Source organism: Calonectris borealis, chromosome 17, assembly GCF_964195595.1.
Source record: "Calonectris borealis chromosome 17, bCalBor7.hap1.2, whole genome shotgun sequence".
In the NCBI taxonomy this organism is placed as follows: Eukaryota; Metazoa; Chordata; class Aves; order Procellariiformes; family Procellariidae; genus Calonectris; species Calonectris borealis.
Genome location: NC_134328.1, coordinates 405,410 through 509,648, shown reverse-complemented (window position 1 = coordinate 509,648; position 104,239 = coordinate 405,410). Strand labels below are relative to the sequence as shown.

At 41.9% G+C, this 104,239-nt stretch overlaps 5 protein-coding genes across 20 annotated transcripts; 4 read left to right on the top strand and 1 right to left on the bottom strand.

Moving 5' to 3' along the window:
* The first annotated feature begins 2,755 nt into the window (after positions 1 to 2,755).
* Positions 2,756 to 35,414, top strand: RBM39 (RNA binding motif protein 39). 10 transcript variants are annotated; one of them, XM_075166164.1, is made up of 18 exons: positions 2,757 to 3,064; positions 6,589 to 6,651; positions 8,482 to 8,531; positions 12,195 to 12,389; positions 17,844 to 17,909; positions 18,020 to 18,070; positions 19,527 to 19,644; positions 20,277 to 20,429; positions 20,983 to 21,120; positions 22,724 to 22,789; positions 23,706 to 23,910; positions 24,115 to 24,192; positions 26,265 to 26,309; positions 29,893 to 29,925; positions 31,095 to 31,170; positions 31,333 to 31,438; positions 34,225 to 34,303; positions 34,412 to 35,414. In XM_075166164.1, exons 2-18 carry the CDS (start codon positions 6,601 to 6,603, stop codon positions 34,510 to 34,512), a joined length of 1,611 nt encoding a protein of 536 aa, XP_075022265.1. In that variant the 5' UTR covers positions 2,757 to 3,064; positions 6,589 to 6,600; the 3' UTR covers positions 34,513 to 35,414. The 10 variants fall into 10 exon arrangements, with proteins under 10 accessions (XP_075022268.1, XP_075022265.1, XP_075022271.1 ...); XM_075166163.1 differs by having other exon boundaries at positions 2,758 to 3,064; positions 18,017 to 18,070; XM_075166167.1 differs by lacking the exon at positions 17,844 to 17,909 and having other exon boundaries at positions 2,756 to 3,064; positions 18,017 to 18,070.
* Positions 35,415 to 37,575: 2,161 nt separating this feature from the next.
* On the bottom strand, positions 37,576 to 40,156 carry ROMO1 (reactive oxygen species modulator 1). Of its 2 annotated transcripts, none has more exons than XM_075166175.1 (3): positions 40,089 to 40,156; positions 39,323 to 39,453; positions 37,576 to 37,767 (listed from the first exon to the last, which is right to left on the bottom strand). In XM_075166175.1, exons 2-3 carry the CDS (start codon positions 39,451 to 39,453, stop codon positions 37,659 to 37,661), a joined length of 240 nt encoding a protein of 79 aa, XP_075022276.1. In that variant the 5' UTR covers positions 40,089 to 40,156; the 3' UTR covers positions 37,576 to 37,658. The 2 variants fall into 2 exon arrangements, with proteins under 2 accessions (XP_075022276.1, XP_075022277.1); XM_075166176.1 differs by lacking the exon at positions 40,089 to 40,156 and adding an exon at positions 39,600 to 39,884.
* Positions 40,157 to 40,195: 39 nt separating this feature from the next.
* NFS1 (NFS1 cysteine desulfurase) lies at positions 40,196 to 53,761 on the top strand. Its single transcript, XM_075166174.1, has 13 exons — positions 40,196 to 40,312; positions 40,456 to 40,523; positions 41,361 to 41,477; positions 42,084 to 42,167; positions 42,844 to 42,996; positions 44,030 to 44,123; positions 46,138 to 46,272; positions 47,687 to 47,844; positions 49,278 to 49,383; positions 49,560 to 49,641; positions 51,023 to 51,106; positions 51,233 to 51,322; positions 51,953 to 53,761. Exons 1-13 carry the CDS (start codon positions 40,216 to 40,218, stop codon positions 52,014 to 52,016), a joined length of 1,332 nt encoding a protein of 443 aa, XP_075022275.1. The 5' UTR covers positions 40,196 to 40,215; the 3' UTR covers positions 52,017 to 53,761.
* A 4,013-nt stretch (positions 53,762 to 57,774) lies between these two features.
* CPNE1 (copine 1) lies at positions 57,775 to 102,509 on the top strand. 6 transcript variants are annotated; one of them, XM_075166159.1, is made up of 17 exons: positions 57,851 to 57,886; positions 60,771 to 60,821; positions 86,384 to 86,512; positions 87,071 to 87,250; positions 88,241 to 88,315; positions 88,619 to 88,690; positions 89,349 to 89,432; positions 89,859 to 89,948; positions 93,771 to 93,869; positions 95,067 to 95,153; positions 95,251 to 95,310; positions 95,756 to 95,889; positions 96,534 to 96,588; positions 96,667 to 96,718; positions 98,116 to 98,249; positions 100,016 to 100,252; positions 101,325 to 102,509. In XM_075166159.1, exons 3-17 carry the CDS (start codon positions 86,384 to 86,386, stop codon positions 101,427 to 101,429), a joined length of 1,593 nt encoding a protein of 530 aa, XP_075022260.1. In that variant the 5' UTR covers positions 57,851 to 57,886; positions 60,771 to 60,821; the 3' UTR covers positions 101,430 to 102,509. The 6 variants fall into 6 exon arrangements, with proteins under 6 accessions (XP_075022259.1, XP_075022260.1, XP_075022262.1 ...); XM_075166158.1 differs by lacking the exon at positions 60,771 to 60,821 and having other exon boundaries at positions 57,775 to 57,886; XM_075166161.1 differs by lacking the exons at positions 57,851 to 57,886; positions 60,771 to 60,821 and adding an exon at positions 58,171 to 58,247.
* Positions 65,388 to 70,010, top strand: RBM12 (RNA binding motif protein 12). The gene has a single exon (XM_075166156.1). It carries the CDS (start codon positions 65,388 to 65,390, stop codon positions 68,028 to 68,030), a length of 2,643 nt encoding a protein of 880 aa, XP_075022257.1. The 3' UTR covers positions 68,031 to 70,010.
* Positions 102,510 to 104,239: the final 1,730 nt, after the last annotated feature.

Genomic DNA, 104,239 nt, shown 5'->3' with positions numbered 1-104,239 from the left:
GAGGTGAATCCAGCCAAGCACGTAGCGACGGCGCCAACAGCCCCGCAGAGCTGGACGTCCACAGCTGATCGGCCAGGGCAGCACTACAACAGACCAGGGCCAGATCCAGACCGGGGCTGGACACGGAGCTTGTGCAGCTGCTTGCCAGTTGAGGACCCTCATTAGCCACCCCCACCCAGTCTGTAAGTACCCAGCCCCACGTGTGTTGGGTTCATCCTTCCTCCCACACTGTCTGGGCATCAGCCAAGGGCGAGGGATGTGTTAGTGTAGTAGACAAAAAAAGACATGTTCGTGGCCTCCTTCCAGAGCCTGGCTCCATAGGCAAACAATGGGAGAGAAAACCTTTAGGGAAATCCACCAACATGAGCCTAAGCACATACTTAAGTCCCAATCTCATGATGGGGGAACAAGGAACACGGAGCTGGTTATCCCTGACCTTCGGATGGCTGGCTGGGAGCAGTGCTAATGAGCAGCGACGGCAGTGGGGTGAAGGACACGCAGCCAGTACAGTGCTACAGCAACAACCACAATACACCTCATTTTGTCTGTGAGAAAATTATTAATTTTGTTTACAACCAACCTGTACAAAAATGGTTAGGTTGGAACAGACCTATTTTAGTTATGCTTTTTTTTTATTTTTAAGCCGTTCATTTTTCCTAAATGTCTCAAACTCAATTAAGTTTACCAGTTCAGCTTTGAAAGACTTGGAAACTCTGTGCAAGAGCTTCAGGATCTTTTTAGGCTATTAACATTTCAGAAACTTTGTTAGAAATGACATTAAATGACACAGTAGCCTGGGACTTTTGCAAAAACAGGCTTTCATTTGGAAATCCCTGGGCCTGAATTCTTATACCTTAATTGGTTTAAGTATTTCTATATGCAATAGCAAAAATATCATTTCAGGAGGCAAAGTTTGTTTAGAACTTCTCTTTACATTGTTTCAGATTCGTAGGAAAAACAAGAAAGAACCTAAAACCCCCAGCCATTATTGCTGATCTTGTGCTGACTTTAGCGGGAAACCCACTCAATGTTATCTGCACTATGTTGAACAATTGGCCAAAACTTACTGCGTATTATTAAATTTACATACAAATGAGCCATTTTGTGGGCTCCAGGGGAAACAAAGCACTGTTAATGAGACAAGCAGGTTTTGTTTCACAAAACACTACTTACTTTCGTAGTTAAACCATTCAGCTTCAAGGCTCCAGCAATCTGCAGGGGCTTGGGCCAAAAGCCGCACCAGAATGCCAGGTCACTGACAATTTAAGTTATACTTGGGACTGCAGTGGCTAAAAAGCTGTCAGACAGTGGTGGCCCATTAAGGGGGATGTAGTTTCTGGCAGAAGGGTCCAGCTCTAACACCTTTAGATGACGTTACTCTTAAACGTATTTGAATCCTGTCGAGCCCTCAGCCAAAGGGAGGAAGGTCAGACCACAGACACTGTTAAATCGTCACGTCAGAAGAACCAATCGTGTAGGAACGCAAACAATTTCAACCCCCTGCCCAATCTATGACCTAATCTGCTCTATCCCTCTCTCCTACAATAAATAACAAGCTTGAAACAGCAAGTCTTTAACGCTCCCCCAGACCACAATCCATTTGGCCCAGACAAGCTAAAAGTATTTCAACAAGGTAAGCACATACGATGCTTCCTCCTGTGCTCTCAGGCTCCAGCATCAGCAGCTCAGGGACTTCCTGACCTGCACACGAGTTACACACATCGTGTGTTTGTCACAACAGTTCAGTTCTTTTCACCTGTCGAAAAGGCAACGGGCTTTCCTCCTCTGGCATGAGATCCCCAACACACTTCTCACTTGGCACTGCCACCTGAGATGTCACGCTTACGCTGGAAATGTCAGCATAGGGGTCGACTGGGATCTCAAGAAAGGCGTTAGTTTTCTTTTACTGCAAGCGTACAGTTATTTGATGTAACAGATGTGGGTAGGAATCTGGACACAGACGTTAAACGGCCTGTCTGCACAGGATACACTCCCATTTTTCCAGTAACTGTAGAGTGCAATAAGCATTTAAAGAGCTAACACAGCTTTTGGAGCTCAGAGACTATAAAACCACTTATGGTTACATGGTGCTCAAGGAGAAAAAAATAACACTTCCCATAGCAAATACACCTGACCCGGGCAGGACACCCGTGTACGGCCAGGACAGAGGGTGGGGCGTACGGCAGACTAAACCCTGGGGAGAGGAGGAATTCCAAGAAGTTGGCCAGAAGGCAGGAGAGGGAGACAGGGCTCCCCTCGCCTGGGGCTCGGTGCTGGGGCGCTGGCCCCAGGAACGCCCCGAAGGATCCAGGACACGGCTGCCCCCGGCCGAAGACGGAAGGGAGGCTCCGCGCCCACGGCCACGCCCTAGGCGGCCGCAGCCAGGCTGCTGAACAACTACGCAGGACCGCCTTGGGCCCTCGGACACCAGACGCCCCCGCCGCGCCGCTCCGGCTGCGGGATGGCGCCCGGGGCCGCGGAGCGGGCAGCCCCGCCCTCAACGACGGCGGCGAGTGGGGGGGTCGCCCCCACGCGTCACCTTTGACCTTCCCGCCGCGCCCACGCCGGGCGCGCGCGCTCTCGCGAGAGCGCAGAGACGCGTGACGGCCCCGCCCGGCTGTCCAAGTCTCGCGAGCGCTTGAGCCGCCGCTTCCGGGCGCGATGTCTCGCGAGAGGCGGTGGGCGCGGGCTCGCGGGGCCTTGTCTGGCCCTGCGTCTCGCGAGAGCCCCTGCGCCGGGCGCTGGGCGCCCCCGTGTCGTGCGCGGAGCTTGCCAGCAGCGAGACGCGGCGGGCGCCATTTCGGGGAGCAGCCGCCGGTGCCAGAGCCGGGGCCCAGCCCGGGTCCGGGAACTGCCCGCCACGGTCGCGCTGCCTCTCGCCGCCTGCCGCCCCGGGGCTGGCCGAGCGGCGCCGTCCATCTGAGGTGTAGACGCCTGGAGAGGGCTCCTGAGCCCTTGGGCCCATCCCCCACCGTCAGCGCAGCCCGCGCCGGAGCCGGGAGCCGCTGCTGCCGCCGCTGGACCCCGGGCGCCCCAACGAGGACAGCACCCGCCCGCGGCGCAGGTAACTGCCGGGTGGGGGGCCGGACCACGCTGCTGGGTGAGCCGCGGCCTGGCCCGCGGAGCGCTGTGGCCGTGGCCTGCGGGCGGCCTGGCGGGCCTGCGCCCCCTACGCCGCCATGGTCGCCTCTCTCCGGCTGGACGGCCCCGTCTCTCGCCCTCGGGGGCCGCCGCTGGCCTCCCCGCCGGTGTCCGCCCTGCTCTTTTCTGGGGCCGGAGCGCCGGGCGGGCTGCCCCCCCCGAGGCCGCGGCCTGGCCGTGCGGGGCTTGGCTGTTCCTACGGCCACGAAGCGGGCGGATCCTGCTGTCCCCACCGCGGCCTTGTTCCTCCCCGACTCCCCCCACGATGGCGCTGTGCCGAGTGGCCAGTCGTGGCCGGCGCGGGGCTCGGGCCCTGCTGTCGCGATCGCGGCCGGAGCGGACAGGGCCCGGGTGGGGCGGCGGGGAGCGGATCCGGGGCTGTTTACGTTGGGAGGCGGGGCGGGGAATGGTGGAAGGCGGGGGAGCGGCGGGCCGCCGCGGGCGGGCGGCTCTCGGGGCTCGCCGTGGGCGGGGCGGCTGGCGCTTTGGCCGGGGCGCGCAGGGACTGAAGGCCGCTGGAGGGTGTGGGTAAGGTGCGGTAGTCGGAGCAGGTCTGGAGCCCCGGCAGAATGGGGCGGGCTAGGTCCAGCGCAGCGGTGTGTTCGAGAACCCGAACTCGTCAAGTTCCGATCGCATAGGGAGTGTGCAGAGGGTTGCGGGTGGGAACCTGCTGAGCAGAGGTGCGTGTACTGCTGGGAGCTGAGCTGCCCTACCGAAGCGCCGACGTTCTCCCTAAACTTTCCTGATGCTTTTCCAGGAGGCTCCTTGCAAAGCAAGAGTGGAATTGTCGTTTCTTGGAATTTCCAAAGCAAATAATTTCGAGGAGACGACCTTTTTAAACTCCTTTTATATCATATAACACAGCAAAAAGAGATAGAATCTGCCTCCAAAATACCGGCTAGATCAGTAGCAGTACGTTTCATGTCCCTTTAGGTTTTCTGTAGACCCACAAAGTTTCAAGTGTAGTTTGTTCCTTGTTTGTTTTGATATTTTGGGGGTTTTATTTGTTAGTGGTGGTTTGTTTGTCTTGTTTTTTGTTTTTTCTCTACAGAGATGTTAGGTGTATGCAGCTTTTTTTTGAGCAAGCTGAAAGGCTTTTATGAAAATTATTTTGAGTTCTTCAGTGTTTAATGAAAGATACGTGAAAATCTGTCATGATTTGCTACTAATTCGAAATTAATAAGGACTCCTATTTATGATTTTTTTTTAAAGAAGAATAACTTTATATGTAGCATCATTATATGCATTACTTGAATTACAAAGTCGATAGTAGGTCTATGTTGTGTGAACAAAAGGTATTCTGATAAAAACATGGTATTGTACCAATGAAAGTGTTTCGTACAGAGTACAAAGGGCACAGATTGCACGGGGTGAGACCAAAGGTCCACGTAATTCAGTATCTTGTCTGTGATGGTGGCCGACAGTGAATGCCTAACAAAGAATAGAAATACAGGGCAATCGTACAGTGATATTCTCTCTGTGTGTTCTCAGTTGCCAGCTAGTTGTGGTTCAGGGTCACAAAGCATGTCTTTGTTTAATGAAAAGCTTTTTCTGTAAACTTTTGTGCTTTTTTTGTTTGGGGTTTTTTGAACACTGCATGTGTGTTTTTCTTTGTTAACATCCACAGTGCTCTGTAACAGTGAATTCCATGGCTTAATGCTGTGTGAATAAGGACCTTTGTATTGAACCCACTGGATGATAGTTCATTCACTTTTATTATTTGGGTGAATGCAGTAATAGTCATTCCCTACTCACTTTTCCATGCTACTTATGATTTGGTGGTCCGTATTATGGCCCCCATCCCCCCCTTTGGCCACCCCTCTTCAGGATGAAGAATCCCACCCCAGGTGTAGCTGGATATGTCAGGTACATTACACAAATGAAAATGTAATTGTGGGTGGGAGTTTTCACCAGTGGGAATTTTCTTGTAGAATCCTGGGTTTAGCCTGGTGCTTTTTCAGGGTCCTTAATCATACTGATGTACTTGTTCATACCAAATACTGGTAGAACAGTGGTGAATTAAATCATATGCACGTATGTAGATGACTTGAAAAGCTGAATGTAAATACTCTAGTAAAAAGTAAAATTGAGCCATTACACATGAACTAAGGATGATCATATTTGTAAGTGATAGCACTACAGCCCAAGAGGTAATAACTTGAAAATGGGGTTAGCGTGCCTTGGTGAAGTAATTGAGTACGAACTTCCAGTGCTCTGATGTTGCTAAAGGATTATGTTTTATTCTTGATTGTATTAATAGGCGATGGTCAGATGTGTGTGTGGGTGTGACTTGATTCTTACATGTGGCACAGCACTGGTATAATATTCTCAGTTATGAGTGAACAGCTTAAAGGATCTTGAAATGTTGGAGTGATTTTATTATGCTGGCCAAGTCTCTGGACAGCACAGTTCCTGCAGCAATGCCTGTAACCAAGGTTAAGAATTAACCTGTGTGATTAAAAATCCATTTTATGGCACACATTCAGGAAAATTTTCACTTTTGGGCTGTCTGACTTGGATCTAGAGGCCTGGCCATTTTTGAGCCTAAGAAAGAGAAAGGAGAGAAACTTTTTTATTAAGAGATTTGAGGAAGTTGAGTCTCTATACTTCAATGCAGAGAGTCTTGAGAGGTTCTTAATAGAATACCTGCATAGGGAAGGGAAATCAAATATTTAAAGCAGTTCAGAGTATAATAAACACAAAATTACATTAGGGCGTTGAAATTGAAAAAGAAGAGGAACAATTTAAAAAAACAACACCAACACCCCCACCCCCCAAAAAACCCCAAACAAACAAAAAATCAAAAACCCAAACCAGTTTGTGGTGACTGGTGTTACATGGCATGGTGGATCTTTTTTGTCTGAAACCTGAAGTTCCAGACTGGGTGGATCTTGTGTATGCTTTAGTAGCTCTTAATGCTTGAATCATAACTCTTTTTTCTGTGGCCCCCATTATGCAGGGGGCCACATTTCTTAAAGGACCATAGTGGTCTCTTTAAGTCTTCAGATTAGTAAACGTGATGATAGAAGATGCTAGGAAGCTGTGAGGAGGTTTGCCTGAATGTTTGTTCTGTGTTCTTTACATGTCTCTCTTGGGTCCTTTGGTCAAGCTCTGGTACTTCCCAAGGTGGCCACCAGATCTGTGTTTCTTGTATCATAAATGATCTGTGCTGTTTGTTTCGAAAGAAATAGGTGGAACACCTCTGGGGTTTCCACTGGCTAATTGTGTTCAATAGCATTTTGTTGTTCGCAGCTATAATTGCTTTGTGTCACATTCTTTATCATCTCACTAGGCAAAAGCTTCATTCCAGTTCTTGTTGGAAATGTCTTCTGAGACACTGCTCTGTGAATTTGAGCCAGTGCAGTGATGGCCTCTTAAGCAAAAGCCTTTGGAGTATAAAGCACGAGAGTGTTTTCTGTCTCAGGTAGATTTTGCTTCTTCTTTCAGGTGTTCTGAAAAATGGCTGATGATATTGATATTGAAGCAATGCTTGAAGCTCCTTACAAGAAGGTGAGAAAAATGTGCCAGTGAGGTCCTGTTTACCTTAATTTAGCATTATTCATGAAACTACTGCTGAACTGTAAACTAACATCCCTGGAGCCCTCATGATTTATCTTATTGGAGATGCATTACATGTAACTTACAAGTAAATATATACTGTTAATGTAATTATATTGTGCAGTAGTTTCACTTCAGCGTGATGAATAAATGCCCATCTATCTCTCTTTGTAGACTTGCCTAACGATATCTCACCTCTACTCCCATGAATTCACCTTTGATTCCAGTGTGAACTGTCAATCATAAGGTAGTAATTGAGTGACGTATCGCTGTACCGTGGTCCCCTAGGTTTAAAAACAAAAAGCCAAACAAAACCCACCCAAAACCAACCAACCAAAACAAAACAAAAACCCCAAAAACAAGAAACCAAAAACCTCTCCTAAAATTGCCAGGTCCAGTTTGGTATAGCAACAAGGTGAATGCAGTGGTTTGGGAAAACAGCAGGGTTCCAAGAATAACCTTTTCACCAGTCCCATGGCAAGTAAATATTTGAACAGTCTGCTCAGTGCAAGAAGAGTGAGACTTGCTTTTAATGCAGAAGACTGGTGGCGGTTAATCTTCTAACAGGGCAGATGGAAATCAATTGCTGAGTGAACGAATTTATGGAAATTCTTGGATCCCTGAATAGAATGTTCTTAGCAAGTAAAAGACAGTATCACAGTCTGCGGTGTCATTCTAAAATAAGCTCTTGCATTCTTCTGTCCTAGTTGTTTAATTAGGAAATGTCAATTTTTATGCAAAGTTTTTACCAATTAGCGTAGTGATGTCTTTTACCTAAACCGGCAGCAAATGAATACTGTCTTTTTTTGTTTTTCACCAAATGGTGGTGAAGTGTTAACATTATGCATGCTTTAGCACTGGTTTCACAAAAAATGTATTTTAAGTTTAAGTCGCTTAGGAATTGTACTTTTGATGCAACTGATGTGATTAAACTGTGAAGCAAGTATATAAATTATATAGCAGCTATTGTTAGTCTATTCTGCAGTGTTTATTACAACCATGTCATGAATTTTGGATGAGCATTTGTAAGTTTTAAGTGGTATATTTAGTTTATGTTATATTTAGCAGTTACGTTAAAATCTTGAAGAGAAATTTGTAAATTGTTATGTTAAAATTCTTGTGTCCTGGTTTAACATGGATATTTTCCATGTAAACAGGTATGGAAATAGGGAATGTTTAGGCTGGACTGGTGGATTATTGATGACTTTCTTGGGAGTCGACGTTACTAAAGCAGTGTGAATCCCTGTTTGCTTCAGGGCGAGATGTGTGACAGAGGTGACATCAAGCTCTTACAACCCTTCAACGAAAATGAGCGAAGATCTCAGGAATGGCATCGGTCACAGGAAATCCATAGTGGCTGGCTGCTAGCGTAGCCACTGGGGCTTAGGCAGAGATATAGCCTTGGTACTGATCAGAGGGGCACACAAACACAAACCTGAAACTTCCTCTTACATTTTATAGAAATAACATTTAACCACTTGAGTGCTGAATTCTACAGGATAACTTGCTCTCTAAACCATGTAAGGAAGTATCTACAATTTAATATACACTTTTAAATGATGTAAGTCTTGTATTTTGTAATTGTATGACTTAAATTTAAGCAGCAAAGTGGTTAAACATGCCTACCTAAATTTTCTAAAGCTTTCCACATTAAACTGTAGACAAGTAATTTAGTATTAAAATTTTTGTTTTGTATTTTCTTATTCCTATTCCCATTACCCTTTGACCACTTGAAATGTTTCCGCTTCGTCCTCACGATGTTCTTCTATCAACCCTGCTTAGGATGAGAACAAAGTGAGCAGTGCCAATGGCCATGAAGAACGCAGCAAGAAGTAAGTATCTTCTCAGTTCTCTACATTTTGGGGGAGGCTGCTGATTTTTGTAAACTTGTGAATGCACATCAGTGGTGTTTAGGGAAATAAAATGGAAAAGCTTGATATTTGCAATTGCTGCAACTGCAGCAATTATGAAATTTTCTTTTGTTTACAAATGTAGTTACGCCCTTGTCACTGATGTCGTCAAAGTTGTGGAAACATTTAATGTTAGCATCAGATAAAAATACACACTTGGTAGGTTCAGCATATTTAATTTCTTTCTTGTTTTAGCAATGGAATGGATTTTGCATTTTAAAAATGTATTTGGTGTCGAATTTTATGTGATTTGGAACAGTTCAAAACATTTAAAGATACCAGTGCTTTCTTGAAAAGGTTTAGGGTGTTGGATCCCCTCCCCCTTCAAAAACATCTAAATTTTTATTTCTAATCTAAACTTCATAAAATTATATTATAACCTTTTTTAAGATCCAGAGTACAAGCCCACTTTCTTCAGGAAGCATAATTCCAGGGTCTGAACACCTGCTGATGACGCAAACAGTCTGGAACCAGATCAAAAATTGGAAGAAAAATACCTTGCATAAAAGAGTCTCTTAAATATCCCAAATAAATGGAAGGTTTTTAAGGCTGTAAAATAAATTCCTTACCTTACAAGCATAATTTGATGGTGAGATAGTGGATATAGGAAGAATAATTATTAATTTGATAGTTGTGTAAACAGTAACCGGTGCATTTTTGTAATATACAGCTAACTTAAGAAGTCAGCATGTATGCTGTTGTCATCTTCTGAGAATGCTGAAGGCATCCAAAGAATATTTCTTCCCAGGTGTATAAATATTTGGGAAATGAGAAGTCCAATTCCAACATCAGACTTATGTCAAAATCTAATAATCTAAAATTGATTATACCTTGTATTTGCATTCTAAACACTACTGTGAACATCATTCTCATGCTAAATACTGAGACCCTTAAAACCCCATCAAAAGCAGGTGCTCCCAATATTTTTAAGTTCTGATTTTTTTTATTGCTTTAAAATATATATACATCACATGTATAACCCTGCTTTTGTTTGGATGGCTAGTCTCAAAATATAATCTGGGGTCTAAAAAAAAAAGCAGTGGGTTTTAAATTTTAGAATTGGTTCTGACCTTGATTCATGGTAGAATGTTGAGAATACTAGAATGTATTTCAGTTCATTTCCTTAGTTGCTGTAACCTCTCTAAGATTAAAACAATGACGTTTGTTATCTTTGTGCCCGTGGTCCCATTTTCAGGTTGGACCTGTATGCTCTAAGCTTGTATTTCGAATTCAAAAAAACAGTAAACTAAGTTTAGAAAAAAAATTATATTATTGTAAAATAGAAGAAGGTCAAGGTATTTTGCTACTGTTAGTCTTGCAATGTTATTTGTTGTGTGGAGTTTCACCTTTTTGTGCTTTCCTAATTGTACTTTTGTGTCTGTTCAGAAATGTTCCTGTGGTATCTTACCCATTTCATTTTGAGTTAGCAATTGCTAGGATGTTAGTTATTCTTGTACTGCAGTTCTCTGATAGTATGATGCTTTTTGTCCCAGAATTTTGATTTGATACAGCTGTTGTTCCCCTAAATCTTTAAAGAACAAACTATACCATTTTGTATGTGACTTGTGACAATGTACTCTGTTGCTGAAGACTAAGGTATATATAGGCTTTACAAGGCTTCGTGCTTTGCTCATCAATTAAATTGTTTGGAGTGTCAGTATCTAGAGGATATTCTTTATCTACTTCAGTTGCACGATACTGAAAGAAGATTCAAACTGTCAGGAAAACCATAATCCACAGCAAACGTCAACAACTAAAAAATAACATTAGATTCAGTGTGCAGCTTTAATTGTCAAATCATACTAAATTTCTGTTTTAGAAATTGGAAGGATTAAGAATCTGCAATTTTACTAGATGTCTGTACTGTATGTCCAGTTTAATCATGATCGGAAGGCAGAATATGGATCTTGCCTGTTAGGAGTCTTTGCATGCAAAGAGGGTTCAGCTCACAGTTGGATAGTGAATAGTTGCTGTCTTTACTGAATACTAGCTGCAGTTATTAGTTGCTGGTACTGGCCAGTATATTGAGCTACAGGTAGTATTTTTCAGAGCTATTATGATAGTGAGTGTCTGAGGGTTTTAACTTAGGCAGATACTGGTAAGTGATGGATCCTTGGAGAGAGAGACTATCCGTACCTAACTGTCGCAAACTGCATTACAATAGGACATGTGGTTTAGTGATGTTGATGCAGATAATTCTGAATTTCTGGGTGGTGTCATCTTATCAGAGATTGTAAAGCTTCTGAATATTGGGTTTTGATGCAGCAGCTTCTCTGTCCATACAAAAATATTAGAGAAACTGATGGGGTATTGTAGATAAATAATCAATTAAAAATGAAATATTCCAGTTTTCAAAACCAAATCACAAAATGTTTCTCTTGAGACATAAATACTAAGATCGTTTTAATGGGTCTTCCTAGGTGGAGATTGGAGAGCAAAAGCTGCTAGTGATGATTAGACTCAGTTAGGTGTGGTAGCTGAGGGATTTTTACTTCAGTAATTGAAACTAACTAGAAGTCTTTGTTTATACATGGGCATAGAAAGTAACCGGGATGAACTTTTTTTAAAAAGGGGGGGTGGCATACAAAGTTTTTAAGTGTATGAGTGACCACTTTGAAAAAAGATGGTGTATGTAATCAGAAGTCCTGAAAGGACAGGAAAAATTCAATAGCAAAGGATGTTTTGAATTTCAAAAGTTTAGCAGCAAAGTTGGTTATTACCAAAATTTAGTTTGAGGTAGATTACTGTTTTAAGTAATTGCTTGAGCATCTGTTTAACGTGTGTTTTATGTATACATACATCTATATATTAAAAACTAGGAGACTGTAAGTTTTTATGGTCCGAGACTGAGATAGAGGAAAAAAGATTTGCAAATAACCCCAAACTAGTCTGCCAAGAATGGAACAGTGGCTCACTGGTTTTCAAATATGAGGTATAATTGACTTACAGATTTTAGAATTTTAAATTTTCGAAGTAAATGGTTAAAATGGTGAAGATTTCCAGTTTGCCCCAAACCTGTAAGAGCCGCAGACTTAGAAAAGCAAGTGGCTTATGAGTGGGAGTAGCAAGTAGGAAGCAAAACTCTTAAGCAGTGTGCTAAGACTGATGGCAGGGAGTATCAAGAGAAAACAACCTTCCTTTCCCCCAGACTTGTCTCTTCCTTTCTATTTTTGTAGTGTGTTGTTTTACTTTGCTTTAAAAATATAATTTATTCTTAGCATCTTGATGGGGTGTTTAAAGTATGTTTGAAAGACGCATGAAGTACTGCCTTTAATATGTACTAGATCTAATGCAGGAAATATATTTTTTTTCAGTCCTTTTACTCTTCCTGGAAGCTTTCTTTAGTGATTACAAAATTTAAAATAAAAAAGTGCTTTGGAGCACTTTATGTTGCTCATGATAAATTTTAAAAGATTGGTGACATGCTTAACTACCCATTTGACAAAATAAACTTGTATAAATACCAACAGGTAGAAACTTGTTCTGATCGATGTCTGTGACATCAAGTTAGAGGAACTGTGGAATGTGAGGTAAATAATAACACTGAGCTACACGTGTAACCAAAGCTGTATGTTTCTTTCTCAGGAGAAAAAAGAGCAAGAGCCGAAGTCGAAGCCATGACAGGAAGAGGAGCAGAAGTAAGGAACGCAAACGGAGCCGAGATCGGGAAAGAAAAAAGAGCAGAAGCCGGGAAAGGAAACGGAGCAGAAGCAAAGAACGCAGACGCAGCCGTTCTAGAAGTAGAGATCGCAGATTCAGAGGCCGCTATAGAAGTCCCTAGTAGGTTATTTATGTAGAGTTGCATGTGTGCTGCTTCAGTGTATGATGTGGAAGGTTAAAGTTTCACTCTCTGCTTTCTAAATTGGTCACTAATCATCTCAAAAAAGAAGGTGAGAGGTTAAGGTTGAAGAGTGTCAATACATATCAAGTGAAAAAGAGGAGGACAGTAATGTATCCAGTTCCTCCTGCTAGTTTTCATTCGTACCCGAACGCAGAAAGATGCAAAAGCAAGTGAAAGAATGTGTACAACTGACTGGAAAACAAAGTTTATCACAAAATTAAAATAACGAGCAAGTTTTCTACATGTCCTAACTATCTTCAGTATATGAACCTGACAGTTTAACTGTCAAAAAATGAATAGTAGTCTATGACTTTGGTTACAGGCTCATGAAACCTTTTGCACACTTCTTGTGCTTATGCATCCAAACTGGAAGCGTCTTGTCTTAGTAATGCCCATGCGTTGCATATTTGCCCTGCTTTTTCTCAAGCATGTTTAGAGGCTGTGGAAGAATTCTTCAGTTCCTCTCAGATCTTTGGCTTGATAGAACTTCTGCTATAGGGAGTTCCTGACAGTTGTAAATAATTTCTCAAAAAACATTTTTTCATTGGTATTTATTCTGTGTTTCTGCTGTTTTGTATTCTTGCCCTTCCCTTTGCTCCCCATCACCTCTTTTTGCCTTCAAAGAAACAGAAAAACAGGGAGAACTGGGCTGTATGCTTGTCTTTCATGGTTTACCTGAGGCTGCTGTTTGTGTCTGCTTTTGTCCGGGTCTCATCTCAACTGTTTCAAATCTCAGAATGCAAGATCATGTCAGAAGCAGGCATTTGAAAAGGATGTCTTTTTTTAATTATGGCATGTAACGTCATCCGCGATGGCGAAATCTCTCTCAAGATGTTTAAGAAGACATTGTCTACCTTCTGATAAATTGCAGGCTTGTACAGTTTTCTGCACATGAATGTTTTTCTAGGTGGCCAGGTCCCAATCCAGGGAACAGATTCCTTTTGGTACTCTTGGAATGCAAACAAAAAATGCCTGAGGTCTCAGGGTCTCATTTTACACTAAGTCACCTGCATGTTGGCATTTTCATAATGAAAATGTACTGCAACTCCTGGCTCTGCTAAGATACAGTGGCATCCTGTGCTTCCATCAGTCCTGTGTACTTGGGGATCATAGAGCGTATCAGCCCTGCTTTTACTTTGTCTCAAGTTATCAGGCCTGTCAGAACCTCTGTAAAGCTGCTCTGGGCTTCAGTTCTGAAGATTTCAGCTGTGCACAGTTGGCATGTTTTGTATAGCTCTTTGGCACCTGTAAGATTACAGTAGCTAGCTGGGTTGTGCCAGTGCCACCGTTGTGGCTCCAGACTGCCTTGTAAACAGAGGACCTTGATCAAGATCTTGAGCCTTTCGTATGTGGAGCCTGCCAGCCTTCTCACCTCCATTGTGGTGGTGCGTGGAGAGGATGTGCTTCATCTCATCACTTGGCAGTTGCTGCATTCTCTTAGCTGTGTTGGAGGGTTTTGTTCTTTGTTTTTCCTGTCGTCACTGAGTGAGAAGGTTCTTCACCTGGAGACATTTGGGAGTTTCAGTGTTCTGGTCTTCCAAAATAATTTCCTTGAGTAGAGGTTGAAAGTACGGACATTACTACAATAACTCATGCCTGTTTTAATGCATCAAGGTACGTTGTGCCAGGAAGGTAAATGATAGCAAGGGGTCTTTTTCATTGTTCTGATGCTCTTCCATAGCTGCTCTAGGCAATTTCTCTGGTATTGAGAGACAGTGAACAAAAAGGCAAGATAATCTAGTATCCACCAAGGATACGAGGTTGTGCATATTGGTTTGGCAGTGTTGTGTTCTCTGCCTCAGTTGCTGAATTGTTGCTTTCATTTAACCAAGTAGAATTTTTGTGTTTAAAATAGTTTAGTGGAAGACTGGTATAGGGGAACTACGTGCATCCTAGAGGCATTGGTACTGACTGTTGCATAGCCAGCAGTTGGCTGTCGTTCAGTTGTCGGTCATGGATGATGATGTTGAAGAGATACACATGCTAACGCGATTCCAACATTCTAGTTTGGGCTCAGAAGGTGTGAAAGAGAAGGACCTCAGAAGATATGAGGGAGAAGAACTCTTCATTTCTTCAGGACTCTTCAATGCAGAGACTCACCTTTAAAAACTTTATAACAGGCACTGACTTTCAGGGAGACACAAGTACTGGAGACGAAGCCTCCTGCATCACCAGCCTCCTTTGGATCAGATACCTTTGGATCTACCAAAAATCGTGCTTCTGTGTAAAGACACCATCTATGTAGCAGTGCCATCAGCTTGGCTTTTCAAAAGTAACTAGCAGAATGCTCTCGTTGGCTGGAGAATTTGAATCTGGAATCTCACCTTGTGAGGCTGTACAGACAGTTCTGAGTTGGTGTTACTGCAGGCAGCGTTGTGGCTGACTGCAACATCTAGTTCAAAATGCTTTGTGTCTGTATTTTTTTTTAATTTTATTTTTTACTCTTCTTCCTTCTTGTGATCTTTCTCATTTGCTTTATAAAGGCCCCTTTTCAAGCTAATATCTCTAAACTGAGAGGTTTTTGCTGCCAGGGGTGATGTGGAAGCCTCTCTGCAATAGTGAGAAGAGAAAGTCTAGTATAAGTAATTCTGAAGGAAAAGGAGAAGAGTGCCACAGAGAACCCGAGGACTTTGAATTTGTCATATTTAAGCATGAGATAGTGATTAAATGTTTTATTTTTTTAAAATTGGGTGACTGGCTTGCATTGCTTAGTGTTCACAGGATTTTTTAATGTTATTCTTCTCACATATCTTGCCCCTTAAGTGTTTTACAGTTATATTATTAGGTCTCTTAGGAGAAAGAACTTGACCAAGTGTTCTTGCTTAGACATCTGTCTGACAAATCCCAGCTACTGCTAACATACAGTAAAAGTCATTTAGACTGTCCTGTTGCTATTCTGGAACCAAGAATTTGGGCAAAGCTGCTGGGAAAACAGGGTTATTACATGAGGACTGAAAGTTTGTTGTGATTCTCCTGGACTTTGTTAGCTGAAGCTTGCCTTGTTTGAGACTCTTTTGTTGGAGTCTTGGATATGACTGAGCAGGTGAAAGCTGATATTTTACTGGCTATCTTCTGACCTGACTATTTTTCTTGGGCCATGTGGCATCACGTAGGTTTCGGAAAACATGTACCTAGGTGTGCTTTGGCGGTACACAGGACTTAGTGCATTTGGCTTATGAAGAAGGTAACCCGTAGACATAAAGATAAATTGCTTGTGACTCGGTGCTTCCATACGTGATAGCAGGAACCGGGCAACAATTGCAAAGAATTCTTACTCAGTAGGAGGAAGGAAGAAAATTCCCCAGAGATCTACAGTTTTACAAGCAAGTCTCCTTAGAAAAACCCAAAGAAATGCATCCCATAGAATGCTGTTGAAAAAGGATCTTCAGAAGGTAACTTGGGCCATAATCTTGCCCCAGGCAGCTTTCTGCTCAGTCTGTTCCAGATGGCTTTAGTTTGCTGGTGTTTTTTAATGTTTCTCCCATGTAGTCATGTAAATAAGATACTACTTACTTGTCAAGATTGAAAATAGAAAAGAGATCTCTGGAGTTGTGTTGTTTTTTTTTTTCTTCTTGGAAGTTGTATTGTATGTATTTGAAAACTGTTACTGTGTATCTTCTCAGGTTTTTTTATTGGGTTTAGACAAACTTAAAACATTTCTTTCACTGTTTCCTTAAAAACTCATGGTCTTGATTATTGACTATCATTTAGTTGGTCTGCATGTTAATATTCTGCAGTCACTGTAATTGGTTTGTCTTGCTGCATTTGAATTGAAATGGAGAACACCGTGTTCTACACCAGGAGGTGCGAAGATGCAAGGTAATCCCATCTCTCATAAGAAGCCAGCCTCTGGAATTAGTACCAACATTTCCAGATGCAGCTTTTGGCAGTATGGGTCATAGACATTGGAGAACCTGAATGGATGCTCTCATCAGTCATTTGTCTGAACTTGAGTAGGAAATGGAGTAATTTATCCTGGGCAAAAAAAAAAGTCTGTTTTTGCTCAATAGTGATCTCATCGCAACATGTGCCTGTTTTTATGTCTTATTTTCTCTTAATAAGTAGTTGTTTTCTCTTAATAAGTAGTTTCTAAATGGTCTTTTTTCTTTATTTTTTTTTCCAGTGTTATACAGGGCCATATTTCCCTTGCTTTAACCTGTCCACCACGGTTTTGGATCTTGGCCCACTACTTCCACCTGTGTCATGACATGTTTAAAAATGGGCATCCTCCTCCTTGTTGTGGATGCTGACTTTAACTATAAGCATTACTGCTCCACTGAGTAGCAAGATGATGTTTATCAGACAAATTGGTTGGCTAGATGGATTTAGTGAAAGACTGCTTAATGTCTTCAGACTGCTGTGTCTTGCAGGGTGTTTTCACATCAATTTATAGCCACAGCAGAAAGAATCAATTCTGTGCAGATGGAAAGACAAACCCCCTAGCATTCAGTGTGTGCAGCAGTGCCTCTGCCGTTCGGTGGATATACAGGAAGAACGTTAACAGGTGTTGTTCTTTGCCTTGTATCTACAAGGAGATCGAGTTCAGGGAGAGCATGATAGGATGAATCTTGCTATTCATGTCACAGTCTGTTGCCCTGTGCCACAATAACGAGCAAGAGGACTGTCCTTAACATGGAAGCAATGGGCAGATTGCCATTTGTTCTGGCAGCCTCTGTGAAGTGTGGAAAACTAAAATTAGATTCAGCCAAGAGATTGGATTCCTTCTGTGGTGACATGTCTATATAAGGTTAACAGCTGGCTTAAATGGTTCTGTGTTTTGATGTCCATTAAGAACTTTACTTAAAGGAAGCTGCATTTAGATATTCGTAGCACTTCAGTGGCTAGAGCTGAGACAGCATTAGTGAATGTGTCCCTTGCAGATGTCTGCAGGGAGCTACTTTGGTTTCCGCTTGCATCTTAAATTTCATGAAACTTTCAGTTTTAAAACGTTACACTTGAGCAAATAGTCCTGCCAGCACCACTTTGCTCAAAACTCTGAGGCTGAGTTCCAGGCCGTTAAGGTACTGCTTTGCAGTGATCAGTAAGTAGAATGTGCATGTGGACAAAAAAACATGCAAAGAATATTACAACAGTAACTGTAGCTCAATATTTTGCACATACAAATATGCCATGTCTGGCTGGCTCATGATTCAGTTCTTCCTTGGAGTCCTGTATATTCTGGGATTTTGCAATGCAGATGAAACTGAGCAGGGAGCATATTCTGTTTGGAGTGTTGCATGTAGCTTATGCATGCTGTGGGTGCTGCTAGTGGAAAATGTTTACAAGTTCGGGTGCAAGGGTGGGTGAGCACTTGTAATGTAATGTGAGTACAGACAGGAAATCTTGAATTCAGGTATTCTGGTGAGTAATGTCTGTCTCTGCTTTTGCCGTAGTTCTGGTCCAAAATTCAACAGTGCCATCAGAGGGAAGATTGGTCTGCCTCACAGCATCAAATTAAGGTTTCTGAGTTTTCTCTACTTTTTATTGCATCATTAGTAGGTTTTGTTTAAAATCAGACTGGTATTTTTGAAAGTTTTCTTATAATCTTGTTGATTTCTCTTCATAGCAGACGACGCTCCAGAAGCAAAAGTCCCTTCAGAAAAGACAAGAGCCCTGTTAGGTAGGAATTTTTACACACATTTGAGTGGTGTTTTTTTTTTCTGTCCAGCTGAAGATGGAAAAGTAATGGTGAAATAATGCATGGCTACTTGCTCTCCAGCATATACTTACAAGTAATGCTGGAATTCATTCAGAAAGCCCATGAGAGGAGAGCATTGAAAATATATTGCTTTCTCCCCATGTCATAAACTATCTCTCCTGCCCCCCTCACCAATAACGGCGTACAATTGTAAATAATGTCAGTTTGCAAAAGATGTCTTGCTTTGCTTTTTGTGTTTCTGTATTCTCAATCTTTTTCCCATTAATTGTGATTTAAATTAACTAGCTTTTCTGCTAAATCTTACTTAATAATCTTAAGTATGGAATGGAAAGGTACTTCTTTTTCCTATTCAGTATGTATTGATGTTATTTGTAGAGAAGCCGGGTACCTTTGAAATCCAGGAGGTGCTTATCCATCCTTAGGCTTCTCATTTAAGGGAATTGGATTTAGATAGCTGCAATGACATTATTCTTGAAATTAATGCAGTTAAATTTAACCAATCTTGCTTAGTTTTTTTAATTATTAGCAAACTCTTACTGAGGTAATTTAGTTTAAATTCTTCTTGTGTATTCTCAGTGGTTTTTTTTCCTTAATATTTATAAAAATATAAATACATATTACATGACTGGAAACTCAATCCAGGATCCAGCATGCTAATTCTGTCTTGTACTTAAGTACAAGTCAGATTTTTTTAGATTTGAAGCTTTAACACCTTAAAAATGGTGCATCTAATTTCAGCTAGTGATCAGTATTGAAATAAAATTAATCTAGTGCTTCTGGTGTAAAGGATGAGAGTAATTATTCATTATTCATACTTTTTAATGGGTTAACAAGCTGAAACTATAAAATGAGGTCTGGGAATTCTGTTTGTATAGATGTCAGTATTGTTTATGCAGTGGCTGTAGTGACTCCGAAGTGACTGGGTAGATGTAAGATTTTAGTTTGCAAAGATTTAGTTTGCAAAGATTTTAGTTCGCAAAAAAAAGTTCGTACTAGTTTTCTGAGAATTCAGACAGCTAGTCTGTGCTAATTAATCCTCCTTTCCTTTGTTTTCCTGTCCTTTCATCTCATCTTTTTGACTGCAAGCTCCCGAGTGGTACTGTTAGCTGTTCTGGATAGTAGCAAAATGGCACCTCTGTTAGTGTTACAGCACTTCTGTACTTAAAATACAATTTTCCAGTCTATTTATTGCTTAAAGTTGAAACAGGATGTTTAGTAATGCTAAGGAAGTAAATATGTTATTATTATATTAATATTAGGTATTCCCTTCAGTTCTTGACCCTGTCTTTTTTAATATGGCTGGTGTTTTTTTCCCCCATCAGACTTTGAAGTACTGATTATTTAAAGTTTCATGCATGGTCCGGAGATGAGTTATCTTAATTCAGGTTATATTTTAACTGAACCTTCCTCTTTCCAGAGAACCTATTGATAATCTTACCCCTGAAGAGAGGGATGCTCGAACAGTATTCTGCATGCAGCTGGCTGCAAGAATTAGACCAAGAGACCTGGAAGAATTTTTCTCTACAGTAGGGAAGGTAATTAATAGGGAGATTAAAATTATTCTGAATACTTCCTCAAGCTGTCCTAGTACAGGATTGGTACTCTGCAGAACTGTAAGCAAGTGGCTTTCTGGAGCGTCCTATACAGGTGAAAGGGGGGATGAATGATGACCAGCTAATCCTTAAAGGCTCTGAACATGAAAACATAATTTATCAGGAGTTCATTGTTCAGCATGTGGTGTGATGCAAAATATGACAATGCAATTCTGATTCAAACAACCTCATTTTTCGGAGTTTCAGTCTTTTGCAGGTAGGTCTGTCAGTTACAGTGTAATTTAAAAAGTAGTTTAACTTTTGATTTTGAAAAACTTTATTTGTTCCATCAGCCATAAGGTTCTGGCTTAAAGCATTACAATGCTGCAAGTATTCTCTTGCCCCTGTTCTTGTAGCATACAACATTTGACTTTGAATGGCAGCTTTTAATGCTAGCTTGCCTCTGGGATGTGTCTGTTAAGATCGCTTTATGCTACTCTAGATTTGCAACATAATTACGAAGCCATTGACTTGGCAAATAATTGTCTGATTATTAATACCTTTCTGAGAAATGCACTGCATTAGGGTTTTTTTTTTCCTTTATCTCTAACAGCATTTCTATACTTGCCTTTCAGGTTCGTGATGTGCGAATGATTTCGGATAGAAATTCCAGGCGTTCAAAGGGAATTGCTTATGTAGAATTTGTTGATGTTAGTTCAGTGCCGCTGGCAATAGGACTAACTGGACAGAGAGTCTTGGGTGTACCAATCATAGTACAAGCATCACAGGTAAGGAGTTGTGAACCTCATTTTTATTCATGTTGAGTGGTGCCTCTTACATCGCTGGAAGACTTACTGTTTGAAAATGTGGTTACCGTTGAACGCTTGGAAAACTTAACAAGAATGATTATTTAAGCTAATTATAAATGGACCTTTGTTTCCCATAGTTGACAGGCAAATTAAAGTGATATAAATGCATTTCGAAAATACAGATGTTAAGAGTAGTAATAATGAAACTGTAATAGTATTACCGAATTATAGTATATATTATGTATGCTTTCCAGCATGTGTAAAAAGTAAAGTGTTAATTTACTAGATACAACCTAGAATTCTGCATGAAGTTGTTCAATTTGAAGGCTTTTGGAAGCTGTGTCTTTATACTTGGTCATGGTTTTGGATTTTGTAGATTTTAAGTTAAAATCCAGTGGATACTGTGCAGATTTTAAAGCAGCTTGTTTTTGGTGAATCTGCTAGTTTTAATCTGGTAGATGTATTCTGCTTATGTTAGGGTTTTTTATTAAATTCTTACAGAAGGTGAGTTTTTTCTTTTTCCTTTTCTTAGGCAGAGAAAAACAGAGCAGCAGCAATGGCAAATAATCTGCAGAAGGGTAGTGCTGGTCCTATGAGGCTCTATGTGGGATCATTACACTTCAACATAACTGAAGATATGCTTCGAGGAATTTTTGAGCCGTTTGGCAGGGTAAGTTTTAATTTGGCATGTTGTGTTACGGTATTTTATCTGAAAAACCTGGATTAGTTGTAGACTACCCACATGGAAATAATTCAGCTTCACACCTGAAAAACATTTGTTTCTTTTTCTCGCTCTTCTGTACCTGTACATCCACAAGGCTTTAGATATGTAGTTAGTATTGGAGAGCAAATCAGAACCTTGATTCGTGATGTGGTCCAGTGATTTTGAATGGCAGGTCTTATGAAGGAAAGCTGAGAATTCAATGAATGCCTAAAATTACAAAACAAAACAAAAAAACCAAACGAAAAATCCCCAGGTTATATCCTGCTTCTGCAGCTTGTAAATATCCCCCCTCTCCCATGTGATTGTGCATGGGGGCCACGTTTCACAGGTTAAAGCACAAACCACAGCATCAGGTCTGAGTTCTGTTCACTGTGAATGTATTACTTTCATCTGTTTCTGAGGATTTTTGCTTAAGTTTTAGCTCATGTTACTACCATGAACTAGTGGCCTGTCCTGTACAGCTCTGACGTAGGCCCCTTTTCACTCCTGATCATTAGATCCCAGTTTGTGGCATGGTAATATGATTTTGTAGGGAGAGTTATGGAAGTGAGCAGATGGAATCTGAAGTTTCCAGTGGAGTCATGATAAGTGTTAGCCCTACTGTGCTAACTAAGGTATCATGGGTATATCGTTATTAGATAGGGAAAAGTAATATACTTAATATGCTGCTTAGTGGGGAAAAAAATAAAAATTGTCAAGTCCATTGATGTTTTTTCCTACTATATTTGGATGGTAACCCTGCCTCATTCATATTGTAACATTGCTTTTCAGATGCTTTATTCAGATTCAGTATGTGTATCCCTTTAATTCTGTTGTGCAAAAGACTGGGAAATTGCAGCAATTTATTAAATTTTAATTCACATGGCTGTTCTTGTTTTGTTTTCTTCCAAGGTCTGGCAGTAGGAGTAATGTAGTTTAGGAGGCTTACGTGTAGAGCTGTGAAGGTTTTTCCTTCTGATTGCATATACTCCAGTCTTAAATTCAGTTCTTCCTCTTACTCCTGTGTTGCTGTCTCTTCCCAACACTAATTTACGTCTCATGGGTGACTTACCAATATGTTTGAATTCAGTAACTGTAAACTTCTAGGAATTCTCATATGCCAATAATTATTTAAAATGTGCACCTTTATCTTAAAGCCCCTGTCAAAGCCATGCAAACTGCTTTTCTTACCTTGTGAAATGGAGTTTCTCAGCATGTGAGATGCCATGACTATAATGTTTCAGTTAGGATTTGATGATGTCTGCACATTCATTGTCTGCTAGAATATTGCATCAGGACCAAGCCTCTGCCTGTAGCTGGACTCAACTTAAAGGACAAATTGTACATCACCCTTAGGTTTACCTGCTTCTGTTTTAGTATCAAAGTATGTATCTAGCTGACTGTACACTAACTTTGACTTGAGGAAGGAATGAGGAACTGATTTAAAAAAAAAATAGTGGTTTCACATTCATATATGTATATTTGGCAGGGCTCTATTCTGGTTTTGTTCTGATATCTTGTGGTTTGTTCCAAAATGCCTGATAATAAATAGCTTTATTTTTATTTTTAGATTGAAAGCATTCAGCTGATGATGGATAGTGAAACTGGACGCTCAAAAGGATATGGATTTATTACGGTATGACTAGAACTGCCAGACTTAGACAATTTCTGAGTGTAACCTTCCCATGTAGTAGTATAGCTTACTCAGCAGTCACTGTTAAGTCTCATCTTGGAAATATCATGTTGCAGGATATGCAACAATGGCCTTTTTCTTTGTTTCTGCCAGTTCTCTGTGGGTATTGTGGTTGAACAATGCACATGTTTACAATGGAATAGTATACTTTGTGGTTGGTGTCTTCTGCAGGCAAAGATACTAATAAAGACTGGCATTTTCACAGTGCTGTGAAAATGATTGAATTTGAGCTTTTTAGGGGAAATACAATATTAGAGGCTAAAACTTTTGGTTGAAAACATCTTTCCTCTTTACCCTCAGATACATAATTTTGTGAACTTGGGTTTCTTGACTGACCTAGCAATTTTTCATGGGGAAAAAAGTGTTGGCTGGGACCTCTGGCACTTGGAGAGAAATTAAACTAAACTAATTATATAGCTAATATTTGATGGTTTTAACACTGACAAAATATTTGTGTGTTTAATTTGATGTTACGCAGCATAAAGCAGAATATCTGTTAGGAATAGCCAGTAAATGCATGGCAGTTACAAGGTTACAAAGGAAGCGACTGTTATTCTTGGAAAGCGTTGAAAGAGAACTGCAGTCATGACTTCTGTTGATTGCAATATCTAGATACTCTAGCTTCAACAATAATGTATATTTAAATGTATTCTTATCTAAATATGAGAAAGTAAATATCCAAACTTGTGTGTGTTCAGTTTAAATGGAAGATACGGAGCACATTTAAGTTAGCTTGTAGCTATTGTTATTTTAAATATAGTGTTTCTCATGTTTACGTAACTGTGGGTATTACATACAGTAGAAGTGTTGCGGAATCCTGTATGCAGTATTACTGAATTCATATTTTTCCCATCTACAGTTCTCAGACTCTGAGTGTGCCAAAAAGGCCTTGGAACAACTCAATGGATTTGAGCTGGCTGGTAGGCCAATGAAGGTTGGACATGTAACTGAACGCACTGATGCTTCCAGTGCTAGTTCGTTTTTGGACAGTGATGAGTTGGAACGGACTGGAATTGACTTGGGAACAACTGGTCGCCTTCAGCTGATGGCAAGACTTGCAGAAGGTATGTGTGATGATTAATAGGAAATGTGTGAAAATACTGAAGTTTGCAGAATTTGAAATAATACACCCCAGAGAATATTATGCTAAATGTGTGGAATGGTATTTTTAAGCTTTTGACAACAGTAAGATTTCTGATACTTCTGTTACTGGATCCTTAACTGAGTGAAAAGTGCTTGCTACAAGGTATGTTCATATTCTGTTCTAGGTACGGGTTTGCAGATTCCCCCAGCTGCACAGCAGGCTCTGCAGATGAGTGGATCTTTGGCATTTGGAGCTGTGGCAGGTAAGAAATGATGACCTATTTATTTTTCAAAAATTCTTCATGCCTTATAATTTTGAGACAAGAGGTACTTAACTACATTTTGTGATCTTTCAAAATGCGAACATAGGTATTACAGCATGTTTTACAAACTGTAAAATGTTGCAAATTCATAAGCAAATAAACAAGTGACAGTATATGACAGCTTTGATGGGCGTCATTCATTTTGCATTATTTTTTGGCAAATCTGTTGTAGTTCACTTAATTCATCCCAAACGTCATCTCTCTATCTTTACTATTCCCTGTACTAGTGGGGACTTTTATGTTCCACTGCAGTGTAAATGTTGACGGTTAAAAATAACAGGCTCATAATTGGAAGGGGATTGACCCTTCTGAAAAAACAGAGCTGTACCAGGGGCAAGAAGGTTATTAGGACTTCATGGGGGACACGGCAACTAAGACTACAGTAGTGTTAGGTTTATACAGTGTATGTCCTGGCAAGGAAGGACACTGTACCAGGGAATTTGTGTGTTGCTTGGAATTGGCTATAGTTTTTGTGTTCTACAAGTGGGTATGTTGGAAGCGTTACTGAGACATTATTTTGTGAGAGGGAACGAGGCTGAGGATATGATTGCTGCTGCTAGTTCATAGCTGGCCTAAACAACAAACTGTTCGAGAGGGCTTCAGAACTAGAGCAATGAGTAACCTCCCGCAGAAGATTAGGAATTCAGAGAGTGGAATTTCTTCTTGTTATTTTTTATTAATACAAGAACAAAAGGCATGTAACTGTCATAGCAGTAGTAAAGACTTGAATGTCACAAATAACTAGATGCTGGAACGTGTGAGAAATGTCAGGAAATAAACAAAGAATAGGTGGCATTGTTTTGTTTGTCTTCCAGCAGAGTTTGTGACAGAATTGATTCAGACATAAGATACACCTGAATCATGTTACTGAAGTTCAGGTGCAGTTTTGAGAAGAGCATACACATGAAACTGTAGACAGTTGCTAAAAGAATATAATAGGATCTTTCTATAGATATACCCTTGGAAGAAAAAGGAATTGGCTAGTGCAAGAAAAATGTGGGTTGGGGAATAAGGTTTTTTTTCTATTTGAGAAGAAAAAGATGAAAAAGACATAGTGGCAAGGAAAAAGCCTATCTAATCCAGAAAGAGAAGGAAAGGTAAACAACACTAAAATTAGATCACCTTTAATGTAGGTGATGAAGTGGTGTGACAGTCTTGCATGGAAACAGGTGTAGTCAATGAGAAATGAGAGAAATATTTTTAAAAAACACCAATCTTTTCCCCACCCCCGTATTTGAATCAAACAAGCCAAAGAAATCCAAACTCCCCAAATCAGGAACATGGCCAAAAATGTCTGACACAGCTGAACTGTTAGGATAGTGGAATCAGTATGAGACAACATGGCTGTGGAACAATAAATGATAAGGCTGAATACAGGTTTTTGAAGAATGTGCATATTCAGTAACTGTAGAAATAAAAGTGATAGAAGTAGCATTGTTTATTCCACTTGTATTGTACAAAAGGAATAATGCAGACATGTGCAACTTAAATAACTTTGGGAAAAGGTACTACCATAGAGTCATGAGCTATCCCCAAAGTGAGATTTGGTTGTGGATTAAAGATCTCTTTACTCTTGCTAGAGAAAATTACTACCAGGAATTATGTCATTATGGGAGACTTTAACTTCCCTGATACAGATTGGAGAAGAATTGCTAGTAATAATGGTGGGGCCCAGATATTCCTGGATGTGATATCCGACAAATTTCTTCATCAAACACTCACTGACTCATGAAGAGGGGATGCTATTTTAAACTCAATTTGGTAAGTAATGAAGATGTTACGGATGAGAATAGAAATGACCGTTGACTTGAGGGATCGTGAGTTGCTCAAGTTTAAATGGAAGGATAAACAAAACAGGTCTGTAACTAAGGCTTCTGATTCAAAAGCGGTGGTTGAAGAAACAAGACAATAAAGTCATCTGGTCTAAGCCACTTGAGTGTTTGAACAGGCAGGCTGTAAAAAGTTTCTTCAGTTCCAAATTGCTAATGCTATATTGGATCTGTATTCCACAGAAAGAAGAAACAGTCCTGTTAGAAATGGGCTCCACACAGAACTGGGTGATTAACTGCTGCAAAAGAAATAAGGAATAAGCACAAAGCCTATGAAGAATAGGAAAAAGGACTAATAATAAAACAATACTTTTAGTTTGGGAAATAAGTAAAATGAGAATTACCTGCCAACAGCCAGATTGAGTTAGACTTTGTAAAAGACATGAAAGCATAAATGAAGATTTACCAACTCTTGAAGAAAACAAAAAGGAAGCAGGGCTGAGGTTGAATGAAAAAACACTCCCAAGATGTTTCAAAAGAATCTCATTGCCTCAGTTTGTAGTGGGGACATAAAGTTTGGAATTTGAGGAAAGTAAGCTAGGAACATGGATTAAAAAAAAGAAAATTATTCACAAAGTAGAAGCAAAGCTAAAAGACAGAGCTGAATGTACTAATAGAAAACTCCCGTCAAATTAGTGAGGGAATAGGTAGTGAAATATGAGGTCTAGTATTTGGTATTGTCGATAAATATTTGAAGTCTGTGATACAATATAGAGCTGGAACATCTAATTCTAGATTACCTACACTTAAAAGGAAGGAAGAACACCATAATCTGGTCGGTTTCCAGTCCTGTTGCTCTGTCTTCACTTCTCTACTTCAAAAGTCACACTAAGGATGGGTAAACTGGACATTATTAAAGTATAGCATACTTTCAGAGAAACTGCATTTAAAGACTAACAATCTTTGATAAAACTGACTTTCCTAGGCAGAGGAGCAGTAGTAGAACTCTTTTCCTTGACTTGTGTCATTTGGAAGTTACTAAACGAGAGAAGTGGGTAGTACAGGAAGTACAAGATGTGTAAAGAAGCTGGCTCAAAGAAAGAGGGCTTTTTTTCAGGTGAAAGCTGGGAAGGTTAGAGGCTGTTGTTGAAGCCAAAGTTCAGGTGTTGGGCTGATCTTGTTTAATATTTACATGAATAACAATGGTCAACAAGAGTAGGAGTGAGGTGAGTAAATACAGAGGTGCTGTCAATAAGGGATTCTTGTACGTTGTTCACCTGTTCAGGATTGAAACAAATTCTAGTTATATAGCCTGGGAGCTTAGCAGTGAAAGATGGCCAAGGAGGAGGAAAAATATCTAAATACTCCATTTATCAGTGAGTGAACATGAACTGTCAGCGTGATGAAAGGGCAGCTGTGTTCCTAGAGGTAGGATACTTGAGTATCTGAGATGTAACGTACACATTTGTGAACAGTTCTGGTTCACCCATGTTCAAGATGGGTTGAATCAAACTAAAATAGGGAAGCTAAAGAATTAGTTTTACGGGAGACCTGAGAACTTGGATGTTATTCCCATTGAGAAAATTCCAGCAGGAAAAAGAATTGAAGCTAAACAGTTGTAGCTGTGTACTTTCTGTTCTTTAGTAAATTCTGTCTAAAAATCTGAAACTTAAAATAACCATGAGGCTATAGAACATTCTTCTAATGCTTTGTGGGACAAAACATTCCTTACTTTTGGGAAGGCACTGTCTGTTTATGAAGAAGGTTGAGGTAGTGTGCTGCAATAGAGGGACAAAGAGGTGTTATCATCCCGGACCTCTATTTGATCTGTTCTGTTGTAAGTAATTACTTAAAAGACTGGGGAATACTTGGCAGGCTTTTGTTTATTTTTGTTTCAAAATAAACACGCAACTTCATTTTGTTTTAAGACACAAAATGCTTTGATAGATACTTCTGTATTTCTGTTTTCTCTGTACTAAGCATGTACTATTTAGTCATGCTAAGCTCACTACTCTTAGAGATGATACATAGAGACCATACTGAAAAAGTTACTTTGATCGTAACTTGGCGGATGTATTAATTTTAGTTTCCACATACTATTTAAAACTACATGTAGGGAAGAATAAGAGTTGACAGTGAAGAGTGACAATGAATTTCTAAATTCTGAGTGAATTTAGAAGTGAAAGGAGAGGACCATTCTTTGATCATGAGCAACAAGAAAATTCAGCTAGTTGATGAAAGATTTGGTGGACAGGGTTATGTTTCAGAGGTGGTAGATAATCAACCTGTGAAACTTGTTGCCACAAGATGCTGTTAGCTGATCTTCCTATGTTTAGAACAGATTTGACTCTTGGCCCTGGACAGAATTTGAACTGGTGATCTGTGTAGACTTGCCACATTTGGTGCAGGTGGCCTGGAGCATTCGGCTGTAGAGCCCCAGGCTGACCGACATTTGGTGAGTTCAGCTGTACGTGATGTATACGTGCAATTGTGTCAGAATTGCAGAGTGAGAAGTCTCTATCCTCAACTAACTAGAGTGATTTAGGAGATTTTGGATTTTTTTTTTTAACATTTGTTTACAAAAAACTTTGGGTAGTAATTAACTAGGTAATTAGTTACAGATTTGGGCAAATCCATGCAGTTTCTGCAGAGAATACAGGCTAAGACAGTCTTCCCCTTTATGGTATTTCTCACTCCATGGAGTTGAAGATTTCTTTGTGTTCAGATCCAGATGGAAAACATGCTAAACGTAGCCAGTTCTTGTTACAGCTTAGCCTTCGGAGCTTGTTCCTTCCATCTCTTATTTTTCAATACAGTTCCCAGTATGTGTTCTTCTATGGAAGTTCACTTGGGAAGGCACTTGAGGAAGACTTGTCTTTGGAGCTCTCATTGCCTAATACTTAAAGCAAAATATTCACTCCTGTTGGTCCCCAGTGGAGGGCTTATTAGAATGGGAAAAAGTATGTTGATATCTGATACCTTCAGGTAATTTCCAAGTAAGCTTGGAAGCTTACTTGGGTCCATCACTTCACTGCTTTCTAAACAAGTGAAGTAAGATGATGGTTAACTTTAGCCTTCTAACTCCTTGTGCTTGTGTGAATTAAATTGGAACGTAAGTGAAGAGGCTTATGCTTAGATTTCTTGCATTCTGAAGTTTTCTGTTAGGTTAAAGATGTCGAGTGTTGGAGTCATATACTTGGAAATGGTTAGAAAGTCTGCATTTGTCTATTCCCATTACTTCAAATGGGGACAGCTATATGTTATTAAACAAGTAATTATTGTTTTCTTGGCAAATTAAATGTTCTGAACGCTTGAAAATGTTTTAAATTTGAAAAATACCAAGGTAACTTGTGTCATTATGACATTTATATGGAAAGATAACAGGTGAAATATCACCTTATTCTACTTGAGATTAAATCTGATAACTGCTTTCAGAAGGTCACATTTGGATAACTGTGTGCTTAAATGCTTTCTGTTAGTAAAGATGCTAAACTAATGCCTGTAAGAATTGCTGTAATTATTTTCTCGTGGAACAAAATACATCTTACAAAGAGTTCGAGCACAGCAAAGGCAAGGTGGAAATGATACATTGAATTAAAGGCCATGATCATGTCTTTCCTTTTAAGGTATTGTTTCTCTTTGAAATATGCTTAGCTTTGTGGTCATGGAATCTCTATTAAGTACAGAATATTCCAGCTGAGAAGCTGAAATTAGTGAAACTACTCACAAGTAGAGAGAAACAGTGAGAGTGGGTTGAGGTACTTGAACAAGCTCTTAACCACAAAAATACAAGCTAAACAACCTGGCTGGCAGGTAATGATACAGTAGTGCTAGCAAGCATACTAATTAACTTCTGTATATTTTTCTTTAGATTTGCAAACGAGACTATCTCAGCAGAATGAAGGTAAACTAGCATTTGATATAACTTGTCACCAGTAGGTTTTGTTGCAGATAAGTGATAAAAGTGAAATGCTTCTGGTGTAGAGTTTGCCAACAGCCTGAGAAATTGTATTGTATTCATGTCTGTAGGAATCATGCTATGTATTGATTATTGACTGAAAATAACAGAATGTATGTTAAACACTTCGCCTTTTCTTTGTAGCATTTCCTCAGTGTTGGTAACATTCCCCAGCCATATGTTAGTCCTAGAAAATGTGTGGGTTTGTGTTTTTGCTTGTGGGTTTAGGTGTGATTGGGTGTGGGGTTTTTTCTTGCCTTAGAGGTAGGGACTAGAGAGGTCATTTGAGAATCAGGAGTTTGGGGTCACTGTCCCTGGATTAGTCATCATCTTACTCTGACTGTGCAACCATTAACATCTACATGTGTAGAGAGAAGGCGGCCATTATTTCAACTAAATTAACAGAAGCTTACAGCCTATGGAAAGGGCAGTCTATAGGACAGTGCTTCTCTTTAATAAGATGTACTGTGATGATGAGCAACAATAAATGACAAGTAATAATTTCATAGTTACTGGGACAGAGTATAGATCTATTCTACAATTAAAATGTTTATAATTTTAGTTGTCAAATATTTCCTATGTTATGTGTTTCCAAGGGACAAAAGTACGGATATACTTTTTTGAAGGATAATTCAATGTGCTTAAAATACATTTTGAGAGTTCTCAAAGATGTTTGTCACTTCCTGTGAAGTCAGATGGGGTGGTGCCACTCCATCCTGAGCTGCTGCTCAGCTTCCATGAGGAGAAAAAAATTAAAGGTGCTGCTGGCATACAACTCAGGCAGAATTTTTAGATGCATGTGAAGATGCATATATCTGCATTTAAATGTTTAAACTGAAAATCTGCCAAAATCAGGGCTATCTTTTCACTTTTCAGCTTCAACTGTAGTTTATCTGTGCTGTTTTCCGTATCAATCAATTTAAAATTTCTCTGTCATAGATAGTGCCTAGTTACGAGTTTTGCTTTCCTGCCTTCAATTTTCTGTTTAGTTAGAACTGTTGCTATTATTGCTGAATGTTGGGATTTTTAAAGAATAGATAGAAGATACTTATTTAAATTGGACCCATGCATAGCAGGTTCTTAGATTTGTTACTGGTTTTTTTCCATTCCAACAGTTCTGGCTGCAGCTGCTTCTGTACAACCACTTGCAACACAGTGCTTCCAGCTTTCCAACATGTTTAATCCTCAAACGTAAGTGATTTATCATTTTCTGTTTGGCATTTGTTGATGACTTTAACATCTGAGAAAGGAATCAGAATGTTGCAGAGGTTTTTTTGATGGGTTTTAGGGTGGATTTTGTCCGAGTGATAACAATTCCATCTCTCTGTCCTGTTCTTCCTCCACCCCCTACAGTGAAGAAGAAGCTGGCTGGGATACTGAAATTAAAGATGATGTGATTGAGGAATGTAACAAACATGGAGGAGTTATCCACATCTATGTAGACAAAAACTCAGCTCAGGTATGCTTGGTTCCAAGGAGACGCTGAGCAGGTTTTAGGAGTTTTGTTGCTTTGTAGTGTATAGAGGGAGCATTACAAATACTATTTTTTTTTCCTAAACTGAATCTAAATTTCATGAAGTTACTTTGCAGTTTTTGCAGAATGTAGGTGGTTCCCTCCTGCTTACAGTCAAACTCGAATGCAGATATAAGAGCAGTTTTCTGGTGCTGCAGTCTGCTCTTACAGATTTACAGAGCTGAAGGTACTGTGGAAATACAGGCTGAAGAGTAGCGATCTCTTTAATTCTGGCATTTGGCTTTTCCCTTAAGCTGTGCATTTCCCAAAAGCCAGGGACTTCCAGTTTCCCCTGTTTCTGGAGAATGCAGGCATTAGCACAAAGGACACCCTGCTTCAGCAGACTTGAGATGTGCCGTTAAATGTGTGCCTAATCCCATGCTTGGAAACTGTTGTGTTCACTAGTAATGTTAAAGTCTTGCAGTGGGCAGTGGGAGCGAGTGCTAGAGTTATAACAGGGAGGAGGAGAAAAAGCTACTGATGCAGACTTAATTACAGATTAATGCCTGTTTGAGGGGCTTTTGGCCTGCATCTTAAAAAGGCTAATACATTTTTCTTCTGTGTCCACTTTGTTTACGCAATCCCCAGACTGGTTTTCTCTTCCCCTGTATTTCAGCTCTTAGAATATAAACTGTGGAAGGTCTGTAAAGGGGTTTGGCCTTCATGAGCCCCTTTTATATTGAATTCACAGCCCAAACTGAGGTACAGTTTTCAAATGCTCTCATAGATTAATTTCTAACCATCAGACCCTGGAACTGTCCTATTGTGTTCCATTCCGTTGTGCGAGGCTGAAATCTACACTACTGTCCCTGTCAGTATTGCTTAGATGGGATTGTTCTGCCCTGGTAATGCACTTGGCACTCACAAGCCTATGTTATCATTGTGCTGCTTCTACAGAAGACTCTTGCCACCTGAAACCCTTCCATGTGGATTACTGAGGTGTTAGATTAGAGATGAGCTGCAATCTAGTACATATAAAACAACATACAATCTTTCCTAGCATTTTGTAATCTTCAAGATCACTGCTAGGTTGGACTACTGGGCTGATGGGAGGTAAAAACCTTTCCTGCAGTGTATTAGTCTATTACTATCTTAGAGAAAACAGAGGGTCCTTCGACAGATTGGGGGGGCGGGGGGGGAAACACCCAACAACAAAAAAAACCAACACACAACCCCCCAAAAAACACAACAGCCCTCAACATACCTCACATAGGCTCTGAGCACATAGAGCTGCAAATCTGGTTTGCATTAGCAAGTGGGTTTAAAAGAAAAAAATACAGCTACTATGTCATGAGTTAGCTGTTTGTTCCATGAAATCCATTTTGTCACAGTAGCACAGCAATGACCCAGATGCAAAATACCCGCTGATATTTAAAAATACTGTATTTGAATGTAAGTTTCCACTGTGCTATTCTGTTTTCCAGGCTTAGATTCTGGTCACATTATCTTTTAAGTGTTTTCATCTCCCATCTTTTTAGGGCTCTTTCCCAGACAGCCACACTTCCCAGGCTAAGGGCTGTCAGTAATTAGCCAGGAGGGTGCAATTTGTTGCAGGTGGAAAGATTGCAGTCCCAACTGAACACATGGTCTCATGTACTGCACCAGTTTGCACTGTGGTGTGTTAAGGAAAACTTAAAGCTTTATGTTGCTGTATCTCACGACAAGGTTTAAGCAGCTTGGATGCCTATGCTGGGGGAGGCTGAGAACAGAACTCAACTGCGCGTTAATTGCTTAGTGCCTTAAACATCAGCCCCTGATCTCAAGTTTTCCCCCTGAGAAGGAATGAGTTAGATCACAGTGGGAAAAGTTAGGGCTGGCAAAGGGAGGGCTGGATTCTGTTTCTTCATATGTTCTTTTCCTGTAAAATCTGTTTCAGCTAGAATCTGATTTGGTTCAAGAATTACTGGTAGTAGTCTATTTTTAAGCAGCCAGCCAGAAAAATACATACACATTACTGTGAGTGTCTGTATGTCTTGCAGTTGTTGAATGTGAATATTGCAGTACTCTGGATTAGGCTGGTTTAGTGCTTAATTTGCAGATAGAAAACTTCAGGTATCTCTGGCAAAGTTAGAAGATCAGTCTGTCATTCCCGTTAGATATCACCTTGGGCTCTTCTTGCCCTGCTGTGATGGGTTTTTCCCCTTTGTTTTAGTCCTTGTTCAAGTAAAGACAGGCAGATGCTGAAGTTGATGTAGGAGAATTTTTGCAGTATCAGTCTTCCTTGAAGTGCTGGGCATCCTTCCTGCCCTGGGGAATGGGGAGTGCTTAATCCCTTTGAAAACCAGACTGTGTACTTGCATATCTAGTTAGACATTTGTGGTTAAAGTTGGTGATTTACTGAATTTGATGGCTAGTGTGCAGTAGAGGTAGCCAGACTCCGTGTGCTTTTCTGTTTTGCATGAGACTTCTCATCAGGAGCCATTAGATACTCTCTCGAAGAGTTATTGTGAGCTTGTGAGCTTGATCTGAAATCAACATTTGGTCTGTTTTGCAAAAGCTATTTAGAAAAGTTTCATGCTAAGAAAACTGTTACAGTATGGTAATGCATGTCCGTAAAAACCTGTCCGCCACTCCGTTTTCTCATGCTCATTCTGCATTATCGGTTGATACAAGCAGGAACACAGTGAGGCAGGTTTGCCTCCGTCACAACCACGCGAAAGAAGTGTCTTGAGAATAGACAATGCGGGACGTTTCTCAAGCTTCTAACGGGCTGTAACACTTCTGTATTACAGGGCAATGTGTATGTCAAATGTCCTTCAATTGCTGCTGCCATTGCAGCTGTAAATGCGTTGCATGGGAGGTGGTTTGCAGGTAAGTGGATTTCGTGTAGAGACCGACATTTATTTATAAATTACAGAAATGACCGAATACTGATTTTTTTCTTTTTTTTTTTTTTTAAATTTTAAATCTTCTGATTAGGTAAAATGATTACAGCGGCGTACGTACCTCTTCCAACGTACCATAGCCTCTTCCCAGATTCTATGACTGCAACCCAACTACTGGTTCCTGTTCGACGATGAAGATGGATTTAGTCAGTTTTGTACATAGTTATTTTTTGGAGGAAGATTGAGTTATCTTTTATTTAGATAAAACTAAAGGAGAGGATTTAATGTCATTTTGTGTACACTTCCTGCTACCTTTAAAAATAAAATGAAGTAAGCAGAAATGCAGTGTGTTCATTCTCCCTAACTAGCATTTCCACTGTATACAAAGCTGTTGACTTCTTGTTCTGCCTTGTAATTCTTGTACATTTACTGAGGTGATCTGTAGGAACTGAGAAGTAGCTCATAGAAAACAAGTTCTCTGTAAAAGGCAGATGGGACATAATGACATTTTTAATGTTTCACAAGCCTTTCTTTTAATGCAGCAATTACATTTTACATTTCACTAAATGTAGGTGATCTGCTAAAGGTTAATATCGGAGATAGACTTTACGAAGGGACATATTTAGTGTTTTGTATAAATGGAAAATTCAAAAGGCTACTGAAAGCTGATTCTAGACAGCCACTCAGCTTGCTTTTGTGCTGAATAATTGATAAGAATAGAAGGATTGAAGGGTTTTATTTCTTGATGGTAACTTTTGATTAATGTATCTGTAAAAGTTTCTTTGTAAATACTGTGTGAGGTGTGTCTAAGTTTCCAAACAAAACGATCTCTGCATTTCCAGATAAGTTTCTATGTATGCAGTGTGGCACAGTTGAAGGATTTCAGCCGAGTCTGAAAATCGGTAGGAAATACAGAAACATGTTTTGTTCTGGTTGCATATAATCTTTGCTCTTTTTAAGCTCTGTGAGCTCTGAAATATATTTTTGGGTTACTTCAGTGTGTTTGACAAGACAGCTTGATATTTCTATCAAACAAAGACTTTCATATTGCAACAATCTTTGTAAGAACCACTCAAATAAAATTCTCTTAAAAAGGCCTTCATGAAGCTTTATTTCTCTGCTCTCCTAATGCGATGTAAGCAGTGCGTGCTGAAGACTGGAGGTGAGCAATAGATGCTTTGAAATGGTAGATGTTCGGAATATCGCTCCTCCAGGAGAAAATATGGGAGCTGAGTCCTGCTGTTTCAAACGCTCGGTGTACTGCAGCTGTGGTTGTTAAGGGCCTGTGGGTTTTCTTGCTGCCTGGGCAGTGGAAAGCTCTTGCCCTTTCTCAGGCCTGCGGCAGGTTCGTCCCAGAGAGGTAACTTCCCGCCTGCCCACCTCCGCCCCCATCTTTCACAAATGGTTGTGACTCGTGGGCATGTAGGAGTAATTTATGTTGGCTTTTAGTCTGGTTTCTGTAGGGAAGCCTGCCCAAGTGGATTGCCCACCTCCCTGTCATTTTTAACCACTGGCTAACAAAAGCTGCCTTTGACAAAGCTGTAGAGAGTATCTTCCACCCAGGTGGGTGAAAATGGGCTGGGCAGGGATGCTGCCAGTGCTCCGAGACAGAGCCGGGTGGTGACCTGGTGTCCAGCCTCTTGGGAGCTGCCATGCAGGGTGGATGTAGCTGAGCTGCAGTGTGGCAAGAGACTGTCTTCAGCCATCCAGGAGGGAGCCATGGGAGGAAATGGGACTGGGCAACTGGAGGTAGTACACAGGCAGATGTGGGGAAGAGCCAGGAATATATTACAGCAGGGTGTCTCAGGAGTTTGTGACGCAGCTGAAGATAAGCCAAGCAAAGCTGCTCTCTGGGTTTGCTTGACTTTACTTTTTTAGTTGCCAGTATTAATCCACCAGTGCCATTTGGAGTAAAACTTGAGCTGTTCCAGAGCAGCTGTGTGGCCCGACTTGGTGGTTCTTGGCAGTTTCTCTCTCAGAGGTTCCTGAGCTGCATGACAGCAGAGAGCAGGCTTTTAGTGGCAGATTTGTGTTTCTCCCTTAAAAACTGGTGAAACAGCACTTGTACTAGGTAAAGGCTGTATAGGTGTTGGTTCAGGTTCTGCTGCTGCTAACCTGTCCTCTTCTATCCTTAAACAGAAATAAAGGAGGAGCAAAGATAAGCCTTGTTTCAAAAGGCAAATAACAGGAGATTGCAACACTACATTCCATAGTTCAGCTGCAGGCAGTGCTACAGAGGCTGGCGAATGGCGGGGAGGTCATCCCCGTGTTCTCCCTGGGAAGCACTGAGCGTCTTGTAGACCCATTAGGGCAGCCTGTAGGAAAAGACTCCACCTGCAGAGCACTGTTTCTGGTAGTGCAGCTTCTACAGGTGAAGCCCCCTTCCCTTGCCAAGAAAAGCCACTGCAAATTTCTATCGCTGGGGGCAGCCACAACCACCGCTTATGTCCTTCCCTTCTCGGGAAGGGCTGTACGGCAGAGTGCGCCTCACTTCACCAAGGGTGCAAGACCGCAGCCGTCAGAGCTGTGAGAGGCAGTGCAGTCCTGTGCTGATAATGCAGTAACTTGCAGCACAGCTAGTCCTGAGGGGAGAGCTTTAGGAAAGGTATTGCTCAAGGCCTGACAAGGAGGTTACATCTCCAATGTCTCCTGTCAGTCATCTTTGTGACTCATCACAAAATACCTGTAGCTGTCATGTGACAGGGAGAGTTTTCCATTTTCCAGCAATTCAACGATTTCCAGCCCTAGTAGCACGGCTGTACCTGTGCCATCCTCTGACTGCTTCCTGCACCCACGTGCTGCCAGGCTGGCTGGAAGAAGGTGCCTGAGCTGCTATGGTTTGCCCTCAGCTGCAGAAGAACTTGCCCGTGTCCTTGTAGGGTCCCTCGCTCTGAGGGCGTTTGCCCCATATTACCTGGAACTCAGAAATGGGGCCAGTTTCAACCCACCTATTTTTGCAAGAGGAGAGAAATTTGATAGTTGATCCGAATTAGCCACAGAGTAACTCTCCTAGACTCGGGAATGCATGAATGCAATGGAGCGGCTCCACATCAGCACATCGGGAATGTGAGCTGCCCAAGTACCAAGGGGAGAAATGTGTGCACTGTACTTACGCCTGTGAAATAGGAACTTTAATGTAGTACAAAGGATTATTAATTCTCATTGTCATGGGAGGAAAGTAGAAATTTGGTAAAAAGCATGTTTACAATGAGCAGAGCAAGGAGGATGGTGCATCACCATTTCATGAAGAGCTCTCACTTCCAGGTATCTGAAGATTTTATTATGGTACAGAGGAGGAATGGCTGGACGGGGGCACTCCAGGTTAAAAGCCAAGCTCCAGGTTAGCAGCGGATTCCCATGCCAATAGCCATGAATGTCCCAAACGTCCCACCGCTTTGCATCATCGTTTTGCCAACTCCGCCCATCAGCTCTCGTCCCCTCATGCCAATCCTGAGATAAAGAAAAACACAGGAATTATATAAGAGCTGAGGCCTGACAGGTAACAGACATGCAGCAGAAAACGTGATACAGCCAGCTAATGGCTGCCTGAGCGCCCAAATCAAACACCTCCTCTTCAGTCTAAATTTAAAATGATACGTCTGCCTCTGCAGGGAGAGTGGCTGCGGTGCCCTGTGCCTGAGCTACTGCAAAAACAGAGCTGCTCTTTGGGGCACTCGAGTGACCCTCCCAATGGCCCACATGTATTTTTTCCTGCAGCGGTACCAGCTGACACTGTACCCTCCTGCCATGCCACTAGCAGGAACAGCTTTACCTGCTAGTGCCCCAAATACCCTTAATTTGGGGGAAAAAAAAATGTGCTGTCCAAGTATTTGACTTGCCAGAGAATAAAAAGGGTCTGAGCTGTTGTATTACCATCCTGTCTGGCTGCAGTGACAGTATTTTTAATACCACCAACTTAAAACCATCTTGTAAACTAACTTCCTATTTACCACTGACACCTAGAAGGCTCCAGAGGCATTTCTGTTCCCCAGTTCCCAGTTACCTGAGGTCAGACTGAAACAAAAAGAACTGTTCCTTCTCAGGAAGCTCTCATAATATTTGGCTTTTAAGCACCGCAGTGTGTGTAGGGTCCAAGGAATTTCATGCACTTGATTTTTAAAACATGGAGATTTTCCCTAAAAAATGGTACAGCAGAAGTAACGTAGCTGTGTCACTCAAGTACAACACAGCTTGTACCTTTTCCTCCTTTTAGGCTCACTACCAAATTATCACCCATGTTTAATCACAAGTTAAAAAACCTCAGGCAGAAAGAGTTCTGCAAAATATGAAAGAGCTTATTTCACTCTAATTTCACTTTCTTATTTCACTTATTTCACACTAATTCCTTTTCATGGATGATGTGTGCCAAAACCAGTCAGTGAGCAGCGCAAGAGCTAACTTGGAGCAGCGAGCATTGTTTCCATGCTGGCACGGCGGGGAGTGCCGGGGGAAGGTGGAATATTGTCCCTCTCTGATTCACAATGGGATTGTGCCAGTGCCAGCCACAGCTCTGCCTGCACTCTTGCAATTAAGACTTGGGGGTCAGTATGGTAATTGCCTCCATGCAGGGGGATGGGACACGCAAAGCAACATAATGCAGATACCCAAGAGCTTGCAGAGTACCTCAGGAAGCTTTAGAGCGAGGAGAGGACTGCACGTGTATCTGCACAGACAATTTGTCCAGCTCCTCCTGCAGCTGATCTTCCACAGGCTCAGCTTCCCAACCTCCCTTAGGAGCGGCAGGAAAAGATCTGCGTAACTGCAACCTCCTGGTACACAGCTGACCCAGAGGTGATGCCCCAGCATCGCCAGACTTCCCCACTTGAGGCCAGGACTGTCAGCAGGCTCTCGAACTGTGGCTAATTCGGAGCCACTAGCAAAGTTTCACCTATGTGACGACACAGGAGCAGATCCACACCTCCCTTCCCAATCCCAGAGTGGGAGCATTTCTCCCTGGCTATCACTCTGTTATGACCTGTCCATGGAAGCCATTTCCACGGCATACCTGAGGCAGGAAAACGTGCCGAACAGCGCTCCTGCTGCCATGCCCACTGCAAAGCCCATCATGAAACCCATCTTTACTCTGTCAAAGCAGCTGGGCTGCGATTGCCCGTACGGGCCCACAGTCACAGGCATCTAGAGAAAAAAGCACAAAAAACCACAGGGATTTACTGCTTTGTCTAACACACTTCTATAACCAAACTGGGCTGGAGAGCAGGCCTGCATGTTTCAGAGCCTCTTGTAAGTGTAGTGCCAGAGGCTTTGCAGGCTTTCAGACTTACTTCCTCGCCTGTCAATAGGAAAAGACAGGGAGGGAATGCCAGTGCTTTGATGACGGCCCCGTTTCGCCCTCAGCAAACCCCTGTGAGCGCCGCTACGACTCCGGGAGCTGTTTCAGGACGTCACTCTGTGCTCTTCAGCTCCCAGTGAGCAGCGCACGGCGTCACCTGGCAAAGCCTCCACTGCCGGGCCCGTCCTCCCGACCTGCCACCGCCCTCGGCGGAAGAGAAGCGAGGACGCGAATCTGCCCCTCAGGAGCCCAAGGCCAATGCAGGGGCTCACGCCGCAGACCGCCCAATGGCTCCCCCGGGAGGGGCGGCCTGGCGGCTTCCGCCTCCCGCCCAGCGAAGGCCTCACACCAGGGCTCTCAGCGCCCGCTTCACCTCACGGGTGCTTCGGCCGCGACCCGCCCCTCCCTCGGGCGACCCGGACCGCCGCCGCGGACCGCCGGGCCCGCCCGGGAGGGGTGAGGGCCGGCGCCCCGCCCGTACCTCGCTCCCCCCCGGCCGCGCCGCACCCTCCGCCGCTGCCCGCTCCGGCCTCCGCTTCCGGCGCGCCCGTGACGTCACCGGAAGGGGTGGGCAGCCGCCTTGCCCCGCCCAGCTCAGTGCCGCGGCCATGCTGCTGTGGCGGCGCCTGGCGGCCCTGCGGGCGGCTCCCGGCCCCCGGCGGCTCTCGGCGGCCGCACCGGGACCGGCACCGGCACAGGCACAGGGTAAGGCGGTGGTGGGGGCAGAGCTGCTGCCCCGGCGGGGGGCGGCGGCGGCGGAGCCCGAGGCGCGGGCGGGCCCGGCCGGCGACGCGCGGTCCCGCCGCTCCCGCGGGCGCCTGACGGTGGCTCGTCCTCCCTCCCCTCAGGGCGAAGCGGCGATGGAGGCGGCGCGCTGCGGCCGCTCTACATGGACGTCCAGGCCACCACCCCGCTGGTAAGGGCCGGGCTGCGCTCTGTCCCCGGCCTCTCGCGGGTCGCGGCGTCAGAGCCCCCCGGCTGCCCGTACTGCTGCAGCCGCTGACTCGCCCCCTGGACCCACCGGTTTCCCCCCAAAGAACAGGCAGTACAGGGGGAAAGCGGGAAATAAACTTCTTCCCTGTTTTTTCTGGAGCGCTCGCGTGTTTCCCGAGTTCAAGGCTCTCCCTGCACTCCGCGGGATGGCCGTGGATAAAGCATTTAAAGTTCCCTGTAACGACAGACGCTTTTATCTGGGGCACAGGGGAAGTCTAGGTCATGCTCCAAAAGGCCTCTGAACTTCGCTATGACAGCCTCATCGCTGCCAACTCTCCGCCGCACCCCGGGGTGTGCAGAGGCTTGCTGCCTGTCTTCGTGTTCTGCGGGTGCGCTGCGGGGTGGGAGCAGTGGCAGAGCAGCATTAGAGCTTGCACCGAAATCTGCAGGGATGGGTATTGCTTTGAGGGGCAGCAAGAAATTCATTTAACCAAAATACTTACCTGTATAATTTTTCCTGACTTTCTAAGGCCTTGTATTTATTCTGCTCAGAAAATCCCGTTCTTCTGTGATCGTCTTGATGCAGATCGAGGTTACGTGGAAGGGCACAGCACATAATTGCCAGATGCTTGTACTTGCTGGAGACTGTGTTGTATCTAACATGCAATAACCTCAAGTTTTCGAGATCTGGCCTGAGCTAAACCTAGACACTGCAGCAGAAGTGCTGCTAATCCTGGGGCAGAGGGAGGGTGTGTGTGTAGAGGGGACAGAGGTGCTTTTCTTTCTCCGTTTCTAAGGTCGGGTGGTTTGTGTCCCACAGGATCCCAGAGTCCTGGACAGCATGCTCCCGTACCTGACGGCCTACTACGGTAACCCCCACTCCAGGACCCATGCCTACGGCTGGGAGAGCGAGGCCGCCATGGAGAAGGCGAGGCGGGTGAGTCTTTGGCTCTCCACAGTTGAAGTGATTTCCTGCTGGCGAGGAAAATCAGTTGTCGAAAGAAAATCAAAAACAATGATAAAACTGTTGTAGTTAGTTAGTTCTCTGTGGGCTGGATTTAGCAGCTTCCGCTTTGCTGAGCTATTCTTTAGCAGATTTATTGCAAGAAAACATAGTGAGATTAGAGCAACTGAAATGGCAGAAACCAATACTTTAGGCAAAGGTGCCTCAGGATTTTTGGTTTCCCAAGGTCACAAGCGTGCTGCTGCAGTAATTGGGCTAACTTCGTATTTTACCATTCTCCTAATCTTAGGTATGGGTCTTTGTCATTTTTTTGTTGAAGTAATATATGCTGGGTTTTTGACTACTTAACTTTTATGTTCTTTTATGACAGGCTAATGCTTACTATCACTACTGCTAATGACTATGAATTCCTTATGTATTTTGTATTAATGCAGATACTTAGACTATTGCACCTGTAGCATAACTTTGTTAGGTACTAGCTGTAATCCTTTTGAGGCTCAAGGGGGTATTCTTGAAAACATTTTGCATGTGTTTTGCATTTTATCTTAACAAGTCAAATTTGTATTTCTTTTTAAACAGCAAGTTGCAGATTTAGTAGGAGCTGATTCAAGGGAAATTATATTTACCAGTGGTGCAACAGAATCAAATAATATGGCAATTAAGGTAAAAGGTTTATACTGATGGTTATTTATTATGTTAAAATTATGCTCTTAAGAACTGTATGCATCTTTCAACAGTTTACATGTTAATATGTTGGCCTAGTTAGCAAATATTTGCATGCCTGGATTTACTCCTTGTGGTATTCTGCTACATACATGGAGGAAATACCGGGGTGTTTTGGTGCCCACGACATGATTTTAAGGACAGAGTATAATACTCAATGCTTATCTTACATGCACCAAATACATCCTTCTGCTTACGTAATTAAAATCTTTATCATGAAATATAGTGGAGATTCTGATTACAAACTTTTTTCTGACTAAGGTTAGGTAGTGTTTTAACCTTTAGTATGTGGTTGTTCAGACTTCTCATTGTATATGACTCCATTGCAAATGTTTTTAAAAAAGTATTTCTGTTAATAGTGTCTAGAACTTATATCAGTTAACATTTTCACAGGCTTTTTGAAAAGTGAGATGCTTTGAAAAATGAGTGCTGATGGAAATATGTAGTGTGAATTACATGTTCAGTACCTTTTAGATTCATGACTTTGGGGCAAACAGGGAAGATCCAAATGAATTATGTCTAAGTAGTAATTTCTTGTTTCCTGTCATTTTGTGTAAAGCTTGCTTTCTTCAGTGTTCTAACGGCAAATTTCTTGTTCATGGATTGTGCCTGACAGGGTGTTGCAAGGTTCTATAAATCCAGAAAAAAGCATATCATTACTACGCAAACAGAGCACAAGTGCGTGTTGGATTCTTGCCGTTCCTTGGAGACAGAAGGTTTTCGGGTCACGTATCTACCTGTTAAAAAAAATGGGCTCATAGATTTGAAGGTAGGTTGTTTACTGACAGAAAGAAAGTGAAAATAGAAGAGGTTTTTGCTTCAAATTGATGCTCGAGAGGACCTTGTGTCCTCTTGATGATAAAGAGGAAAGGATGATAAGTATCACAAGGTAGAATGAAAGTCACAGTGAAATCTCCGTCACAGCTGGAGAAGGAGTTTCTGTTCTGTCTGGTGCTCTAGACTTTTTCTCAACCAAAACATCCATCTCTCATCCCACTGTTCACCTGCTGTCCTTCATACCCATGCAGGTGGAGCTGTTGAATACCCTATAGAGAGCCCAGTACATGATTAGGATGGAGCTGGCTTTGGTACAGGAGTAGTGGTGAAATTTCATGACCGGAGCTACTCAAGGCGTCAGACACAGCAATTACAATACTTGATTGCTGACCATGAACTGACCCTTCTGGGTGTACTGGCCGCAGTCCTGGGATTTAGAAGTTATATATGCTTATTTCATCGTTTGTGTCATGTAATACAGGACAGCATCAGTTTTATTTCTAGCCCCATCATCTGGCTTGGAGAGATGTTGTGTGTATGTGATGGGGTAGAGGGATCAAGCCTGCAGGCACAGAAGTGTTAGTCATGTTCTCTGAGAACTTTGCTGGCAGATTCCTTTGCATGATGCTTTCTTGTATATAGTGCAGCTCCTTTATAGCCAACCTCACTTTGTCTAGATGTGGCTTAAGCTGTTTTGTGGGTGGTTAATTCATTAAAGAAAATAGTTCAGAGGAATATAGGAGAACAAGCCTGTTCTGACTTGATTTAATGAAGTCAGGTGGCACAGTGCATACCAGGTTAGGATATGCAGAAATGCAATTGATCACGCTCCTCTTCCTACAGGAATTTCGTGTTCATGTGGATTAGTGCTCTCACCAGGACTGTTTGTCAGAACCCAAGGGGTTTGTTGGTAATGCGCTAGTTAGGGGGCTGGTGGTTAAGATTTGCTAGCAAATTGAAGGTCTGCACAGAAATCTTGCTTCTGCTGTTAGTCACAACTTCTGTCTGTTTGCATATTTCACCAGGAGTTGGAGGCTGCATTCCAGCCAGATACAAGTTTAGTTTCTGTAATGACTGTGAATAATGAAATAGGAGTAAAGCAGCCAATTCATGACATTGGTAAGTACACCATGGCTTCCAGAGGCCAGCTAATGTCGCTTCTTCTTCATTTTACTTAATATTTTCATAGCCAAGTGCTACTGATGCAAAAGATGACGTGTAGTATAGTTAAGGAATAAATAATAATGCTGTCCCAAATAAAAACTTATTTTAAAAGGGAAATGAGGACGAAATTCAGTACTTTTGCAGTGAGTATTGCAGCAATTATAGCCTTGTAGTACAGATCAGCTGCAGTGTTTCTAGTTTCATTCTGAATTGTATGATGGATGAAAAAATTGCACAGAATAACTGGCCAAATTGAGTTTACATACTATAATGATTTATTGAGCGCTTGTAGTGCTCAAAAGGAGAAATGTGCAGAATTTGGGGCAGGAGGGGATGGTGGGCACCACACTTAGACACCCCTTTGCCCCCAATATTGCCATATACAGTCATGAACAATTGGTTTGGAGGTCAAATGTCTGCTGCAGAGCCAGGTTTCTGGAACAGGAGGCAGGGAGAGGGTGAGCCAGGCTCTGAGCAGACAGATGGAGAGCCAGGGACCTCAAAGCAGGTGAAGGGAGAGCTGGAGAACCAGGGTTGTTGGAGCAGGCGGGGTGAGCAGGTGGCCCACATATGCAGCTCCCTGGATCCAATGGTCTTTCCTTGATAATGTTTCCCATGACAGTGAAAAAACACCTCCCCTGCCCCCCTCATACTCAAGATGTCCTTTCGTAAGATGTTTGAGTTTTTAGACAGTTTTTAGGCTTTGGTCTCTGCCCTGGAGTTTATACTGCATGGTTCTGGAGGGTATTGTTTTCTCAGGCTGTGGCAGGCATTTTATCCTGTTGTGCAGCTGATTTTCCTCTTGCATAGCTGCTGCATTTTTTTTTTCTTTATTAAGCTCAAAGCAGCATTTTCCTCAAGGCTCTTCAGGTTATATTTCTTCATTGACAAGTAATTGACCATCAGCGAGTTGCTTATAGCCCTGAGGACTCTATTTTCCTCCTGTGCTTGTATTGTCAAGGCCGTTAGTGTTGTCCCATGCTTAAATGCCAGAGATAGCTGGTACCAAGCTCTGGTTCCCACAGTAAGTTCTCGTAACACTTTGATAACAGGTCTAATAGGCCAGGACTGGGGCCTTGCAGAGGTAACCTAACGCCTTGTTAGCGGAGGGTTATGGCATGATATTAGCAGTAGCAATGCCATTCTTGCTGGACCGCAGGAGGACAACTTCTCCTATAAAAGATAATGCTGAACTTGTTGGGCAAAGAAGATCTGGGATGCAACTGTGCTAGGTACGGGTTCTGTGGAAGATGGTTTGTGAGTTTTTTGATGACAAAAATAAATAATATTTAAGTTCACTGCCCGTGAACTTTACATTACATTACATTATTTTGTTCCTGAGTGTATTTTAGCTCTGGATGCAAAAACATTGATTACAGGCTTGAATGACTTTAGGTGGGAATAATCAGCATGTGTGAGGACTAGTGACAATTCTGAGAAAAGTTTTGAAGCAGAGTATTGCAAAACTTGGATAATAGAGGAAATGGCATAAAAATACTTGGCAAATATAAACTTGAAAGTAAGGCTAGCTTGTACTGGACTGATGTTGAGAAGAAAAAGAATCAAGAAAAAAAATTTTCATTTTGTCCAGCTGTGGAGTCATCCCCGTGGGGAAAGTTGGATGTCCCGTGCAGCCCTTTGTACTTAAACTTGGTAGGTGTGGGTTTGGAAACAATCTCACTTCTTAACAGCAGAAGACTTTTTAACTTCTCAACTGAAGAAATTCACTGTAGTCTTACCTGCTGACCTGCCTAAACCTGTGCCCAGCTAGGCATCACCTAGAATAGCTCCTACGCAGCTTAAGACACTTTACTGTGAAAGAAACATGACAGCACCCATTTCTTCCTTTGTCACCTCAGAACTGATCCCTGCTATAAACCAATGCTTTAGATTCATTGTTGGAATCATTGGAATCATAACGATTAGATGAGATAATGTGGGTTTTTTTGCTTTTGTGTTTTTATTACAGGTGAGATCTGCCGTGCACGTAAGGTTTTCTTCCACACAGATGCTGCACAAGCAATTGGTAAAATTCCTATGGATGTCAACAACATGAAAATTGATCTAATGAGCATCAGTGGCCATAAAATTTATGGGCCCAAAGGTACTTACTGAAGTGCTTTTCTAGAGATTGTTGTTTCCATGCCTACCTTAAGGTAACTACACAAGGTATGAAGTCAAACCTGTCTGTCATAGTGACTGTTACTTAAACTGTAGAAAACTATTCTAATCCAGGTATTGGACTGACTTTGGAGTAGTTCAGGTACTGCTGCTAGGCTTAGAGCTGCGGTAAGTGAATCTTCAGTGATGGTGGGTTGTGAGGTGGCTTCACCAAAGGAAGAAACAGTATCTTACAATGGTGGCAGCATTAGGAGGAGTGGCTTTGCAGGAGTCATCTGCTTGGTGTGAAGCAGCATTGATGCTGAAGTGGTTGAAATAGGTTATAGGGCAAAGTTTAGACCCAAGTGTAACTTGCAACAAGGAGATCAAAGGGTAACTGGAAAGTTTAAATTCTTAGTGATTTTAGTTGTCTTCTACTTCCAATGGCTTCTTCCCCCAACCCCATTTGTGCATCTTCTTTGCAGAATGGGGTTTAAAATCCGGCTATGGATTTTCTAGTTGACTCCCAAATAGTAGAAGTTCAGCTATTATCACTGTCACAGTCCATTTAGTTTGTAACACTGGATGTAGAAAGACATAAATCAGGTTTGCTGTATTCTATGTGCTACTCAGAAACAAAAGGCAAAATTATTATTTTTTCAATATGTCATCTTTTTCTGTACAAGCTCTCCTGAGAGCTGAAGACATATCTCTGGACGAGGACTAAATTTTCAACCAATAACTTTGGGCAGGTGACAGACATAAATTTTCACAACTTACTATGACCAGAAGTTGCAACCATTCTTCCTGTGGTGACAGTCACTTGTTAGATATGCCAAGGCACATGAAAACATGGAAGTCAAGTTTCTAGGTGAGGAGACTAGAGAGTGAAATTGGCTGGCTGTCAAAACTGGCTCATCTAATCTGCCCGTTGGAAATTGGTGCCACTGATGAGTCTCCGTAATTAGAAGAAAGGGGGAGGACTCCTGGGACTGGTGCTGGCCTGGGAAAGGAGTTCTTCTAGAGCTTTCAGTTGGAAGTCAGTAAGGGAACATGAATGAATGAAATACCTGCACATCAAAACTTCAGTGCAAAGGGATGAACTTCAGCTGTGCACAGAATTGTGAGAAGTAAGGGAAGTACCGAGTCCTTCAGTGGCTGAAGCATGCTGGGAGAAACGGAGCTTCTCCCATGGCTGAAGCTCTGGGAGCCTGAATGAAGAGGAACATGAACGGTGGGAACAAACACCATTTCCTAGAAAATACTGTGCTTCTGTATGTGTTCACTACATTTTTCTCCCATGAAGTGTCCAAATATGTGTTTGCTGTGGAAATAAGGAATGTTTCCAAACCTTGGAGTCCCTTTTCGTTATTTCAGAAGTGTGGGTGTATACTAAAACAGCTTTTCTTCTTTTCAAGGGGTTGGTGCTATCTATGTTCGCCGTCGACCACGTGTCAGGCTAGAACCCCTGCAAAGTGGGGGAGGCCAGGAGAGAGGACTGCGGTCTGGGACTGTGCCCACTCCTTTAGCAGTGGGCCTGGGGGCAGCGTGTGAAGTGGCACAGCAAGAGATGGAGGTATGTGGGAGAAGCTATTTGTCCTGGATTCCAGAAAATAATATAACGGGGCCAGTGAGGGCTTAGATTCCTTAAGTCTTTTTGTGTCCATGTGCCTGAATTAAATTTGATTCTCATGTTGTAACATTAAGTAAATGTTTTGAGATCTTCAAGGATGTTTTTGGGTAATTGGAAGTTGATTTTCAGCTTTTCTTAAGTTCTTTTTTCTTGAAGTGGTTTGAATCGTTGGTTTCTACAGCAGGTTTACAGTTGACAGTTTTAGTGAAATACGGCTTTAATTGCTTGTACTCATCTCTCCGTTCTGCACACATGTATTAGTAGCATCTCTGAAATGCAATAAATCATGTTTATGTAATGTATATTGAAAAAAATAAGACTTCCTAGTCCATTATCATACCTATTAAATGTATATAAGTTCAAGTTTACTGCAGCTTTGCAACTAAGAGCTTTTTTTTTTTTTCCCCTAGCTTGGACGGTAAAGTTTATTTGCTGGGTCTGGTATCTGAGCCTCTGTGTGCTGCTATATCTGTTTGTGGGCACCAATGCATTCCTTACAGCTGGAATGTAAAAATCCTTTAATATAGTGCCAGTGGAATGCATAAGCCAGATATCTGTACACATAGGATCAAGCTTCTTCCTGGGAGACAGGCAGAGCTCTGCCGTCTGAGCTGGGTGGTTATGGAAGCCTTGTTAGAGGCTGGAGAGCCTGCAGAGCCTGAATTCTCCACGAGCCTCAGATCTGGATTCTCTTCCTTGCCTGGCAAAGTTTTGATGTTTCTAAACCAAGGAATATTTGAGATAGCCTTGTTTTCTTCTAAAGCTTTTTCAAGCGTGTAAACAAGCATGAATTGCATGTGTGCGTCTGGCTGTTTCCGTGCACCAGGGCTGATACAATACCTTACTGCTTTTTTAGTGTAAGTGACCTCATTTTTTAGTCTAGAATGAGCCACTGCACATGAGCAGTTCTCATTGTGTAGGTTATGTGTTGTAAAAGCTGAGTTCACAGTAATTTACTAGTTCATGTCTTTATGTAGTACAGTTTGAGAGCTCTTAGGGAAATAAGGGGCACTTACCATAATAGATGCCCTTTCTTGTGTTGCAAAATGTGTCATCTTATGCATTACCTAACTTGTCTATAAACACAAAGACTCGGTGCTTTTACGAAAGCCAATTTGGCAGCTTGTATATATAGATCTTTCTGAAAGGTTTGGAGGCTGAGCTAGCTATGACCAAACTGGTAATTCACTTTTAAAACAGTCTCTAGAATAGGCTAAGTTTGACAGTTTCTTTTTAAGTTTCAGATGTGTTCTTCCTCTAGTCTAACCAAACCCAGCTACTTCAGTCTTCTCATGGCTGGTGACACAAAGCAGTTTGAGTGAGGCCAAACTGTACCCTGTTTATTATTTTGATCTCTTTTCTGGTTTCTTTGCTAGTATGACCATAAGCGAATCTCACAACTGGCAGAACGACTGGTTACAAAAATAATGAGTGAAGTTCCTGATGTGGTTATGAATGGAGATAGAAAGCATCGCTATCCAGGTAACATTAACAAAATCCTGAGCCCGTTAGAACCGTCTGGCTCCTCAGTGTTAATGGCCATGACTTAATAATGCACTTTAGCTACACATTGTGCAAGTACTGCCATGTGGAGTAGGATTTGCCCTAGATTTCAGTTGATGGAAGTTTTTTTTTCTATTTCATTTATTTGTAAATAGGATGCATCAATTTATCTTTTGCATATGTGGAAGGAGAGAGTCTTCTGATGGCTCTGAAAGACGTGGCTCTGTCTTCAGGAAGGTATGTGGAATATGTGGGGAGGATAGCGGTATATTTTGGAGAGAAAATAACATCTGCTAATGGAGGTACAAACTAAAGAGTCGTCTCTTCTGTGCCGGGTATTTGCGTATTCGGTTAATGAGTCAGCCTGGCATTGATTGCGTTCTAAGATAGTGTTTCTCTGAAGTGGCACATTTCAAATGAAGGTCAAATTTACTCATCCTGAAAGCAAAAAAAAAACCAAACAGCACCCCCAAAATGCCAAACAAAACCAGAAAAGCCAACCTAGAAATTCCTACCTGCCAGCCTTGCAGACTGGTTACCTGTGATCTGAGTACCCTTGGCTTGTAATTGCTGGTGACACTTTCGTTCTAAAGGCTACCATCATTTGAGCAGCTTCTGTCCTGAGCAGGATTTCACACAAGTGGCAGATCGTAACTAGAATCTAGCGAGGCTGAACAAATACCTGAATTAAATTAGCTCATAGTGCCTGTGTTTAATGCAGAAGCAGAAAGAAAATTGAATACACTTTTATGGAGCTCTGTTGACTCTACAGGAGTGATAAGTAACATTTCTGTTACTAAGACAAACTTGATGTTCATGATGAAGTTACTGGAGTGTAAAGATGCTCTCCTTTCCTCACCTTTGAGAACAAAGCGGTCAGCATATCTTAATTAGAAATATGTTGGCACTATGAACAGGAAGAACAAGTCTCCACATGACTGTCTCTGAAGCTGAACACTTCTGTAATTTGCAAATCTCTTCCGAGGCTCTGCTTTGTGCTGCATGCTGCTACCTGTAAAAATTGAGTAACAACATGTAACCAGTTTTGCCTACTGCTTCAAGATGGAAGTTCTCTCTCCTGATGACTATAACTAGATCATCTTGCTCTGGATTCCTCTGTACACTGTTTTTCATTTATTTGTTCTGCTGCCGAACAGCAGCTTGTGAAGTCTTTTTCTTTTTTAATGTTCCTCTTGGTATGTTACCTTCTCTGGCTAGTTCTGTCTTCTCCTTTGTCTTTTTCTCATGGCCTTCACTTCAGCTACCTCTTAGTCTGCATTCCTGCTGCTTCTGTTTGGCATTGTGTTTATTCTTACTGCGTTATCTGTGTCCTCTCCTCTTACCTCGTGGTCCTAACGTATTATCCTCATTCCTCTCTAATGCCTGCCCCTTCCATTCTTTTTCTTCAGCAGCAGAAATACCACTCTTCTTGCTTGTATTCACCGGTGGTTTCTAAGAGGCTGGGGCAGCTGATAGAGGTTGTTGTAAAGAGTCATAGTAATATGAAATGTCTTTAAGTGACCTGTTCTTTGTTGGAGGGGATTAGTGAAGTGTTCCTTCAGTGTAGCATCTGCACATGAACAAAAGTTTGAAATTTGCCTACCTTCTCTTTCCCCAGTGCTTGCACATCTGCTTCTCTGGAGCCTTCCTATGTTTTGCGGGCAATCGGAACAGATGAAGACTTGGCTCACTCATCTATAAGGTGCATGGAGTGGTCTTCCCTAATGCTTCCAAATACTTTTCTTTTCTGCTAAAAGTAGGTGGTGGATTTGTTTCACCCCTCCATATGCATGTTATTCTAGCCCTTACTGGTTTTCTTTTGGTTTAGATTTGGCATTGGTCGTTTCACTACAGAGGAAGAAGTAGATTATACAGTGCAGAAGTGCATACAGCATGTTAAGAGGCTGAGGGAAATGAGGTGAGCTATCTTCTTATTGAACGTAAAGACTTCTTAAGTATGATAATAATTTAAAGAGTTGGATTTAGTTGAAAGTAATTGTTTGCTTCAAAAATCTGGTGGTGTCTCTGTATATAAGCAAGCAGTGTAGCCAGAATGGGTAATGGGCCTGATCTTAACAGTAGTGACAAATTTTCAAGGAAAAAAACTTGATAACAAACCTTCTCCCAGATCCTGCCTTTATCAGGGAAAGAATACGAGTAGGGCAAGCACATAGGGCAGTACCTAGAAGTTTCTAAGCCATTGATGGTATTACTGAGTTTATGGATGGATAAGTTGTTTTATTTTGGTGAAACTGAAAGACTCCTGACTCATCTGGACAGTGTCAAATGCAAGGGGTCAGTCTCCAAGAGACACGAGTACTTTATGCCTAAAGTGGGAGCAGGAAATGAGGTGGAGCACCTGCCCTCTCACCTCTTGTATTTTGGGCTGAGAACACAATTGAGGACTGATCGTCTGAAGCTCACTGACCTCCAGAAGGGGAAGATAGGTATCTCCTAATTTCTTGCGTAGTTGATGAAATTGTCTGTTTGGTTATTGATGTTGTCCTGTGCATTTTAGATAGCCCTCATTTTTCTCCTTCCTTTACAGCCCCCTCTGGGAGATGGTGCAGGATGGAATTGATCTCAAAAGCATTAAGTGGACTCAGCACTGAGAAAACATCGCTATCCATGGACTACATATGGATGTGGATTAAAATGCATTTTCTGTACATTCCTGAACAAATTACGCAGCACTTCTGTTTTTTGACACTTGCAATTCGACTGGAAAACTACCTTTTCTGATCACAAAGTCTAAGAAGCCAAAAATGAAACTAGTCTTTATCCTGGAGAAAGTCAGGATGATGTAACACCCATTGCATTTATATTGACACACAGAAATGTATGCTGAAACATAATTTATTTTCTAATAAGAAAATTAAATCAGTGTGTTACTCCTGGGCCAGTGGAATCCTGGTGAGAGCTTGTTGCTTCTCAGTGCAAAACATCCCGTGTAGCTGTTCCGTTTGCAGCACAGACCTATTGCCAGGCCTCCTGTTCTTTCTGTTTGAGGAGGGCATCCAGCAACAGCAGCTGTTTTTGTGCTGCTGAAATGCATTGTACTGCGAGAAATTCTCGGATGGGAAAAAGCTTGGCATTTCTAGAGGAAAAGGATGCCTCGGCGTGGCTATGTGCCTTCACAGTTAAGTTGTACAGTTAAGTGCAGTTAAGAACAATTTTTTTTCTAAAACTGAGTATTTTTGGCTCTTTTTCCTTGGTTTTATCTTTTTTTGGGTGATGCTTCTACAGACCAGTGTGCATTAATCCAAAACATCCTTCTGCATTACAGAGTTTATGATACAGTGATGATGCACTTTGCTGTCCCCTCCATTGTGTTTTTTCCATGCAATTTTTTTCTAAGTAAGGAAAAAAAACTTGAATGACTGGAGGAGGGGGGTAGGCAGAATATGTCAGCTTCAGTTGCAGTACCAGTTTAGTTGGAACATTAGTGGTGGAGGTGGTGGGGAGAGCAGATAAAGTGCAATGTCTTAATGCAGTCTGGGTTTTTTGTTGTTTTGGGTTTTTTTTCTTCCATTGTGATGAGTCCTTTGCTGTTACTCAGAGTTTGCCTGTGGGCTGTTGGCTTCTGTCACTTTAGGGAGTCTTGCCCAGTTGAGCCTGGATGTTTTGTCTGGAGATCAGAACATGAGGCTCTGGAGTTTTCTCTGCTGACAGACTGTACTGCTGTCTGACTAGAGGCTTGCATGGGAATCTGTTCCCTGCAAATTCTGGGGGAAAGTGTCTGTTAAAAAGGCATTGATGAGATTAATTCATATCAGTGTTTCTCCTTTCTTACCTTTGTTACTCTTTCCAGTAGGAAACTTAACCCCGTATTACGAAGTGCCTTTGTTTCAATTGCATAAGCAGACAGCTCTCAAATTAGTTTTGTTGATTGATGGATGATTAGCTGCTGAATTTAATATATCCTATAGACAGTACGTCTTCAGTTCTGGATGGTATCTACCTCGAGGATGAACCATGTAATGTAAAAGCTGGAGCTAAGTCTCACAAGGCGGATTGTGTTACAGAAGCTTGTTCTTTTTTTTTGTTACCAAGGACAGATTTGGTATTTGTAATCTGCAAAGCTAATCCTCAGTTGTTCTATTTGAAATTATTTGCTTTAGCAGTTTTAATGTTGTAGGGCTGGCACCTTATATTTCGTTACAACATTTTTAAAACTACTGTATGCATAAATAGGTTTTGGAGGTGTTGTATGTACTATGTTTTATCCTTGGGCCATATATGTTTTTTGGATTAAGCATGTAATAACACCTTCCCAGCATGTTTTAGAATTATATGTTTATGAAATTGTTCTTTGTGTTTCATGGATGATAAAAAATATAGATACGACTTAAACTTGGCTACTTTCAGTCTTTTCGGATCCACCTTTCTGGCTGAACTATGCAGCACAATCGGTAAATTGTTAAATTGCAGCCTTTCGTTAGAGAACAGAGAAAGATAAACTAATTTTTCTGTGAACACTGGTGGAAGCTCTTTCTGTCATCAAGTTGACATTTGACTTTTGATGAGTCAGTCTTCTCAAACTCAGTGCCTGATCTGAGCTAATTTATTTTTAACTCAAATAGCTTAAATTGTGATTATTTTGAGAAAAGGGAGCCCCAAATCTTGAAGATTCTGAGCACCTCTTATGTGCTAAGATTTAAAATATAAATTCTACATGTAAAGGTTTGGGCAACTCATTCACACTGTTACCAAATGTTTGTTTGAAAGTGCTTATAGGACAAGATGAGGAAAAATTTATAGTGGAGATACTTTTCCCCATGACAGAAATATGTAATGCCAAGGATGAATGTCTAGTTGTAGATTGCTGAATGCAGTTAAAGCTTTTTGTATGGGAAAGTAAATTTCTTTGGGAGGAGAATATTTACAAATATTCTCAGAAGGGAGGGAGCTGTGGGGTTTTGTGGGGTTTTTAATTGGAGCTGTCTGCAGGGCATTAAATTAATAATACAGGGTGAGGATACCAGGAAGGTGAGAATTTAGTGTCACCATTTTGCAAGTGTCATAAAAATTGAACAGTGTGACACACAGGAATAAAATAAACTTCCAGTAGTGCAAAATGGTTAGGTAATACACAAGTGGAGCAAAAAAGTGTTTCGAAGCGCTGATAGAGCATATCACCTAACTACAAAAATTATTGAATATTTCTTCAGGAAGGATAATACAGAATTAGACAGTTACCTGTTCTGGACTTGAGGAGACGGAGAGGAAGAGGGTCAGTGAACAGATTTTTTGACAATGTTATACAGCTAGCCATAAACTTATTGGGGATTTTTTAAAATGACAAATTTAACATAAACCCTATTGCTCCCAACAAAATACTGCCTCTTATCTTCGATCTTGTATCTGCCTGATTGATCGGCTTGCTGTTCTCTGTCTGTCTGGTGTGACTTCAGTCACGGTCCGACTGTTTTTAGTCAAATTGTTTCTGCTAACAACATGTATGCCCCGTGCTTTGAAATGATACAGTTTCCCAAAGCTGAGTCCCCAAAAGTTGGCCTAAGAGATCTCTTCTCCTCTGAAGACAGTTTCAATTAAATTTCAGGATGTTGAGTAAGGTCCTGCACTGGAAGAAAGCAAATGCCAGTTTTTAAAATGGACAAGCTGAGTGCTTGGGAGAACTGAGCATCCTGACAGCTGATGTTCCTCATATCCATCCGAAACAGAGCAATAAAAAAAGGCTGGTACAAGATGCTCTTATGAGAAGAAAAGCTCATACTAATGAGCAATCAAAGTGGTTTTGTGCTGAGTAGGCGTAGTAAAACAAAAAAAGGTGTTTAATTTAGTTTTAAAAAGGATCAATAAGGCACATCATAGCTGACTGACAGATTTTAAGTATAGGAGAGTATTTCTGGGAGGCGTCGCTGAGGGTTATTTCTGTTGAACATTTTTCTAAATGATCTGGAAACAATTAAGTCTTGCAGTTGACACGTAGTGATCAGAAAGGAAAATGCAAAGTAGTACGAATCATTTAGTAAACTGGGTTCATTCATTCAAACCACATCCTTGATGAAGGAATAAGATCAGAGATTGTGTTTACAGAATGGTATCTCTAGGGTGCTGGAGAAGCAAGGAGCCTGGGATTTGGGGTAATGTTTCCAGCCTAATGGTGTAGCAAAAGTATAATGCAAGGAGGAAGACATTTTTATTTCAGATGTGGAATCGGCACAATGGGTGCAGGTTCCCTCAAGCTTTACTTTAAAATGTGCTGTGTACATTTTTTTTTCCCTAGTTGCGTACCTAACACCCTACTTCAGTTTTAGGTGGAGGAGACAGATAAATTAGTGTTCTCAATTTCCTAGTACCAAGGCAAATCCCATTCTTTTCTAACACCATTTTTCTTTGCCTGCCTTCCACCACATGCATGTTACAGGGGAGCATACTGGACATTGCTACCAATGATCCCTGTCTCTTAACTTTCTGCCTACCAGTGTTCTGCTTTCCAGAGACACTTTTCACCCTACTGTTGGTACCTAACTGCATCATGCTGCCAACTCCTTTTTGGTACCCTTAGTCACTTGGCATGCTCCTACTACTAGTCCAGGATTTTGTTCCCTCTCATCCACTCTACAAACAAATCTGCTTCTGTTAATCTTGAGTGAACTAAATATTCTCTCCCTATGAAAATTTGGGTATGGCTGAGAAGACAGCTGGAGAGCTGTGGAGGTAATCTGTGTCACAGGCATCTGTTCCAGACCTTGCTCCAGCTGAGCTGCAGCACAGATCAGAATGCTTGAGGTGCAGGTCTGCAGCAGCTGTCCAGGGCATCCAGACTTGCTCTCCAGTGCACCTTTGTGGAGTCAGTACAGACACAGTCTAGAGGCCAACTGAGGATTATGTAGTTTGGTCCTGTTTTTTTGGCTGGTCCACATAGTAAACATCCCAAGTCCCTCCACCAGACTTTATTTTAGCAACAAAAAGCAATGTGGTGACTCATCACATTGCACAAAAGCTGAAAAGTCTTAATTTTCTTCTGAGCTGGGATACTCCAGCGCTGCCCTTTGTTATCCTACAGCTTCTCCCTGCTGCAGGGTGGCTGGTGCAGCTCGGGAAGTGCTGCAGAGCAAGGCCCTGAGCTGCAGGTGCCCTGCTGCCCCTCGCGTACCTTGGGCAAGCAGCTCTTCAGGGGTCCAGCAAACCTGGCTGTGGGTACCTCTGGTGACTCCAATGGCCTGCTTCTCTCGGTCGTGTTGAGGGGTGCATGCTGACAGCTAACCGTGCCTAGTGTCACTAATGCTATAAAAAGACCAATTACTGGATACTGCCTACAGCCATCAGGGAGATGTGTGCAGATGGCACACCTAGCAAGACAAAAAGGAGGTGTTAGCCTGACAGAACTGATAAATTTTCAGGGCAGTCATTATCATAAATACCAAATAGAGTACAAAATCTGTAAAACCAGGGATAACAGGGAGAAGGTAAACAAGTGTGGGCTGTTTATGGGAGGGGATGAGGGTGGTAGAGGAGAATTTGCGAGTAGAAAGAGGGGATATACAGGGAAACAAATCATGGAGTGGGGGTTATTGTGGCACTGAGCAACCCCAGGCCTGATCCGATTGCCTCAGCACAACACACCCGTCACGCATTTTGGCCCTGGTTTCTGTTAAGTGGTGAAAAACAACTAAGTTAACTGAGTTGTTGAACTCCCAAATTGATTTTTTTTTTGTTTGTTTCTTGCAGCAGACTATGCAGGGTTTTTTCTGTTGAAAATGGATGCTGCTGCAGTACCCATGTCCACTGAAGTGCAGTGACACCTCCTGAGAGGTGTCTAGCTGTTCTTCAGCTCAGGACACTGTCTAGTTATTTGTATTGCACGTGTATTTAGTCAAGCAAAGGACAAACATAGCACAGGGCAGTTACACTCAAAAGGGGCACCGACCCAGGGTGATTTGACTTTCGTTTTAATCCTGCAACGCGGTCCCAAGTGGAGAAGTCAGAAACAACCGCTCTCCCCAGGGTTCTTTTGTTCGCTGCAAGTTCGACGCCTCTTTTCCAGTCCCCGTTTCCTCAGCAATAACCCTCGGCTACACCATCACCGAGTTCCACAAACAGTGTCACGCTACCACCGCATTACTACTGTACCGGAGGCAACTGTACGGATCTCGTACCGTGGGTCCGACGCTGCTCTTTCCAGCCTTCTGGCTGCCCTCTTGCCCTACGAAAGGCGCGCGTGCCGACCGGGGGGCAAAGGACGCCCCCCCCGCGCCCACCCGGCCCCCCGCGGTGAGATGAGGCGCGACCCGCCGCGCGGCGCGTGCGCCGTCTGCCCCTGCGCGCACTGGCGGGCCCCGCCCTCCTCGGGCCGCCAGGCCCAGGCCCCGCCCCTCTCTGGCGGCGGGTGGCGGCGCCGCATCGAGGCGGCCATTTTGTGGCGCTGCGCGGTCGGTGGCGCTGGCCTCGGCGCGGAGCGGGGCCCGGGGCGGTTCGGCTCCGTTCTAACCCTTTTTCCCGTACAGATCCCTCGGTAAGAGCGCGGCGGCGCCCGGCCGGGCCGGGCCAGGCCGGGCCGCCTGCCCTGGCCCGCGCTGCGGGCCCGCGGCGCGGCGCGGCGTGGCGAGGCGAGGCGAGGGGAGGGAGGCCGGGCGCGGCGCGGCTGGCACGCGTCCCCGCGCACAAAGGGCCGGGCCGGGCCGGGCTGGGGCGGGCGGTGCCTCCCGGGGGCCCGGGGCGCCGAGCGGGGGCCGCTTCCGCCTCGCCGCGGCCTGGCACGCTGAGGCTGGGAGGCCCGGGCCGTCCCTCGCCCGCTCCTTTCCTCCCTCCCTCCCTCTCGCCGCGCCTCCGCCCGCGCCCGGCGGCCCGCGGAGCTGCGCGGCCGGCGCGGGCAGGTGAGTATGTGCGGGCCGAGCGCAGGCGCCGAGGGCCCGACAGGCGGGGGCGGCGGAGTAACCTTGCGGGCGGCGGCGGGGCCGGAGCACGGGGGCTCCGCCGGCGGCGGCCGGGGCCGGGGCTGGGCGGTTGCGGGCGGCGCCTGGCGGGCCCGGGGGTCGCGCAGCCCGGGAGCGGGCGGGAGCGGCGCCTGGCGGGCCCCGAGCTGCGGGTGAGCGGCAGGGCGCGGGAGTTGCGCGCCCTAGGCGGGCGCGGCGGCGTGGTCCCATTGTCGGCGCCTCGCCCCTTCGGCGCGGGAGGAAGCGGTGCGGGGCCGGTCCCGGCGTGGTTCGTCCCGGGGGGGCTCCGCGGGGCGCCGGCGGCTGCTCCTGGCCCGGCCCCGGGGGACGAAGCGAGGCAAACGCTCTGCACTTTGTGGGGAAGGAGGTCCCTGGTGCCTGCGGCGCTGCCGCCGCTCGTCGGGGTTACCCTGTAAACACCAGCGAGGTTGCCGTGCAGTAACATAACGCTCTTCTCTAGTAATAAAAATCAGCTCCGTAAAAAAACCAAACCACCAAAAACAACCTAGTGTTGAAGTGGCTCCTAGAAGTACACCGGGAGTCTGTCTGAGGTTGCTTTCGAAAAAACTCTTGGCTCTGGTTTTACTCACTCTTAAACTTACACATTCTTAGTGATTTTCTTACCCACCTCGATCTGCTGGGGTTAGGCAGAAAAATCGGCAGGTTGTTTCCTTGGTGGACTCCTGTTAAGGTTATTTCATTGGCTGTTTTGTGTCCAGTGGATGGTGGTTCTTTCTGTATAGCTGACAGGATGTTGTGGAGAGTCTCTCCCATGAAGTCTCAGAGGTGTGGTGTCAGCGGTGTGTGGGAGCACCCGTGCCCTAGTCGATGTTTGTCTAGTTAATACGCTCTTGCGCATCGGGTTGGTTGGAAAGGATGTCTTTACCTGCGGGAGTGATAGATGGTTTTCTTTAAAGTTGAGAGAATTGAGACTTGCAAACAGAAGTAGATGGTGTTTGATGGAAAGGTTAAACATAGTAGAGTGGAGTTTTGCACCTTTTTTGAAGAATGCTGCTTGGTTTTGTTTATGTTGTTTCATATTATAGCATGTTGTCTTAGTCCACTGCAAATCTTCGGCTTGTTTTCAGTGTTGTGAAGAGGAACATAAGCAATGCTGTGGTTGCTATACTGGAAATATATCAAATTATATGGGTTTTTCTTCCAAATGGAAAGTTCCTTGTGCATGAAAGATTTATCTGCTTATTGAAGCAGGTGTGTTTTTGCATTAAACTGTTTTTCAGGTGATTACATTCTTTCCTGCATTGTAAACTACTGTTTGACACTGCTAGATATGAAAGTATATGGTTGAATCCTAATATAGGATTGCGTGTTTCTCTTAAAGTCTAATAATAATAAAAAAAGTTCTTTTCCTAAATGCATTTGCCATTTTAATATAAGTCTAAAGAACGTAGTTGTATCTTTCTCACTTGTAAGTCTGCTGTTAATGTCCTTGAAGATCTGTGAATATCTGTTTTAATTCCCTCTGTTAGGGAGTTTGTGGATGGTTTGGTAGTACTTCTTTCTCTAAGTTAACTTCAGTAATGATCCTTTTAACTGAAAACGGCTTGTTTGGGTTGTGTGTGGAGGCGGCAGTTATTTGTTCTTAGTGTGATTCATTCCTGGAGAGTTTCCCAAAGAGTCACAATTTTAGTATGAGATGGTCTATGAAGCAATGAAAGAGCAAGGGTTTTCCATCCCTTCTTTAAATACAAAATACTTATGTTGCCACTTAAAATGTTTGGTGCTCTTGTTGAGTTGTAATCCCAGGAAGACAGTTTTTATACAGGGATGAAAAAAATGGGCATTTGATCAGGATTTGGATAATGAAATGACAGATTACAATTGAAAATACAGTGTCTCAGTGGGGAGTTCTTACTCTGTGCTCTGTAGAGGTGACTGCCTAGAGGTGGCTGTGAAATGTCACTTAGTTTCACCAGTTTGTGTGACTCCTGAAGAATTCTTCGCGTGCAGCTATAGAGAGGTTTTCTGAGGTGCGGCTTATGCTGCTTTGTTCAAGTAAGAAGATGTGCAGTTGGAGGAAGGAATATCATTATTGGTGGAGCAAGGGTTTGTTAAAATTCAGGGTTTTCAAGTATTTAATTCTTGGTTTTTGCCTCTGAAAGAATGATTTGTCCACCTATTGGTGATGGGAAAATTTGAAAGATTCTTTGAATGTTTTTTGGTTCTTTTTATATTCTTTGCGGAAGGCATATTCAAGTCTTGAAGCCATACAAAAACTGTGCAGTGCAATTACTGACAAGTCATACAGGGATAACGTATTAGAAAATGCACTCTTACTCTTGTGGTTGTTGTATGTCGCAGTGCCTTGTGGTCGCAGGTTTGAACTTTCTGTGTATACAGTTCTTTGTGGACTGTTACTGCTGTTGTGTTGCCTGCATTGATTTTTGCCTCCATTTATTCTTTATTGCAGTCTAAAAGTTGGTTTTAATTGGTTGCCCACAGGATTGGCTTGGCTTCTGCTACTTGTTAAGAAAAAAACATCTGTCTTTGCAGGTAAGAGCCTTTGAATTGAAGACTACTTTATATGCATATAGAATATATCTTAAGAAATATTTGAAGCTTTTGGAATCTGTGAATTGGTATCAAAACATTTGGGTCAAATAATCTATAGCTAGTCTCTTTACTTTGACTCCCACTGGAGATGGTGGTTCTGGCAATGTTGTTCTTGTAAGCAGAATTTTCTGCCAAACTAATGTTTTGTTGTTTCATCAGCATGTGGTAGTCTGGAACACTCTCCCAGTTATTTTGCACTGTTGGAAAATGTAGCTACTTTGCTGCAGCCCACAGGTCTGCATGTTTCTAATTATTGGCGTTTAGAAGTGTACAGTAATTGGTTCTAATTAGGTTTTGCAGCATTTAAAGGGATCAGATAGGTTCAAATTAGCTCGGAGATGACTATCTTAATCTAACAGGTTGGTTTTAACCTGTTTTTAAAAAACAAAAAAAAAGGCAAAACTGAAAACTCTAGTCTCCAGTTTTAGCTTTTGCTAGACAGTCTCAGCCTGGATACTTAAAATTCCTCTTACAATACCAATGTTATTCCAGTTCTTATTTTTTGTCCAAGAATTGCCAAATATGTTGTCTATGTGTACCACGTGGGTATTGTACTTTAATACTCCCCAGGGACTATGTTGAATCTTCTAAACTTTTCTTAATTTCAAAAATGCGTCTTAAAAGGCTAGTCTAGCGTTTTCATCAATTTATGCTTATGAACCAAATTCTGCTTATTTTATTGACTAGCACATAAATGGAAGAAGTAATATTGTCATCTTGTACACCTTTTCCAGTGTAACATCTACATTTTTAAAGACGTTACTGTCAAGACACAAACATGCTGTTACGGTTCATCAGATGAGTTTAATTGGATTGTCGGCAGCCCTTCACTCTCCGTTCTTGATCTCGGCTTGCTAATAGGGATGGCTTGTCCATAGTACAACTCTAGGATTTTGTGCTTTTGGCCTCTCCAAAAATATACGAAACACACAAAATGACAACAAAACCCATTTTTGCCTTAAAGTACCTTTTTGTACAGAGGGAAAAGCAGATAGCCTGAGAACACCTCTAACAGCCCAACAAAAAGCCTTCAATGCCCACTTAAGAGGTGTGTAGCCCAATCTGTGTCTGAAGTTAATGTTGCCTCTGCACGTATGTTGATCTTTACAATGAACAGTGAAATATTTGGACAGGCTTTGCTTTTTCATTAGTTGGAAAATTTGAGTGAATGGGTTATTGTCTTCTAAGTGCGTTTTGGAAAAAATCGGACTTGTGAGTGCTTAGAAATGTGAAATTTGACCTTTTTGGTCCTTGTGATTTTTTCTTTAAATCACAGAAGTGAAACTAATACTTTGTTAAAGCACTGAAATCCTGAAAAATTTGAAGCAGTTATGTTTTGAATTGACAAAATACTTTTTTGCCAAAAATACTTGATGGAGTAAAGTCCTTAAAATTCTTCTTATTCGTACCATGCTACTGTTAGCTCTTGCTTAATAGCAAGCATTTGCTTAATATCATGCATGGAATTAACTACGCTGAAGTCATTGCAGCTAGTTTTTTTAGCAACTATATGTCTAAGCAGCTGTTTGGGTTTTTTGTTGGTAGTGATTTGATTTAGTGGACCTAAATAGAATACTTAGTAACAAAACTTCAGGATATCTCTTAGCATTTATAATGAAGTTTTGAATTTAGTGCAAGATTGAAACACTTGCATTATCCCAGAAGTTATGTAAGTGTTCAAATGCTTGAACTCCTAAGAATTCTTTTGTGACTTTATCTGTTAATTTGACTTCTGGGCTAGATTCATGGAATCATTAGTAAATGCAGTTATCTAGCAGGTGTCAGTTCTGATAAAGAATATATGTTGTTCTAAACCAGCAGATTTGAGCAGAAAAACCTTCCCAAGTTGCCTTTCTTCAACTAATGACCATATCAGATTGTCATCCCTTTTGCATCAGTAAGGAGATAACTAAAAGTAATCTCCCATTTAACACAAGAAACTTCAAATGTCTAACTCCAGATGCATAAAAATTTCTGAAACTCATTCCTTTGTATAAAAGGTAATTGAGAAAATGTAAACCTCCTAGCAGGATTTGCTATTAGTATTATTTTATTTTTCAAAGCATAGAGCAAAAACAGGGGTGTCCTTATACTGCTTGCTTGCTTAATTGATCATCTAATTCAAAAGCAATCCTGTAGCATAATGTACAGGTTTTACAATCCCCTTTAGTATGGCTTCCTTAAAGTACACAGAATTTTCATTTTAACTTTATTTTCAGAGATTGCTATCAATGTTAGGCAAATTTAAAATAAAACTACAGAATCATTGAAAAATACTGCTGTTTTAAAACAGTGCGAAGAGTCTTACATGCTTTCTTAGATGTGTATATAGCATAGATAGTTCTTACTTTGACCTGTTTTTTTCACATGGGCCAGTTATTTTGCTGTTGGAAAATGATTGAGCAATGAACTTTATTCTCAAGTTAAATGTAAGTGTCACGATAAGAGATAAGTGCAAGATGTTGCTTTTGTTACCTTGCCATGGAGATGGGAAAGTTGCTTTTAAAAAAAAAAATCCCTGTTGCCACCATCCCTTGGTGTAGTAGGGGTTTTCTTAGCAGTATATACAGCTAGATTTTTTTTTTTGAACCTTCTCATGTTCTTCTTGCAAGTTCCAGTTTCTCTTTCAAGACAGTATAGTAAGGAATTGGACGTTCATTCACAGGGGCTGGAGCAGCAGAGCTGACTTTGTGCCAGTGGGCTTGTCTGCTGTTTCCTTGAGGGAGAAAGGTCCTCTGCAGTTCTCTGGTGTCAACTGGATGTAGGCCAATGCCCTTTAATACCCGAGTATGTTGCTTGAGTTCATTAGTGTATGGAAGGGGATAGCTCTGGTTTATTGGGCAACAAAACAAAATACTTAAGTACCCATTTGAGTAATCTGAAGTTCCACCATGCAAACAAAAGAATTGCTTCTTTTTTTTCCCCTGTAGAAGAATTGTTACTCTTGTTTTCATGAAGTACTGACTTCAGCCTTACCTGGTTAAATTGTTGGATAGAGGCTTTACCTAGTAGTTAAGGATGTATTCAAGGCATGTCTACTCTAAAGCGATTGGAAGACTTGGACAGGCAAATGCAGCTGACTTAAAGAATTGACTGTTTGCTGGGATACAATACTTAGCTTGAATGTGAAATGTTGGAGATAGTTCCTGATCGTAGTTGGTCATACAACTACGTAGTTTTGGCATACAGCCAAAAGTCTTTGGTGATGCACTGCCTCCTGGTATTGCATTGTATCATCTGGTTCATCCTTGATTTCAAATGCTTAGTTAACACCATTTGTATGTGTCTAATGGGAGCCTTAGAGGTCTTCCATACAGATACTGAACTGGCTTGTACTTAGGAAGTCAAGAAGTTTCAGAGGTGAAGTGGCTCAGGTGAAACAAGGTGCTGCTGCTGACTGTTTAGGATGAGAGGCTAGCTTCTGAACTGGTGAATTGTGCTAGTATTAATATGATGCTTTCAGTCTTTACTGAAGGTTTGTCAAGAATAAGTCAGAATTACCTAGTTTCCTGTTTGTTTTGAACTTCTGATATGACCTCAGGCTCTTTTGTAGAATGTGTACAAGGTAACTGTCAAGATCTCCCTGTTCAAAACTGATCTGAAGCTTCCACTAACCTCAGCTGCAGAGGTAAAAGTCATTTACTTGTGCCTGAGACAGAAAGTGTAATATTAGACAGAACATCTGCAACTATTAAAAAATTATACCTTGTTTTTGAAAGTTGTAAAGGCCAAATATCTAGCTAGGATATGCATAGATGATAATCTAGTTTCGGTGAGCTCTGTATTGTCACAAAATGCCTGGGGCTAATTTATCATGGTTAGCTAGCTTCATGGTCACCTAGACCTCTTGCCTTTGCTAGGAGAAAAATACAGGATCAGTATAATCTGGATGGTCCCTCTCAGGATGTTGTGCAAGTCTCACTGTTGCTAGTTGTCCATAATGGGCTTTTGTTCATAACCAACCCACTGTTACGTTCCTACTCGTCTTCACCTGGCAGGAGATAAATTCCCTCCCCAAATGAAAGAGAACTGTTTATTTCCCATAGGTGTGCAGAATTTGGCACAGTCACTTTGCCAGGTACAGCGGATACCATATCAGAGTATGGTATATTAATTTTATCTGCTTGGCTAAAATACTCATTTTGCTTACGTTCCATTAAATATTCAACTACTGATATAATAGTTCTGATTTTTGCTGTTCCTTAGGTGTTTTTTTTTTTTTACTGACACTTGTGGGTCTTAGTTTAACAGTTATTTTGGAATTTCTAGTGCAAAATATATACTAATTGTGTTGGTAAATATTTAATACTTCAATCTCTATGAAGTAAACAAACGTGAATAAGGAACTTGGAATATGAACATGCTTAATCTTTGCAAGATGTTGTTAGGTGTATGTAAACAAATATTGTAGATGGTGTCTGTAGGTAATTGCATGGTGTCATAAACAGTAGTCTGACATAGCCGTTGCCTTTTCTCATCTGCAGGTGTGTGTTGTTTCAGCGCAGCATGGCTGTGGTCATCCGCTTGCAAGGTCTCCCGATTGTGGCGGGGACCATGGACATTCGCCACTTCTTCTCTGGATTGACCATTCCTGATGGGGGCGTGCATATTGTAGGGGGTGAACTGGGTGAGGCTTTCATCGTTTTTGCCACTGATGAAGATGCAAGGCTTGGTATGATGCGCACAGGTGGTACAATTAAAGGGTCAAAAGTAACACTATTGCTGAGCAGTAAAACTGAAATGCAGAACATGATAGAACTCAGTCGTAGGCGTTTCGAAACTGCCAATCTAGATATGCCACCAGCAAATGCTAGCAGGTCGGGGCCACCACCTAGTTCTGGAATGAGTGGAAGGGTTAACTTACCTACTACTGTACCTAACTTTAATAATCCTTCTCCTAGTGTAGTAACTGCTGCTACTACTGTGCATGAAAGCAATAAAAACATATCCACACTTTCTACTGCCGGTATGGGGACTGCACCTCCAAATCTTGGGAGTACCTTTGGTAGCCCAACATTTAGCTCAACTATACCTAGCACAGCATCCCCAATGAACACAGTACCTCCTCCACCAATCCCTCCTATCCCAGCTATGCCATCTTTGCCACCAATGCCTTCTATTCCCCCGATACCTGTTCCACCTCCTGTACCCACACTGCCTCCTGTTCCTCCAGTTCCTCCGATACCCCCTGTGCCCCCCGTACCTCCAATGACACCTATGCCTCCCATATCAGGAATGCCTCCTATGAATCCTCCACCCGTAGCACCTTTACCCACTGGAATGAATGGGTCTGGAGCAGCAGTGAATATGAACAGCGGCTTGAATCCATTGTTTATTGGTCCCATGAATCCTGTAAATCCTATCCAGATGAATTCTCAAAGTAGTGTCAAGCCAATTCCAATCAATCCAGATGATTTATATGTCAGCGTTCATGGAATGCCTTTTTCTGCAACAGAATCTGATGTGAAAGACTTTTTCCTTGGGCTCCGTGTGGATGCAGTCCATATGCTGAAGGATCATGTAGGTCGAAATAATGGAAATGGACTAGTTAAGTTTTTTTCTCCTCAAGATACATTTGAAGCACTGAAGCGAAACAGAATGCTGATGATTCAGCGCTATGTTGAAGTTAGTCCTGCAACAGAGAGACAGTGGGTGGCTGCTGGAGGCCACATAACTTTCAAGCAAACCATGGGTCCTTCTGGGCAGTCACACCCTCCTCCTCCCCAGCCTCATTCTAGGTCCAAATCTCCTAGTGGACAGAAAAGGTCACGGTCGAGATCTCCCCATGAGCAGGGTTTCTGTGTTTATTTGAAAGGTCTTCCCTTTGAATCGGAGAACAAACATGTGATAGATTTTTTTAAAAAGCTGGATATAGTTGAAGACAGCATTTATATAGCTTATGGACCTAATGGGAAGGCAATTGGAGAGGGTTTTGTTGAGTTCAGGAATGAAGCTGATTATAAAGCAGCTTTGTGTCATCATAAGCAGTACATAGGGAATCGCTTTATTCAAGTTCATCCAATTACTAAAAAGGCAATGTTAGAAAAGATAGATATGATTCGTAAAAGATTGCAGAACTTCAGCTATGACCAGAGAGAAATCCTCATGAATGCCGAGGGAGAGCCAGGCTCGCCAAAATTGTGTGCACATATATCTAATATTCCATATAATATAACAAAAATGGAAATCCTTCAGTTTCTAGAGGGACTGGCAGTAGAAGAAAACTCTGTACAAATTCTTGTTGATAATAACGGGCAAGGTTTAGGACAAGCACTGGTTCAGTTTAAAGCTGAAGATGATGCTCGTAAGGCAGAGCGTTTGCACCGTAAAAAACTGAATGGAAGAGATGTTGTTTTGCGTTTGATAACTGTAGAAGAAATGAGAGATATTGAGAGAAACCCACCGTCTCAAGGGAAAAAGATACTGAAAATACCGATACAAGGAAATGCACCTGTGCCAGGAGCACAGGGCGCTGGTGGGGATGAGCATGCCTTCTTGGGGGGAAATCCTAAAGATGCAAACAATGGTCCTCCATTTAATTTCCCTGGTAACTTCGGCGGGTCTGGCACATTTGGTCCCCCTCTACCACCACCTGGAATAGGTGGCTTTCCTGATTCTAGACCAGGAATACCTACAGTTGCAACTAGTGGTTTACCTGGTGCAGGTATTGAGGTCCCAGGTTTTGCAGGTGGTCCTGGTAATTTGAGTGGACCGGCAGGTTTTGCAGGTGGTCCTCAGACTTTTGGTAATGGTCCTGGCAGTTTAAGTGGACCCCCCGCCTTTGGTGCTGGACCTCCAGGAATTGCTAGTGGTCTTGGACATTTAAGTGGACCTCCAGGGTTTGGACCTGGACCAGGAAATATACATATTAGTGGACCCCCAGGTTTTGGAACAGGGTCTGGGAAGCCAGGACCAACTGTCATTAAAGTGCAAAATATGCCCTTTACTGTTTCGGTGGATGAAATTTTGGATTTCTTTTATGGTTACCAAGTGATCCCTGGTTCAGTGTGCTTAAAATACAATGAAAAAGGCATGCCCACTGGAGAAGCAATGGTTGCATTCGAGTCTCGTGATGAAGCTATGGCAGCTGTTGTTGATTTAAATGACAGGCCTATAGGCTCCAGAAAAGTAAAACTTGTTTTAGGGTAGCTGTTAATATGAAGTAGTTGTAGAATAGATATTCATAGTGCTGTGATAAATGCATCTGGATTGGTTTTTATAGTATTTCCAGGATAGAACCTGTGGATTGTTTAAATTGTAAAACAGATTGGTTTTGATAAGACAGAGCACTGGGTTAGCCATTACGTAAGAAACACTGCAAGGATAGATGCGCAGTGGATTTTCCCGTACAAATATGTGGAGAAGCTAGACAGATTCTTATTCGTCATAGAAGTTTGGTAAACTATACTGGACACAGTGCTTATCAAGGAATCTAGATCGGTTTTACGTAGTTTCGGATAAGGGAAATAGATGAAGTCAGTGAGGCTCTTCAGTGGGTGCTCTTGCAAGCCATTGTAAAATAGATAGCTATTTCTAGATTTGGTTAAAAGCTGGCTGAATTTGCTTTGTTTACAGGTCAAAGCTTTGTTTAAAGTCCTGATTTCACTCTGCAACTGAACGAATTCTCAGTGTACACAGATTAATTGTTTTGTGTATGTATCTTTGTTTTTTCCAAGATTCTCACTGTATGAACAGTTGAATTATGCCCATTGCTGATGTGTCTACCAAACTAATTCCTATAAGTATGAGCAGAATCGTTCTGTAAAATTCAAGCTGTTCTTTGTGGAATAACTTTTAGTTATTTATATATTGCAATTATAACTGTGCAGAATAAGACTTTTGCCACAAGTATAGCTAACCTCAAACATTATCATATGAGTTTTATAGTACACTTATAAAACATTTGCAGTATAAGTAACAACTTGAAAATACTCATTATTGTTTAAGTAGCTTGATTTGTTAGGATTACATGAATCAGTTGGGATAGGATCTTTGACACTAGTTGGATATTGATGTTGTATTTCTCATGTGTCTCTTGAACTCCTTACATAGAGTCTCTGCTAAGAGAACCAAAGTGGTGATTATTAGTAGAAGATTGGAGTCGAGCTAAAGTTTTAAATTAGTTTATATATGAAAGAAACTTTTATCTTCAGCAACTCTGTCGTGAATTACTGCTATGGGTGAATTCAGAGATAAAATTTATTTTTCTCCAAAACTTGAAAATACTGAGTTTACTATATATTTTTGCAATAAAGTTGTGCTGTTGTATTCAAAGTCTGTAAAGAGTTGCCGTTTTCTTTGCTGTGCAGTAAAACCTTCCATGGAAAAACAGAGAATTGGAAAGGAAGTAATTACACAAGTGAAAAGTAGAATTTTTTTGGTTCATCCTTGCTTGGCTTATGATAAATTTTAAGACTTGGGCATTGCCTGAAAAATCCTGCTATTCCCTGCAAATCATTGTACTTAAACATAGTAAACTTTAAACCGTTTTGTTTTTTGGACAAAGAAAAACAGTGCCTTTTGGTGTTGCATATCATGGAACACTGAAGTGTATGGTCAGGCAAAATTGAGAGGTGCAAGTGGCAACAGTTTTATTCATGTGGTGTGTAGGAGAGATTTGAAAACCTGTGCAGCGCTGCATCCTGAGAGGATTTCACAGTACAGGACTATGTGGAAGGATTGTATAAAGGTGTACTTCAATAAAGAGGCGGTCGCATTACACAGATGCTTCTGTAATTCATTAGCATAATTTTGTTTTGACAGATTACTAGGTGGTCCCAACTTTGGAAAAGTCATGTGATTTGTACATACTGTTTAAAATTAAGCCTCCTGTTAATAAAACTGTCTGTCTCTGAAGCTTCATGTTATGCGTTTCAACAGTCTTTGGGAGTAATGTTTCAACAGCAGATCTTTGTTTCCTTTTTTTTTTTTTCCCCTTTGAAAGTCCGAAAGTACTCTTGCTGATGTCAGAAAGATGTGTGATTAGGAGTCAAGCTTTTCAGTTTATTTCTAAAATTTTGCTCTTTGTTTTTTTGAACAACTTTTATTAAAGTTTCATACTATATTGGAGTTATTTGGGTGCTTGTTTCTTCATGTTTCACATTAGAATAAACTTACTGAAAAGGAAAACATGGCTTCATTGTTCACAGAATTGATTTAAGATATTAGTGTGTGTTGACTTGCGGAAACTGGTGATAACTGTTTTTTCCAGTTCAAATGAATCACAACAATGCTTGCCTTGTTGTGAAATGTAATTAAACTACAGGTGTCTGGAATTAGATACACAGTTCTGTGTTACTGTCTTTTGATTTCATGTCTGGATCCTCTTGGTAATGGATACAGGGTTATTAGTGTTTGTGTTAGACATGGCATATGCAGCGAAAAATGCTTGTGTGCCTGTTCCTTTGGACTTTCTAAAAGTGCAGGTTTGTTTTGGAAATCTTTCATTTTCTGATTCTTGATTTTCTGTGTGGTCTAAAGATGTTTAAATGCTTATCTAAAAAAAAGTGCAAACAAATACAAAAAGCCGTTGGTGTTGGGAACATTGACATGGATGGGAATGCTTAAGTGGAGGATTTGGGGTTGGGAAGGGGCTTTTCATCTTGCCAAGCAGTGGATGCTCTATATCTTTTAGCATAAACTAGTAGTAAATTAGTAAATATCCCCTCTTCCTTGACGGTAGGCTCTTGGAAAAAATAGGAAGTTATAGCATATTTAGAATTTCTGTATGTACTATAAGCAATACAGCTGCTGTCCCAAATAGTTACAGTTGATCCTTTAAAGTATATGTACAGAAAAGTTCATTATCAAGTGTCACTTGCAAATATAAGTTTTCTATAACAACTTGCTTTTCTGTTAGAAGGAGCCTTAAACTGTATGTCGTGCTAAATTATGAGGGATACCCTTATATTAACAGACTACATGGCTAGATCTGATAAAATTGCTTACTTTGCACATGTTTATATTCATGAACAGCCTTAAAAAGAAGGGTAGGACCTCTGAGGTCCAGTCTCCAATGTGGAAGGTATGTACCTGCCCTTTCATATACACTTCAAGGCTGGCTGCTAACAAGAGGTAGCAACAGAAAGAATCAGCTAATGGGCACTGCTCAAATTTGCAGTTGTTTTGGCCTTGATTCTTTGAGTGTCAGGAGCTGAGATCCTCCTTAGCCTCGTTGGAACAATACGGTCGGTGACACTGATGTCCCAATTTCTTCAAGTTACGGAAAGAAGGTACTTGTGTTTATATAACTGGCTAAGTTGGTGTTTTAGCAGTTGCTTAAGTGTTAGTGTCTAAATACTACTTGTAAAAAAGACTAAGTCGTAAAGTGTTACATTCACAATGTGATTTCTGTTAAACATACGTATTTTTGTCATCCCATTCACAAGAGAAAGTATGAATATAATAAATTATTCAATGATAAATTTGTGACCTACATGGAAGAAGTGCAATGGTTAGATGAAAGTGACTTTTAAAGTTACCACGTTTTCAAGCAGTTACATGTAAATGTTGCAGTCAGATTTTGTTTTCAACACAAGTAAATTCTATAATATCACAGACAACATTAAAGGCAGTTCTTTATTGATGAATTGTTGTTGCCATGTTCTAAATGTAGATTTATGAAAGGTTTGAGGCTTTGTAGGTTTAAAGAAAACTGAAGGGTACTTCTTTTTTTATTCTAAGTAGTGTTCCTTTCATAGCATTTAATGTTTTCATTGAATGTCTATGCTCTGAATTTGTTGTGAGTGGAGAGGAAGATCGATGCAAAGATGAAGACTATAGTCGTGTGCCAGTTGACATTGAAGGTCTACCTTCTAAAGAACGTACGTGCTGGTCAGTTCTGCTAAATTGTTCAGGCTGTCCTTAGAGAAGTTGTTGCCTATATCGTGTGAAATTAGCAGCTTGTTTCGCTGAGACTGTTTTGGCGCACTAAAGACTGCGGGCTCCGGAAAAAAATATTTTTCCAGTTACCTAGGCACACCAGTGATGCGTTAACTGTAAATAACGATTTCAGTTTCTGTATTTTGTTCCTCCTCAGTCTTCTGCTGTGGTGGTTCCAAAGCTGCTGCTTCTCGCAGTGAATGCTGTTGGTCCTCAGCATGTGTTCAGCGGTGCGCACCTCTGAACCATGTTGGCCTTCTGATCTGCCAAACTGAAACAACTACATACTGTGGAGCATTTAAAGCCTCTGGCTGGACAACGGACCGTTCTTTGAGAGCAGTTGTTTTAGGATGATTATCCAGATATATGGATTAGACCCTGAATCAAAGGATTGCAATTCCTGTTTAATATAGACTCGAGTGCAAGCAAAAGACTAGTTTCTGTCTTTGACAAGATAATTGGTTGGAAGGAAACCATTTTGAAACTGGACTGGTATATTTGGAAACATTTAGTTTGAGTCTAGAGACATACACAAATTAGTTTTATGTCAGTTTGCTTCTTTAGATATTCTGCAGGTCTTTAAAAAGAAAAAAAATAGAGATGCTAAATTCTGTTGCTGTAAGAGATTTTTCAGAAACACTGTCTTGGGCCTGGAAGCAGTGTTGCCAAATATATTTGCTCGTCTTTGCCCTTTTGCAGGTTTGCTGATGCTCCCTTCCGTTCTGCGCCTGTATGTTCTTTCACGGTTTTGGGAAAACTGAGCTAGAGTTTGTGCAGAGCGAGTGACTCTTCTGGTGGATGAGGAAATGAAAACTGTCCATTAAATGCTTCTGCAGGAAGAGTAACCTCAAGGTGTTTTCTTCCTATCTGTTTCTGGCAGTGAGAACGTGATTGTAGTTGAAAGATTTGGCTTTCCCACGGAATGAAAATCTGTTGGTTGTTAGTATGCATTCAACTTAAGGTTTGTGGCTGTGTACTGAACTCTGCTACTCTTTCCCTATCTTATGATCAGGTAGGTATACTGTAGCTTATTTTCTATACAGCTGACTTTGTCAGTAATTTTCTCGGAGCTTTGTTACTACATGGAATGTTTGGGTGTTGTTTGTGCAGGGAGTGCATCCCATCTTCCTGACTTTTGGATGTTTTCACTCATGGGTGAAAAGCTGTATGTAAAAAAAAAAAAAAAAAAAAAAAAAAAAAAAAGGCAGCCCTAAAAGTGTTCCTTTTCCATAGTTTCAGACTGAACGTGGGTGTCAGATGGTTTAGTTGTGACTCTTTTCACTCACTGGCACTCACTTGTGCAGCTTGCTTTGTTATCATTCTTCTGTTTTTATATATGTTTTCACAGTATGGCAGCTTAGGAGAGAAGCAACCAGATGAATTCTGACCTGAGTTTCTTTAGTGCTTCTACAGAGTCAAAGCTTACTCCTTTGTGGCTGTTTTAGTCTTGTATGCTCTCATGTCTACAGCCTTAAGGTCAAATGGTCTTACCAGTTGCTTCCCAAATATATTAAAATAAGCTTTCCGAAATAGTGAATATATTTCCTTTTAACATGAGTCCGATTTCCACAAAATCAATTTTGTAACTCTGCATTTAATATTCTCACACCAGCTTCACTGTTTTTCCCCGATTTTTGGGAAACACTTGTTGTGAGTTACCCGTGACATAGACTGTATTTCCTCATTCAGTTGATAATAGATCACAGCCAGGATAACTTCAAGGGATAGAGTGGGGATTGCCTTTACAGTACACGGTTGAGGGAGTACAATTTCCCTGTAAAGTTTAAAACTGAAAATTTAGGACTTGGAAGGCTTCACAGGGGAAATAGGAATTGATCCTGCCTAAAACTTTCTTGGTTGGCATAGTCTGGCTTTTTGGACCTGTCGCTGCTTCTGGAAGGCTGGTAACTTTTTGAAATCTTCATATTGTAGTTACAATATTGTTAACCAAAGAATCGATAGGATGGTATCGCTCTGATTTCTGACCATCTGAAGGTAGGTGGAACTTCCATCTAGCTATTTCATAGTTTCAAACAATTAGTTTCATTTCAGCCATTTCCCATTAAATATGACTGTGTGGATGTAGCGTTGCTCTGTGTGACAGTAGAAAGCTTAGAAATGCTTTCTAGTCACTTAGAAATGAAGCAGATTTAGGGAGGAAAATAGCAATATAGTCAGAACCTAAACTTCACGAATTCCTTTTAGGTAATTTTGAGTGCCTTGTATAATAAAATTCATAGAACGGCTGTCACTTACTAAGATCTCAAGCCTCTGTGTAGCACCTCTTTGCTTAGTGACCTTCTTTCTGTGGTGGCATTTGGATGTGCTCCATAATGTGAACTTTTTATGAAACTTTTATTTTCAGCAGTATAACCAAAGCATTGCTGCTTGTTTGACGGGAGGATGGATATGGAATGTGAAAAGTCCTTGCTTGTTTGAATAGAAAGCTCAACTTGGAAGTGAAAATGATGCTTGCCGATACCATTTCATTATTAGCCAAATGTTTCTAATAAAAGGGCAGTATTTATAAATCCGGTATTCTTGAGGAACACTAATGCAACCACTACAAAAGCAAAGAGACTAATTAAAGTAAAATTAGGCACTGGCGGTTCATTGACTGAATGTAGGGGAAACCCCCTTCTTTAAGGAGGGGAGGTGGAGTTGTTAAATATTCACTTGCCTAGGATTCCCCTACTATATTCCAGCATTGCTGCAGAGCCAGTCTTCTGTGTTACAGGTCCAGTCTCATACAAATAAATGGAGTGGTTTTTATAGCACTTAGAGCTCTTTCCATCTATGGACTTGAATGCTTTTAGGAGGTGAGGTAAGTGTGTACGCAGGGTGGTGGTGCATAGCTAATTTGTCTCTGAGTAACCAGTAAGCTAGTGGCAGAATGTTTTCATCCTCACGTTAAAGGCACATCAGCATTAACACCAGTGAAGTTGGCACTAGAGTTGAAGTTGAAAGGTTGAGGCCTCACTTTCACTCTTTAGCTTTAGTAAAAGGAACCAAGTGATGCCCTAATCTAATGAAGAATGTTTGTGGTTCAGAAACTTCAGCACTGAGCTTGTGTGAAAAAGAGCAGAATACAACAGTGAGTAGATAATTTAAATTTCAGTTTAGCTTAAGAATTTAACTAAGTTGTTAATGACAGAATGTACGAGATATGTAATTGATCTAAATGGTTTGCTGTTAAACAGTTCAACCTGAGCCCTGCAGAGTCTTACGTATTCTTAGATTGTAAATCAGAATTGTTTTGGATGGTCAAGTCTGTTTTAAGGTTTTTAAGGACAACTGTATTTGTTGTCACTTAAGTCGGTGATAACCCTTGTGTGTGTATATAAAGCATTTTGACTAAACTGGATGCATCTCTTAAACAAAAAAGCCTTTCAAGTATATCTGAAGAAATTACATACACAACACCATGACATACTGCACAAATGTCCTGGATTTTTTTTGAAGGCTTTTTTTTTTTACCTGGACACTCATCCCTCCCTTTGGGTAACTGACACCTGTATTTTTGTTAAGATGATAATCCAAATGACATTTCTTCCTTGCAATGCAAGCAATATGTCATGCTATTTCTTTGAATGAGAAGGTAATATTTGGCTACCCTAATTACTCCAGGAGCAGGAAGGAGAGTGTGCAAACAGTGTTTTCCTTCTGCTGGATGGCTTGTGCTACTTTTCATGTTAAAATTTGTCCTTAGTTGTGCCTGTAAAAGTAACTTCAAGCAGAAACAAGAGTGAGTTTTCTGAAACCAAACATGCTTTTAAACAAAACCAATAATAAATCAATGTAATATAAATCCTAACATGAGTCTGCAGATAATGTTATATTTCTATGAAATATCAGCTATTTTCAGTGCAGTGACTTGACTGAATATGACTGTAGTATCATCATTTAATTGTTATTGTGAAAGGTGAGAGGCATCGCTGTAATCAAGTTCTGCGCCAGCCACGATGTGGTGGTGTAGTATGTAACCTTCCTCTCTGTCTTGTTTAGTCTTGAAAAGGTAGTAAGAACCTGTTGTTTTGAATGTTTTTGAGCAGCCCACACTTACATGTGTAATGTGAAAACAGATACTGTTTTAATCTTTTTGTGATCTTCAAATCCCTTTGCTACTGCATTAGGTACACAAAAGCAGTAGAAGAATCTGTTGGTGAAGAACCTGTGCTGAACAAACTGTTAACATGCTGAGCCTGTCTGATGTTTTGTCCTGGCTGCTGCCTGTGTCAGTTATTCAGCCGTTCTCTTACTATGCAGGTAGTGCTCTGCTGCCCAGAGAATGTGCGATTTGTAACCCAAGTTTGCAGGTTCCACCCAATGGTGATAACTCCCATTTCTCTCTACTTGGGAGTAAATGTAATTCAATCCATGCTTTTAAACTGTTAAATTTACTCTAGGTTTTTCATCAGAGAGGTTTTTGCTCAGAGAACTTCTCTCTACCTTAGCTTGGTCATATTATTAAAAAATTGTTGGAACTATTCATTTGACTTTGAGAAAATAAAGATGCTCACCTGTGGGAGAATCTAAGGCTTACCAGTATGGGGTTATGGGGGTTTTCAGGTTTTTAACTTGCCGAGGTATGTTTTCTGAAGGGTGTGGAACACTTCTGTAGCAAATTAAAACTTAATGACAACAGACTTTTTTAGGGTATAGGTTGAAAAGTATTGCAGTATATATACTATGGATAGCAGACATGGAAGAAGCACTTGAGGAAATACCTGTGTTTGCAGTTGTAGAATCTCTTCCCCCTTAATGCGGGGAGATTATATGGTCATTTTGGCCCACTTGGCGCTGAGACAAGCAGAATAGCTTGAATCTGTTGTCGTAATGGATTTGTGCTTTTGGGAACGTACACTGGCAGGAGAAGTTGGATCTGGAGGAGAACAGGAAAGGGACACGAGGTCAGTGTGGTGTTTTGTGGCCTTTAAATACTTCTATTGTTAGTCTGGATCGGGGAGAGAAAAAACTTTTAAAATCCCTTGCCAAATCCTTTCCTTTGTTCTACTTGCTTGATGTCAGGCTTTTGTGGTGGTAGTTTTCTTGTAGGTTTTTCTGTTTTGAAGTAGTATTCTGCAATAGATTAGGATGGAGAAGTGAAGATGTTCATAATACAGATGGTAATAAGTGGCAGAAAAATATTATGGGAGTGTGAATCTCTCTTAAAAAGAAGCGTATACTCAAAAGGAGAAAGAAGACGACAGTGTTGGCATAAGAAAGGCTGAACTTACAGTGAATAAATTGAAGAAATCAATTTCTTAGGAGCACTGCAGAAGGAATATTATGGGATTTTTTTCCAGATCATATTTCATGAGGAGGTTAAAATCCATAAAGAAGGAAGTCTGAATTATATAGTGTGAGAGAGAGTGTGATTCTGTAATGCGTGAGAACTTGAAAGGTTGCTTCTGCTTTATGTCCTTACTCATTTTTAGGCAAGAGTTGTCACTGTGCAGTAATAACTTCAGGGCAACTGAGAATAGGCTAAAGCATTCATCTGGGGTATCTCAACCTTTTGTGGTGATCATTTGAACAAAAAATATGTCAAACTTTTCATTAACTAAGTGACTGTTGGTACTATGTGGTCACCAAAATTCTTCAGTAATGTGAATTTGTTTGATAAAACAGCAAAGATTGGTAAAATGTATTGCTGGCATATTTCTTTTTAAAGTCTTATTTTGAACTCATGCTGTTCATAGAGTATGTACTAGTCTAAACAGATAGACCTTAATGAGTTTCTGCCTTGAAGTCACCTGCCTAATATCACGACTACGTTTGGGGGAATGGATAAAATCATGTGGGCTCTAGAGTAAGTACAACATGGTTTAGATTTCCAGCCTTTGGGAAGGGTAGCAATTGCTAAAGGGATTGGCAGAATGAATGCCAAGATGTTGCCTCAAAAATCCTGGGTGTGTGTAAGTAAGAAGTGGTATGTTGAGGTACTCACAGGTGAAGCTGCAGTGTAGTTAAAGAACCAAAGAGGAGGAATATGGTGTAGTCTTCAATCTCAGCTTAAGGAGTTTGGACTGAGAAGTGGAGGAGCCATAGCCAGCTTGATTTGTTTGGGGCATGGGACAGAATGTTTAGCTATTGGTGCCTGAGAATAGCTGGAATAGCTGGAGTTTTAAGGGAAAGAATGAGGCCTTACTTGAGAAAGGCAAGGATTTGCAGTGTAAAATGGCATGTTTGGAGTTGTTACAAAGGTCAGTGTGGTTAGGCTTTTAAGTCCGTTTTTCAATTAAGTTGTTCTTTACATTTCAGTAATAAATATTTGAGAATCACGAGGGGGGGGTAAGCAGCTGAATAAAAGAATATGAAAGGAATGAAAAAAATCTTACTTGGTGGGAGAAGTCAGTGAGCACTTCTAGGATTGCAGTTACTGTTCCAGTTTAAGTCAAATGAATGATTGACTCCAAACCCCCAACCTGCTTTAAGTTCATTTTTTGAGGAGATGGGTTTTGATATTCTGCTACTAAATGCTATGAAGAACTTTGAAATGCATTTTCTTTTGCATGAAGAGCTTGGAAAAGTAACCTAGGTTTTGCTTAAGTTCCAGTGTTAATTTGAACCCCATTGTAATTTAATGTATTACAAACTAATATTTGAAATAGAATCAATGTTGACCTATCAGTTTGTTTACTTATTTCTCAGAAAAGTGGAGGATATATATAGAGTAAAGGCATGCACAGACCTTTCCTTGAGCTTTTTCGTGTCATTAAGGAGGATATTGGTGGTGCATAAGTTCAAGGTGAACATTGAACAGTGTAAAGGTGAACTTGCAGAAGAAAGCGTTGTCTCCCTAGAGTAGGGACTTGGCTCTTGTTCGTTGAGGGGGGAAGCTGCAGTAAAGAAGATGAAGTGACTGAAGTTCGTATTCACATTTTCTGCAGGAAATTACAATCCCATTTGTGATTTTTGTGCTTTATTTCAGCTTTTTTTAAACTGTTGTAAATTTGTTATTTTTATTATCGTATAGATATTATATATATATTGTATATTATATAGATATTATCGTATAGATATTTTATTAATGTATAGATGTGGTGCTTAGGGACGTGGTTTAGTGGTGGACTTGGCAGTGTTAGGTTAACGGTTGGACTCGATGATCTTAAAGGTCCTTTCCAACCTAAAGGATTCTATGTTTCTACAAATGAGAGCTTTGCCTTCTCAGTCAGTTTCTGCAGATGTCTCGGAGGTCGGGTTGCCACAGTGCATACTCAGTGCTCGTACCTGTGGACTGCCTTCAGATACCAAAAAACCCAAATTCTTGTGGTGATAACGGAGCTTCAGGGTTCATGTGGAGAGAACTCAGTAAGAAGAACTAGGTCATAACTTCCATGCGTATTCAGGAGTGCCTTAGGTGCCCGGTAGTCAATAACCTGTTTGCATAAGGCTTGTCGTCAAATTCAGACCTCAGAAAGGCTTGTCTGGGCCGGCAGCTGTGCCGCTGCTTACCTCTGGTCGTGGCTTGGAGTGGTTCAGTCAGCACAGCCTCAACACTTCACCGCAGCACCCTGAGGAAACAGAGCTTTCCGCTGTGTGTCTGTCCTTCCCTGGGAGCTCTCATCCCTGAAATTAAGGCTATCTGATGGACCATGGAGATCCTTACCAGGACTGAATCAAACTGCCAGAGCAGTTTGGTTAGAAAGGTGTTCTTAATAGTACTTAATATTCTGTTTCTTTTTTAACAATTAGTAGATGTCTTTTGTTTCAGGTTTTATGTGAAATTTGTAATAACAGTTAATTAACCCCCTTCCCACAAAGTTTTTATTGATCACTCAAAATGTATGGTGACAGATAACTTGGAACACAGTATAGAGAATACTGATTTATTATTTGCCTGTAGTAATGCTGGTCTTAACCATCCCTGCTCAAAACCCCCAGGAATAGTGAAATGGTAGGAAAAAAATGTAGCCATTTATATTCTCTGCAGAGCTCTTGGGCTGTGGGATGAGGCTCTGTGGCCCATGGAAGAGCTGGTGTGCTGGAAAGAGGGTGTATTCACTAATAATTTTTGTGGACTGTGGTCTTTCTCATAAGACTCTCTTAATCTCAGCTTAAAATAAAGATGCTTTTCAGTGCATCTAGTGATATAAATCTAGCTTTGATTTCTTTTAGAGTCTTATGGGGTTCAGGAAAGTAGGATCCCATTAGAATTTTTATTTTGATAATAGAAAGTGATGCTGACACTACCTTGACACCAGCGTCAGCTTTGTAATATCAAAACCGGAAACGTAACAGGCTGGTGCCTGAAAATTGAACTAGTAATCTGAGAAAGCATTGCTTCTGATGGTCTGCACATTCAGGGATCACAGCAGGAGAAGAGAGAAGCTGTTTTGAAGAAAGTAGGGTGATAACTGCAAGATGTGGGATTAAACTAAGCAATGGACAAGGAGGGGACTATATTAGGTTGTTGGGAAGTGTGAGTTTATTAACCAGGATGGACTGTTACATGTGTTGTGTGTATTTCTTGAGTTGTTGGGTAGCATAAGGCCAAGATGGTGAAAATTGAAGTTGATACATACTGCTGGCAGGATTGCTGGCATTTCGTTCTGTTTGTAAGCAGAATGTAAGGCAGAAGCTATGGTCAGCCCAGAACAAAATAAGCTCATTGGAAATCAGCTGTCCTTAAGCACATATATTAAAGCCTGAACCTTGAGTTAACCAGGTTCTTAAATTAATGTGTAATATTTGGTGTACACTGAAATAGAGCATCTTGGTTATCCTGTACAGAGTGATGTAGTTGATGAGAATTTATTAGTGTGATTAACTAGGAACAAACTGCAGGTTTTCTTGTGCTGAATCCTTGCTTATATTCCATCTTGCGTGGAACAGTGAAACCAAGCTGACCCACAAGACTGGATTCTGCGATAACGCTAACATTTTATCTCTAGAAGACATCACTCCTGGCGCTACTAAAAATATTGCTGATGGTGTTTGATGCCATAAGTTACTAGATTTTTCTTGTCTTCCGGGCGACTCCATGAGTTCTGTGAGCTGCCGTATTGAGGTGATCTGAGTAACAACCACCCTCTCGCCCTGTGCACCCCTTCTTCACCCCGTCCTCCCCAGCCTGAAGGGAAAGGGGAGCCTTTGGCTTTTAGGCTTAGTGCGGTATGGAAGCATATAAAAACATGTTGTAATTCAGTAATTCTCACCTTACACGGTCCAACACTCGGTCCTTAGTCGACTAAATGGTGGCACTCCTACTGCAGAGGAGTTTGTTTATGCTTCAAACACCTATATGTGGCATTTTGGAGAAGTGCGAGGCCCTCCAAAGCTCTGAATTGGAACAGTTAAAATCTTCCAGCATTCTTGTTCTGGAGCTTTCTTCAACCATAGGTGGACAGTGCTTTCTTCTCTTATATTTGATGTGCTTTTAAACTTTCGTTAAGCTGAATCACTAGAAGAATAATTATAACTTAATACTAGACTTGCCTATGGCGTTAATTTTGTTTACATTGGAGAATGTTCTTTTCTGTATGAAAGGAAGTTGATTTTTCTGTAGAATCACATGAAAAGGGTTGGAAGTTCTGAAATACTTACGTAAAACTTCAGAAAATAGCAGGTAATTCCTTATTCTTTTGAATGTGTAACGTGGATCTCCTACATGATTTTCCTAGGATGTAGCAATTTTTTGGTCTTTGGTTATTTAGGACCAACTTCTTTACTAGTGTGCTTCAATGCAGTGTAGAACAGCTTTGTTGGAAATACGGGATTTGTCTTTCCATGTGTATTACACAACCATTGGAGTTCATGATCATCTTTACAGGGAAGAGGTGGTATGCACAGAAAAAATAAATTTGACTTTTTAAACTGGACCTCAGTTTGGTTGTCCGAGCACTTCTTAAAGCTACTTCTTAAAACTACTTAGTCCGGAGATGTTCTGTGTTTTACTTGAATAACTGGGAATTGGACGTCTGGTTGAGCAGTGAAAGACTTCTCTGGAGTATGTGCTCAGGATCTTACAGACTTTTGTGGGTAGTATTTTGCTCTAGAGTTTGTAGGGATAACGTGGGTGATATATTATTTTTCCTCAAAATGTGGTGTTATATCGTGCAATTCTAACTAAAGGCAAAAAATATAGGTGCCTGATGGATCTGAAGCTAAGTGTTGGAAACTCTTCCCTGAGAAAGGAATGTGCAGAATTCGGCTCAAGATGAAACTTCACAGGCGATGCCTCTCAACAGTGAGATCCCCAAGTTTTGAGAGCATTGGATCAGATGTGTGTGGCTATTGTCAATATAAATTGTTGATTGTGGGGGTGTAACATAACATCAGTTGCGATTTTACAGGCTATTTCTAACAACAGCACTTACCCAGTGGCTTGCTTACATTGCCTTTTCTTCTGAACCCCCATTATGCTAGGATGCACCTGTGGCTCTGTTTTATGTATTTTAAATAGAGTTTGACTTTATTATGGTATTTGTAGTTCATTTTTACTTGACAAACTAAATTTCTGCTACTAGAATAGTTTTGTGACATCCAGACCATGCTGTACCTTAATCTGCCAGTGGCAAGTAAGTTGGAGAGATTGTTTGTGAAATTGTCATTGTTGCAAGCTGTTAAGGATCAATCTATAATAAATCTTTTATAAATTGAATGTGTTTTAATACTTTTAAGGAAAGCAGTTTGCTTTAGCTGCTGGTTTTGCTTTGGACATACCCATTGTCTTATGTAAACCAGAAGTTTCAAATAAGAGACATCAATATTAGTTATCAAGGGTGGTTGTGAGGGGGAGAAAGTAAGAAATCAATGAATTCTAGAACTTCTGGAACTGTTGGAAAATAGAAAAAATTGAGTGTTGCAACAAATGTAAATAATATTCTGTCATAGTAAAGATTAATTGTTGCAAGTCTAAAAGCTAATACTTTGTGTGTATGGATGGTTATAAATATAAGTATGCTCTACGAAAACTCAGTGAAACAACATGAAATTTGTTTTTGAAATGTTGACTCAAATCTGCAAGCTGAACAGGATTGGTGTTCTTTGAGTGCATGCCAAGGAAAAAAGGAAGGCTATTAATAAAAATAATGAAACCCCAAGTTCTTTTAGTTTAATTACACCAAAACTGTATGCTTAGCCTGGGATCAGAGCCTTCATGCATTGTTTGAGCATAGTAACCACTAGAACCTTTTTCTCTCATCATGTGTCTGTTACACAGCACTGGTAAGTGATGAAGTGTTACTGCTTAGTCCGTGGTGCTCAAAACCGTACTGACGGTGCAGTGCTTGCTTCTTGGGAGTAACCTGGCACGTGCTAGCTGGGCAGCTTTCAAAGTGATGAAATATCAAGATGATGTTGCAGGGTTGTCTGGATGTTCAGAAGACAGATGCTTAAGAGAAAAGAGAAAGCATTGCAGGCTTCTGCTTCAGAAACAGGATGGGAGGTTGTACTTAGAACAACCCCATGCCTAATACAAGGGCGGATTGATGGCATTTTCAGAGCTTTCAGGATGGTCACTCCTCTTGGAGGAAGTGAACAGAGCCTTTATGGAGAGAGGTGGAGATGAAAGTCAACTGATAACACTTCACATAAACAATTCCGCTTTTTGTAGAAAAAGAGATGCAATTACTATAGTAAAATACAGTTTACTATGAAGAATGAAAGTAAATTCCAGAATTCTTGCTTTAGGGAGGAAAAGAGACTCTTTGAGCCAATGCTTATCAATAAATCCTGTTTAAAAATAGCTAACTGAAGTTGGGGCTAGTTTTCCTAATGGCTGAGGAACTCCACTATTTTCTTTTTTTTTTTTTTCCCATTCAGTATTTTTGTATGTATGTGTTTGGGAATGAAAATATATTAAGCTTTTGATCTTTTTAAGCTTTTCAGATGCAGACAGGTTTCAAGAGATTTGCACTTCTACTAACTGCACAAGCAGGATAACTGGGTGAAGGTGCTTACCTAGAGGCTAAGCAGATCTTCAGGCTTGACTGCAATGGATGTTGTGTCTTACCAGACCACCTACTTCTTGCTCTTGCTGCTGAGATACCCAGACTAGTCTATGATCAGGATTTTCTGCTGCTATTATTCAAGGAATGGATTGAAACTGGAGAACACCATACAGTGTATTTGGAAAGCTGTGAAGTGAAAAAAAACTTTGTGTGGGCTCTTCAAGGATGTCTGTAGGCAGCAATATATAAACAATTGCTGGCTGAGGTTCAAACTGATGTTTTCAGATTAAACATGAATTTTTTATCTGAATCCGTTAAGGAGCTATCCCTCTTCTTTCCATAAGGGTTCTGTCTATTGTTGTTAAATCTGCTTTCCTGTTATCCCCCGAGTTGGCGAGGAGGGAGTACAGCCTGTTAGAAGAACAGTTCCTGCTCAACTGCTCCAAACGGCCGGCCTGGCTGTACTCTGTTGCGTCCTGGTTGTCATGTGCATCAGCTGGTGCCCTACGATCTCCGGATGGAGCAGGAAAGGATCCCTTGTGGTTTGTAACTTCCCAGGGGTTCAGCAGAACATCTGGGCTGTGTTTCAAGGGAAATCCTATGCCATTACTAAATCCAAAACAGTAGGATGAGACAGCCTTCTGGATATTAGTGTATTGAAAGATGAATCCTTGAAGCAGTGGAATATTTTCATAATTTCATTGCTACTGATCTGGAGAAGAGATTCAGATAGCAGATGGGAGGTGGTCAGGTTTGAGGACTTGTCAGTTCGCCTCCTGGCTTCATTGTGTGATTCAGCAGGTCCCATCTCAAACTTTTAACTTTTCCTTACTGGTGTCTTTGTAACGTGGAATAAATATGTACATATTTGTTCTGCATGCAGCTTGAGAACTGTAGTAATGTTTTCCTCCTAGAAAGGAACTGCTGCTGTTGGGGGATGCTAAAGTTTATGGGGAGCTGGTTCTTTGAGGTTAGCTTTACTCCTGATCCTTTGTGCTCTAGTAGGGAGGAAAGGTGGCTCCTGGTTCTGTCTCCTGTTAGTACAGAAATCCCTGTTGCAGTAGAGGAAAATAGAGGAGAAAGTTTGGCACGGGAGCCGAGGCTGTCTGTCCTGATCTTCCTTGTTGTCAAACAGCTGGTGGCATACAAACGTGTACAGTTGTCTGTAGAACGGCAGACTGAGCAGATGTGAGGCTGTGTGAGATGTAAGCTGGTCTGGTGGAATGGTAGGTGTAGGTAAAGAAAAAACCTGATACCTGTGACTTCAGATTTTAGGAGGAATGTATTTATTAAAGGTAATGGTTTCTGTTGTGAATTTTGTTTGGGGTTGAAGGCAACTGAAGTGGAAGATGGATGGCTCTAACTAGTAGTTTGAACAGTTGACCAGAATACTTCAAACTAGCCTCTTTGAAAATGCTGGTGTTAAAGCAGATGATGATGATGACCTTAGTAGAAAGCTGAACTATGCTCCTCTTTGCCAAAAGCTTTGCTAATTCTTACTGAGTGCCGGTTTTGTCCTGCCGCCATCACTAGAGTGCTGTGCAATAGCGTATTAAGGATGATGTTAACATCTGTCCAGGGTAGAATGCAGCCTGGGACGTCTACGGGATTCAATGTTGTCTAATAAAAGCTTGTCTTTTCACTGAGATAAATATTTACGCCCTGCGAGTATGAGACAGCCATGTGGCTACTCAGATACTAGAAAGAGCAAACAATTGTTTCCTTATTTTCCAAACTCTGAAGGAGCTTCTCTATGAAATGTTCACGTGTAAAATACTTGGTAGAGCTCTCAAGCTGTCCAATCTCTTGAACGTTTTGATGCTTGAAGGCTTATCTTCTAAATTCAGTTTTGAGAGTTATAGCTATTCCTTGAACAGAAGTGTCTGCAGTTTGATATGTAATAAAATTCAGTTATCACCTTGTTACAAGATTATGTTACAATTTTTTTTCTGAAGGCAGCACCACAAAGAAACGGGGCTCTCTAGCTCCTGGGGCCAAGCTCGTAAGGGAGGTCTTGCAGGCTGGGGGGCTTTTACAACTCTTCCACCGTGTTGAAACAAACTTCGGCCTCTTCGGTTTAGGGTGGTGGCTGCTGCGCTGCCTGCAGGCGCTGTCTGGACAAGGTTTCCTTTCCCTGTGAGGTGAAGGCTGAGAGAGCGTCTGCACAGGCAGACCTTGAGCTTCAGGAACTGTTTAGTCGACAGCTGCCCCGGTGAAGTGACAACAGGCGAGAGAGTTTGTAAAAACTCGTTTCCCCCTGGGGAGAGCAGGGCGGTAGGTGGAGGGAAGGGCCCTTTGCTGCGGCGCCTGCCTCGCTGCAGCCCGTCCGTAGGGAGCCGGAGCCGCCGGGAGCAGCGGGCAGAGCCCGACAAAAATACGTGAATGAAAGAGGCGGAGCGCGGGGGCGGGTCGGGCCGGGCCGCAGTCGGTGCCCGGCGGCGCTGCAGCCGCGCTCCTCCCTGCTGTCGGGGCCGGTGAGCAGGGCGCGGGGGAGGAAGGAGCCGGGCCTCCCGCCGCCCTCTCGCGGCGGCGGCGCTGCGGGCGCGCTCGCGGAGCCCCGGCCCCGCCCGGCACCTGGCGCGGCCCGGCCCCGCCTCCCCGCCGCGCGCGCCACCGGGAGCACCTGCGGGGCGGCGGGGGGGGAGCGGCCGCCCCGGCGGGCAGCGGCGGCGCGGGAGGGCAGCGCAGCCGGGCGGGCGGTCTGACCTTCTGCTCTGCCCGCAGATGGCCGGGTGCGTGTCCAGGGTGGAGCTGTCGGTGTCCTGCCGGAGCCTCCTCGACAGGGACCTGGGCTCCAGCTCGGATCCCCTCTGTGTCTTGCTGCAGGACGTGGGCGGTGGCCAGTGGGCTGAGGTAAGGGCGGCCGTCAGCCCCCGCTTTGCCGTTGGGTGCAAACACGCCGGGTTTTCCCTGTTTCCATCCCGTTGGTTTTCCTAGCGGGTGCACGATACGTTTAATTCAGATTTGCATTCAATCAGCATCCCCGATGCCCACACTCAAACTCTGCTTGGAGTTTTACGTTCATTTAGTTTCATTAATTGCTCATACATTTGCTTAGAGTTGCATCAGGACGTTCGTTTGCCTGTTACGATATGGCCTGTCCTCTTTCCTTTACCCCAGAGCACGCAGTCCAGAATACAGTGTTTCACCAGCCTTTTTACCCCTAATTTTCAGAATTTTCCCGTACGGTAATGTTTATTATCGGATGCAATTTTGTTTCTTGGCGAGCCGTCAGTCAGCCTGGCGGCAGTGGCCTGGTTCGTCACCAAGCATGAAGCACAGTCCGGGGTGCGTGTGTTCTGGTGCCTGTGTTCAACCAGCACAGAGGCCCAGGGGCACAGATTAAAAGCTAGGTGGGAGAAAGCATGGTTCTTACTCATCATCAACGGCTTTGCTTCCGTGTTTGTGCAGCTAGATCGCACAGAGAGGATCAAGAACTGCCAAAACCCTGAATTCTGCAAGAAACTGATTGTGGACTACTACTTTGAGAAAGTGCAGAAGCTGAAATTCGGCATGTATGATATCGATAACAAGTCCTTTGATTTAAATGACGATGACTACCTCGGAGGGATTGAGTGCACGCTGGGACAGGTACGTGTAGAGGCGTGTTAAGTGATTAACAAAGTAGCAGCAAGGGTTGGGTTTATTATGAAAAATGGGGTGAAAGACTGCTTTATCAAAGGCTTCGACACATTCAAATTTGAAAACATCTTGTTGAACAGGTTAGTTGGCATTACTGTTGAACATAGTTATAAAAATCATTGTGTCAATCACAAAGTGAAGGTTAGAAATATACATGTTTGCCATTAATTGCTTAACTTAGAAGGCGCTTGTAGCACTAAAGTAAGGAAGGCATGGTACTTGGAGAGCTCCAATGGAGTTTCCTTTGGACAAAGTGATCATCAGGCAGTAAATTTGGGGAAATAAGGCTATTTGAGATTCTATATTCATTTCCTGAGGAGGGGTTTGTATAGCAAGCAGGAGAAGAAAAATGGGGTTCATGTTAGTAAAGAAAGACTTGATAAATTAAATAGTCTTTTCTGATTTTCCATAGCTTTAGAGTTGCATCAGGACGTTCGTTTGCCTGTTACGATATGGCCTGTCCTCTTTCCTTTACCCCAGAGCACGCAGTCCAGAATACAGTGTTTCGCCAGCCTTTTTACCCCTAATTTTCAGAATTTTCCCGTACAGTAATGTTTATTATCGGATGCAATTTTGTTTCTTGGCGAGCCGTCAGTCAGCCTGGCGGCAGTGGCCTGGTTCGTCACCAAGCATGAAGCACGGTCCGTGGTGAAAATGCTACTCGTGATGAAAATGCCTCTTGTGTCTCGGGGGTAGCAAAAATAGGAGGCTAAAGTTAAGTTTGGAGACGTGGTAGTGGGTACTGTTTTGTGGATAATGAGAGAAGATAATTTTCAGACTGTTCAGCCATTCAGGAACACAAACCGATGGCTGTCACTGTTGGAAATGCATTTAAATCCTTTTAGATCTTTTAGGACAGTTTGAAAATTTTGCTCCTCAAGAGTAATTCTTTGCTCTTTGTCTAACTTGATATTTATATTATTTGTCTTTTAACCTTAGGTTGTGTCCAGCTCAGTGTTCACGCGACCACTGGAATTGAAGCAGGGAAAGCCAGCAGGAAAGGGCACCATTACGGTAAAGAAGGTTTTTGTGTGGAAAACGTGGTTTCTTATTCTTTCATGTGTTGTCTGAGACAAAGTAACATCTCTGGTTTTCTGTCAGTGTATCTTCAAATGCTACACATGTACAGGAAAGATAGATATTTGTAACTACCGTTTCTTTCATGGACAAAGTATGAATAAAACTCAGGTTTCTTGTTTAATTTATCTATTTATTTATCCATTAATTTATCTATCTATCTATTTATCTATCTATTTATCTATCTATTTATTTATTTATCTATTTATTTATCTATTTTTTCAAATTTCTGTGGCACAGATTTCAGCAGAGGAGATTAAAGATACCAGGGTTGTGTTGTTGGAAATTGAAGCCCGAAACTTGGACAAAAAGGTATTTTTTGAAATTGTATTGCATGCTTTTGCGATATTTACAGTTAGTGCCTTTTGGCCAGGAATCTCTCTGTATTTGCAGACATTCAACTAAGCTAGGTAATCTGTGTATGAAAAAAGGCTCACTGTGTTTTGTTATTTACAGTGAAGTAAACTGGAGACATAATTTCATGTTGAAAACCACGATGTCAAACCAGAAACTCAACTGCCAGGTTTAGGTTTTGGGGGATTATTTTGGCTTTGGAATATTCAGTTCAACTACGTAATTGTCTCTGATGAATATTGTAGCTGTGAACTGAGCTTTCTGTTATGTTATTAAGGAAGAAAAAGTGGAAATTTAGGTACGCTGCCTTGATGTTATTTTAAGCCAAAGACCAATCCAGGGATTTAGTGACCTCATTGTTCAGTCAGCAAAGTGACATGATTTATAGTGACAAAAACGGTCTGAGGAGGCGGTCTTGGAATCAGAATTGATAAATTCTGATAACTTAGAAAGTGCAGCAGTTTAAAAGAGAAAAGTAAAATAAAAGCGAGGAAAAGAAATATAGTTTCTTTGACTTTGTGCTTTGTTTGAAGTATTGCGTGCTGATTAGCCAGCTCTTCTCTCATCTGTGTAAAATACAGGAGGCTGATTACTTCTGTTGGGTTTTTGTTTGCAGGATTTCTTAGGTAAATCGGATCCATTTTTGGAGTTTTACAAGCAGAGTGATGCTGGAACGTGGCAGCTGACGTACAGATCAGAGGTAGTATTTCTACGCTGAGTTGAGTTAAGTTACTCCTACTGAAAGTGGGAGTCCCACTCCTGGTCATGCTTTGCACCAGTTCTGCAATGAAAATTACTCTGACCTGGCACAGAAAATGGTTTATTTGCTGCCTGGTGACTGGATTAAGCTGGCTCAGTGAAGAGTCCAACCATGCACCAAGTGAGAAGAGTGGCAGGACTCTCCTCCTTTCAGTGGTGATGAGCTGTTAGGTTGGCTTGGCTCTAAAATTTAACCCTGAACTTCAGCCTTCTATTTCTTACAGAGCTTTTGCTTGGCCGTCAGTGCATGTCAGGGTTGAACTGACTGAGGCTGTTCTTAGACAGCTGTGCAGAACCCTCATGTTATGTTTCTTAGTGACTTGCACACCGCATCCCTCACGTGACATTATGCTGTAATTTTTTTAAGGTGATTAAGAACAACTTAAATCCATGCTGGAGGAAGTTCAGTGTTTCCTTGCAGACGTTCTGTGGTGGAGATTTTAATAAATCTATCAAGGTACAACCTTCAGAAATTCTCTTTGTTTGTTGTTATAAGTAGTCCAATCTCGTTGATGTTAACTATGAGTTATCAGGTTGTCTAGTCATATTTAAATTTTTAGATTGCCTTTCTAGAATAGTAGTGTAGCAGATAAGTGATTATATGTTTATTAAGTATGAAGTCTGTATTAAAACATCATGAGTTATCAAATCGAGAAGTCAGGAAATGCAGAAGCGACACACTATAATGATTAATCATAAGAAGAATTATATCTGAGTTTTCCACTATTCAGATTGGGTTTTGGTGGGGATTTTTTTGGTGGTGGTTTTTTGTTGTTGTTGTTGTTGTTGTTGTTTTTTGTTTGTTGTTTTGTTTTGTGGGTTTGTTTGTTTTTTAAATTGTGGCTTTCTAGCACTGTTTCTAAGTTAACCAAGAAGCTCATATATGTTGGACAAGTTTGAGTGCTTTAGGACACTGACATAGAGAGGGCTGACATCTGTCAGATTCATCCGTTCATGAGACTGGCAGGCTTGTCCCAACTCCTTTTCAATCTGTTCCAACTAGAAATTTGGTTTTGAGTCAGAACTGCAATTCCTTCTGGTCTTGTATATGATGACTAATTCTCTCTGCTCCTGGCTTATGGAGGTGGTAGCAGAACAATTACATCTTTTAGTACGTTTCTACAAAAGAAAATCTGATAGCAAATTAATTTGTTAATTTCTGTTCTAGGCAATGTGTTGATAACGTAAAGGCATTTAAATCCATAGATAGTTCTGCGTGAGTATAGTCTCTCTCTGCTTATCCAACTCCATTTGCAGAATTTTCATGCCTGATCCTGTCTGTGAAGAAATCTCATGCTGGAAGTTCAATCTGAAAGATTTAGTAAAAACCATGCACGCTAATGTTTTTATTTGTGCAGCATGACAGGTCTAAATAATTACTGAGATTATTAACCTGGAAATAGATGTTCAGGTGTGCTGGGCTTGTTGATATGTGGCAATGTTCTAAGTGGTGTTCATGAGCTTTTATTGTTGGGGAATCAACAGTCTTGGGTCAGAAAGAAGTCCTCTTGGTCCAAAAGTGAGCAGCAAATGTGGACAGGAGATGGCAAGGAGATGCATATTATCATTTGTCAAAACTGATACGAGATGGCATGGTTTACACATTCTGTTACATGAGGCTGTATTTGCTATACTCCAAAAAGATTTGTGTGGTTGGATTTTTTGTTTTGTTTTGTTTGCTTGGGTTTTTTTTTTTGCTTTTGTTTTGTTTGCTTGGTCTGTTTTGGGGTTTTTTGTTTGTTTGTTTTCCGGAAGCTTTCTGTGCTTTAGAATTCACTTTGGAGTGACCTGCTTCTTAAAAAAGGATAGATTTTTGCTGTTAGTTCGTTTCAGCCAAAATTCTCGATGCATGTGCAAATAATCTATTAAGTTTCACAATGCAGCTGTGAAAAAGGATTATACTGTTCTTGTACTTAACAGGTTAGGGAAGTCAGTCAGATTGGGGGATCCAGGCTGACAGGCAGCAGTTTCTGAGTTCTTCACTAAAGAATATAATACTGCATTGGTGTTTCATCTGGTATTTGCTGCTCTGAACCTCTTGTTTGAGACTTCAAAAAATTTACGTAGGAACAATTACATGTGAAATAATGGTAGTCAGTGAAGGGAGGACTGTTTGTACTTCAGCACAGTGGAAACAGCCATTTTGATGCATCCCCTAAACGTCAGCTTTGCCAGCTATGTGTGAGGATTATGTTCTGAATACGTGCATGAACATAAATCTTTTGATCAAATTAACGATGCTACCTAATATTTTGGTAATTCTTTCTTCATTGTGATGCAGAGTGATGTTCTCCTTGTTCTGTGTTAAGAACAGCTCAGATTTGTGACACAGCCTAATCTTCTTGACAGTTTCGTTAAAAATAGGGGCAAATGAAAGTAGCATCTCTCCCCCATAGTTATTTAAATGGAAATAGCAAATGTGAAATTTGTGGGTGTTGGTATTGGGACTAAAGCTGCCAGTCCATGTGTTTGGTGACATATACATAAAGGCAAATCCATTTTCTGTGAATTTTGAAAGTTCCTCCTGGAGATGAAAGGGGCCTTTTACCTGCTGACTGTATTCCAAAGCTCGTAATGAATATTGGATAGTTCATTTGCAAAGAAACAATTAATCAGTAAATAACTGTATACAGTGTCCTGCAGTATCGCTAGTAGGATTTTGTTTGCAGCAGCATCATGCTTTGGGCTGCATACAGTGAATCTTGGCCAGTTTTAGAAAACCCTTGCAAAAAGAGGTTTGTTTTAAGCCGTATCATGCTGTGAACGAATATCGAAACTGGTCCTAGATACAATTTTATTGGCGTGGTTGAGAGGGGCAGTGGGAGCAAGCAGGAGGGGAGAGGAGGTGCGTGGAGGTGGCAGCTGCAGAATTCTCTGCAGCTCTCCAGGTGTATTGGTGCAAAGGAGACCCTGCACCAGGAGTCCGCACCCTGGCTTCTGCACGAGAGCCTTCTTCTTTGGCCTCCCTGGCATAATCCGGTTGCTTTTGGGTGGTGTTTAAACATCAGAGTTGTTGAAAGAGGTGGAGTGGAGTTCAGGCAGGAGGGTGGGAGTTGCTTCATGGTGGAGCGTGCAGAAGAGAGGAGTGGAAAGGCGGTGAGTTGGGAAGGATACAGGGGCAGAAGGGTGGCACAGTTTCTAAGGTGATCTTGTTTTCCCATTAAGAGACTGAAGAATGACACGGTGCTTTCCATGTAGGTGGCTGCATTAGGCCATAATTCACTCGGCTTTTTGTACAGGTTTCCCACTCATACCAGTGGTAGATCCCTAGTGGATCAAAGTAGTCCTAGAAGAACCCTGTCTCAAATTCAGATATCTAGCCATTGAATTTGACATCCTTATTGAGGTGTTACCCATGGGTTCATCTTGTGCCTTCGTCCTGAGGAGAAAGCTGTCACTGTGGTTTATACTGGAGTAACATCAGTTTCTTGATTACTAAAGGCAGATCTCAGAGAGAGAGAGCTTTTGAATCTGTGTAGCACGTGAACTTCAACGGCGGCGAAGCAGCTGTTCACAAACTTGATTGACTGTTTCTGGAATTACTTGTGTTCTGCAGTCGTGTGTATTGTGCATTTATAAATGCTCCTCATAGCTGATTTTGTGGGGAGCTATTGACAATATATGTCTTACAGTGTTTGCTCTAAGCCATAGTTACTAGCATATTTGTATTTTTAAATGCATTGCTCTTTTGCATTATCTAGTTCTGAAGCTTTCATGCTGATTTAAACATGACTGGTTATTAAGTATTTATAATTGATTGGTATAAGATGCAGAAAAAGACAGACTTAGTGCTCTGTGGAAATGGCAATTTCTTTGTAAATTGATGCTATTGCTGAGCAGAAGAAAAGAGTATATTCAGAAAGTGCTTAGATAACAAATTTTTAATTGCTTCTTCCCATTACCCCAGTTGCATATCTTGTCCTGAATGATCTCGCATTTATACATCTGGGCTGTGAAATGTTGGGGGTTTTTGTGTTTTTTTGTTTGTGTTAATCTCTTGTGTTTTAACCTGGGGAAAGCTTTTCATTAAAACTTTCACTGTGTGTACTTAAATGGGTGAGCAATTGAACATCTTCCTTTTTGTGAGATGCACTCTGGGTGTCTCGCCTACTGTCAGATTTCAGTTAGTGATACGGATGACACCACCAGTTCAGATGTGATAGGGGAGTTCGCTAGCATCGCTGCAACGCTGTCGGAAGCAGGAGACCAGGTGGTGAGCAGCTGCTGTCCTCCCTAATGCAGTACGCTTGCCCATTGCTTGCTCTCTCGTCCCTTTCAGGTACAGTGTGCAGATCACGACAGCGACGGGGCACATGACTTGATAGGCGCTTTTGAAACTAACCTGACTCAGCTGCAGAAAGCGGGTGACGGCTCTCCGGTGAGCTTTCTCAGTCCTCTGCTAACTTAGTCCATAACTCAGCCTTTCACAAACCCTTTTTAATATTGACGTCAGAGATACATTCTTAGTTGTCGCCTCCAGAAGTGAATTTTTCTGTCTGTATCTTTGTATTACTAAGCCAACATCTGGGAATAATAAAACCTGGTGTGGGAATTATATTGCTCTGTTTTCCTTGGGTACTATTACCATTCATATTCCTGAAGACATCCTTGAGCCCATTGTCTGCTGGCCGCCAGCCACTTTTCCCAACAGTTCAGCTTGCTTTTGCCTCTGCCGAGTCAAGTGGAAATAAAAGGACTTGTTCATGCTTTAACAGACAAGTCCAGAGGTAGGGCTTGTCTCAGATAACATTTGTGCTTGAGCTGGTCGCCCTCAGGAGCACTCTGGTCGCCTTTCTAGATAACGGAGAGAAGCAGTGCTTCCAAGGGCACTCTTCTTACTTGTCTTGGGCATCCAGTTTAGGATAAGTTCAATTGTTTGCTGGTGGTGCTTGTTTCTCTCTGTTGTCTGCAGTGACAACCTGAACTCTCATTCTCATGGAGATGTCTCATCTGAATTCAGACAAATAAATCTGCACACAGGACGTAGCCTAGGACTGCTTCCAGTTGCCAGCCAACTTGATTTCTGTGGTTATAATCCTGAAGCTGGTGGAAGACTCTTGTCTTTTTCCCTAGCCCATATGAAATCAGAACTAATGCGAGTGAAACAAAGCAGTGAAACACTGCCATTGGGAGCCTGCCACCTAGGCTTTTTTGGCCTCCCCCACCACGAGATTTTGCCTCCTTGTCTTCTGTTTGAGTGCATTCCCTTCCCTTAATGGAAAAAGAACCTGATTATGTTAAGAGAAATGCTTGTATTTGTGACCAACTTTTTTTTCCTCTGATACAATGACACTGTTCCATGATTGCGTACAGAATAACAGTTATAGTGCTGAGGAGAGAGACTTTTCTGAGGTCTTTCCTTGTGTTTTGCCCAGTAGCAAAAGTATCCCATTTAACTTGCCAAATAGCAGCCAAAGTAGTTGCAAACATTTTTAAAATTAAGTTTCAGAATTCTGACAGATATTTGGGTAACACTGAAGTTGTGTGGTGTCTGACACCATTCTGTTTCAATAATTTGCCCTGCTGTAAATGCAGGTATTTTGGAACTTGCTTCTTGCATGCTTGCTTTCTGTAGGTAGAATTTGAATGCATTCATCCTGAGAAAAAACAAAAGAAAAAGAGCTACAAAAACTCTGGCATTATTAGGATAAAATCCTGCAAGGTAGGAAGATTTTTGTTGGTTTTTGGCTTTTTTATTTTCTGATTGTATGAAATCTGTTGTTATGGGGAGGAGTAACACTGTCCATCTGTTGCTCTAGATTGAGACAGAATATTCGTTTCTGGACTACGTTATGGGAGGCTGCCAGATTAACTTTACAGTGAGTTGTTTCCCCACTGCACATCTTGGTAGATGACAGGACAAGAGCAATGAGGTTGTGATTAGTACTTTTATTTGCAGTGTGAATGACTGCAAATGCTGTGTGAATTTGCGGTGATGAAGACTGCAAAAACCAAATGATATTATATTTTTACTTTTTGTGATCAAGTAGCAACTTCAATGGAACTAGGGTTTCTTAAACTTTTTTTGAAAAATCGGTTCAGTCTATCAGTGGAAAGGAGTACTACTTCTTAAACATGTATGTACCCCAGCGGGAGGAGGTACGCAGGCTTGTTTGCTTGTCCCTGTATGGGGCTACCTGTGTGCCTGGGAGGAAGGGGGCTATGTGGGCCTGGTCTAACACTCTGTTTCTGGGTATGGTTACTACTTCTCATTTGCTTATGTTAATGCATCAGTGACTTGCTGTCATCATCTTGACTGATTAGGTGGGTGTCGACTTCACTGGCTCCAACGGAGATCCCAAGTCACCAGATTCTCTTCACTACATCAGCCCAGATGGGATAAATGAGTACCTGATTGCCATCTGGAGTGTGGGAAGTGTAGTCCAGGATTATGACACGTATGTAATGAACTTAAGTGATCTAGCCACCTCATCAAAAATGTGTCTCAGCAGGTGTCAGTGACCAAGGTTGATAGCTTGTTCCAGAGCTGTGGTGTTTGAATGACTGAGGTGCTACCTTTCCTTGGGAGATCCCTTCAGGAGCTGCTACTGCTTCCTCCTGCTTCTGTGACTGCCAGGGGGGGCAGTGGCAGCCCTTTGTACCTTGGCATATTTGCTTGGTATGTCCCTCCAGGTCTGCCCTTTCATGGCCCTGGGTTACTCTGTAATGCTGCTTTAGCTGGTCACTCATCTCTTGTTGCTGATGGTGCATTTCAAACGTGAACGCCCTGTTTGATTCAATGGGAACATGTTTGTCAGCTCTGTCCTTTAGCCAGGCTGTGGTTGGGTTGGCTTTTCTCTTGCTACTTGGAAGTCTCCCCAGAGTCCTGTGGGGTGCTGCACTGAAAGAAATTCTGAAACTCAAGCCCAAGCCTGCAACCCTTGGGTAACTGGTGGCTGGCCATGGGGAGCTAGATGGTGTACCCGTTCCTTGTGGCAGCAATTGAACCTTGGTCTCCAGCTGCTTTCTGGGAAAAAAACAGAATAGTGAGGTATTAAAGAATTGCTCTTTCTCATTTCTTCTTGTTGCCCTTTCTCTCCAGGGACAAGCTGTTTCCTGCGTTTGGGTTTGGAGCTCAGGTTCCTCCTAGCTGGCAGGTAGGGCCTTCACAACGCTGGGCAGTTGCTCTGTCTGTGTCTGCATTCCGTAACTCTTTGCAGTGTCCCCTTTTCTAGGTATCTCATGAGTTTGCTTTGAACTTCAACCCCAGCAACCCTTTTTGTCAAGGTGAGGACACCTCTTTATTAATATTTCACTGAGAGGGACAGATGTTTGAAGTGTTGTATTTCTTTTATAACTGGTGAAAAACAGATGCAGCACCAAGACATGCAGCAAACTAGATTTACTCTCACCTGGATGCTGACAAGAGTGGATGTGTGTTGATGCAGACGTCTGTGCGGTCTACGTAAGCTCCAGTGAAGGGGTTTAGATTTAATTTGATTGTTAGTCTGTGCTGAAATTTTTGTTGCTGCAACTTGGTTACTTCTGGTACGTTATCTGAATCCAGTGCAATTCAGATCAGCAATGTTCCTGTGCTAGTCATGCTTCCAGAGCGACCATCTGCTAAGGCTGTTAGAGACCATCGTTGCTTCATCAGCAATGGGTATATGTTCGAATGTTATCTTTTAAAGCGTTGTCTTAAAAGCTTACTCGCTTTATAGCCGCCGTCTTTAGTGGAGGTTGTTTCAGCTGTTTTTAATGTCTGCTCTTTAGGCTGGATTATGACCTTTTAGGACTAAGAACTCTCTCAGCATGCAGTGACACAGAATTGTTCTTGAACAAGCATTTTTAACTTGGTTCAGTTTTTCTGTATGGTCTAAGGCCAACAAAAAGTGGAATCTGAGATTCAGTGTTAAAATCCAAGCATTTCCTCCATCATTGGCATTGTCTGCCTCATTGGGATCTGTGTCTTTGCGCTTTAAGAGTCCCTGTGCAGTAGTTTTGGGATTTACTGCACTAAAACCTGCATGATGGAAAATGCATGCAGTAGCAAATGAAGCTACATTGATACAAGCCAGGAATAGGCCAATTTAGATGGATCCATAGAAGAATATGCACCATTTAAAATCGGACTCTTTAAAAAATTTTGTTTAGTTAACCTGAGAAAAGCTGCTTGCATAGGAAAAACCTTAGGGATTGCTATTTCTGTTACAGAAATGTTTGAATCCTGAATCAGGTATCATTGTCTAACTTTCACGCAAGGAAAATAAAAAGTTACTGTTCCAGAGAGCTTCTGACCTTGTTGTCTATAAATTAGACTATAAGCAATTAAACAAGACAAATTGGATGACAAGGTAGAAAGAACAAGGTAAACGTAGTCATCAGCGTGCCTTCATTAGATTATTTTCCCTGCAACTTCCATGAGCTTTGTGATGTTAGAGGCACGAAGAGTAATGTGAAGAATGTAGAATGGGGGAGAAATCTGCAAATCTTCTGCAGGTGTCCACTGGTTTCAACCCTGTGCTTTGTGTATTTGCTATTATCCTGCTGCTTATTTGTCCTTTGGGAGTTCACAGCTGTGTGAGAGTTATTATCCTTTTGCCGTACCATTTAGTAATGCTTATAAAATAATTACCGGAGAAGTTGTGAGGCTCTTGTGGCAGCTTGCCTTCCTTGCATTACAGGGATCCAAGGAATCGTGGATGCCTACCGCCAGATCCTTCCTCAGATCCAACTCTATGGGCCAACCAATTTTTCTCCTATTATAAACCATGTGGCAAGGTTTGCAGCACACTCAGCACAACAAGGAACTGCTTCAGTGAGTGCATGTCCTTTCCTGTGGATCTGCGTTGGGTTGATGTTTCTGTTTTCCATGTTCATGATAGGATAGAATGGAATGGTAAGGTGATGTTGTCTTCCTTCCTTAGGATGCCAAGTTTGGTCCTCTCCTACCAGCCTACAGAGAGGCTGTTGGTACTCTCTTGGTACATACTGATATGAACCTGTACTTGGTAGACACTGACATTAGTTTCCATTGCTCAAGTCATATTTATTTCTCCTTTTCACAGTTTGCTGGCATTGTACTTATTATTGAAATATACAGGGGTGCTGTGTTGGCTTTTAGACCAGTTGAACTCTGTCAGCAGTTGCCTCGCTCTAACCTCTCTTGCCAAGCTCTGTCACCTGAAGGGAATGCATACAGTATAGAGGGGCTCTATATATTTTATTCCAAACAATTTTGCTCTCAAGAATGTACACAAAGACTGCCTCCAGGAAAAATATCCGAGGGCTCTACTATCTGTCCCACCATGGTGGCATGCAGAATCAGGGTATCTAGAGGGCCAGATTGACAAAGGAGTCTGAGAACTGTTACATCAGTATGCTAATTGCACTGCAGAGCATCCATGCTACCCTGCAGTTGCGTTCCATGTCTCATTTGTGTGCTTGCGTGCCCACAGCTGCTGTTAAAATTCAACTCCATTTCTTTAAACTTCATTCCTTTTGCTTAGGGGTGAAGGACTCATATTTCCTGATAGGTTTAATTGATTGCATTTTGACAGACCAATCAGAAGGAATTTTGATGTACACTCTGATACTTGCTTTATGGTCTAGCTGTGTCAGTATTTTTGGTTCTACTTATGTTTGTGTGTACGTCGAAGGCACTTCCCACACTGTGAGGTGCTTGGTCTAGGGAGATCCATTTCTTACATTTCTGAGGGTATTTTTTAGCCTTCCCAACACTTGGGGGAATCTTCTTATTTCTCTTTATATGTTAAATATTTCCATTTTTTCTTACAGATGAAAAACTAACTATTTAAATAAAGAATCTGTCAGTAATGGGTACAACCATAGTCACATTTGTTGTTAACTGGATTTTGGAATTGGAAGTTCAGTTTTCTTTTACTTTCATTGTGTGTGTGTCTCACTTTTTATTTTCATTTTAAGTCTGTAGATAGCTGCTATAAAACAGTGGTTGCTCATTTCAGAACCAGGTACTAAACCTTAGCCTCTGGAAAAGGAAGGAAATTTTAAACACTTTACCATGTTAATCTGTTGGTTTGAGGTGTTTTTTTCTTTCTAGAAAAGCTCTTGTATTCTTCCCCTCTTGTTATCTCTGTGTCTTTGTGTCGTGACATTTGTCACTGCTGCATTTTGAGATTTCTAATACTTATAATTTAAATTATGGGTAACTAAAAAAGAAGACTCTCTGAGTTACACTCCAGGATTATTAAATATTAAATTTTAGCCTTTTTGAGATGTCAGTGAGTAAAGCAGCATCCATCAGTGAATTTTATATGCAGCTTTGTTGATTTAGTAGAACTTTGCTCATCTCTAGTACTTTCTGCCAATTGATATAATTGTTCTTTATGAATTGAATTTAAGCCTCTATATTTTTTCTAGTACAGAGGACATCTGAAGTGCACAATGAAAGGTCTTATGCATACGAAAAAATGGGAATAAACATAAGTTTCCTTAATGTCTTATCCACAGCACCATCTGATTTCTTTCTTAGAGTAAGAAATTGCTCCATTATGTGAGCTTTGCTGTTGAACTCCCTAACTGGTGGTTTCTAATGTTTTTCAGCAATATTTTATCTTGCTGATCATCACAGATGGAGAGATCACTGATCTGGACCAAACTAGGCAAGCAATTGTTAATGCCTCCAAGCTGCCAATGTCCATCATTATTGTTGGAGTTGGTGAAGCTGATTTCAAAGCAATGGAGTTCCTTGACGGAGACAACGGTGTCCTGAAGTCCCTGACAGGAGAGCCAGCTGCACGAGACATTGTCCAGTTTGTGCCTTTCCGACAGTTCAAAAATGTAAGTTGTCTTTAACTTCAGAAGAGTCCAGTTGCCAATATATATATCTAGTTACTACATTAAGAAAATGAGCATGGGTCTAGACAAGGCAGCAAGCTGCATGCTCAAAGTGCTGTCCAAGCTGCTTGTTCCCAGTGAGAGTTGAGATGTTTGCTTCTGTATTTGAAACTGCGTGCCTTGTTGCAGTTCTCTTGCGGCTTTTCTTAAAGAGCTCTTGTTGTATCATTGATTTAGTATATGGTCTCTTAGCTATTGCAGAGTTAAAGGAGTAAAGGAGATGTTTTCTCTTCTGGAATGCAAACATTTAGCCAAGGAACTGAGATCATATTGTCAGTGTCTGATGTCGAGTCCCGTGGGTGGTTTAGAATCACAGAATCATAGAATCATACAGGTTGGAAAAGACCTCTAAGATCATCGAGTCCAACCGTCAACCCAACACCACCATGCCCACTACACCATGTCCCTAAGGGCCTCATCTACACGTCTTTTAAATACTTCCAGGGATGGTGACTCCACCACTTCCCTGGGCAGCCTGTTCCAAGGCCTGACCACTCTTTCAGTAAAGAAATTTCTCCTAATGTCCAGTCTAAACCTCCCTTGGTGCAACTTGAGGCCATTTCCTCTCATTTAAGCTGAGATAAGTCTTCCTTGCTGTTGAAAACAGTTCTGTCATTCCCCAGCTCCTCCCTACTTCCACTGTTGGCACTAGCATTCATGCACGTTGCACAGTGAATTGGGTTGATGAGTGGCGTCCAATGAAAACCCAAAATTAGAGCAATTGCTAGTGGCTGGGGCAGTTTCCCACCCAGGGCCAGATCAGGGCCATATAAAGGCTATATGAGCCTGGGCTTGAGGTGGGAGCAGTGTAGGGGTGGGAACAAGCGATTCTCATCAGCAGTGCTCACCGAGACTGGCTGGAAGAGCTCCTAAAACTGCAGCTAGCAACGCTTGAAACAGGGAGTGAGACGTGGCCGGTGGGGGGCTGCACTCTGAATTCTGTAAGAGAGTTTGTCACTGGGCTGATAAGTGCTTTCTCTGCAGTATTTCTGATTTATTCTCCCTGTTCTTGCAGGCTCCCCGGGAAGCTCTTTCCCAGATGGTTCTGGCTGAAGTGCCTAAGCAGCTGGTGTCGTACTATAAGTGGCAGGGATGGCCACCTGTGAAACCACGGCAATAAAGATGATGTAGATTGCAGCCTGACCCTGGCCACCTATATCACTGGGGTGAAGAGAGCTGTCTGCACCCACACTCTCCTTTGTGGGTGCTCAGTGTCTCGAGATTCACACTCATTCTCTTACCTGCTTGTGCTCTGTATCTTTGATCTTTCCTGTTCCTAATCGGAAGGAATGTAAATATGGAAAAAACACAACTGCTGGCAGTTTTTGTCACAGAAAAATAGACCTTGTTGGTTTTCCACCTTGCAACAGTGACACATCATACCACGCATCATTGCTTGACAAGGCCCATCCGCTGCTTGGTATCAGCGTGGGCATGTGCACTGAGCTGCTCACGCAGCACTGCTTCAATGCTGAGTTTGGTAGAAGTATTGCAGTTGTGTTTACTGTAATGATACTTATCATATGTTCCTTGATCGGTTTTTCTTCTTCCATCAAGCTGCCTTGGGAATGGGGACCCTTCTGTACTGGTTGGTACCAAAGTCTGCTGGTTGGATGCCTGAGGTGGTTCTTGTTGTGCCTTCATAAAGTGCCAGTCTATTTTTATATGTAGAGGTTTATTTTTAAATTTCAGTGACCATACTTTGCAATCTTTTTTTTAATCACGTTTTTCTATTAGCAGTAATTGCTTCTGTGATGGCCTCTTGCTTGGAGCCATTGTTGCAATTTAAGAACACTGCACTTTGCTTATTTGTGGGGGGATTAATGAGAATTAATCACTAATTAATCGGGGGGTGGGGTGGGATAATGAGTCACATTAATGTGACTTTCAAAATCCAGCAACTGGAAGCATTGAAATAAAGATGCTTTGAGTGCTTTCTTTCTGTCACAGAAGTTACGAAATGAAGTAACTAACTATCTGTGGAACTCCGAGGAGGTGCTTCCTTGTCCTCTGAAGTGTGAAGTGTGTATTATGTGGTCTGGGGACTGTAGAACAGGCACATGATAGCAAAGCACAAGTCTTTTGAGAGACGGGATAGTTCATTTCAAAATAGAGATACAGAAACTTGGGCTTGTCATCGCACTACAAGTGGTCATCACTTTCAGTTTCATAAATAAATAATCTGCTTTGACTTATATAACGTCTGGACTCTTATTTCCTTTCTGGGCTTTTCCTTTTGTTTTCCAGCAATGTGGATGTTTTGGTTTATGGAAGGTCTTTGCTAGTACTAGCCTGGTGGTGATTCTGAGTTAGCCTAGGTTGAGTTGATCAGCTGCAAAAGCAGAGCAGGTTGTCCATCATCATTAGTTTTGTTGCCTGTTAATCCCTAAGACTGCTGAATGTATATCCTGCAGTAAGATGAGCTGTTTCTTTACTGTGAAATTATGAAAGAACTTGTCTGCTCTATCAGGTAAACCAGGAAATGGTGAGAATATATTGGAAGACTGCCCTGGTGATTCAGCCTGTGAAACTGGTAGGTTACAAACCTGTGTGAAAGCAGAACCTCGGTTTGAATCCACATCCATCCTCATCTGGATGAGGGGATCGAGTGCTCCCTCAGTCAGTTTGCAGACGACACCAAGTTGGGCAGGAGTGTTGATCTGCTGGAGGGCAGGAAGGCTCTGCAGAGGGACCTGGACAGGCTGGATCGATGGGCCGAGGCCAATGTATGAGGTTCAACAAGGCCAAGTGCCGGGTCCTGCACTTCGGCCACAACAACCCCAGGCAACGCTACAGGCTTGGGGAAGAGCGGCTGGAAAGCGCCCGGAGGAAAAGGACCTGGGGTGCTGGTTGACAGCCGGCTGAACATGAGCCAGCAGTGTGCCCAGGTGGCCAAGAAGGCCAACGGCATCCTGGCCTGTATCAGAACTGGTGTGGCCAGCAGGAGCAGGGAGGTGATCGTGCCCCTGTACTGGGCACTGGTGAGGCCGCACCTCGAATCCTGTGTTCAGTTTTGGGCCCCTCACTACAAGAAGGACATGGAGGGGCTGGAGCGTGTCCAGAGAAGGGCAACGAAGCTGGTGAAGGGCCTGGAGCACAAGTCTGATGGGGAGCAGCTGAGGGAACTGGGGGTGTTTAGCCTGGAGAAGAGGAGGCTGAGGGGAGACCTCATTGCGCTCTACAACTACCTGAAGGGAGGTTGTAGTGAGGTGGGGGTTGGTCTCTTCTCCCAAGTGACAGCGGTAGGACGAGAGGAAATGGCCTCAAGTTGCACCAAGGGAGGTTTAGATTGGACATTAGGAGAAATTTCTTTACTGAAAGAGTGGTCAGGCCTTGGAACAGGCTGCCCAGGGAAGTGGTGGAGTCACCATCCCTGGAGGTATTTAAAAGACGTGTAGATGAGGCCCTTAGGGACATGGTGTAGTGGACATGGTGTGTTGGGTTGACGGTTGGACACGATGATCTTAGAGGTCTTTTCCAACCTGTATGATTCTATGATTCTATCTTCAACTAGACTAGTCGTTCTGGATGGTATCTGCCACCAAACTAGTATGTAGGTTGTGTTTGAAGGGCCGTGGGTCTAGGACCACTGCTGAGCAAAGATGAATTTGTGCTAGTTTTTTATTCAAACCTAGTTGTGACCATGATGTGTTCTCCCAGGTTCCACAGGCAACAGACAGCTTCCTCTAGAGAAAGCTGGGCTGTCTCTCCTGAAATACTCGATCATCTAGCCTGCAGCACCCAATTTTCTTGTATTTAGATTCTTGAAGGAAACCAAGCAACCTCTCTTCTTGAGTGGCTGCCTAAACTAAAATGTGTTACAAGTGTGGAAGAGAGGGAGGAAAACTGCCAAGTCGTCTCTGAGAAACTGCGCTGTGGTTGAGAGCATCCTTTACTCATGTTTTCAGCTGCTTACAACCTGTAGGCAGA

Excerpts from the sequence above, each read along its gene's own strand:
- RBM39 (XM_075166163.1), top strand. The coding sequence starts at position 6,601 with ATGGCTGATGATATTGATATTGAAGCAATGCTTGAAGCTCCTTACAAG. Across the intron at positions 17,910-18,016 it reads CCTCACAGCATCAAATTAAG|CAGACGACGCTCCAGAAGCA; the intron begins GTTTCTGAGTTT and ends TTCTCTTCATAG. Across the intron at positions 19,645-20,276 it reads TTTTCTCTACAGTAGGGAAG|GTTCGTGATGTGCGAATGAT; the intron begins GTAATTAATAGG and ends CTTGCCTTTCAG.
- ROMO1 (XM_075166175.1), bottom strand. The coding sequence starts at position 39,453 with ATGCCTGTGACTGTGGGCCCGTACGGGCAATCGCAGCCCAGCTGCTTT. Across the intron at positions 37,768-39,322 it reads GGCACGTTTTCCTGCCTCAG|GATTGGCATGAGGGGACGAG; the intron begins GTATGCCGTGGA and ends TCTTTATCTCAG.
- NFS1 (XM_075166174.1), top strand. The coding sequence starts at position 40,216 with ATGCTGCTGTGGCGGCGCCTGGCGGCCCTGCGGGCGGCTCCCGGCCCC. Across the intron at positions 41,478-42,083 it reads CCATGGAGAAGGCGAGGCGG|CAAGTTGCAGATTTAGTAGG; the intron begins GTGAGTCTTTGG and ends CTTTTTAAACAG. Across the intron at positions 46,273-47,686 it reads TAAAATTTATGGGCCCAAAG|GGGTTGGTGCTATCTATGTT; the intron begins GTACTTACTGAA and ends CTTCTTTTCAAG.
- RBM12 (XM_075166156.1), top strand. The coding sequence starts at position 65,388 with ATGGCTGTGGTCATCCGCTTGCAAGGTCTCCCGATTGTGGCGGGGACC.
- CPNE1 (XM_075166157.1), top strand. Across the intron at positions 87,251-88,240 it reads TTGAGTGCACGCTGGGACAG|GTTGTGTCCAGCTCAGTGTT; the intron begins GTACGTGTAGAG and ends TTTTAACCTTAG. Across the intron at positions 89,949-93,770 it reads ATTTTAATAAATCTATCAAG|GTACAGTGTGCAGATCACGA; the intron begins GTACAACCTTCA and ends CGTCCCTTTCAG.